This window comes from Phyllobates terribilis, unplaced genomic scaffold (assembly GCF_046119375.1).
Source record: "Phyllobates terribilis strain yellow unplaced genomic scaffold, ASM4611937v1 Scaffold_7__3_contigs__length_470593459, whole genome shotgun sequence".
Classification (NCBI taxonomy): Eukaryota; Metazoa; Chordata; class Amphibia; order Anura; family Dendrobatidae; genus Phyllobates; species Phyllobates terribilis.
Window position 1 is genome coordinate 260,584,585 of NW_027362767.1, and position 134,403 is coordinate 260,718,987.

At 45.6% G+C, this 134,403-nt stretch overlaps 4 protein-coding genes, 2 long non-coding RNA genes and 1 pseudogene across 12 annotated transcripts in view; 4 read left to right on the forward strand and 3 right to left on the reverse strand.

Annotated features, from left to right (window-relative positions):
- Positions 1-32,080: 32,080 nt before the first annotated feature.
- LOC141155493 (lysophosphatidic acid receptor 6-like) lies at positions 32,081-34,326 on the forward strand (annotated as a pseudogene).
- Positions 34,327-49,991: 15,665 nt separating this feature from the next.
- On the forward strand, positions 49,992-90,147 carry LOC141154495 (uncharacterized). Its single transcript, XR_012247440.1, has 3 exons — positions 49,992-50,134; positions 70,994-71,065; positions 89,475-90,147. It is a non-coding gene; the product is annotated as an uncharacterized lncRNA (long non-coding RNA).
- LOC141153139 (uncharacterized) lies at positions 79,297-82,679 on the forward strand. Its single transcript, XR_012247243.1, has 3 exons — positions 79,297-81,094; positions 81,421-81,537; positions 82,147-82,679. It is a non-coding gene; the product is annotated as an uncharacterized lncRNA (long non-coding RNA).
- Positions 90,148-93,108: 2,961 nt separating the features above from the next.
- LOC141154493 (ring finger protein-like) lies at positions 93,109-95,120 on the reverse strand. The gene is made up of 2 exons (XM_073640517.1): positions 94,887-95,120; positions 93,109-94,265 (listed from the first exon to the last, which is right to left on the reverse strand). Exon 2 carries the CDS (start codon positions 94,207-94,209, stop codon positions 93,220-93,222), a length of 990 nt encoding a protein of 329 aa, XP_073496618.1. The 5' UTR covers positions 94,210-94,265; positions 94,887-95,120; the 3' UTR covers positions 93,109-93,219.
- A 1,142-nt stretch (positions 95,121-96,262) lies between these two features.
- On the reverse strand, positions 96,263-109,022 carry NDOR1 (NADPH dependent diflavin oxidoreductase 1). Of its 5 annotated transcripts, none has more exons than XM_073640511.1 (15): positions 108,920-109,022; positions 107,168-107,311; positions 106,493-106,570; positions 106,014-106,111; positions 103,379-103,477; positions 103,107-103,208; positions 101,634-101,834; positions 100,427-100,548; positions 99,921-100,141; positions 99,611-99,718; positions 99,414-99,528; positions 98,994-99,137; positions 98,789-98,907; positions 97,359-97,453; positions 96,263-96,906 (listed from the first exon to the last, which is right to left on the reverse strand). In XM_073640511.1, the coding sequence occupies exons 1-15, from the start codon at positions 108,935-108,937 to the stop codon at positions 96,762-96,764; spliced, it is 1,809 nt and encodes a 602-aa protein (XP_073496612.1). In that variant the 5' UTR covers positions 108,938-109,022; the 3' UTR covers positions 96,263-96,761. The 5 variants fall into 5 exon arrangements, with proteins under 5 accessions (XP_073496612.1, XP_073496615.1, XP_073496614.1 ...); XM_073640514.1 differs by having other exon boundaries at positions 108,944-109,016; XM_073640513.1 differs by having other exon boundaries at positions 108,829-108,967.
- TMEM203 (transmembrane protein 203) lies at positions 108,971-119,219 on the forward strand. 3 transcript variants are annotated; one of them, XM_073640518.1, is made up of 2 exons: positions 108,971-109,070; positions 118,667-119,219. In XM_073640518.1, exon 2 carries the CDS (start codon positions 118,742-118,744, stop codon positions 119,147-119,149), a length of 408 nt encoding a protein of 135 aa, XP_073496619.1. In that variant the 5' UTR covers positions 108,971-109,070; positions 118,667-118,741; the 3' UTR covers positions 119,150-119,219. The 3 variants fall into 3 exon arrangements, with proteins under 3 accessions (XP_073496619.1, XP_073496620.1, XP_073496621.1); XM_073640519.1 differs by having other exon boundaries at positions 108,988-109,109; XM_073640520.1 differs by having other exon boundaries at positions 108,988-109,094.
- A 12,412-nt stretch (positions 119,220-131,631) lies between these two features.
- TPRN (taperin) overlaps positions 131,632-134,403 on the reverse strand; it is a 28,488-nt gene continuing 25,716 nt past the window's right edge. The window contains exons 3-4 of the mRNA XM_073640522.1: positions 134,367-134,403; positions 131,632-133,783 (exon numbers count right to left, since the gene is read on the reverse strand). The exon at positions 134,367-134,403 is cut by the window's right edge and continues 73 nt beyond it. Coding sequence (XP_073496623.1) covers positions 133,721-133,783; positions 134,367-134,403 — 100 coding nt within the window. The 3' untranslated portion in view covers positions 131,632-133,720. The remainder of the gene's footprint in view (positions 133,784-134,366) is intronic.

Genomic DNA, 134,403 nt, shown 5'->3' on the forward strand with positions numbered 1-134,403 from the left:
GTTATCTGTTGGGCAGGGTAATATGATTTCTTTAGGGGTTAATGAGTGTCTTATCAGGCCCAGTTTTTTTTAAGGTCACTTCTACTTTTCCCCAAAATGGTCTAATTTTTGAGCATGACCAAAAGATATGTGTCATATTACCCATAGCTAGTTTGCATCTCCAACATAAGTTAGAGTTACTCAGACCAAAATGGTGTAATATTTCCGGGGTTCTGTACCAACGCGAAATAATTTTATGTGAATTCTCTTGTAAAGTTCTACATCTTGAGAAGCCATGTGAATTGGAAAGGATGGAGTCAGTTTCCTCTTCGGACAATGTAATATTTAATTCCTTCTCCCAGGAATATATGAAAGTGGGTTTTTGAGAGAACTGGGATGTCAAATGGTCATATATTTTCGAAATACCTTTGGAAAAAGGGAAAGAAAGTCTACTTAACATGTCAATCCAAGAGCCCTTCCTAATGTTAGAGAATCTAGTTCTAAACTGAGAGAAGTTGGGGGTCACTTGGGTAATAGTGATCACAAAATAATACGTTTTCATTTAACCTTTAATAAGATGTGTAGTAGTGGGGTTACAAGGACACTAAACTTCAGGAAGGCTAATTTCCAACGGTTGAGAGATGATCTTAGTGCAAAGCAAATGGGAGACATTTATTAACATCCTGAATACTACCTGTGCACAATATATACCCTATGGGAATAAACATGCTAGAAATAGAAGGAAACCACTATGGCTAAATAGAGCTGTAAGGGGCGCAATAAGCGACAAAAAGAAAGCATTTAGAGAACTAAAGCAAGTAGGTAGTGATGAGGCATTAAATAAATATAGAAAATTAAATAAATTATGTAAAAAAACAAATCAAGGCAGCAAAGATTGAGACAGAGAGAATCATTGCCAGAGAAAGTAAAAATAACCCCAAAATACTCTTTAACTACATAAATAGTAATGATAATAATAAACGAAAAAATGATAGTGTTGGCCCCCTTAAAAATAGTCTGGATGAGGATGAGGAAAAAGCCAATATGCTAAATGATTTTTTTCAACCGTATTTACACAAGAAAATCGCATGACAGAAAACATGATTAGTGATAACAAAAATTCTCCATTAAATGTCACTTGCTTAACCCAGCAGGAAGTACGGCGGTGTCTAAAAATCACTAAAGTTGACAAATCCCCGGGCCCAGATGGGATACACCCGCGAGTACGGCAGGAATTAAGTAACGTCATAGATAGACCATTATTTTTAATCTTTAAAGATTCCATAATAACAGGGTCTGTACCACAGGACTGGCGTATAGCAAATGTGGTGCCAATATTCAAAAAGGGGACAAGAACCAAACTCGGAAATTATAGGCCAGTAAGCTTAACCTCTACTGTGGGTAAAATCCTGGAGGGTTTCCTAAGAGATGCTATACTAGAGTATCTGAAGAAAAATAACCTCATGACCCAATATCAACATGGGTTTACGAGGGACCGTTCCTGTCAAACTAATCTGATCAGTTTTTATGAGGAGGTAAGTTCGGGACTGGACCAAGGAAATGCGGTGGATGTTGTGTAAATGGACTTTTCAAAAGCTTTTGATACTGTTCCACACAAAAGGTTAATACATAAAATAAGATCAATGGGGATAGGGGAAAATATATGTATGTGGGTTAAGAATTGGCTCAGTGATAGGAAACAAAGGGTGGTTATTAATGGAAAACACTCAGACTGGGTCTCAGTTAACAGTGGGGTACCACAGGGGTCAGTATTGGGCACCCTTCTTTTTAACATATTTATTAATGACCTTGTAGGGGGCATACAGAGTAATATTTCAATATTTGCAGATGACACTAAACTCTGCAGGGTAATCAATACAGAGGAGGACAATTTTATATTACAGGAGGATCTATGTAAACTAGAAGCTTGGGCTGATAAATGGCAAATGAGCTTTAATGGGGATAAATGTAAGGTAATGCACTTGGGCAGAGGAAATAAAATGTATAATTATATGCTTAATTGTAAAACACTGGGCAAAACTGTCACTGAAAAAGACCTGGGTGTATTGGTGGACGACAAGCTCACGTTTAGTGGCCAGTGTCAGGCAGCTGCAGCAAAGGCAAATAAAATAATGGGATGCATTAAAAGAGGCATAGATGCTTATGAGGAGAACATAATTTTACCTCTATACAAGTCATTAGTGCGACCACACTTAGAATACTGTGTACAGTTCTGGTCTCCGGTGTATAAGAAAGACATAGCTGAACTAGAGCGGGTGCAGAGAGGAGCGACCAAGGTTATTAGAGGACTGGGGGGTCTGCAATACCAAGACAGGTTATTACACTTGGGGTTATTTACTGTGGAAAAAATAAGGCTTAGGGGTGATCTTATTACTATGTACAAGTATATGAGGGGAAAGTACAAAGACCTTTCTACTGATCTTTTTACTCTGAGGCCTGAGACGGGGACAAGGGGGCATCTTCTATGTCTGGAGGAAAGAAGGTTTAATCATAATCAAAGACGGGGATTCTTTACTGTAAGAGCAGTGAGACTATGGAACTCTCTGCCGCATGTGTTGTAATGAGTGATTCACTGTTAAAATTTAAGAAGGGCATGGATGCCTTTCTTGAAAAGTATAATATTACAGGTTATAAATACTAGATTCCTTGATAAGGGCGTTGATCCAGGGAGGTAGTCTGATTGTCGTATGCAGTCGGGAAGGAATCTTTTTCCCCAATGTGGAGCTTAGTGTTTGCCACATGGGTTTTCATTGCCTTCCTCTGGATCAACAAGTTAGGCTATGGGTTGAACTAGATGGACTTTGTCTTCCTTCAACCTTAAAAACTATGTTACTATGCAAGATATGAGAGACATGATTATATTTGCAGGAAGTTTTTGGGCCGCGTCGAGGTACCGACTGGCTAGGAGTCTAGCATAGGGATCTCATTTGAAAGGAATTGTTTAACCCCTTCACAACCCTTGGATTTTCAGTTTTTGCATTTTCGTTTTTTGCTCCCCTAGTTCCCAGAGCCATAGCGTTTTTATTTTTTGGTCAATATGGCCATGTGAGGGCTTATTTTTTGCGGGACGAGTTGTACTTTTGAACGACATTACTGGTTTTACCATATCGTGTACGGGAAAAAAATTCCAACTGCGGTGAAATTGCAAAAGAAGTGCAATACCACAGATGTTTTTTTTTTTATTTTTATTTTTTACCACGTTCACTGAATGCTAAAACTGACCTGCCATTATTATTCTCCAGGTCATTACGAGTTTGTAGACACCAAACATGTATAGGTTCTTTTTTGTTTAAGTGGTGAAAAAAAATTCCAAAGTTTGCTTAAAAAAAAAAAATTGCACCATTTTCCGTGACCCTTAGCATCTTCATTTTTCGGGATCTGGGGCCGGGTGAGGGCTTATTTTTTGCACGCCGAACTGAAATTTTTATTGATACCATTTTGGGGTAGATCTGATGTTTTGATCGCCCGTTATTGCAATGTTGCAGCGACCAAAAAAAACGTAATTCTGGCGTTTAGAATTTTTTTCTCGTTACGCCATTTACCGATCGGATTAATTTTTTTTTATATTGATAGATCAGGCGATTCTGAATGTGGCGATACCAAATATGTTTATGTGGTTTTTTTTTTATTATTATTTTATTTTGAATGGGGCGAAAGGGGGGTGATTTAAACTTTTATATTTTTTTAATTTTTTAAAAACATTTCTTTTTACACTTTTTGCTTGCTTCTATAGTCTCCATAGGAAACTAGAAGCAGCACTTGTCTGATCGTCTCTGCTACATACAGATGATCAGCAGATCACCTCTATGTAGCAGAAATGCTCCTGTGCTATGAGCGCCGACCACTAGGTGGCGCTCATAGCGATCAGGTCATGACAACCACTGGAGTCTGATGCAGACCCAGGGTTGTCATGCCCACGCACCGGTGACCCACGATCACGTGATGGGGTCACCGATGGGCGCGGCGATGTTAAATGCCGCTGTCAGAGATTGACAGCGGCATTTAACATGTTAACAGCCGCAGGTAAATCGTGATTCCACCCGCAGCTGTTGCGGGCACATGTCAGCTGTAAGAATCAGCTGACATGTGCCCGGTTCAGTGCGGGCTCACCGCCGAAGCCCATGCTGAACAGGGGGTGACAGACTGGTGCGTACCAATAAGTCCCAGGCTGTAAAGTGGTTAATAGAATAGTTTGGTAACTCTGACCAGAGGTTATAAGGGTCTGTGTACTTGGGGTCTAAAAAGTATGGGATAGTAGATATTGGGGCATCAGATATAGGGATAGTGTCACCATGGAGTTCTTGAACTAAGTTACGTTTAATAGCCAGAGAGGTGGTGAAATGGTGTTCCTCGACATCTCAGAGACAGGAATTACATCTGCCCATATGAACTTATGGGGGTTGTTACCTAGAAGAAGATAGTAGTATCTCTTCTTTTGGAGGCATTGGCCATCTTTAGCCATCTGAGCATGTGAATGTATTTATAATATCTTAGGATGTCTGGAAGTCCAATGCCACCTCTATGGTTTGGTTGGGATAATAATTTGTGTCAGAGCCTAGCTAGGTCTTTTATGTTTCCATATGAATTGAGCTAGTACTTGTTTTCTGGAAGAAAAGAAAGAAAAAGGGAGGCATATGGGGAGCATATTTATGTGGTAGATGATTTTAGGGAGAATGTATGCTTTTACTACATTTTTCCTACCAATCCAAGATAACACTGGGTTGTCGTAAGTTTTAAGGAGGGATCTAATTTTCTCAACCAATGGTGTAAAGTTTTTCTCATATAAAAGATCTGGGTTATTAGTGATCTGGATCCCTAAATATTTGATAAAGCCGTGTGGCCACTTAAAGGGGGTAGAACTCCGTACAAATTCAACAGATGTGGGGGTGGAAATGTTTAATGCTTCCGATTTCTCGTAGTTAATTTTAACCCCTTCAGGACCCAGCCTATTTTGACCCTAAAGACCTTGGCATTTTTGTCAATTCTGACCAGTGTCCCTTTACGAAGTAAAAACTCTGGAACACTTCAACGGATCCTAGCGATTCTGAGATTGTTTTTTCGTGACATATTGGGCTTCATGTTAGTATTAAATTTAGGTCGATAATATTTGCGTTTATTTGTGAAAAAATCAAAAATATGCGAAAAATTTAGAAAATTTCACAATTTTCAAATTTTGAATTTTTATTCTGCTAAACTAGAGAGTGATGTGACACAAAATAGTTAATAAATAACATTTCCCACATGTCTACTTTACATCAGCACAATTTTGGAAAAAAAAAAAATTTTGGTAGGAAGTTAGAAGGGTTCAAAGTTCATCAGCAAATTTTCTTTTTTCCAGCAAAATTTGCAAAACCATTTTTTTTAGTGACCACATCACATTTGAAGTCCCTTTGAGGGGTGTACATGACAGAAAACACCCAAAAGTGACACCATTCCAAAAACTGCACCCCTCAAGCTACTCAAAACTACATTCATGAAGATTATTAACCCTTCAGGTGCATCACAGGAACTAAAGCAACATGGAAGAAAAAAATGAACATTTTAATTTTTCTAACAAATTTTTTTTTCTAGCCTAAATTTTTTAATTTTCACATGGGTAACAGGGTAAAAAGCATCCTAAAATTTGTTGGGCAATTTCTCCTGAGTACACCAATACCTCATATGTAGTCATAAACCACTGTTTGGGCGCACGACAGGGCTCAGAAGGGAAGGAGCGCCATTTCACTTTTTGATTGGAAAATTAGCTCCAAAAGTCAAATTGCGCTCCTTCCCTTCTGAGCCCTGCCATGCGCCCAAACAGTGGTTTATGACCACATATGAGGTATTGGTGTACTCAGGAGAAATTGCTCAACAAATTTTAGGATGCATTTTATCCTGTTACCTATGTGAAAATTAAAAAATTTAGGCTAAAAGAAAATTTTTGTAAAAAAAAAAGTACTTTTTCGTTTTCACAGATCAATTTATGAAGCACTTGGGGGTTCCAAGTGCTCACTATGCATCTAGATAGGTGCCTTGGGGGGTCTAGTTTCCAAAATGGGGTCACTTGTGGGGGAGCTCCAATGTTTAGGCACACAGGAGCTATCCAAACGCAACATGGTGTCCGCTAACAATTTGAGCCAAAATTGTTAGCGGACACCATGTTGCGTTTGGAGAGCTCCTGAGTGCCTAAACATTGGAGCTCCCCCACAAGTGACCCCATTTTGGAAACTAGACCCCCCAAGGCACCTACCTAGATGCATAGTGAGCACTTGGAACCCCCAGGTGCTTCACAAATTAATCCGTAAAAATGAAAAAGTATTTTATTTTCCACTTTTTCATTTTTACGAATCAATTTGTGAAGCACTTGGGGGTTCCAAGTGCTCACTATGCATCTAGATAGGTGCCTTGGGGGGTCTAGTTTCCAAAATGGGGTCACTTGTGGGGGAGCTCCAATGTTTAGGCACACAGGACCTCTCCAAACGCATCATGGTGTCCGCTAACAAATTGGAACCATGTTGCGTTTGTAGAGCCTCTGTGTGTCTAAACATTGGAGCTCCCCCACAAGTGACCCCATTTTGGAAACTAGACCCCCCAGGGAACTTATCTAGATGTAGTGTATGTGAGTTTGGTGTGTGGTGTGGTGTATACACCACACACACACACAAACAACCTCATATACACTACAACACACACACACCAACCTGACATAGGTTGGTATTGTGTTGTAGTGTACGTGAGGTTGTTGTGTGTGTGTGTGATGTTTCGCATGTCATGCTAGTGTGGGTGAGTTCTGTAGGGAAGGTCAGGATGTGTTTAGTCCGGGGACATGTGATGAATTTTGTAGCATTCATTCAAACACAGTCCCGGTTTATCAGGACACGTTTCACATTGGAAATGGGTGACCTTTCTTATCCCCCTTTTGTGGCAGACCCGGCACCTTTTTCTTACCGTGACCTTACCAGGAAAATGTTGCCCTGGTACCACACGGGAGACTCGAGTTCCAGGGGTGCTGGGGCCCGCTTCTTCTTCGCTTCTAAAAATCAGGGCCTTTATCACCGCCTCCTGGAAGTTGAGGAAGGTGTTGGTGGTCTGGCCTGCACATCGTGACAGCACGTATGCGTTATACAGTGCCATTTGAACGATGTGCACGGCCAGTTTTTTATACCAGACTTTCGCCTTCCTCATCGCACTGTAGGGCTGGAGGACTTGATCAGAAAGATCAACTCCCCCCATGTGCTTGTTGTACCCCAGGGCACAGTCCGGTTTGCGGACCGGTGCTGGCGTACCTCTAACGTTGGTGGCCGTGGTGCCGGGACCATGGATTGTGGTCAAGAAAAAGACGTCCCTTTTGTCTTTGTACTTCAACACAACCATGTTGCCGCTACATTGAGCTCGGCTATCACCCTTTGGGAGAAGCTGCTCAATTAGCGTCAAAGGGAGACCCCTCTGGGTTCTGCGCACAGTACCGCAAGCGGCGGTAGCTCTGGCAGAGAGGGACTGAAATAGGGGAATGCTTGTATAAAAGTTATCAACGTATAGATGGTAACCTTTATCAAGCAGTGGGCGGATCAAATCCCACACTATTTTCCCACTTACCTTCAGAGCAGGTGGACATTCTGGGGGCTGAATCCTCGAATCCTTTCCTTCGTAAACTCTAAAGCTGTGAGTGTACCCTGAGGCACTCTCGCACAGCTTGTAGAGCTTTATTCCGTACCTGGCCCTCTTACTGGGCAGGTATTGTCGGAATTGAAGCCTCCCTTTGAAGTGGATGAGGGATTCATCCACAGAAATTTCCCTTTGGGGAACGTACACTTCAGCAAACTTGTTGCTGAAGTGTTCTATGACCGGACGAATTTTGAACAGTATGTCAAAATTCGGGTCATCACGGGGAAGGCTGTCCGCGTTATCCCTGAAATGTAAAAATTTGTGAATGACCTCAAATCTTTTGCGGGTCATCACCATTCCGAACACTGGAGTTTGATATAAAATATCGGTACTCCAGTATTGACGGATTTCTGGTTTCTTCACAATCCCCATGTGAAGTACCAGTCCCCAATATTTCAACATTTCTACTGAGTCAACGGGACTCCAAGTAGAAAACATTGAATGGGGTTTGCAGACAAAAATTGTTGGGCGTAAATGTTAGTCTGCTCCACCATGAGACTGACAATGGCCTCAGAGAAATAGACTTTGAAAAAGTCTATTTCCCTGAGGTTTGCTGTCTCAAACTGGATTCCTGATTCGGGAAGGAAATCAGGAATCCGTGGAGCGTAATTTTCAGGGACGGGGGTCCACACGGGGGCACTGGTGCTAGGTTGGGCGTGACTAGCACCAGGTTGAGGGTTACTTACAGATGGCTGTGGGTCTTCTTCCACGGCCTCCGTACGATGCCTTGTCCTCTGACGTCGTCTTGGTGCCGGCTCGGTGTCACTGGAGGAGGAAGAATGAGAGGAATAGAGGAACGTGGGGTCCTCTCCCTCACTATCAGCTTCGGAGGCAATAAAGGAATATGCCTCCTCAGCTGAGTACGCCCTAGGGCGGGACGGGCGGGACATTTTGTGTGCTGTGGGTAAAAAAAAAAAATCTAAACTTTATTATTAGTGTGAGTGTACGTGTGTATGTGTGAGTGCTTGGTGTAAATCACTTGTGGAGGCGTACGGGGCGCAGGAGGGGGCGCGCTCAGGCGTACGGGGTGCAGGAGGGGGCGCGCTCAGGCGTATGGGGTGCAGGAGGGGGCGCGCTCAGGCGTACGGGGCGCAGGAGGGGGCGCGCTCAGGCGTACGGGGCGCGCTCAGGCGCACGGGGCGCAGGAGGGGGCGCGCTCAGGCGCACGGGGTGCAGGAGGGGGCGCGCTCAGGCGCACGGGGCGCAGGAGGGGGCTGAGGAGATGGAAGAGCCAGCAGCAGCAGGGGGGGGTATCACTGGGGCAGAAGGGGCAGAAAGGGGGGCAGGAGCCGGCAGCAGCAAGGGGGGTAGGGGCCGGCAGGCAGTAGCTGGCAGTAGCAGGGGGGGTGATCACTCAGACGGGGGAGGGGGCTGGTGATCACTGGGGGGGGTGATCACTGGGGGGGTGAGATCACTAGGACTGGGGGATGGTGGGTGAGATCACTAGGACTGGGGGATGATGGTGTGATCCCTGGGACTGGGGGATGGTGGTGTGATCACAGGCACAGGAGATTTACACTGAGTCTGCTGCTGCCTGTGATCACAGTCCACCGGCTGTCAGAAGGAGAGCAGCAGCCGGTGGATGAAGACGTGGGAGAGGGAGGGAGCGGAGGTCGGGGTACAGGTGAGAAATTGGGACTGGGGTGGAAGGGGGGTGGAGGGGAGTGGAGGGGGGGTTGGGGGGGAAGTGGGGGCTGGAAATCTGATAGGGGGGGGGGATACTACCGGCAGCGGATCAGCAGCGGAGGCAGCGGCGGGTGCAGGGGATCGGCGGCAGATCAGCAGTGGTGGCAGCGGCGGGTGCAGAGGATCGGTGGCGGCGATGGAGGTGGCAGACGATTGGCGGCGGGGCAGATGATCTGTGGCAGCAGCGGATCGGCGTGACCAAACTCCTCTGGCTCCACGGAAGGTATGGATCTGGAAAGTTTGGTCAGCCATAGTAAATACACCGCTCGACATCTGATTGGAGCTAGTGTCCATGTGACGCTAGCTCCCCAATCAGATCTGGGGGGGGGTGACACAGAGGTGACACTCCCCCCAGCCAATGGCTGATGCTATATGCATCAGGCCATGCCCAGAAAGTAAATATTTCACCAATTTCCATTGGTGAAATATTTCATTCATTCCGATTGGCAGTTTCACTAAAAGTGAAAGTGAAACTGCCAATCGGAGGGGTTTTAGGCACGGGGGGGTTAATCCACCCCCTGTGGGGTCAACTACAGGTTGTCTAGTTGCAGTAGCAACTGTGACACCTGAGCGACCCCGCTCGCAGGCGCTGCAGGGGCTCTTTCCCTCCATGTCACAGACACTGTGACATGGGTCGGGAACGAACTGTTTTCCATGTCACAAACGGTGTGACACGGGTCGGGAAGGGGTTAAAGTTAGAGAGCTCTCCAAACTGTTCAAAAATAGACATGAGTTTGGGGAATGCTTTAATTGGATTAGAAAGCATGAGGAGCAGATCATCTGCAAAAACTGCCTACAATAGTTCGGTATTTTTAATTTTAATTCCCTGAATATCTGGGTCCTGTCTAATTACTTGGACAAGTGTTTCCATGAGAAGTATAAAGAAGGAAGGCAAGAGGGGACAACCTTGCCTCGTCCCATTTTGAATAATAAAACTTGAAAGAGTACCATTTACCAGTATTCTAGCAGAAGGGGAGGAGTATCAAGAGAAGATAGCATTTACAAAAATTTCAGGGAAAGCAAACTTTTCTAGAGTATAAGCTAAAAACCTCCAGCTCACTCTGTCAAATGCCTTTTCGGCATCTGTAGAGAGCAAGATCAAAGGGGTGCCCCCTCTCCTAGCATGGGCAATGGCGTGAATGATTTTACTAGAGTTATCTTTTCCCTCCCTACCCTTAACAAAACCCACTTGGTCGCGGTGTATTAGATATGGGAGCACATATTCCAGCCTCCTAGCAAGGAGTTTAGCCCATAATTTAATATCAGCATTCAATAGAGAAATTGGACGGTAGTTACCGCAATGTGTAGGGTCTTTGCCCTCCTTGTGAATAACCGAAACATGTGCCTCCAAAGTTTGAGTAGTTGGGGTGTCTCCTGACAGGAATGCATTAAATAATTCTACTAAGTGTGGGAAAAAAAGATTTGATAAGTTTTTTTATAGTAAATTATGGGAAGGCCATCTGGGCCAGGTGATTTACCGTTAGGAATGGATTTTAGCGTGTCCAGAATTTCTTGTTGAGTGACATTCTTTGTTAATAAATGTATGTCTTCTGGATTAAGAGTGGGAAGGTTCAGCGAGTTTAAAAAATCTTTAATTTTTTTAGATGCCAAATATGGGTCAAGCATAGAAGGCGGGGATTCTATATTATATAGTTCCTGATATTAAGATTTAAAAAGAGTGTGAAATGTCTGCCGTATCTTCACTTAACGTTCCATCTTTGGAGCGGATTTTTTAATAAAAGATCGCTCAAGATTTTTTTGAGCAAAGAGGATGTAAGCTTACTCCCTCTATTGCCATGTAGATAGATTCTCTGCTTGCATCTTTGGAATATTTTAGCAGATTTTATGTTTAAAGCATCCTTGAGTTTATTTCTTAAGACCAAAAGGTCGTTTTGAGTTTTATTCGCTAGAGACTTTTTATGAGGTTTTTCTAAAAGTATTGATTTGATGGAGCAAAGAAAACATTTCTTTATCTCTAGATTTTTTTAGATGAGCGTTTAATGATATTAGTTCACCTCTAACGACAGCCTTATGGGCTTCCCAAATCACCGGAACAGAGGGACCAGAGTTCAAATTTTCCTGGAAGTAGAAGTCCAGAAATTTGGAGTTGTTATAGATATATTCTTCATTGTTTATTAGAGAATCATTTAATCTCCAAGTCAGTGGGGATTGGGAGGGAGAGGGAGAGGGGGAGGGAGAGGGAGAGGGAGAGGGAGAGGGAGAGGGAGAGAGAGAGAGATTATATCAATAGAGAGTCTTCAATAAATGTAGAAAGTTTCTGAAGAAAGAATTATATAGACGCTGAGTGAAGTTCTCTGTGCAGGTCACAGAAGGTGAGCCGAGAAAAGGTAAGTTACCTGCTTCCCTGCAGCAGGGAGAGAGGAAGAGGGAGTAACAAGCTTCACAAGATGGAGTGTTTTGGCGCCCAATTCCACCAGTGGCGTCAGCGACTGGGCCCAGCCGGTCCTCAGGGAGGAGGTCACGGCCACGCTGTCCCTCACAGCAGAGTCCCAGAGGAACGCCGCGTCGGTGGTCGCACCGCGACCAGTCAGAGTCAGCATGAGGTGAGGCAAGGCAGAGGCCCTTTGTGCTTCACCAAGTTAGGCCGCAAGTGGGGTGGTGGAGGGAGGAAGGAGCGCGGCTGCAGGCTCGTCACACTCCGGATCTCCGCCGGTATCGGGGAAGCCCAGAGCCGTAAGGAGTCCTCTACTATGGGGGGGATCCCTGTGCTCCAATGCTCCTCACCTCCTCTTTCACAGGCGCGACACGTCGGGCGCCACGCTGTACTCCGCAAGGCCTCTGTCAGGGGGCCGCAGGAAGAGGCGGTAAACTTGCTCCTGAAGAGAGACTTTGGCTTCAGGTGGCTTCTCAAGGTCCCTTCAGCAGAAGGTATTAAGGGAGAGGTAAAAAAATACCCTGGAAAGTGGGAGAGAGGGTATATTTAGAAGGTCTAGGAGCAGGAGCTGCACAAACACACGTCCTGTCTGCTTTCAGCCTAGGCCCATTTTTGGGGGGTTTTAAGGAGTGGGACTCTATTCGTGTACCTATCTTATAAAAAGGAGTGCTGTTCTTCCCTTTATACATTGAACCTCTTCCTTGGCACTTGGGAGAGGGAGTTTTTTAGCGGTGAGGGCGCGGACCATGTCCGGTCATGGCTCCGGTATATTGATGACATTTTGTTTTTTTTGGCGGGGGAATTTATGGAGCACTTAAATTCTAACTCACGTGGGATTAAGCTTACCTATACATATCATACAAGGGAAATAGAGTTCCTGACATCGCTCTGGAGGTTGACAACAGTTCTTCCACCCAGACCGATGTATACAGGAAGCCGACTGCGGTTAATGCATTAATTCACGCTGGGTCTGCCAATAATTCATCCACAATCAGGGCCATCCCGGTCGGACAGTTCCTGAGGATGAGGCAGATCTGCTCGACCGATGCCAGATTTGAAAAACAGGCATCAGATTTGACTGACAGATTTAAAAACAGAGAGGTTACAGCAGTAGAAGCATAAGAAGTGGCTATCAGAGGGCTTGTCATAACTCCTGCAGCAGTTTGTTGCATCATGGTGGAGTTGGGACGAGGGACAAACAGGAAAAATCTGCTATATTTCTACATTTAACCATGAGTGGGAGGCGATGCGAGATATACTGACGAAACACTGGAGCATCTTGGTCACGGAGCCCTCCCTGGGAACATCCCTGGGCGACTATCCTTTAATGATAGCAAGAGGGACTAGAAATCTTGGCGATCTTCTTGTAACTAGTCACTACGTTCCCCCTCAATCCAACTGTTTTCAGTCACGTGGAACCGTGGTGGGATCATTCTCTTGCGGCCACTGTCCTGCCTGCACCAATGTCCTGCGCTGCACCTCATTCCTATCATTTGATATCTCTTGGAAATGTATGATTAAACACTATATATATCCTGTGGTACCACCAACATTATTTATTATGCCACTTGCAGCTGTCCGTTGGTTTATGTTGTGTTACCCACAAGAGAGCCAAGAGTCCGGGTTCGGGAGCATGTGCAGGACATTGGTGCGGTCAAGACAGTTGCCCTGGCTACAAAACATGACTGTGGAATCTGATTTAAAAAAGTTTTTTCTACAATAAAAGAATTTTGGAGTATTCATGAAGCTGGAAATCCTCTTTTTTCATGCCTTGTGGAATCGCTGCGAGCAGTTCCGGGCTAAGCGTAATTCGGATCCAAAAATCTTTAAAAGGTACGCGGTATAGATATGTTACATTTGGGTGCCCGGGGTGGGAATGTTAAACAACTCCAGGCTCAGAAAGAGACGAGGTGGATTGTCACTTTGGACACCGTGGCTCCACGTGGCCTTAATGAGGCTTTAAGTTTTGCATCGTATCTATAAATTTACTTTCCATTTGCATATTCCTGCAGATTCTGATATTATATCTCCCATTGTTCTATTCTATTTTTCAGTGTTTTTTAATTGTGTCATGTTCCTGTTTACATTCCAATGTTTATTCATGTCAATTCCATATTTGATTTGTAATAAAATATATTTTTACACCAATTATACTCCCTGTTCTCTCATTGTTCTATGATCATTTGGAGTTGGTATCTATACGTGTTTTCCGGCTCTACCCTTGGGCAGGCTAGGCTAGGTGTTCTTTGATTATGCTTTTGGCCTATTTGTTTCTAACAATTGTTTCTGTGTTTCCCACAGTTTTTATAAGGCCTACCATGGATTTTAGAGCCCGGGATAACACCTGGCTGTCACGCAAGGTGTGGGAAAGACTAAGTGCAACACGAAGGGAAGAGGGGGAGGTACAGTAGCCCAAACACTAGGGAAAGGGGGAGTGGAGACCCGTAGGCAGATCTAATATTACCCTTACTATCCTACCATCCCTATATAGGTTTCACACCTATCGCCGAGCAGGAAACCTAAGCCCTATATATCGCTAGAGCTTGGCCCTAGATTGGGAGGGGTGCGCACTGGTCAGGCCCCAATACAAACTAAAGACAACAAGGTAGAAAAACAAAGGGGATTAACTTAGCTTGAGCAGACACCAGAGGAGTAACGCCAACAGTTCTCCAAGGGCATTAGAGAAGACGCTAGCAGACTGCTAGTGCTCCAAGACTATACATAGACGTATCACATGCGATTGCCTGGAGCAAACTGAGGGTTTTTAACTCCCATGCAAGGGTGTGTCAATAAGCAACAGGAGAGAGGTCGCCATTGGGTCTTAAAGGAAGAAGGATTAAGAAGGTGTCTGCAATGCTAAGCGCAGTGACCTTCTACAGCCAGATCCAGAGCGACTGTATTACACCTGACACACCCGTGACAGTACACCCCCCCCCCTTCTACGAGTGGCCTCCGGAAACTCAGGACCAGGTTTCTCATGATAAGAGGTGTGAAATGCACGAACTAACCTGGGGGCATTCACCTCTGATGCTGAAACCCACATCCTTTCCTCTGGACCATAACCCTTTCAGTGCACCAAGTACTATAGGGAATGACATTGGAGACGAGAATCTACAATCCTCGAAATCTGAAACTCCAAATTACCATCAACCATGATTGGGGTGGTGGTAGGGAAGAGGAGTCAAGAGGTTCAACATATTTCCCACTCCTTGTAGATTTTGAGCCCTTGCGGGCAGGGTCCTCGCTCCTCCAGTACCAGTCGCCAACTTGTATTGTTCAAATTTATTGTAATTGTTTGTGCTATGTATATCCTTTCACATGTAAAGCGCCATGGAATGAATGGCGCTATAATAATAATAATAATAATTACTTGAGTAGAGACCTGTGAAAGACATTGTGGATCTTAAGGGTCTGAGGTAGCTCAAGACAAAACGCTGCTGGGTTAATGACGGCGGTTATTTTATAGGGACCAATAAATCTAGGTCCCAGCTTCTACTAAGGAACCTTCAACTTGATATTAGTAGAGAACCACACAAAGTCATTCACACTCAGGTCCGGACCTGGCGAGCGTTTCCTGTCAGCCATACGTTTGTACCTGTCTCCCATGATCTTCAAATTACTCAGAACTACCCCCCCTCCCCGTCACACCGAGGAGAGCAACGAAGCAAAAAGTTCCTCCTCAGGAACTCCCGAAGGCCTTGCCCCACTAAAAGTACTAAGCTGTGAATGGAAACCGTATGCACCACAGAACGGTGACCTGCCAGTAGATTCTTGGCGATGATTATTAATAGCAAATTCTGCCAGCGGTAAGTAAGATGCCCAGTCCTCCTGGTTTTCGGAGACAAAACACCTGAGGCAAGTCTCCAGATTCTGGTTAATGCGTTCGGTCGGCCCATTTGACTGAGGATGGAAGGCAGAGGAAAAGGACAGTTGCACCCCCAGTTGAGAACAGAACGCTTTCCAGAACTTGGAAACAAACTGGGGCCCCCGACCTGATACTACATCGGAGGGAACCCCGTGAAGCTTCAAACACCTGAGCAAGAATTTTGGCATTTGTAAGTGCCGGTAATGCGATGAAGTGAACCATTTTACTGAACCTATCTACAACCACTAAAACCACAGTTTTCCCTGCAGATACCAGTAGGTCGGTAATAAATACCATGGACATGCGATACTTTAGAATGCGCGCAAATACTACAAGCAGCTACGTGTTCAATCACATCCTGATGCAACCCCGGCCACCAAAAACTATGAGAAAAGAAGTCCGCAGTTGCCTTACCACTTGGATGACCAGCAAGCACAGAGTTGTGATGTTCCCTAATTACTTTGCAGCGCAGATAAGATGGTACAAATAGCCTTCTTGAAGGGCAGGAGGCAGGGGCGTCCCCCTGAGCCTCCAACATCTCACCCTCCAGGTCAAGATACAATACCGAAATGACTACCTCCTTCTGCAAAATCAGGGCAGTGTTCTCATGGTCACCACCACCAGGGAAGCTCAAAGCATCAGCCTTGACGTTTTTGACTCCTGGACGGAAAATGACAACAAAATTGAACCTAGTAAAAAAAAAAAAAGGGGACCATCTAGCTTGCCAAGGGTTGAGACGTTTAGGCGATTGAAGATATGACAGGTTCTTGTGGTCTGTGATAACAGTAATGGGATGAACTGCCCCCTTCAATCAATGTAGCCATTTTCCGAACGCCAATTTAAAATCGCCAAAAGTTCCCCATTAACTACGTCATAATTTCTCTCAGCCGAAGACAATTTTTTAGAAAAAGCGAACGGACGCCATTAACCAGGGGACGGACCCTGAGACAACACAGCCCCAAATAATACCTCCGACGCATTAACTTCCACAATAAAGGATTGTGAAACAACGGGTTGACTGAGTATAGGTGTAATGGCAAAACAGCTCTTTAGGGAGGAAAAAGCCTGCAGGGCGGCATCCGACTATTTAGAAAGATCAGACCCCTTCTTTGTCATGTCAGTGAGGGGTTTCACAATTACCGAATAATTTTGGATACATTTCCAGTAAAAATTAGTAAAGCCCAGAAAACTTTGTAGAGCCTTCAGGTTCTCGGGACGGTTTCAATGAAGGACAGCATGGATCTTCTCCGGATCCATCCGAAAACCCGAAGATGACAACAGGTACCCCAAAAACTGCACCTCCTGGATGGTGAAAACACACTTTTCTAGTTTGGCATATAGTTTGCTATGTCTTAATATTTGAAGCACCTGTTTAACATGCCCCCGGGTGTGTCTCAAAATCAGGTGAGTAAACCAAAATATCATAAAAAAAAAACACACCACAAACCTGCCCATCAAATGATGGAAAATATGATTAATGAAATGTTGGAACATCGCAGATGCATTGGTCAAACCGAAAAGCATAACCAGACTCTCAAAATGCCCTTCAGAGGTATAGAACGCTGTTTTCAATTCATTTCCCTCTCTGATTCTAACCAGATTTTTGGCTCCCCTTAACTCCAACTTGGAGAACACCTTAGCTCCCACAACCTAGCTGAAAAATCTGGAATCAGAGGAAGAGGGTATGGATCTCTGATGGTAATTTGATTAAATTCCCGGAGATCTAAACAGGGCCCTAGACCACCATCTTTTTTTCTTCACAAAGAAGAACCCTGCCACCATGGGCAAAGATGAGGGTCTGATATGTCCCTTCTCCAGACTTTCCACAATGAAATCCTTCATGGCTTGTCTATCAGGGCCAGAAAGATTATACAGTCTGTACTTGGGTAGTTTAGCTGCGGGGGTCAGGTTAATAGGACAGTCATATGCACGAGGAGGAGGCAAATCCTGACACCCCCTCTCAGAAAAAAATGTCCTCAAAACCAGACAAACACGCAGATAAGGTCTCTATAGAGACTGTAGAAAGGGAGATGTTTAAACAGTTCTCATGACCGTAATATACCCACTCAATGTTCTCTCTGGATTTCCAATCCACCAATGGTTATGTTTCACCAACCATGGTAGACCCAGTACAATTGGAGTGGGAAGACCGTCCAGGACATAGCAAGGGATTATCTCACAATGAACCGACCCCACCCTCAGTCTTACATTATGTACAATCCGAGTTAGAGCTTTCTGCGCAAGTGGCGCTGAGTCGATAGCGAAGATGGGAATGGGCTTAGCTAAAGTACAGCAAGCAAGACCATGAATTCTCACAAACTCAACATCAACCATGCTGACTCCAGCTCTACTGTCAAACACAGAAATTTTCTCAGTCTTGCTCTCTAGCACCACCTCTGCTGTCAGGACAAACCGAGAACTGAGGTTGATGATAAAAGCACCCCTTGATTATCCAACTCCAGACTACCAAGGGTTAATAGAGTCACCTTTTGCTTAGGAATCGAGGGACAGGCCCCAATAATATGTCCCTTTTTTCCACACAAAAAACAATATGCCCCTTTTTTTGCGCATCTCAGGAGAAATGTACAATGCAGAGGCACCCCGTAACTGCATTGGTTCTTCCACCTCCCCCAGTACTGGTTCACCCCTGGCAAAGGAGAATTACTCCAAAAAGAGAGCTCCAGAGAAGATGGTCTCACCCAACTATCTCAAAGGCGTCTGTCAACGTGTATGGCCAAAGACATGGCAGCCTTCGAGGACTCTCAGATTTCATACACTGCCAAAGCATCTTTCAACCTTTCAGTAAGGCCCTGACAAAATTGGCTTCTGAGAGCCAGGTCATTCCATTTTGTATCAGTTGCCCATCTGCGGAATTCGGAGCTATATGTCTCTACTGACCGATTCCCCTGCTGAAGGCGACATAGCCTGGACTCAGCCATGGAGATTCTGTCAGGGTCATCATAGATGAGGGCACTGACTGGAGACAAACCGAACCCTGCAGCAAAGAGAGAGCCCAGGATTGAGGATCTTCTTGCAGCAGTGAGATCACAATTCCTACCCGCTGCTCCTCATCTCCAGAGGAGTAAGGACGACGTTTAAAATACAGATTGCAAGCTTCCTTGAACACAAAAAACTTGACTCTACCTCCTGAAAACCTGTCCGAGATGGCAACCTTGGGTTCAAGCTGGACCGGCCTACCCGCAGAGACCCCAACATTAAGGACCTGCAGCCACTGTACCTCATAGCAGAGGTCAGACACCTCCAGAGTCAGCATGCGCAGCTGCCCTGCCAGCTCTGTAACAGGATCCATGAACCAAGGGAGAAAGGGGAAAAAAAAACAACACACAAATAAAACGACGTTTCAGTTTTTTTTTCTTCTTCCTATTTATGTACGGCCGGTGATAATTTCACGCAAGGTGTGGGAAAGAAGGTAAGAGGGGGAGGTAGCCCAAACACTAGGGAAAGGGGGAGTGGAGACCCCTAGGCAGATCTAATATCTCCCTTCCTATCCTACTGTCCCTATATAGGTTCCACACCTATCGCCGAGCAGGAAACCTAAGCCCTATATATCCCTAATGCTTGGCCCTAGATTGGGAGGGGGAGGGGTGAGCACTGGTCAGGCCCCACTACAAACTAAAGACAACAAAGTAGAAAAAGGGGATTCATTTAGCTTGAGCAGACACCAGAGGAGTAATGTCGGAAGTCCTCCAAGGGCACCAGAGAAGATGCTAGCCGAATGCTAGTGCTCCAAGCCTATACATAGAAGTATCACCGGCGATTGCCTGGAGCAAACTGAGGGTTTTTAACTCCCATGCAAGGGTGTGCCAATAAGTAATAGGAGGGGAGGTTGCCGCTGGGTCTTAAAGGAATAAGGATTAAGAAGGTGTCTACAATGCCAAGCACAGTGACCTTCTACAGCCAGATCCAGAGCAACTGTATTACACCTGACACCACCCGTGACACTGGCTCTCTGAATTGAATGACGCCTTTAAGGACCCTGACAATAATGAATTAGTGGGGGGGGGGGATCAGAATCTGTAGGAAAACATTGCAAAGTTTAAAAAATTATTAAAAAGGAGAACCTGCATTTTATTATTATTATTTATTTATATTGCACCATTGATTCCATGGTGCTGTACATGAGAAGGGGTTACATACAAAATAGAGATTTCACTTACAGTAAATGAACTAACAATGATAGGCTGGTACAGAAGGAATAGGGCTCTGCCCTTGCGGGCTTACATTCTAAAGGATGATGGGGAAGGAGACAGTAGGTTGGGGGGCTGCAGCAGCTCTGGTGGTGGTGGTGCGGCAGCGTGGTCATTGCAGGTTGCAAGATTTCTTGAAGAGATGGGTTTTCAGGTTCCGTCTGAAGGATCCGAGTGTGGCGGATAATCAGACGTGTTTAGGCACAGAATTCCATAGGATGGGAGATATTCGGGAGAAGTCTTGGAGGCGATTGGGTGATGAACAAATAAGTGTGGAGAAGAGGAGGTGGTCTTGGGAGGACCGGAGATTACGTGAGGGAATATATCGGAAGATTAGTTCAGAGATGTACGGAGGAGAAAGGTTATGGGTGGCTTTGTAGGTCAGTGTTAGTAGTTTGAACTGGATACACTAGGGAATTGGGAGCCAGTGAAGATATTTGCAAAGGGGGGTAGCGGAGGAGTAGCGAGGAGAGAGATGAACTAGGTGGGCAGCAGCGTTAAGGACAGACTGGAGAAGTGCAAGGGTGTCGAGGCGGGAGATGAGGACATGCACAAGCAGTTTAGTAGATTGAGGGTTGAGGAAAGGAAGGATTCTGGAAACATTTTTGAGCTGAAGGCGACAGGAGGTGGCAAGGGCTTGGATGTGTGGAATGAAGAACAGAGCAGAGTCTAGTGTTAGCATCGAGGCAGTGGACTTCTGGTACAGGGGAAAGAGTGATGAAATTTATTGAGATGGCTCAGATGGGGAAGATACGTGAGATGGAGGAAAGATGATGAGTTCAGATTTGTCCACATTGAGTTTGCGGGAGAAGAAGGAGGATATGTCTGATAGACACGCTGGTATTTTGGACAGCAGAGAGGTGACGTCTGGGCTAGAGATGTAGATCTGAGCGTCATCGGCATAGATGGTACTGGAAACCATGGGACTTTATGAGCTCTCCCAGGCCAAGGGTATAGATGGAGAAGAGTAGGGGGGTCATAGGACAAAGCCTTGAGGGACTCCAACAGAGAGAGGGCAGGATGAGGAGGTAGTGTGGGAGTGGGAGACCCTAAATGTGCGGTTGGAAAGGTATGAGGAGACCCAGGATAGGACATGGTCTTTGAAACCAAAGGAAGAGAGAATCTGTACTAGGAGGCAGTGGTCAACTGTGTGAAAGGCAGAGGACAGGTCTAGAAGGAGGAGTATGGAGAATTGTCTGTTAGCTTTGGCTGTAAGTAGGTCATTAGTAATTTTGGTAAGGGTAGTTTCGGTGGAGTGGTAGGGACGGAAGCCAGATTGTTGGTTGTCAAAGAGAGAGTTAGATGAGAGGTGAGAGGAGAGTTCAGCGTGAACATGTTGCTCAAGGAGTTTGGAGGCGAATGGGAGCAGCGATATGGGGTGATAGCTGGACAAAGCGGTTGGGTCGAGGGATGGCTATTTGAGGATGAGTGTGATTGTGGCATGTTTGAAAGCAGAGAGGAAGGTACCAGAAGTTAGTGATAGGTTGAAAAGATGGGTTAGGGATGTGATGAGTGTGGGGGTGAGGTTGGGGAGGAGGTGGGATGGGGTCAAGTGCATAAGTGGTGAGGTGTGATTTGGAGAGGAGGCGAGTAAGCTCTCCTTCAGTGATGTTGATGAGGGAGGTTATAGGGGGAAGAGCAATGGTCTGGAAAACAAAGGGGTTGTGGTGGTCGGACAATGAAGGCTTACCTTATTTGGACAATCTTGTTTTTGAAGTGTGTGGCAAAGTCCTCAGCAGCAATGAGGGAGGTCGGAGGGGGCAGTGGAGGGCGGAGGAGGGAGTTAAAAGTGTTGAATAGTTGTTTGGGGGTTGTAGGATAAGGAAGATATGAGGGTTGTGAAGTAGGCCTGTTTAAAAGGAGGTGAGGGCTGATTTGAATGCGAGTGTTGCTTGTTTGAATGGTGGTACCATGCGTTGTGTACTAAATATATTGAAAAAAATCTCATCCCTAGCGGCCTGCGAGCAGGTTTTTCCTTCATTTTCCATTGAGGACGAGACCTTTAAAACCAAGTGGGAGTCCCTGGCGGATACATGTTCTATCGGTTTTATGACCTTACTGAACAACATGAACCAGACCTCGCTTGGGGAAATTGAACATTTTCAAATCATTCTCAAGAAAGATATGACCAGTGATTCTTTGAAAAAACTGAATGATGAAAATGACGTGGAATCCCAAAAGTGGGCTAAAGAAATTCAATCTAATAAATAAAAAAAAATTCCAGAGGGACGTACGGGATAAGCAGACACAATTTGTCTACAGGTGGAGGAACACAAAAGAAAGAGATTACGTCCTCGGTACAGGAACAATTCATATTCACGTTCCAGGTCTACTTCAAATGTGTCGGTGACCTCGATAGAGGTTAAACTACCACCTCCTAATAAATCATCTTCAAATGGGGAGGGGGAGGGGTGGGAGCCTTAAGAAGGCAACATAGTAGCGCTTCCGTCCTTTGTTCCAGACTAGGTGTCAGAAGAACAGTTGAAGAACAGATAAATCGATTTGGAGTCACAGCCCGGAGAACTCTACTACGATCTGCAAACCAGCACGCGGTCAGAAACAAAGGACGGAAGCGCTACTATGTTGCCTTCTTTTAGGCAAGGCCGCCCAATCAGAACGCAGTAGAGACCACCAATCGGAGCTGAGGGGGCGCGGAAAAGGCAACGCAAATGCACGCCTATGTGTCTCAGTTCTGAGTCGCCAGGTAAGGTAAGGTGTCAAACGCACCGATGCATGCTACCCAGCGGGACCTCAACGATCAAAAAATGGTCCAGGCCGTTCTGACACGAACAACGATCTCACAGCAGGGGCCTGGTCGCTGCTACGTGTCAAACGTAGCGAGATCGCTACTGAGGTCGCTGTTGCGTCTCAAAACTTGTGACTCAGCAGCGATCTCGCTAGCGATCTTGCTTAGTGTGACAGGGCTTTAAAAAAAGTACAACAACCATTAGGCATCAGGTTAGTGGTTCACAGGGGGGCTCCAGGTTGTTGATCTGTCCTCCCACGTGCTCACTACGGCACAGGTGGAGGTCCTTGGTAGAGGCTTGTCTTTTTCTCTAACGCTTTTGATTTTTTCACAGCCCTAAAAGACCTCCACCTGTTTGATCGCAAACGTATCCTCAAGAAACTCCACTTTAGGTGATCTGGGACCCTGTGAGTGGGACAGTGAGAGGCTATCAAAAATTTGGAGGATCTTCTTTTGGAGCAGGAACCTCCAACATCAGGTGGGGTACCACAATGCTTGCTTTCCAAATCCGCACGGTTCCCTCCCTTTTCTCTTAGCCTGACTGTGGAGATTTTTGTCAAACTCATTACTGAGGATTTAAAACAACTTCCCAGACATAGAAGATATGACAACCTCACTCATGCACAAAGTGAGGCAATAAGACAACTCCAGTCCTATCAGGACGTAGTCTTTAAGGTAGCATACAAGGGGGGCAACCACGTAGTGTGGCCTTGATCCAAATATGAAAGGGAAGCATTCAGGCAGTTGAGGGACACAAATACTTATACCAAGCTGTCCCACTCCATGGGATCCTTGCCCATGCTTGTGAGCATGACGTTATCAGCAAAAAAACAGTTGATGCCCTCACCGTATGGTTCCCAAGGACAGACACTTTTTACCTCCTGCCCAAAATTCACAAGGACGTCGTCAACCCACCAGGGTGTCCGATCGTGTCTGGATTGAATGGCTTCCGTGAACCAATTTGCAAATACATTGACCATTATTTGCAGCCTCTTATGGGGACGCAGCCATTCTATATAGAAGACACGACAGACGTCCTGAAACAGGTTGACAGCGTTCTTCTTGAAGAGGGAATCCTAATGGTCACAGCATGTTGAAACTCTGTACACCTGTATAAGCCATAATTTGGGTCTCGATGCAGTCCGCCTTTTCCTCGGGACCTCCAACCTGGACGGCCCTTCATGTGATTTTATCCTAAAGCTCCTTCACTTCGTCCTTAATCATTTGATGCTTAAAGACACCGTATACCTGCAGAGGCGTGGCACGGCCATGGAGGAGGCCTGCGCGCCCTCGTACGCCAATCTCTTCCTTGGAACCTGGGCAAGGGAGGTTTTTGGCGGCGAGGGCGCGGGAGAAGCGGACCATATACTGTCATGGCTCCGGTATACTGATGACATTTTGTTTCTTTGGTGGGGGACGGTGAGGGAGCTCGAGGAATTTATGGAGCACTTAAATTCTAACTCACGTGGGATTAAGCTTACCTATACATATCGTAACATACCTGGCGGCGTCCTTGCATAGTGGTCCATCTCCCACTGTGCAAGAGCGCGCACTTGATTTCCAGTCCAGACTATCACTTTGGCTTCTTTCCATATGGTCTGCTTTGCTCTGCTCAGTCTGCTTAGGGCGACGCCCGCTGAACTTCCTGTTTCTTATAGCTACTGCAGACACACCCCTGATGCTTCCTCAGCCTATTGCTGTCTGTCACCTGGTATTTAACCCAGCTCCTCCCTGGAATCCTTTCCTGAGCATCTTGTACTGTCAGTTGGCTTCTAGTCACTGATGTGCCAGGTCCTGTCTATGTTTCCTGCCTTGCGGTATCAGTTCCCGTGTCTGAACTGAGTCCTGTCTGTGTTCTCTAGCCAGCTGCTTTTCCTGGAGGCTGTATTTCTAGGCCCGTGTGAACACGCTCTTAGCCTGTTCCTTCTGCCCTCTAGGGGCCGTATACCTAGATCTGTTGTCTGTGTCTTTTCCCAGTGTCTGTTCCTGCCCTAACCATCTTCCAGCCAGTTTCCCGTTTCTCTCTACGCCCATATCTTCCCTTTTCTGCAGAGTCTGAACTCGTACCTAACTCCTGCTCGTTGTCACTGTACTTCCGTTTGTGAGTTTGTGGTCCACTCGCTACTTCACTGCAAGTACCCTGTGGGTATCTGGTTCTGCCTTTCCCTTCCTGTCTGTTCCGTGTGAACAGAGCCCTGTCCCCTCTTCCCTGCCTTTGCTCGCTGCTCCGGCAGTCTCGCTCTGCTCTGACCCTTCGCTCGCTGCTCCGGCAGTCTCGCTCCGCTCTGACCCTTCGCTCGCTGCTCCGGCAGTCTCGCTCCGCTCTGACCCTTTGCTCGCTGCTCCGGCAGTCTCGCTCCGCTCTGACCCTTTGCTCGCTGCTCCGGCAGTCTCGCTCCGTTCTGACCCTTTGCTCGCTGCTCCGGCAGTCTCGCTCCGCTGACCCTTTGCTCGCTGCTCCGGCAGTCTCGCTCCGCTCTGACCCTTTGCTCGCTGCTCCGGTAGTCTCGCTCCGCTCTGACCCTTTGCTTGCTGCTCCAGGCGGCCTCGTCCTGTTCTACTCTCGCTCACCGCTCCAGGCGGCTTCGTCTTGCTCGCCGCTCCGGGCGGCCCCACTCTGCTGTGTTTGTCCACCGCATCTGTGGTTCTGTTCCTGAGTCCCAGTCTGTACTGGGTCCTATCCACTCTGTGCTCCAACCTGTCGCACCTGCCAGTACCTCCCTGCCTGCATACCAGTCGCGCTTACCAACATCCACCTGCCTGCATACCGGCTGTACCTGCCAGTACCTCCCTGTTTGCATACCAGTCGTGCTTGCCAGCATCCACCCGTCTGCATACCTGCCGTGTCTGCCTGTACCCACCAGTCTGTGTGCCAGCCTAACCTGCCTGTTCCTGTATTCCCCGGTGTGGGTCAACAGCCGTGTCCGGGGTCTGACCTGGAGTAGCACCTGGTCCCTCTGCTCGGTCCCTCCTTGGTGCACTGGCGTCATATGCCGTCGTGCGACCTTGGTCGGATCGGGTGGATACTTAGTTACGCCCCTCCAGGCATTCACTCTCCAGTATGGTCCAGTGGAATCACTACATATACATGCACACGCCAGTCATTCCAGGCGTGTGCATTACAGCATGCTCAGGCCATGGTTCCCGTTGAGCTCCACGGCCTTCGCTCTCTGAGACGTTTTTCAGCGAATACGTGCATCTAGAAGAAATGTATTTTTTTGCTACCAGCTGAGTTCCAGACGAATTACGCACCAGTCCAGATGGATCTATCAGCACTCGTTCCTGCGGATCCACCACGGTACTATGGGGATCCAAGACAGTCGTGCATTTGTGGAGCAATGCTTGCTACACTTCAAGTTCTACCCTCTTTGTTTTCCCACCGATCGGGTTAAGGTGGGATTCATGATGTCTTACCTAGCGGGTGATGCCTTGAAATGGATCACCCCCCTATGGGACGCACAGGATCCTATCGTCCTGGACCAGCAGGCCATCCTGGTGGCCTTTCTAATGGTCTTCGATGACCCTAACCCGGAGGCTCCTGCTGAAGCTTCACTTCCCAATATACCGGAGCAGCCCCGATGGGTAATGTGTGTGGGTAGCGCACTAGTCCTCCTGCCCGAAGAGACTACTGCCCATCCAGAATCCACACAGGATGACTACACTCTCCGGAATACTTCTCCCAACCTCAAGAGGCAGTCCAGACGTGCTAGGCGTAGAGGCAAGCCATCACGCCAGGGTCTGTCCTCCCAATCACCTCCTGATCCCAACCTTGAAGTCCCTGCTGAAGCTTCATTTCCCTGTATCCTGGAGCAACCCCGACGGGTAATGTGCGTGGGTAGCGCACCAGTTCTCCTGCCCGAAGAAACTTCTGTCCACCTAGAATCCACACAGGACTTCCTGCACACGGTATCTGATACTTCACCCACTTTAATCGGTGAGCCTGTCCAAGGGTACTCCGAAGCAGTGATTACCTCCGAGTCCGTGCACCTCTACAACCTGGTGGAGGACCCCCTGTTGCCTCCTGAATCCTCCGGGATACCACTTGATGACAAATGGAGAGAGACTTCCCTACACCCGGTACCTGATACCTCGCTCGCTTCGTCCAGTGAGTCCGACCTAGTGTACTCCGAAGCAGAGGTTACCCCCGAGTCTCTACACCCCTCCGACCAGGCGGAGGACCTCCAGTTGTCTCCTGAACCCTTCGGGGTGCTACCTGGTAGCGAATGGACAGAGACTTTCCTATACTCAGCACCTGATACCTCGCCTGCTTCGTCCAGTGAGTCCGACCTAGTGTACTCCGAAGCAGAGGTTACCCCCGAGTCTCTACACCCCTCCGACCAGGCGGAGGACCTCCAGTTGTCTCCTCAACCCTTCGGGGTCCAACCTGGTAGCGAATGGACAGAGACTTTCCTATACTCTGTACCTGATACCTCGCCCGCTTCGTCCAGTGAGTCTGACCTAGTGTACTCCGAAGCAGAGGTTACCCCCGAGTCTCTGCACTCCTCCGACCCGGCGGAGGACCTCCAGTTGTTTCCTGAATCCTCCGGGGTACCACCAGATAACAAAGGGACAGTGACGTTTCTACACCTTGTACCTGATACCTCGCCCATTTCATCCAGTGAGCTTGACAACATGTACCCCGAAGCAGAGGTTACCCCCGAGTCTCTGCCCCCCTCCAACCCGGCGGAGGACTTCCAGTTGTCTCCTGTACCCTCTGGGATGCCACCTGAAAACATGTGGAGAGAGACTTCCTTGTGTGCTGTTCCTGGTACTCCACCCGTTTCGTCTGTTGCTGAGGATGGCTGGATAGGAGGTAGCATCCTAGCTACCCAGATGGAGACCATTTTTTTCTGTGGACAGCAGAAGTAATCTCCTTGAAGTGAAGGATTGGCCCTCGAATTCCCTGCGGAAGATTCTGGCAGGACTAAAGAAAAGGGGGCGTAAGGGGGGGGGTACTGTAACATACCTGGCGGCGTCCTTGCATAGTGGTCCATCTCCCACTGTGCAAAAGCGCGCACTTGATTTCCAGTCCAGACTATCACTTTGGCTTCTTTCCATATGGTCTGCTTTGCTCTGCTCTGTCTGCTTAGGGCGACGGCCGCTGAACTTCCTGCTTCTTATAGCTACTGCAGACACACCCCTGATGCTTCCTCAGCCTATTGCTGCCTGTCACCTGGTATTTAACCCAGCTGCTCCCTGGAATCCTTGCCTGAGCATCTTGTACTGTCAGTTGGCTTCTAGTCACTGAAGTGCCAGGTCCTGTCTATGTTTCCTGCCTTGCGGTATCAGTTCCCGTGTCTGAACTGAGTCCTGTCTGTGTTCTCTAGCCAGCTGCCTTTCCTGGAGGCTGTATTTCCAGGCCCGTGTGAACACGCTCTTAGCCTGTTCCTTCTGCCTTCTAAGGGCCGTATACCTAGATCTGTTGTCTGTGTCTTTTCCCAGTGTCTGTTCCTGTCCTAACCATCTTCCAGCCTGTTTCCCGTTTCTCTCTACGCCCATATCTTCCCTTTTTCTGCAGAGTCCGAACTCGTACCAACTACTGCTCGCTGTCACTGTACTTCCGTTTGTGAGTTTGTGGTCCACTCGCTACTTCACAAGTACCCTGTGGGTATCTGGTTCTGCCTTTCCCTTCCTGTCTGTTCCGTGTGAACAGAGCTCTGTCCCCTCTTCCCTGCCTTTGCTCGCTGCTCCGGCAGTCTCGCTCTGCTCTGACCCTTTGCTCGCTGCTCCGGCAGTCTCGCTCTGCTCTGACCCTTCGCTCGCTGCTCCGGCAGTCTCGCTCTGCTCTGACCCTTCGCTCGCTGCTCCGGCAGTCTCGCTCTGCTCTGACCCTTCGCTCGCTGCTCCGGCAGTCTCGCTCTGCTCTGACCTTTCGCTCGCTGCTCCGGCAGTCTCGCTCTGCTCTGACCCTTCGCTCGCTGCTCCGGCAGTCTCGCTCTGCTCTGACCCTTCGCTCGCTGCTCCGGCAGTCTCGCTCTGCTCTGACCCTTCGCTCGCTGCTCCGGCAGTCTCGCTCTGCTCTGACCCTTTGCTCGCTGCTCTGGCAGTCTCGCTCTGCTCTGACCCTTTGCTCGCTGCTCCGGCAGTCTCGTTCTGCTCTGACCCTTTGCTCGCTGCTCCAGGCGGCCTCATCCTGTTCTACTCTCGCTCACCGCTCCAGGCGGCTTCGTCTTGCTCGCCGCTCCGGGCGGCCCCACTCTGCTGTGTTTGTCCACCGCATCTGCGGTTCCGTTCCTGAGTCCCAGTCTGTACTGGGTCCTATCCACTCTGTGCTCCAACCTGTCGTACCTGCCAGTACATCCCTGCCTGCATACCAGTCGTGCTTACCAACATCCACCTGCCTGCATACCGGCCGTACCTGCCAGTACCTCCCTGTTTGCATACCAGTCGTGCTTGCCAGCATCCACCCGTCTGCATACCTGCCGTGTCTGCCTGTACCCACCAGTCTGTGTGCCAGCCTAACCTGCCTGTTCCTGTATTCCCTGGTGTGGGTCAACAGCCGTGTCCCGGGTCTGACCTGGAGTAGCACCTGGTCCCTCTGCTCGGTCCCTCCTTGGTGCACTGGCGTCGTATGCCGTCGTGCGACCTTGGTCGGATCGGGTGGATACTTAGTTACGCCCCTCCAGGCATTCACTCTCCGGTACGGTCCAATGGAATCACTACATATACACGCACACGTCAGTCAGTCCGGGCGTGTGCATTACACATATCATACGAGGAAAATAGAGTTCCTGACATCGCTCTGGAGGTTGACAACAGTTCTTCCACCCAGACCGATGTATACAGGAAGCAGACTGCGGTTAATGCATTAATCCACGCTGGTTTTGCCCATAATTCATCCACAATCAGGGCCATCCCGGTCGGACAGTTTCTGAGGATGAGGCGGATCTGCTCGACCGATGCCAGATTTGAAAAACAGGCATCAAATTTGACTGACAGATTTAAAAACAGAGAGGTAACAGAAGAAGCATAAGAAGTGGCTATCAGAGGGCTTGTCATAACTCCCGCAACAGTTTGTTGTATCATGGTGGAGTTGGGACGAGGGACAAACAGGAAAAAATCCGCTATATTTCTACATTTAACCATGAGTGGGATGCGATGCGAGATATACTGACGAAACACTGGAGCATCTTGGTCACGGAGCCCTCCTTGGGAACATCCCTGGGCAACTATCCTTTAATAACAGCAAGACGGCTAAGAATGTTGGCGATCTTCTTGTGACTAGTCACTACGTTCCCCCTCAATCCAACCCCTTTCAGACACGTGGACCCGTGGTGGGATAATTCCCTTGCGGCCACTGTATTGCCTGCACCAATGTCCTGCGCTGCACCTTGTTCCTATCTGATGGCTCTCGGGAATTTATGATTAAACACTACGTATCTTGTGGTACCACCAACGTTATTTAGTTTGCCACTTGCGGCTGGCAGTTGGTTTTATGTTGGGCTAACCACAAGAGAGCCAAGAGTCCAGGTGCAGGACATTGGTGCGGCCAAGAGAGTGGCAGACCCCCATAAGTTAAAAACCTTACCGCGACACTTTCAGGCGAAGCATAATTCGGATCCAAAAATCTTTAAAGGTACGCTGTATAGATGTGTTACATTTGGGTGCCCAGGGTGGGAATATTAAACAACTCCTGGCTCAGAAAGAGACAAGGTGGATTGTCACTTTGGACACTGTGGCTCCATGTGGCCTTAATGAGGCTTTAAGCTTTGCATCTTATCTATATATTTACTTTCCATTTGCATATTCCTGCAGATTCTGATATTATATCTCTTGTTCTATTCTAGTCTCCCCACTATGTAGTGATGGTGTTTTATTGTTTTTAATTCTTTGTTAATATATCTTTATTTTTCCTGTTATCCCTTATCCTCTTTATACTTAGGGATTTGATGCCCTGGAGGATCTGTTTTAATCTTGCTTGTTTGCGGACCAAATAGTGAAAACTAATCCTCCTTATCAGCATCACCTTCGGTTACATAATGGACCACAGAGTGAAGACATTTCTTGTTGATATCAATTTCATGATATGTATTGATTACCTGTTCTGTATCGTTCTCATCTATCTGCTTCTCTGTAGGCCCTGTTGGTGTGGTGTGCATGCGCTGTGGTTTGCTCCAAGCCGCGCGCGCGCCCGGCCGTCTCATGGCACTCTTCGCATGCCCGGGAGCTTCGGCATTTCTGCGCTCCCGGCATGTCTGCGCGGTGGCCCCGAAGGCCTGGACGCGCGCAGCGGTGAGTTCTGATGCCCGACGCATGCACCATTGAGCGCTTTCATGTGTGGCCCGCCTCTATCGGAAGTCGATCATGTGATGGCCACATGACCGCTTTCTACGTGCATATAAAAGTCCTCCAGCTTTCTGTCCCACAGCTTCTTGAGAAAGCCCATTCTTGCGTGGCGAAACTCACGTTGAGGCGTTCCCCTTCATCACCCCCTGCTGCCCTGCCTCTGACCAGTGGTGCTCCACTTTTGGTAACGTCATGGCCCTTGCCTTGAGGGGTGTTTATCTACTATTTTGGCAGTGCCATTCATCTACTGAAATATGAAACTTTAGGGCCCTTTTTGACCTATCTGCACTGCACTTTACTATGTAATATTAAGAGACCACTGTGTCTGAGCTACTGTGCAGCTGATTTTCATTTTCTTATTTTTGTCATGTTCCTGTTTACATTCCAATGTTTATTCATGTCTATTCCATAGTTGATGTGTACCAGTTATATATACTCCCTGTTCTCCCATTGTTCTATGATCGTTTGGAGTTGGTATCTACAGGTGTATCTCATTAAATTGGAATATCAAAAAGTTAATTTATTTCAGTTCTTCAATACAAAAAGTGAAAGTCATATATTATATAGAGTCATTACAAACACAGTGATCTACTTCAAGTGTTTATTTCTGTTAATGTTGAGGATTATGGCTTACAGCCAATGAAAGCACAAAAGTCATTATCTCAGTAAATTAGAATACTTTATAACAACAGCTTGAAAAATGTTTTTAAAATCCGAAATGTTGGCCTACTGAAATGTATGTTCAGTAAATGCCCTCAATACTTGGTCGGGGCTCCTTTTGCATCAATTACTGCATCAATGCGGCATGGAGGCGATCAGCCTGTGGCACTGCTGAGGTGTTATGGAAGCTCAGGTGGCTTTGATAGCAGCCTTCAGCTCGTCTGCATTGTTGGGTCTGGAGTCTCTCATCTTTCTCTTAACAAGACCCCATAGATTCTCTAAAGGCGCGGCCTCGCTCAATACAAGTGTATGGAGAGCGAGGCCACGCCCACTGGCCGGGGGTATGTATAACACATACATACCCTCTGTTACCGGGTCTTGTACCGGCAAATCCCCGCAGCGCACAGTGCCTGCGCTGGGGGAAATTCATAAGTCTGCAGTCACACTGAGTAACTGCAGACTTATCACTTTTGACTGGACAACCCATTTAAGACTTGGGCATTTTTACTGTGTCTAGCATTTTTATTTTGTCTGTAACTTACGCAAAACAGGAGGAACCAGTGGATGGTACTTACTGCACATTACATCCAATGTGGTACAGAAAACTTCCTGCAGCTGTCAGTGTCAGTCACATTTGGAAAAGCTGTGATCAGGTCAGTGCTTTATTTCCTACATCACCACAACTGTTTCATTTGTACCTTACACAACTTGCTAGAAAATAAAAAGACAAAAAAATTAATTAGTGATGAAAATGGATGAGTTTATGGTCTATGAAATCCATGTATTTTGCTTATTATTAAGAGAATGCGCAAACAACTTGAACTATCATTTACTACGGCATATTAAATACACAAATAACTGACCAATGTAGAGTATATAAAAATGAAATATATGTATGGTATAACTCTCTAGAATATTGACAGAAATACAGATGCATTAAATGAGGTTAGGTATATCAGTGGGGGCAGCTTCCATGCAATGTAAAAGGCTACAAGAGTGAGCACAGCTTGAATGCCATAAGAAAGACAACAATGGAACTGTAGTGGGGGCTGTTCCATGCTGTCGGAAGGAATACAGGGGAATTGTAGTGGGGCCTGCTTCCATGCTATAGGAAAGAATACAAGGGAACAGTAGTGGGGGCTGCTTCCATGCTATAGGAAAGAATACAAGGGAACAGTAGTGGGGGCTGCTTCCATGCTATAGGAAAGAATACAGAGGAACTGTAGTGGGGGCTACTTTGATGTCATGTGAAAGCCTGCAAGGGAGCTAATGTGGGGTCTGCTTACATGTCATGCATAGTGCCCCTAAAAACTGCAATAGGGAATATTTTCCTTCCAGGTGAAAGGCTAGCTTGGAACTGTAATGAGTGCCACCTCTGCGCCATGTTAAAGACTAGCTTGAAACCATAATAGTGGTAGTTGTATGCTATATACCCTTGTTCACAACATAAGTTTTCCCCTTAACTACGATGATAAGCAGTGTATAACTGACAAACCTTTGTGATTTTCAACCTTGTACAAATTGTGACTTTTCTTACACAACATTCATATACTACACAAATATCACATTTCGTTTCACTGCCTTCTTTTGTAACTTCCTTGCAATTTTGCCTTGCCTTAATTGGGAATTCTTAATTTAAGAAAACTGAAATATATATTAAACCTTGAGTTACTACAAGATTTATTAAAGGGTATAACACTGACTTGCAATCTCTTACAGACACTGTCATCTGTATATTTCATTTTTCAGCTCAAAACTACATTTCGGGATGTAAATTTTACTGGGTGTAAGCCTCAAGAGATTAATCCTTTCATCCCGATATTTTTGAGCTTCATCTTCTTCATCGGTTTTGTGCTGAACTGTATTAGTTTGTGGATATTTTGGTTTCGGGTAAAACAATGGAACTCGACTGTGATTCTCCAGTTCAACTTGGCCATTTCTGATGCCATCATCACTCCAGCAGCTCCTCTGATCATAATCTACTCCTTGACCGACCACAGGACATTCGGAACATTTTTCTGCCAGTTTAAGGTCTTTCTCCTCAGCACTCACATGTACGGCAGTATATATTTTCTTACTCTCATCAGTATTCACAGATACTTTTCAGTTGCTCAGTGTTAAGAGAATGGCCTTGACCACAAAAACATTCATCACAAAACTTTGCATTGGTGTCTGGGTTTGTCTCCTCTTACAAGGAATTCCATTCTTCTTTGTTCTGCAGACTTCTGATGTTCACGGAGTCACAAAATGTCTCAGTATTCATCAAACAGAGCAAGCGGTTTTATTTTTTGTTTGGAACTGGGTCATCCTTTTCTCGGGTCTCTTCATTCCCTTCACTACAACCTTAGTCTGTTATAGTCTCCTGAGTCGATATATCCTCAAAGTGAATCCCATGAATACTCTCACCAATGTCATGGTCTCCAAATCTGTCCAGACAATATTCATCTCTTTAATAATATTTATAATCTGCTACATTCCAGTGCACATCACCAGAACCATGGGGGTGACCATCACCTTGTTTTTCCCATCCATGTGCTCCTTGCTGGAAAATGTTGAAGTAGCCTATTATGTCACATGGATGCTATCGGGAACCAATTGCTGTATGGATCCCATCCTGTACTGCTATGCCTCGGAATGGTTCAAGCACACATTTACAAGCTGGTGTAGTTGTCTCAGCCGACGTGGAAAAGATGATAAAATCACAATGGACAAAGCCCCAAGTAATCAAATAGAAACCATATCAGGACAGCATGGTCCTCGCCCAACAGCGAGCACCACTGACACGGGACGCTCACTGTCAACTGAGGCAGGAAATAGCTTTCTAAAAACTCTATAGACTTTTCCACCTTGTTTGACTATTGGATGCCAGCTTCATGACTGAGTATGGCCGACTCGTTTTATTCCTCCTCCCCCACTCCCTGCCCCCATTTTACACACTGACACCATTTTGTTTGGAAAATTTTGGCCACAGCGGCCATTTATTAAAACATTACAACATTAATTAAAATAGCAACCATGTAAACTTGAAAGAGAAAAAGGTGGAGGTCCTTGAAGCTAAAAATTTAGATCTGGTGCAGTCTAACTAATTTACCCTCAGCCGTGAACCCCAACTCGAGAGCACCATACTACCACAGTGTGTGATAGTTCTCCACCCACCAGCTCCCAGGGTAAAACCCCATCCAGAGCTAATAAAAAGCCAGATCCCCCCTTTCCATGTTAACCTGGAAGTGAATTATTCAATTCCTTCCACCACTAATACCAACTCCAAGGACCCCGAATCATGCCGCAACCATGAACAGTCCTGACACTTCAGACTTGTGAGTGCCCCACCACCGCCAACACTCCCTCAATACCTTCTTGAAGAGGAAGTGCCCACAAATCTTTTCCTATTGCATTTGAATGTATTCCATCGTTGAGCCAAAAATTACCATCCCCACCTTCCAAATCGTGGAGCCGAACACTAATTCCACTGTTCCAAAACCGGAGATTGCTCTGTTCAATTTTACTCTGGCCCTATTAATCCCTCTTTCCGATTGTGCCATTCTCCAATTTTTTATCGGGAAAATCTCGGATAATACTGTTAAGACACCTGGGAAAGATGTCCACAACCGCAGCAGATCAAAACGCATGGCACGCATCAGATCTCTCACCGGCCTTGCCCCAAGATCATTGCCACCCATGTGCAGCACCCGAATATCCGGCATCCTATCCAATCCAGCTGCTTTATTTAATTCTGGCAATACCCTGCTCCATACCATGCCTCGAAAACCCAACCATGTTATTACTACCCTATCCCTTCCGAAACCTAGTTGCGTCCCGTTCGGCCTGACATGCAACGCCCCCCAATGGACGAATGAATGACCAAAAATCCATGTTAACCATGGGTCACAGTCTGTAAAAAGAGAAAACGATAACCACAAAGAAAATTTAGCAATTAACCAACGGCGCCCCAAAAACAGTAACCTGGCCCGTTGTCAGCGCCTAACATAAGACAAATAACGACTTGAGCTCCACCTCCTGATGAGACTTATAACCTCCAGTGCCAAACCCCTAGCTGCTGCTTCCGTGGCCGCCCCGATCCTAAATGAATGTGAACCGTATACAGAGGGGTTCAGACCCAAACTCTGTAGACCCAATTTTAAAACCCACTATGAATAGAAAATGGGATAAACAACTCCCATCAGCATGACAAAGCAGGGTGCCCACTCAGCCTGCCCAAAACCGCCAGTGGTTCACTAAGCGCTTCTTAGTTCACATCAATGCGCCCCCCCCATCAACACCACCCGCGTACCTTTTCCTAAGTGATGCATTTGATGTACGCGCCCAAAAGTCAATGCCTCCAACCCAACAGTTAATGTCTTCTGCAAACAAACCTCCTGACCTAGCCCTACTTGGCAATACTAATTTGTTTACTCTCAGTGCCCCGAAAAAGGCCAACAAAAATGCTAATCTAAAAAGAGTTACCTCAAACTTGGAACCACATATACTTTCAAGAACTACACCTAATTTCTCCAAAACTTCAAAAGAGTTCGGTCTCTGCTTATCCTTTTCTGCCTTCCCCCTCCTGAAACCTTTTAACACCTGCCTCACATGAAAAGACTTAGTTACATCATTAATTCTCTGCATCTTAAAACCAAATGCAAGTTCAGCTATAAATTTATTAACTTTCGCCACTGACCAACGTAAATTCGCTGACCGGCCCACCAAAAACAAAACTGCTAGCATCCCGTTTTTATCTGATATTATATTTTCCCAATACTCAACCCATTCTGACCATACTCGCCAAACCCAGGTCTGGTTTGATATTGACTTCCGAATTAATCTTTCTGCTCCTCCAACACGAGCCTCAATAGATGCTCTGGACAATCTTCTCCATTGACGTCCGCCTCTGGTGCCTCCAAGCGAAAGCGATCCCAGTGAAAACGAGACAACGTATCCACAATTGAGTTTTGTATTCCAGGAACATGCACTGCAAACACACATGCATTCAATTCCAAACAACGGAAAACTAATTCTCTAACCAACCTGACCACCGGTGGGGAAGCAGCTGAGAGTGTATTGATAATACTAACCACGCTCATATTATCACAATGAAATATTACTTTCCCATTCCTAAAAGCAGCACCCCAAATTGACACTGCAATCACTATCAGAAGGAGTTCTATCAATGCCAAGTTTTTTAAATATCCATGCTCCTTCCAAGTTACTGGCCATTTCCCAGTGCGCCACCTGCCGTGTGCGTGAAAATCTCACAATTGACGCTGTCAACGACGTCGGTTAGCATGAACGACCGCCCATTTTAAGCTTCCAAACACTTCAACCACACTAACAAATCGTCCCTGTGTTTCTTTTTCAAACTAATGTAGTGATGCGGAGCCCTAGCTCTCGCCAATCTCCTAAAAAATATTCTGCCCATTGGTAGGATCCGACATGCGAAATTTAATCTCCCCAGCAGGGATTGCAACTCCCTCAACATTACCTTCCTAAGCCTGAATACTCTCTCCAACGCTTGTTTTAAAAAAGACAGCTTATCTTCGGGCAACCGACATTCCATCCTGACCGAATCAATTAAAATGCCGAGAAAATATAACTCAGTACATGGGCCTTCCGTTTTTTCCTTTGCCAGAGGAACTCCAAAACGATTTGCCACACACTCCATTGTGGCTAATAAATTATAACACACCAACGTTATCTGGGGGCCCTTTGAACAAAAAGTTGTTCAGATAATGAATCACCGACTGAATCCCTGCAACTTCTTTTATTACCCATTCCAAAAATGAACTGAAGGTTTCAAACAATGCGCATGACATAGATGCTTACCTGTGGGTTGCGCTATCCAAGTAAAACTTTCCATCCCAATGACAACCCAACAACTTGATACTATCCCGATGCACTGGCAACAATCTAAACGCAGATTCAATGTAAGTTTTAGCCATCAAAGCCCCCGGCCCACACCTACGGACCCATTTTACTGCGTCATCAAATGACACATAAACCACTGAACACAACTCCGGAGCAATGCCATCATTTACTGACAGCCCTTTTGGATAAGACAGATGCTGAATAAGTCTAAACTTATTCGGCTCCTTTTTTGGAATTACACCTAATGGAGAAACAACTGCACCAACAACTGGCAAACAATCAAAAGGGGCCAGCCATGCGACCTAACCGCACTTCCTTCTTCAATTTCTCAGAAACCACTTACGAGTATTCTAAAGCAAAGCACAAATTTTTTAAAGAAAAGGGGACTTGATGTTCCGGAGGAGGGATTCTAAAACCCTCCGAAAAACCCTTATAAAAGCGTCTCGCCTTTTTCCCTATCAGGGTATCTATTTAGAAAGGGGGCCATCGCGAGATGGTTCACTGGGAGTCTCCTCCTTGATTAGCTCCAGCCGCTCCCCTGCCCTTTCCTCTCTTAAAACATTTAACTGCCCTATGTGATGTTCCACTACAGTGTGAGCACACGTGCCTAAACTTGTAGTTCGTCCCGTATTTGCACTGCCCGTCGTTAAACTGCCAGCACGCTCCCATTTTGTCTTTCGCTCCTTGCGTTCCATATCCCGACACCCCTGATGAACCTACGCGGCTCCCACTGCTGTTATTTCCGGGAAAGGACTGAAAGGACTGACTGTATCTCCAAGGAGCCATTCATTTTATCCATAGTCCTATGTCCTTCTGATCCCATCTAATGGTCGGCCGCACCACTTTTCTTTGCCTGAACTGCTCATCATATCTCAGCCAAGCCTGCCCTCCATAAACTCGATGTGCCTCCCCAATTGCGTCCATATAACAAAACAAAACCAAGCAGTTATTAGGCGCCTTCTCCCCAATGACACTAGCTAAGGTTGCAAAGGTCTGTAACCAGTTAGTAAACGTTTGTGGTATAAACCGCCACCTCCGCTTTTCCTCCTCCTCCTTCTTACTGTCATCCTTTCTGCCACTGAGGTTAAATTTGTAGCGCTGGCGTCCCTGCCCTCTGCTAGGCAGGGACGCTGCTCCCCTCACCGCTCTGCTCCGTGCCCGGCGTCCTTTCCCCGCTCTGCTGTCAGCGCGCGCTCCGTCCCGGCGTCCTCCTCCTGCTCTGCTCTCGGCGCGCGCTCCTTCCCGGCCCCTGTGCTTAGGGCGCGCGCGCGCGCGCTCCCCTCCTCTTAAAGGGGCCGCGCGCGCCGCCCTAAAGAGTCCCCGGCCAATGGCCGGAGGACTTCATCATATATAAGGCACCTCCTCCAAAATGGAGGTGCCCGAGCAATGTTGTTTGCACCTGTGTCTCACCTGTGCTTCAGCCCTCAGGTCCCGTTGCCAGTTACCTGCCAGTTACCTGCCAGTTTCCTGCCAGTTTCCTGCTAGTTACCTGCCTGATTCCTGCCTGAATACTTGTTACCTGCCTGCCTGCCTGAGGTCCGACGGTCTGCCTTACAACTCCGGTCAGTCTGTCTAAGGACCAACTTGTCCGCTCACCTGGGAGCGCACATCAGCTACCTGCCTGCTTGCCTGAGGTCCGACGGTCTGCCTTACAACTCCGGTCAGTCTGTCTATGGACCAGCTTGCCCGCTCACCTGGGAGCGCTTCTCCGTTACCTGCCTGCTTGCCAGCCCGGAGGCTCCGTTGTCACGTGCTGTGACCACCAGCTATCTCAGAGACTCTTGCCCGCTCACCTGGGAGCGCATCTCCGTTACCTGCCTGCTTGCCAGCCCGGAGGTCCCGTTGTCACGTGCTGTGACCACCAGCTATCTCAGAGACTCTTGCCCGCTCACCTGGGAGCGCTTCTCCGTTACCTACCTGCCTGCCAGCCCGGAGGTTCCGCCGTCACGTGCTGTGACCACCTGCTATTCCAGAGACTCTCGCTTGCTCACCTGGGAGCACACATCTACCATCTGCCTGCTAGCCTACCCGGAGGCTCCGCCATCACAGGTCGTACCTACCCCTTACCCAGAGACTGCCCTGATCACTTGCCGTAACTCCCTGTCCGTTCACCCAGAGACTGCCACCCGCTCCCTTACAAGGGCCGCCCCCTTGTATAGTAGCTCAGAGGTTCCGCCTCCCGGACCCGTTACAGTTTGCTCGGGCCATGGAACCCGGTGGCACCCAAGCTCCCTCGCTCTCGGACCTCTGTCTTGAACTGTCCCGTCAGAGGTCCCAACAGGAGACCATCCTGGGTCACCTGCGGAATGTTAATACTCGCCTGAACACTCTGTCTGATCCACCAACAACCTCCGCCAGTACCATGGTATCCTTTTCCGGACCCCGGCTCTCTGCACCTCCTCGCTTCGGAGGCGACTCCGTCCTGGCTCGGGGCTTCATAAATCAGTGCACCCTGCATTTTGAACTATTATCCCACCAGTTTAACTCCGACCGAGCCAAAATTGCCTTTATCATGTCCCATCTCACCGGGGAGGCCCTGGCCTGGCTAAATCCTCTATGGGAGAGAGGAGATCCCCTGGTGTCCGACTTGCCTGCCTTTCTCATGGCTTTCCGGAAAGCCTTCGACGAACCCGGACGGAGGACCTCATCCGCATCTTCTCTGCTTCGCCTCCGTCAGGGAAGCCTCACCGTGGGCCAATATGCCATACGGTTCCGTACCCTTGCCTCGGAGCTGGCCTGGGATAACGAAGCCCTGGTATCCGTCTTCTGGGAGGGTCTGTCCGGCCGTATTAAAGATGAACTTGCTGGTCGGGACATTCCTACCACTCTCGATGATCTAATAACCCTTGCCACCCGGATTGACCTACGGTTCCAGGAGCGTGCCAAAGAGGTCTCCCGTGAGAGAAGGATTCCACGTCTAGCTCCTACTTTCCAGGAACCCGTCATTCCTTCCGTTTCTCCCCAGGTACACTCTCCTGAGCCTATGCAGGTCGACCAGACCAAGATGGTCAAATCCCGTCAGGATTTCCGCCGTGCCGAGGGGAGCTGCTTCTACTGTGGCAGTAAGGAGCATCTGATCCGTGCCTGCCCGGAGAGGTCGGGAGAACGCCTGTATCTAGGTTCACTCAGAGGGGTCGATCTAGACAAAAATAAATCCTCTCCATCCCTGCTGTTGTCAGTCTCAATCATCTGCGGGGAGAATCGTTATTCCGAACTAGCCCAACTTGACTCTGGAGCAGCCGGAAATCTTATTTCACAGTCCCTGGTGGAGAAATTCCGCATCCCCACCAAACCTCTGGCTGTACCCTTGTCTGTTGTTGCCGTGGATGGGGGCCTCTTACCTCGCCCCATCCAATTCATCACCGAATCCATTACTCTGCAGGTGGGAATGCTGCATTCAGAGAGTATCTCCTTTCACGTTCTGCCTGGTCTCCCTCACGCCCTCTTGCTAGGTCTGCCTTGGCTCCAGAGACATGCACCCGTGCTTGACTGGCAAACCGGAGAAGTCCTTCACTGGGGACAGGCCTGTCATAAAACCTGCCTGGTTCCCGTCCATTCCGTCCGTCCCTCTCCTATCCCAGCTAATCTACCTGGACTTCCGATTCCTTATTGGTCTAGTGCTGATGTCTTTGTTAAGGAGGAGGCAGAGACATCACCACCTCATAGACCATGTGACTGCCCCATCGATCCCGCCAGAGTAATGCAGGTGGCTCCCGTGAGTCTAAATTGTCTCCCTCCTGGTAAGACGTTCGTATCGGTACCTGATCGGGAGAGAATCCTACACTGGGGTCATTCGTCTAAACTAGCTAACCACGCCGGTCGGAAAAAGACCCTCCAGCTTATTACCCGACACTACTGGTGGCCTAACCTGCACAAGGATGTTATGGACTTTGTTTCTGCCTGTGTGTCCTGCGCCCGCAACAAAGTTCCGAGACACCTGTCGGCCGGCCGCCTTCTTCCTCTGCCAGTACCTGCTGCCCCCTGGCAGCATTTAGCGATGGACCCTCCTCAATTCCGTCCTGGGGATAAAGTCTGGCTCTCGTCCAAATATGTCCGACTCAAGATCCCTTCCTATAAGTTAGGGTCTCGGTTCATCGGCCCACTGGTGGTCATCGGTCAGATCAACCCGGTAGCCTATAAATTGAAACTCCCGGCCAACTTACGGATCCCTAACTCCTTCCATGTATCTCTCCTCAAACCTGTGGTACTTAACTCTTTTTCTAAGTCTACAGGTACGCCTCCTGCTCTGGTTTCTGCTGAGGACAAGTTTGAGGTAGAGAACATTCTTGCCAGCAAAAGGGTAAGAGGAAAGACCTTTTTTCTGGTAGATTGGAGGGGGTTTGGTCCTGAGGAGAGAACGTGGGAGCCCCGGGAGAACATCCATGCCCCTCTCATCCTAGCTAAATTTCTGTCTGGCCTAAAAAAGGGGGGGCCTAAAGGGGGGGGTACTGTAGCGCTGGCGTCCCTGCCCTCTGCTAGGCAGGGACGCTGCTCCCCTCACCGCTCTGCTCCGTGCCCGGCGTCCTTTCCCCGCTCTGCTGTCAGCGCGCGCTCCGTCCCGGCGTCCTCCTCCTGCTCTGCTCTCGGCGCGCGCTCCTTCCCGGCCCCTGTGCTTAGGGCGCGCGCGCGCGCGCTCCCCTCCTCTTAAAGGGGCCGCGCGCGCCGCCCTAAAGAGTCCCCGGCCAATGGCCGGAGGACTTCATCATATATAAGGCACCTCCTCCAAAATGGAGGTGCCCGAGCAATGTTGTTTGCACCTGTGTCTCACCTGTGCTTCAGCCCTCAGGTCCCGTTGCCAGTTACCTGCCAGTTACCTGCCAGTTTCCTGCCAGTTTCCTGCTAGTTACCTGCCTGATTCCTGCCTGAATACTTGTTACCTGCCTGCCTGCCTGAGGTCCGACGGTCTGCCTTACAACTCCGGTCAGTCTGTCTAAGGACCAACTTGTCCGCTCACCTGGGAGCGCACATCAGCTACCTGCCTGCTTGCCTGAGGTCCGACGGTCTGCCTTACAACTCCGGTCAGTCTGTCTATGGACCAGCTTGCCCGCTCACCTGGGAGCGCTTCTCCGTTACCTGCCTGCTTGCCAGCCCGGAGGCTCCGTTGTCACGTGCTGTGACCACCAGCTATCTCAGAGACTCTTGCCCGCTCACCTGGGAGCGCATCTCCGTTACCTGCCTGCTTGCCAGCCCGGAGGTCCCGTTGTCACGTGCTGTGACCACCAGCTATCTCAGAGACTCTTGCCCGCTCACCTGGGAGCGCTTCTCCGTTACCTACCTGCCTGCCAGCCCGGAGGTTCCGCCGTCACGTGCTGTGACCACCTGCTATTCCAGAGACTCTCGCTTGCTCACCTGGGAGCACACATCTACCATCTGCCTGCTAGCCTACCCGGAGGCTCCGCCATCACAGGTCGTACCTACCCCTTACCCAGAGACTGCCCTGATCACTTGCCGTAACTCCCTGTCCGTTCACCCAGAGACTGCCACCCGCTCCCTTACAAGGGCCGCCCCCTTGTATAGTAGCTCAGAGGTTCCGCCTCCCGGACCCGTTACAAAATTTCTCAAGAGGCAAAAGCGAAAAAATTCCAACATATTCGTCTTTCCAAATTTTCTCTTTTACCTTCTTCTTTAAGTGTGACCCCAACAGCACCTCGAAGCATGCATATACCTCCCCCCTTTGCTCTATCATCGACCTTAATAGCATCCGTTTTTTCTTTTTCAGTTTGACTGGGCAACGACCCACTCGCAGCCGTGCCACCACTACTTTGCGCCGCCTCACCCATCTCACTACCGGCGATACATGACCCTGGTAGCGATGATATCCATGCCCCCTCAGGAGATACGCCCCAACCCCCCCCTCCAGCACCACCTTCCAACCTTAAAAACTGTAACATTCTATTCAGCAGCTCCCTGATCACCGAACCCTCTGCTGTAACCAGACCTCCTCCCTTTTACATATGGACCTAACTCCCTCCCGTACACTCCATGACCAAACCTGATAGCATGTTGAGACAGAGAATCATACTCACCAGGCTGCCCGGGCGCTGTGATCACGCCAGTCGTACTTCCCGCATCCTGACGATCCGTCTCCTCCCGGTGTTCGTCTCCGGAATCTCCCTCTTTCATCTGCTCCCCCCAGCTGGATTTCATGCCACCAGAAGGATTGGCAACCCCCACTGTCACACGTGTACCTGCTTCAGCGCCAGTGCGGGTCTGATGATTCAAATTTGCCGCCAAAAATCTTGTGGATCCTCCAGAAGGTGACCTCCGCCGGCGCCTGCCGGCTGCAGGCCCCCTGCAAGGCTTGTCCACGCTGGTGCCTACCGCTTGTGGGTCCTCGGCGTTGGTTAGAGCCAGGATGCCCAGCCCGGTACTTTCACCTGGCTGCCGTCACCGTCTGCTGCTCCTTCTGGAGCATCGCCAGGTGCGCCTGCTACTGATGTTCCAGGTCCTGAGGGCCTAGAAGCGGAAGGCCGCGGCTCCAGAACAGGCCGTGGCCTACCCGCTCCCGCCGCAGCAGGCCGGCTGTGAGGATTCCTACAGGGCCGTGAGCGACGAGCGGAAGCTGCGCTCTTGTACTCACTGCCCTCAGGGTCCCTGGTGGGACTCCTCAGCCGTCACCTGCTCCGTGGCATGAATTCGGGGTTTAGCCTCTCCGGAGGCCTCGCTCTCCTGGCCCGCTTGCTGGCCTCTGTTATGTTCTGCTACCAAAGCTAAGGAAAGAGAGGAGATCTGTCCCTACTATAGGACTCAGCTGAATCCCTACGATGTAACAGGGAACCTGATCCTGCGATCAGACCTGCTAAAGTCCTAATCTAGTCTGTACGGAGACCTATAGATGTGGGGAGGGAATACCTACAAGTACTAAGGACTGGGAGGAATATGGGACACCTCCTAACAGAAATAGTAGCAGACAGACGAACAAACAAAATAGATAGAACATAGAGGTCCGTAGACCAAGCAAACTAACAGAGCTAGATACAGAGCACAGGCTAGCTAGAAAGTAGATATACAATGAAGTCCAGCAAAGCCAGAAGGGCGGAGCAGGATTAAATAGGCCAACAAGGTCATGTGACCAGCAAAGGAAAAAAAACCTAACAGCAAGGTTCTAACAGTACCCCCCCCTTCTAAGAGGATCCTCCGGATCCCCTAGGACCAGGCTTATCAGGAAATCTCCTGTGAAACGCTCTGATAAGTCTGGACGCGGAAACATCATCTGACCTCACCCAAGAGTTATCCTCGGGTCCGAAACCTTTCCAGGCCACAAGATACTGCAAACTACCTCTATACCGTCTAGAGTCAAGGATGCGAGAAATTTCATATTCCCCGTCCTCCACCACCGGAGGAACAGAGGCAGAGGCGTCACCATCCGACACAACAGCTTTTTTTAACAGAGAGACATGAAAGACCGGATTAATTCTCCAGGAGGTAGGAACCTCCAACCTAACAGCAGATTGGTTGACAACCTGAAGCACCTTAAAGGGCCCTACAAACTTGGGACCCAATTTCTTAGAAGGAATCCTCAACCGCAGATTCCTAGAGGACAACCAAACCATGTCACCAACAGCGAACAAAACCTCCTGTCGTTTCCTATCAAAGTAGTCTTTAGATTTTCTGTTGGCCTCCTGAAGATTACCACGCACATCCGTCCAAACTCTTTCCAAATCACCGGAAAAATTCTCCTCCTCAGGCACGGCAGATCCCAACTTGGAGAACGACCCAAACGACGGATGTCTCCCAGAACAACAAAAAAAAGGAGAACAACCAGCAGAAGAAGATGTATGATTGTTCAGAGCAAATTCGGCAAGTGGCAGAAACTCAGACCACCCCTCTTGATTGTCTGCCACAAAACAACGCAAGAACTGCTCAACATCCTGGTTTTTCCTTTCTGTCTGGCCATTAGATTCAGGATGATATCCGGACGAAAACGACAAATGAATTCCCAACCTGTCACAAAAGGCACGCCAAAAACGAGCCACGAACTGAGGACCCCTATCAGAAACAATGTCAGTAGGAACGCCATGAAGTCTGACAATTTCCTTGACAAAGGCCTTAGCGAGAGTTTTAGCGCAGGGCAGTTTGACGAAGGGAACCAAGTGACACATCTTGCTAAAACGGTCCACGACCACCCAGATGACAGTAAAACCCTCAGAGGGGGGAAGGTCAGTTATAAAGTCCATAGACAAATGTGTCCAAGGAGCACTGGGGACCTCCAAAGGACAAAGTAACCCCGCAGCAGGAGTATGTGAGGACTTAGATCTAGCACATATAGTACATTGGCGCACCCACTTAATGACTTCCTTCTGCCATCCAGGCCACCAAAAACTGCGACCCACCAGTCTCTTGGTCTCAGAGATTCCGGGATGACCTGCCAACCGAGATTCGTGACACTCAACAAACAAATCTCTCCTAAAGGTCCCAGGCACAAACAACCTCCCATGAGGAGTGTTAGATGGGGCATTCTCCTGAGCTTTAAGAATCTCATCTTCCAAAACAGAGTCTAAAGCAGCTATCACAACACCTTCTTGTAAAATGTTTTCCTCTTTCTCAGCACCGACTATGGGAGAAAAACTGCGAGACAAGGCATCCGCCTTAACATTCTTAGTACCAGGGATGTAAGTAACGGAGAAATTAAACCGCGAGAAAAACAGTGCCCACCTAGCCTGACGGGCATTCAGGCGCTTGGCAGCATCAAGATATATCAGATTTTTATGATCCGTAAGAACCTGAACGGGAAATTCCGCACCTTCCAAGAAGTGGCGCCAGTGTTCAAATGCGAGTTTAATAGCCAATAATTCCCGATTACCAATATCGTAATTCAATTCAGTCTCCGAAAATTTTTTGGAAAAAAAGGCACAGGGATGTAATCCATCCCCGTTATCCTGAGACAATACTGCGCCAACCCCCACAGAGGAAGCATCAACCTCAACCAAAAACGGCCTAGTAACATCAGGCTGCATAAGGATGGGAGCAGAGGTGAACCTCTCCTTGAGATACACAAAAGCTTCAATGGCCTCAGAAGACCACTGAACCGCATCAGCACCTTTCCTGGTGAGATCAGTCAGAGGTTTGACAATACTAGAAAAATTTTTTATGAATTTTCTATAGTAATTGGCGAAACCCAAAAACCTCTGTATCGATTTCAAACCAATAGGCCTAGGCCATTCCTGCACAGCCTGAACCTTAACCGGATCCATCTCAAAACCTTTGCTGGAGATAATGTAGCCCAAAAAACTAATTCTCTGTACAGCGAACTCACATTTCTCCAGCTTAGCAAAAAGCGAATTGTCCATTAATAACTGTAATACCTCACGCACGCTCCGCCAATGAGACTCCAGATCTGGCGAATAAATCAAAATGTCATCCATTCATCACCCTCCTTCATGCGCAACAGATTGTATGCCCCCTTAAGGTCAATTTTAGAGAACCACTTGGCCCCCAATAACTGGTTAAACAGATCAGGAATCAATGGCAGTGGGTAAGGATTGCGTACCGTAATTTTGTTAATCTCACAAAAATCCAGACAAGGACGTAAACCGCCGTCCTTTTTTTTTACAAAAAAAAATCCAACCGCCACAGGAGACTTAGAGGGCCTAATGTGACCGGCGGCCAAACTTGTCTGTATGTATTCCTCCAAAGCCTTCCTCTCAGGAATAGTAAGGTTAAATAAACGACTTTTAGGAAGAATCGCTCCAGGGACAAATTCAATAGAACAATCATAGTCTCTATGGGGAGGCAAAACCTGCGATTCTTTCTCAGAAAAAACTCTCCAAAAATCCTGAATAGGAACAGGCAATTCTCCCCTATCCAAAGCTGCAATACGCCCGTTACAACACTTGTCATAACATTTATGGCTCCAGGATTTAATTTCACTGGTAGACCAATCCAGTACAGGATTGTGAAATTTTAACCAGGGCAAACCCAATATTACTGGAGAAGGCAAGTTATTCAACACTACCAAATCCAATTTCTCATGGTGAACACCATTAATAGTGAGAGGAAATTCACTGACCTTGAGAGTAATATTCTTCAAAGGGGAGCCATCCACAGAAACCACAGCAATGGGGGATGATAAAGGTTCAGGTTTTAAATTGAGTTTTTCCACGAATCCCCCATCAATTACATTCAGTGTAGACCCGCAATCAACAAACACCCGAAATTCCATTAATTTTTCCTGAGCAATCGTGGAAGCAGCTAAAAATATACCCTTGGAATTTAAACAGGCAATACGGGCGTGACTGACCATTTTTTTTTCTTTCTTCATACGAAGCTCACAGCCTTTAATCAAATGACCAGATTTTCCGCAATAGAAACACAAGCCTTCCGAAAAACGACGGTCTTTTTCTTGAGAGCGAGGTGCCACCGATCCACTCTCCATCGGTTCACCACTGTTAGTACACACATTATCATAACCAGAAACTGACATAGCAGAGGATTTGCTCTCATTAACCCTAGCACGCAGTCTTCTATCCACCCGTATAGCTAATTGCATAGCCTGTTGCAAATCCTCAGGTGTAGGATAAGCAATTAGCAGGTCTTTAACCCTTTCACTGAGCCCAGCAAGAAATAGACTTTTCAGAGAAGAATCGTTCCACCCTGTTTGAGTGGACCAACGACGAAAATGAGTACAATATTTTTCCACATTACCTGATCCTTGTTTTAAACGTCTCAACTCAGTCTCAGCTGATGCCACACGGTCAGGATCATCATATAATAATCCTAAAGCAGAAAAAAAACTATCCACTGATCTGAAGCATGTATCACTAGGTTGCAAAGAAAAGGCCCACTCCTGAGGCTCTTTGCGCAAAAGTGACATTATGAACCCTACGCGCTGGGATTCATCCCCAGAGGACTTGGGTCTCAAACGAAAATACAATAAGCAAGCATTTTTAAATGAAAAAAATTCTCGATGTTCACCAAAAAATAAATCCGGCAAACATACCTTAGGCTCCAAGAAATATGCTCCAGGACAGTTACTCACGTGCTGACGGAGCTCGGCCACTTCCAGAGAGAGTCCCTGCAGGTGTTTAGCCAAATCCTGAACCGACACCATGATGGAACAAAAAAAAAAAAAAATTTTTCCTTAGAGAATTTGCAGGCTGGACTTACTGTTATGTTCTGCTACCAAAGCTAAGGAAAGAGAGGAGATCTGTCCCTACTATAGGACTCAGCTGAATCCCTACGATGTAACAGGGAACCTGATCCTGCGATCAGACCTGCTAAAGTCCTAATCTAGTCTGTACGGAGACCTATAGATGTGGGGAGGGAATCCCTACAAGTACTAAGGACTGGGAGGAATATGGGACACCTCCTAACAGAAATAGTAGCAGACAGACGAACAAACAAAATAGATAGAACATAGAGGTCCGTAGACCAAGCAAACTAACAGAGCTAGATACAGAGCACAGGCTAGCTAGAAAGTAGATATACAATGAAGTCCAGCAAAGCCAGAAGGGCGGAGCAGGATTAAATAGGCCAACAAGGTCATGTGACCAGCAAAGGAAAAAAAACCTAACAGCAAGGTTCTAACAGCCTCCTCATCACAGGCTGGGGTTCCGACGCACATGGTGGAAAGCTGCTCCCGCAGCCATGCCTCACCCCTCAGTCCTGCCTCTGTCCGCAGCGGTTGTAGCATGGCCTCCACGTTCTCCATGGAGGTAGGTTAATGGTGAGTTGGGGGGGGCACGTGTTAAGTTTACACCCAGCAGTCTAATATGGCCACTTTTCCCGAACTTTCTTTTTTAAATATCCCCCTTTACTCCCCTCCTCCCAGCAGTCTCCCTGAATTGTTCAACTTTATCCATCCCAGCCAATCCTAGTCATGAGGGGCTTTCCCTTAACTCTGTATATCTCCAGCCCCTTTCTAGAATATGTTTTCTAACTCTTTGGGGAAAATTTGCTAAATTTGAGCTAGAATTCTGGCTTAATTTCCACCAAAAACGGTCGTACATGAAGTGCATCTGATTTATTATTCATTATAAATATTTTCTAAACAAGAGGTGTGACGTAGCAGAAAAGGGATATGTCTTTTTTAGAAAAGAGGTGTGGTCCGATGTACTACACTGCACGTATAACAACATTTTGTAAAAATGTAATAGTTTGTGTAAAGTTAAATAAAAGTTTCTAAACATGCACCAAATTTACTACCCAGCTATTGAAAACTACAATTCTGTAGGATTTCCGGTCAGGCCAGCTAGAATTTTGCTCTGATTTATAGCCGTTGTCTTAGACTCTCCAGAATACTATAGCCATCAATTGTCCACCGCAAATACAAAAATGACCCAGGCATTATAGCACTACTCCAGCGTTTTATTTAATTTTACCGCCAGAGTTGTGTCACTAATGTACTTTCTCTGTACCTAATAAAATACTCACCAGGAGGGCTGCCATCAGGACATTACTGCCCTTACTCCTGTATGGGGACCGGTGAACAGAAGGAAAAAAGGGGGCCCCAGCAGCCCGGGTGGCGGGCCCGCGGGCCCCTGGCCATCTTGGCTCCCCCCTCTCTCTGCTTCTCCTCACTGGGCCTCAGGAAGTCAGTCAGGGGCCCGGGCACAGTTTAAACCATAAATGCACCCGGAAATATGCGCTACACCTTTAAACCGCCATCATGGTCCTGACGCAATGACGCCGGTCATGTGACATGCACACACGCTGTGCGCTCTATGTCATTTTGGAGCAAAGTAGAGTGAGTGCAGCACGTGCACGGTGCATCTGCTGAATGAGACAGGAAGCAGGTGCACCCAGACGGCGGCGGCAGCAGCAGCAGCAGCAGCATGATTCCTGTATGTTGAGGAGGAGACCGCGGTACTGTAGCAGAGGATGTCGTATGAGGACTGGGAGGGTGGGTGCCTGGCCGCCCTGCTGTGTGAGGGCGGAGGTGGGTGCATGGCCGCCCTGCTGTGTGAGGGCAGAGGTGGGTGCCTGGCCGCCCTGCTGTGTGAGGGCGGAGGAGGGTGCCTGGCCACCCTGCTGTGTGAGGGCGGCGGTGGGTGCCTGGCCGCCCTGCTGTGTGAGGGCGGAGGTGGGTGCCTGGCCGCCCTGCTGTGTGAGGGCGGAGGTGGGTGCCTGGCCGCCCTGCTGTGTGAGGGGGGAGGTGGGTGCCTGGCCGCCCTGCTGTGTGAGGGGGGAGGTGGGTGTCTGGCCGCCCTGCTGTGTGAGGGTGGAGGTGGGTGCCTGGCCGCCCTGCTGTGTGAGGGTGGAGGTGGGTGCCTGGCCGCCCTGCTGTGTGAGGGTGGAGGTGGGTGCCTGGCCGCCCTGCTGTGTGAGGGGGGAGGTGGGTGCCTGGCCACCCTGCTGTGTGAGGGGGGGGTGGTGACCGCGCCCTGCTGAGGACAAGGACAACCAAGACTAGTCGACGAGGATTGCATTTCAAGAAGGTGCCAACCAGAAGGTAGCAACATGAATAGCTGACAAATAGGGTGTCCAAGTGCGGTTAAATTGCAAAAAAAAGTGAAATTCCACAGTTTTTTTTTTTACCATGTTAACTGAATGCTACAACTGACCTGCCATTATGATTCTCTAGGTCATTATGAGTTCGTAGATATCAAACATGTATAGGTCCTAGGGCTGTTGAGTCGGTAAGCCAAACCTCCGACTCCTCAATTTCCATGACATCGACTCCACGACTCCGACTCCCTCATGCATGGCTCATGTGTAAGTGATAAATTTACTGTAGCACAGATTCATCTCAGCTAAAAGTCTAGACCCTTAGATCAGGAATAGGACATTTTATAATTTTACCAAATTCTTCTGAAAAAATATTCCCCACAAACTGCATTGGGCTACTGTACCCAATTTATTATATATTTTAGGAGTTGGTCTATTTTATACCGACTCTGACTCCACCAAAATGGACACTGACTCCGACTCCAGAGGCCTGATAGGTTCTTTTTTTATTTTAGTGGTGAAAAAAAATCCAAATGGTGTTCGATGGGAACTGTTAGTGTGTGATTGGTGTGGACATGGTGCAGAAGTGGAGTGTTTCCAAGAGTGGGTGGTGGGACTGTGGAAGGTTCAAGGGGTGGAGGTGGAGCTGGGGTAGAGGCGGAGCTGGGGTGGAGTCTCAAGAGGGCCCCAAAATTTTACCATTATGGGCCCTTAAATTCCTAGTGGCAGCCCTGCTCACCAGCCGCCATCTTCTGTTCTCTGCGCCACTCCAGTCATCTTCTGTAGGTTGTGACCTGCTGGATCGCTCCAGTGTTTGCTGGGCAAGCCGTAAGTCACTACTCAATGTAATGAGAGCCAGAACAAGGCTCTCATAGACTTACATTGACAGCTTCCGGTCAGTCAGAAGTTGCAGTCAGAAGATGGCGTTTCAGGATTGGAGGGGCGCCAGGAACAGCTGAAGACAGCGGCTGGTGAGTATAGTACTAGGGTCAGGGAACGAACATTCATAGCACTACTCCAGTGCTGAAATAAAATGCTGGAGTGGTGCTTTAAAAGGGCCAATGATTAAATATATGGTCTGTAAATATTTTTATTACTGAAATATATAATTTATCAAAAAAGTATAGTTGACTCCTACCAAACTGAGCTCAGCTGCCCCTGAGTAATGGAGAAATAGATTATTCATTTACTCAAATATTGGTCGCTTTCATTTTCATTACCTTTTTCTGGAAATTTGCTTCTAGAAATGACTATTGCTGTTAAATGTGTTATCCTTGCATCACGGTCTTATTAGTATGATAATAAGGAAAATGTATATTTCCTATCATACACATACACCATCATATCATGTATAACATCTGGTTCCTGATGCATTTACAGGGAATTTCCACCTACGAATTTGTAACAAAAAATATAACATCCAGCAACTTTTTAACGTACAGTGCCTTGAAAAAGTATTTATATCCCGTGAACTTTTCCACATTTTTTATTGTTACACCAATAAACTTAAATGTATTTTCTTGGGATTTTATGTGCTATGACAACACAAAGTAGCAAGTATTTGTAAACTGTAAAGGAAATGATACATGGTTTTCTAATTATTTCAAAAATATTAATCTTAAAATTGTGACGTGCAATTTGTATTCAGCACCCTGTAATATGATATCTCGAAATAAAATCCCAAGTGACCAATTGTCTCCAAGTCACATAATTTGTAAACTGAATCCATCTGAGTGTAATTTATCCTCAGTATAACTACAGCTGTTCTGTGAAGGCCTCTTAGACTTGAGAATATTAGGGATCAAACAGAATCATGAAAACCAAAGAACACACCAGACAGGTCAGGGATAAAGTTGTGGAGGAGAGTAAAGCAGCGTTAAGTTATAAAAAAAATAAATAAATAAAAAAATAGCCCAAGCTCTGAACATCTCACGGAACACTGTTCAATCCATCATCCAAAAATGGAAGAGTATGGCACAACTGCAAAAATACCAAGACATGGCCGTCCACCTGACATCCCAAACAAGGAGGGAACTAATTAGAGAAGCAGCCAAGAGGCTTATGGTCACTCTGGAGGAGCAGCAGAGATAAACAGCTCAGGTGGGAGAATCGGTCCACAGGACAACTATTAGTCGTATACTCCACAAATCTGGCCTTTATGTAAGAGTAGCAAGAAGACAGCCATTTTTGAAAGCAAGCCATCAGAAGTACCATTTGCAGTTTGGGACACCGCGAGCGTGTGGAAGAAGGTGCTCTAGTCAGAGGAGATTAAAGGAGAACTTTTGGGCTAAATGCAAAAAGCTATTGATGGTGGAAAACTAACATGGCACATCACCCTGAAAGCACCATCCCTGCCATCAAACATGTTGGTGGAAGCATCATGGTGTGGAGAGGCTTTTCTTCAGCAGGGAAAGGGAAGCAGCTCAGAGTTGATAAGAAGATGGATAGAGCTAAATACAGGGCAATCCTGAAGGAAAGCCTGTTAAGAGGTTGCAAAAGACTTGAGACTTGGGTGTAAGTTCACCTACCAGCAGGATAACGACCCTAAACATCCTGCCATAGCTACACTGGATGGTTTAGATCAAAGCATATTAATGTGTATGAATGGCCCAGTCACAGTCCAGACCGATATCCCAGTGAGAATCTGTGACCAGACTTGAAAATTGCTGTTCACAGACATCTCCATCCAATCTTACTGAGCGAGAATGCAAAGAAGAATGGGAAAAAATGTCCCCTCTAGATGTACAAAGCTGCAGACCTCAAAAGTCCTGCAAAGTACTGACTCAGGGGGGCTGAATACAAATGTACATCAGAATTCTTAGATTTATATATTTTTTTTTAATATTTTGAAAACCTTTCATCATTTCCTTTACACTTCACAAATACTTGCTACTTTTTTGTTGGCATCATATAAAGTTCAAATAAAATACATTTAAGTTTGTTTGTGAAATGTGAAAAAATTCACAGGGTATGAATACTTTTTCAAGGCACTGTATTTGGCATCACGCATAAAATCACAATCCAAGATATTTTTTTCTTGGAATTTTAAATTGCATTGTTCCTCTGTTGATCCTCCTTGGAAATATATGAATAAATGTACCGGTGTGTCCTTTCAAGTACTGATATTGATACTGGCATCTCTGATTGGTCAGACTGTGCAGGGACTCGTTCCTTTCATAAGAGGAATGCCGAGACCCAGTTGTCGATGTTTCTAGTGGGAAGAGCAGAGGAACGGCATAACAAGCTTTTAAACAAACTGTTTCTTAATGAAGATATTTTATATGAATAAAATCTATCATCAACTTCTTAATATCTTTCCTGTGAGAATCGCAAATGGGCAGAGTAAAGTAAAGCCTATACTAAGAGTATGTGCACACCATCAGTGTCAGGAAAATTCCCACCACACACAGTCAGGACGACACCGGGGAGATCACACAATATCTCACTGTGCTGTCACAAGTCAGTATTTTGTCCGGAGTCGCGAGCACGCGATCCAGACTACTCTCTACGTAGGTATCGGTAAGCGACCAGTGAGAGTATGGCGTAACACCCTGGGTTCCACAGCCTGGAATCTGTGTTTAACACCCTCGGTCACTGTCAGCTTCACGATAGCCCAATTATTAATACTCTCTGCCACCACCGGCCAAGTTTGAAATATAATACAGGCCTGGACGCACGCCTGCGTTTTGGTAGCGTATATGGCTTCGGGGGAGGGAAGGATTACAGAACAAAAGAAACAGAACTATTAAATTTTATATTTAATCCAAAAGGGAGGCAGTGTTTAGGAAAAATATATACATAAGGATGTTACAAAGGGGACATTAAAATACATACGCAGTTACATAAAATAAACAGGAGGAAAGAGAAGATAATTTACTTACACTATAATATCGCTGCGACGACTCAATATAGGTGGAGGAGGGGCTCTCCAGATTACGCTGTTATTGAACAGGACCCGTTGCTTATAATTCTTATTCCCCCCTGGCAATGAGTGCTCCTGTCTTCTTCATAGATTCTCTTATACCTAAGGGGAGATCTGCCCACACACCCCTTGTGGTGACATCATGTGGGCCGGTCTCCAGCCTGTACATTTTTATTAACAACGCTAACTTCTGCGATAACTCATCGCTCGTTGATCGCAGAAGCGTGCAAACTACGCCATTTTTCCCCTTATGATTTTATCTTTATCTACAGACCACACATTCCATAGCTGCAGTCTGCCATTCTGGTGTTTTTGCGCTGCAGCTCCCTGATTTTGGTTACAGCCCTGGAAAACTACCTATACATTCCTGGGCTGATTTGGTCACTACACATATGGTCCCATTATTGTCGGACCTATGGAACTCACAAGATTTCATATTTCATATCGGAGTCAGTGCGTCTAGAAATTTTCCTTTGAGGCTTGGGAAGCAGCTTCAACAGTTACACGCAAATTAGTGCAAGCCTGCATTTTAATTAGCTTCTGCGTCTTTCAGAGACAAGATGCTTGCTTCCTAACGAAGTTATAACACTCCTTGCCTGGCATCGTTTGCATAAGCTATTTCCCAGGCGTGTGTTAATTGGGGCTTTTGTGCTGAGCAGAAGGGGAATAAGGGAGGGGGGTGAACATCCATGTCAGGCAGATATGGAAGAACATTTTCCTGATATTAATATGTTCCTGACAGTCAGGAATGGCAGCGCTTTGAACGCAGCATACTTGATGCTGCGTTCAAAGAGCTGCACGCGGATGAAGCCGCACGTGTTCGTTGAACACGTGCGGCTTCACCGCATCCTATACATTGCACTGATAGAATTTATCTTGCGGAGACCAGCGTCTCCACTAGAGAACTTGACATACTGCGGTTTGTGAAGACGTACCGCATGTCCGTCTCCGCGGATAAGCCGCAGGAGCATGGGAACTGTACAAATCCCATCCACTATGCTGTAACATCTGGCCGCTGTGGATTGCACACAAAGCAAGTGTGCTGCGTCCAATCCGCAGTGCTTACTGATCGTCTGCACATACCCTTATAGAGTGCAAGGTCCACATCTTGAAAGCCCCTATACACATTAGTTAAAAGTCACCGAACCTGCTGGCAATCTGCCCATCTGCTGTGTGGAGGGCTTCCTGACAGAAGGATTGGGCAGTTGGAATTTCATTCTGTTTTCAGGGGAGTTAGACTCTACCAGACACCTCTGGCAAAAGCTTACCTCCTCTCTCCCCGTTGTAAATGCATGCAAGTTTGGCGTAGTGGAGAGCTCATGTGTATGGTGGAGACGAGAGCTAGCTATTTGCTGAATTAGACTTAGCCCTAAAAGATCATATGGGCATCAAAGATGGGGATTCTCCACGGAGGATCTCTTTTTTGCAAAGTGAGTCTCTCACTCTTATGAACTTGATGGGATCATACATAACATGAACACCTATGTATCTTCCATGAGAACAAAAGGATTGGTGGTCATAATTCAACATGCCTGCTCCTTTTCTGCCCAGGTATCATTTGTTAGGGGAGAGTCAGGACGTCTCTATACATATTAGATGGTCATCTGGTCCTGCCAAAAACTGTGAGTTCTGCTGACATTAGGCTAATGTGTAGGGGTTGCCTTAAACCAGCCAGGGCTGATCTTCCATCCTCTCTGTCATCCTCCTATGAAAATTTTGGAACATGTGAATACAAAGCTCCAAAAATGTCTAAGGGCTTATGACCCAGAAAACACAGATCAGTAGAAACCTTTCCTAAAGACAGACCCTCACTGCCATGTCTTCATGCACAGAAAAAACATGCTTTAAAAGCCTTGGCTTCTCCCCGCCCACTGCCAGTAATTGACAGGTCTCTCCGTGTCTGGATGTGTAGGGAATGAACTGTCAGTCATTGGCAATGGGTGGGGAGAGATCATTGGGGACCCACCTTTTCAACTAGTCTCCCATGCGGCTTGGTCCCCGGCGGCTTTTTAAGTATGTTTTTCTCTGAAATGTCGCAGCATTTTCGAGTCAAATATACTGAGCCAAAATCATACAACCTGTGCCTGATAAATGCTGCCCATGCAAGGGGCAACATGTGTCAGCTGTCAGGTTCCCTTTAAGTTTACGTATCTCATTAGTAATGGCTATACATGAGTGTTATGTGAGTAAAATGAATCCGTCAGTATCTTTTTACATGTGGAAGTACTAGCGTTTCCCCAAATAATAATGACACCTTTTCTATAGAAATTCGATTTGCCTTTCATTAAAAGTCTACCATAGAATATACAGTATAAATGTAAATCAAGGTGGAAGCACACTGGAGGCATGTTCAAGCGTTGGTAGAGGCCATCCACGTGCATTGGCCCTCCCCTCGTGTCAGAGGCGTAGCTAGGGTTTCGGTTCGGGGGGGCGGGGGGCGAAACTTCGGAGTTGGCCCCTAACCAGGTAACCCTGATTACAACTAAGGTGGCGCACCCTAATAGAGGATATAGGAGAACCTCAGCAGATGACCGCGGTGTTACTGAAAATAATATTTATACAAAGACCAGCACTGATATTACCGTCACATGGTGATATATATTGATAGATGCCAGTCCTGCAGAACATATAAGAGACCACAGTACAGTTATATATATTAACTTACAGCTGATGTTCTTTCTGATTAAATTGTTCACTTTTCCCGTCTTTTCCATCTGGCCCAGACCGACACGACGACTTCTCCATCCAGGACTCAGAGTCTCAGGTCTGCAGAGATAACAACAAAGACACATTTGACTCCTTACATTTCAGGCCCCGTCCCCATCTATTCCCAACCTGCACAAACCCCTCATCCTGCTGATAACCCAATACTGATCCGCTGCTGCTGTATGTGTCCCTATTACTGAACCTACTGTGTGCCCTCTAGATGGTAAAACAAACCTCTAGAATATAGTAATGCCGTGTGCAAGTGCCCTAGAAAACAGTGCCCACATTTTGCCACCTAGAAAGTAATAATGTCCTCTGTTTGCCCCTTTTTAACCCGAGTTGCCCTATAATAAGTGCCCACTTAAGATTTAAAAATGTCTTGAGTCTGCCCCTTGTACAGCTCTCATCTACACAGTATGATGCTCTCTTATACACAGTATAATTCCCCCTCACTGTATAGTACCCCCCACACAGTATACTGAACCCTTAGTAGCCTCCAAACTGATGGCTCCAACACTGTGCAAAGACCTCACATTATCTCCCATACTGTATGATGGCCCCCACACTGTGCAAAGTTCCCACATTATCTCCCATACTGTATGATGGCCCCCATATTGTGCAAAGACTCCACATTATCCCCCACACTGTATGACCCTAACTGTATTTTACACTGTATAAATAGCCTACATATAGCATGTAATATAATGCCCCCCCCCATAGACAGAGTCTGTAATATAATGCCCCCCCCCCATAGGCAGAGTCTGTAATATAATGCCCCCCCATAGGCAGAGTCCGCAAATATAATGCCCCCCCATAGCCAGAGTCTGTAATATAATGCCTCTCCCCCATAGGCAGAGTCTGTAATATAATGCCCCCCCCATAGGCAGAGTCTGTAATATAATGCTCCCCCCATAGGCAGAGTCTGTAATATAATGCTCCCCCCCATAGGCAGAGTCTGTAGTATGGCAGAGTCCGAAGTATAATGCTCCCCCCCCCATAGGCAGAGTCTGTAATATAATGCTCCCCCCATAGGCAGAATCTGTAATATAATGCTCCCCCCCATAGGCAAAGTCTGTAGTATAGCAGAGTCTGTAGTATAATGACCCCCCCCATACCCCCATAGGCAGAGTCTGTAGTATAATGATCCCCCCCCATAGGCAGAGTCTGTAGTATAATGATCCCCCCCCCCATAGGCAGAGTCTGTAGTATAATGATCCCCCCCCCATAGGCAGAGTCAGTAATATAATGCCCCCCCCCATAGGCAGAGTCTGTAGTATAGCAGAGTCTATAGTATAATGCTCCCCCCTATAGGCAGAGTCTGTAATATAATGCTCCCCCCATAGGCAGAATCTGTAGTACAGCAGAGTCTGTAGTATAATGCTCCCCCCCCATAGGCAGAGTCTGGAATATAATGCTCCCCCATAGGCAGAATCTGTAATATAATGCTCCCCTCATAGGCAAAGTGTGTAGAATAGCAAAGTCTGTAGGATAATGATCCCCCCCATAGGCAGAGTCTGTAGTATAATGATCCCCCCCCCATAGGCAGAGTCTGTAGTATAATGATCCCCCCCCCATAGGCAGAGTCTGTAGTATAATGATACCCCCCCCATAGGCAGAGTCTGTAGTATAATGATCCCCCCCCATAGGCAGAGTCTGTAGTATAATGATCCCCCCCCCATAGGCAGAGTCTGTAGTATAATGATCCCCCCCCATAGGCAGAGTCTGTAGTATAATGATCCGCCCCCATAGGCAGAGTCTGTAGTATAATGACCGCCCCCCCATAGGCAGAGTCTGTAGTATAATGACCCCCCCCCATAGGCAGAGTCTGTAGTATAATGATCCCCCCCATAGGCAGAGTCTGTGGTATAATGATCCCCCCCCATAGGCAGAGTCTGTAGTATAATGATCCCCCCCCATAGGCAGAGTCTGTAGTATAATGATCCCACCCCCCATAGGCAGAGTCTGTAGTATAATGATCCCACCCCCCATAGGCAGAGTCTGTAGTATAATGATCCCCCCCCCATAGGCAGAGTCTGTAGTATAATGATCCCCCCATAGGCAGAGTCTGTAGTATATTGATCCCCCCCATAGGCAGAGTCTGTAGTATAATGATCCCCCCCCCATAGGCAGAGTCTGTAGTATAATGATCCCCCCCATAGGCAGAGTCTGTAGTATAATGATCCCCCCCCCCCATAGGCAGAGTCTGTAGTATAATGATCCCCCCCCCCCATAGGCAGAGTCTGTAGTATAATGATCCCCCCCCATAGGCAGAGTCTGTAGTATAATGATCCCCCCCCATAGGCAGAGTCTGTAGTATAATGATTCCCCCCCATAGGCAGAGTCTGTAGTATAATGATCCCCCCCCATAGGCAGAGTCTGTAGTATAATGACCCCCCCCATAGGCAGAGTCTGTAGTATAATGATCCCCCCCATAGGCAGAGTCTGTAGTATAATGATCCGCCCCCATAGGCAGAGTTTGTAGTATAATGACCCCCCCATGGGCAGGGTCTGTAGTATAATGACCCCCCCCATAGGCAGAGTCAATAGTATAATGATCCCCCCCCCATAGGCAGAGTCTGTAGTATAATGATCCCCCCCCATAGGCAGAGTCTGTAGTATAATGATCCCCCCCCATAGGCAGAGTCTGTAGTATAATGACCCCCCCCCATAGGCAGAGTATGTAGTATAATGATCCCCCCCCCATAGGCAGAGTCTGTAGTATAATGATTCCCCCCCATAGGCAGAGTCTGTAGTATAATGATCCCCCCCCATAGGCAGAGTCTGTAGTATAATGATCCCCCCCCCGCAATAGGCAGAGTCTGTAATATAATGCTCCCCCATAGGCAGAATCTGTAATATAATGCTCCCCCCATAGGCAAAGTCTGTAGAATAGCAGAGTCTGTAGGATAATGATCCCCCCCATAGGCAGAGTCTGTGGTATAATGATCGCCCCCCCATAGGCAGAGTCTGTAGTATAATGATCCCCCCCCCATAGGCAGAGTCTGTAGTATAATGATCCCCCCCCATAGGCAGAGTCTGTAGTATAATGATCCCCCCCCATAGGCAGAGTCTATAGTATAATGATCCCCCCCATAGGCAGAGTCTGTAGTATAATGACCCCCCCCCATAGGCAGAGTCTGTAGTATAATGATCCCCCCCATAGGCAGAGTCTGTAGTATATTGATCCCCCCCATAGGCAGATTCTGTAGTATAATGATCCCCCCCATAGGCAGAGTCTGTAGTATAATGATCCCCCCCCATAGGCAGAGTCTGTAGTATAATGATCCCCCCCATAGGCAGAGTCTGTAGTAGAATGATCCCCCCCCATAGGCAGAGTCTGTAGTATAATGATCCCCCCCATAGGCACAGTCTGTAGTATAATGATCCCCCCCCCATAGGCAGAGTCTGTAGTATAATGACCCCCCCATAGGCAGAGTCTGTAGTATAATGATCCCCCCCCCATAGACATAGTCTGTAGTATAATGATCCCCCCCATAGGCAGAGTCTGTAGTATAATGATCCGCCCCCATAGGCAGAGTCTGTAGTATAATGATCCGCCCCATAGGCAGAGTCTGTAGTATAATGACCCCCCCCCCATAGGCAGGGTCTGTAGTATAATGACCCCCCCCCATAGGCAGAGTCTGTAGTATAATGACCCCCCCCCATAGGCAGAGTCTGTAGTATAATGATCCCCCCCATAGGCAGAGTCTGTAGTATAATGATCCCCCCCCATAGGCAGAGTCTGCAGTATAATGACCCCCCCATAGGCAGAGTCTGTAGTATAATGATCCCCCCCAATAGGCAGAGTCTGTAGTATAATGATCCCCCCCCCATAGGCAGAGTCTGCAGTATAATGACCCCCCCCATAGGCAGAGTCTGCAGTATAATGATCCCCCCCCTATAGGCAGAGTCTGTAGTATAATGATCCCCCCCCCATAGGCAGAATCTGTAGTACAATGATCCCCCTCATAGGCAGAGACTGTAGTATAATGACCCCCCCCCCATAGGCCAAGTCTGTAGTATAATGATCCCCCCCCATAGGCAGAGTCTGTAGTATAATGATCCCCGCCCATAGGCCGAGTCTGTAGTATAATGATCCCCCCCCATAGGCAGAGTCTGTAGTACAATGATCCCCCCCCCCATAGGCAGAGTCTGTAGTATAATGATCCCCCCTCCATAGGCAGAGTCTGTAGTATATTGATCCCCCCATAGGCAGAGTCTGTAGTATAATGATCCCCTCCATAGACAGAGTCTGTAGTATAATGATCCCCCCCCATAGGCAGAGTCTGTAGTATAATGATTCCCACCCATAGGCAGAGTCTGTAGTATAATGATCCCCCCCCATAGGCAGAGTCTGTAGTATAATGATCCCCCCCCCCATAGGCAGAGTCTGTAGTATAATGATCCCCCCCAATAGGCAGAGTCTGTAGTATAATGATTCCCCCCCCCCCATAGGCAGAGTCTGCAGTATAATGACCCCCCCCCATAGGCAGAGTCTGCAGTATAATGATCCCCCCCCTATAGGCAGAGTCTGTAGTATAATGATCCCCCCCCATAGGCAGAATCTGTAGTACAATGATCCCCCCCATAGGCAGAGACTGTAGTATAATGACCCCCCCCATAGGCCGAGTCTGTAGTATAATGATCCACCCCCCATAGGCAGAGTCTGTAGTATAATGATCCCCGCCCATAGGCAGAGTCTGTAGTATAATGATCCCCGCCCATAGGCAGAGTCTGTAGTATAATGATCCCCCCCCATAGGCAGAGTCTGTAGTATAATGATCCCCCCCCCCATAGGCAGAGTCTGTAGTATAATGATCCCCCCTCCATAGGCAGAGTCTGTAGTATATTGATCCCCCCCATAGGCAGAGTCTGTAGTATAATGATCCCCCCCCCATAGGCAGAGTCTGTAGTATAATGATCCCCCCCCCCATAGGCAGAGTCTGTAGTATAATGATTCCCACCCATAGGCAGAGTCTGTAGTATAATGATCCCCCCCCATAGGCAGAGTCTGTAGTATAATGATCCCCCCCCCATAGGCAGAGTCTGTAGTATAATGATCCCCCCCCATAGGCAGAGTCTGTAGTATAATGATCCCCCACCATAGGCAGTCTGTAGTATAATGATCCCCCACCATAGGCAGAGTCTGTAGTATAATGATCCCCCACCATAGGCGGAGTCTGTAGTATAATGATCCCCCCCCATAGGCAGAGTCTGTAGTATAATGATCCCCCCCCATAGGCAGAGTCTGTAGTATAATGATCCCCCCCCATAGGCACAGTCTGTAGTATAATGATCCCCCCCATAGGCAGAGTCTGTAGTATAATGACCCCCCCATAGGCAGAGTCTGTAGTATAATGATCCCCCCCCATAGGCAGAGTCTGTAGTATAATGATCCCCCCCCATAGGCAGAGTCTGTAGTATAATGATCCGCCCCCATAGGCAGAGTCTGTAGTATAATGATCCGCCCCATAGGCAGAGTCTGTAGTATAATGACCCCCCCCCCATAGGCAGGGTCTGTAGTATAATGACCCCCCCATAGGCAGAGTCTGTAGTATAATGACCCCCCCCCATAGGCAGAGTCTGTAGTATAATGATCCCCCCCATAGGCAGAGTCTGTAGTATAATGATCCCCCCCCATAGGCAGAGTCTGCAGTATAATGACCCCCCCCATAGGCAGAGTCTGTAGTATAATGATCCCCCCCAATAGGCAGAGTCTGTAGTATAATGATCCCACCCCCATAGGCAGAGTCTGCAGTATAATGACCCCCCCCCCATAGGCAGAGTCTGCAGTATAATGATCCCCCCCCTATAGGCAGAGTCTGTAGTATAATGATCCCCCCCCATAGGCAGAATCTGTAGTACAATGATCCCCCCCATAGGCAGAGACTGTAGTATAATGACCCCCCCCCCATAGGCAGAGTCTGTAGTATAATGATCCCCCCCCCATAGGCAGAGTCTGTAGTATAATGATCCCCGCCCATAGGCAGAGTCTGTAGTATAATGATCCCCCCCCATAGGCAGAGTCTGTAGTATAATGGTCCCCCCCCCATAGGCAGAGTCTGTAGTATAATGATCCCCCCCCCATAGGCAGAGTCTGTAGTATATTGATCCCCCCCCATAGGCAGAGTCTGTAGTATAATGATCCCCTCCATAGGCAGAGTCTGTAGTATAATGATCCCCCCCCCATAGGCAGAGTCTGTAGTATAATGATTCCCACTCATAGGCAGAGTCTGTAGTATAATGATCCCCCCCCATAGGCAGAGTCTGTAGTATAATGATCCCCCCCCATAGGCAGAGTCTGTAGTATAATGATCCCCCCCATAGGCAGAGTCTGTAGTATAATGATCCCCCACCATAGGCAGAGTCTGTAGTATAATGATCCCCCCCGATAGGCAGAGCCTGTAGTATAATGATCCCCCCCGATAGGCAGAGCCTGTAGTATAATGATCCCCCCCGATAGGCAGAGTCTGTAGTATAATGATCCCCCCCCCCATAGGCAGAGTCTGTAGTATAATGATCCCCCCCCCATAGGCAGAGTCTGTAGTATAATGATCCCCCCCCCATAGGCAGAGTCTGTAGTATAATGATCCCCCCCCCATAGGCAGAGTCTGTAGTATAATGATCCCCCCATAGGCAGAGTCTGCAGTATAGTGCTCCCCCCATAGGCAGAGTCTGTAGTATAGTGCTCCCCTCCCAATAGGCAGAGGCTGTAGTATAATGCCCCCCCTCCATAGGCAGAGTCTGTAGTATAATGCCCCCCCATAGGCAGAGTCTGTAGTATAATGGCCCCCATAGGCAGAGTCTGTAGCATAATGCCCCCCCCCCCTCCATAGGCAGAGTCTGTAGCATAATGCCCCCCACCCCTCCATAGGCAGAGTCTGTAGTATAATGCCCCCCCCCCTCCATAGGCAGAGTCTGTAGTATAATGCCCCACCCCCCCTCCATAGGCAGAGTCTGTAGTATAATGCCCCACCCCCCCTCCATAGGCAGAGTCTGTAGTACAATGCCCCCCCCCCTCCATAGGCAGAGTCTGTAGTATAATGCCCCACCCCCCCTCCATAGGCAGAGTCTGTAGTATAATGCCCCCCCCCTCCATAGGCAGAGTCTGTAGTACAATGCCCCCCCCCCCCTCCATAGGCAGAGTCTGTAGTATAATGCCCCACCCCCCCTCCATAGGCAGAGTCTGTAGTACAATGCCCCCCCCCCCCTCCATAGGCAGAGTCTGTAGTATAATGCTCCCTCCCCCCCATAGGCAAAACATAAATAAACACAATACTCACCTCTCCTCATCGTTCCCTCGCTGCTCCAAGCGCCCGCACATCTTCAGAACAGTGGGCCGGGCGCTAAGTGATGACGTCAGTAGCAGAGGGGAACTAATGGGAGAGGGAGCGTCGTGCTCCCTCTCGCATCAGTTAACTTGCGGTGACGTGCGGAGGGCCCGATGCTGCGAACGCCAATACAGGTGTATAAGGGAAAATTTCAGCCTACCATGCATATGCCTTAAGGGTCCACTGGTGCACGTAAATCCTTGGTAGCAAATCCAGGGATGAGAAGCAGTAAGAAGTAGATTAGAAAAACTCCAGCACCTTCTCCGTATCCATCACAAGAGATGTAAAGTTAAAAGTCCATTTTATTATTTCCATTAAAAAAGCGCCATATGTAAGGCAGACCTTACGCGTTTCAAACCAAACAGGGGTTCTTAATCATAGGTTACATTGCTATAGTTAACCACTTCGCACCAGAGCCTGTTTTTGCCTTCGTGACCGGGCCAATTTTTTCAATTCTGACCACTGTCACTTTATGAGGTAATTACTCTGGAACGCTTCAACGGATCCCCCTGATTCTGAGACTGTTTTTTCGTGACATATTGTACTTCATGATTGTGGTAACATTTCTTCGATATCACTTGCGTTTATTTGTGAAAAAAAAAAAAATCGGAAAATTTTGAAAATTTTGCAATTTTCAAACTTTGAATTTTCATGCCCTTAAATCAGAGAGATATGTCACACAAAATAGTTAATAAATAACATTTCCCTCATGTCTACTTTACATCAGCACAATTTTGGAACCAAAATTTTTTTTTGTTAGGGAGCTATAAGGGTTAAAAGTTGACCGGCGATTTCTCATTTTTCCAACAAAATTTACAAAAACATTTTTTTAGGGACCACATCATATTTGAAGTCACTTTGAGGGGTCTTTATGACAGAAAATACCCAAAAGTGACACCATTCCAAAAACGGCACCCCTCAAGGTGCTCAAAACCACATTCAAGAACTTTATTAACCCTTCAGGTGCTTCACAGGAATTTTTGGAATGAGGAAGAAAAAAATTAACATTTAACTTTTTTCACAAAAATTTTATTTTAGACCCAATTTTTTTATTTTCGCAGGGGTAATAGGAAAAAATGGACCCCAAATTTTTTTGTGTAATTTCTCTTGAGCGCGCTGATACCCTATATGTGAGGGAAAACCACTGTTTGGGCGCACTGCAGGGTTCGGAAGGGAAGGAGCGCCATTAGACTTTTTGAATGTAAAATTTGCTTGAATAATTAGCAGACGCCATGTTGCATTTGGGGAGCCCCTGATGTGCCTAAACAGTGGAAACCCCCCACAAGTGACACCATTTTGGAAACTAGACCCCTTAGGGAACTTATCTAGATGTGTGGTGAGCACCTTGAACCCCAAGGTGCTTCACAGAAGTTTATAATATTGAGCTTGAAAAATAAAATTTTCACATTTTTCCCACAAAAACGTTTTTCATCCCTTAATTTTGCATTATCATAAGGGTAATAGGATAAATTGCACCATGAAATTTGTTGTGCAATTTCTTCTGAACACGCTGATACCCCATATGTGGAGGCAAACCACTGTTTGGGCGCACTGCAGGGTTTGAAAGGGAAGGAGCGCCATTTGACTTTTTGAATGTAAAATTTGTTTGAATAATTAGCGGACGCCATGTTGCATTTAGGGAGCCCCTGATGTGCCTAAACAGTGGAAACCCCCCCACAAGTGACACCATTTTGGAAACTAGACCCCTTAGGGAACTTATCTAGATGTGTGGTGAGCACCTTGCACCCCCAGCTGCTTCATAGAAGTTTATAATATTGAGCCGTAAAAATAAAATTTTCACATTTTTCCCACAAAAAATGTTTTTCATTCCCTAATTTTGCATTATCATAAGGATAACAGGATAAATTGCACCATGAAATTTGTTGTGCAATTTCTCCTGAGTACGCCAATACCCCATATGTGGGGGAAAACCACTGCTTTGGTGTACGGCAGGGTTCGGAAGAGAAAGGAGCGCTATGTTGGCTGGGATAGGTTGCAGACACCATGTCACATTTGAAGAGTCGCTGACATGCCAAAACAGCAGAAACCCCCACAAGTGACCCCATTTTGTAAACTACACCTCTCAAGGAATTCATCTAGGGAAGTAGTGAGTATTTTTTAATTTTTAAATTTATACCATTGGGCAGTGAAAAAAGCATAATTATATTTTTACCACAAAAAAATGTTTCACCCTCAGATTTTACATTTTCACACAGGGCAATGGGTAAAAATGGTGCCGAAATGTGTCACGCAATTTCTTCTAAAAGTGTCAATACCCCATATGTGGCTGTATCGTACCGCTCAGCCATACGCCGAGATCTGGGGGGGGACGGAGTGCTATTTGACAATTGGAGAACAAATTATTGTAGAATAGGTATTTGGATTTGGGAGCACAAAATTTTCTGAATTTATTTTGGGGGGCAAGGGCCATTTCGCTTTTCCAGAGCCTTTCTGCTACCAGTAACTTGGAAGTCCCTTATATTTTTAACAGATGACGGACCTGAGTGGGTACTAGCTTTTTTTGAGGACTGAGTTGAAGCTTTTATTGGGAACATTTTACGTAACATTTATCCGGCGCTCTAGGCTGAGCACTTACATCGGGGTTTCCATCTAAATTTCCAAGTGATGTAATTCAGATGAAACCCCTGCGGGATCCATTCACTGTAATGAGACAGCAGAGTTACTCTGGACTCCGTCTGGCCTCTGTTTAGTGGTGTCCTTTTTTTCAGAAGTGCACAAAACTGTGGCCAACCGCACTTTTATGCACGCCTAAAACAAATGACACCGTGGGATCACAGGCCAGACGGCATCCACAGAGGCCTATATCTGCCTCATTACAGGGAATCTTCCGTCATGGGTTCCGTCTGAATCACGTATTTCAGAGATTTACACAGAAACTCTGGTGTAAGTGCTCAGCGCAGAGCGCAGGATAAATGTGAGCAGAGCCTTACTGCGATCTTTGGGAGACATAATAAACAAATCAGTAGCAGGTGAAGAATTGGTTTTATTTATTTTTTACGCCGTTCCTCGTGCGGTATAAGTGATGAGATTACTTTATTCTTCGGGTCAGTGCGATTACAGAGATACCAGATTTATATCAGGTTTTTATGACTGACAGCTGTCACACACTAAGAGACGCTTTTTTTTGCAAAATCTAGTTTTTGCATCGCCATATTTTGAGAGCTATAATTTTTCCATATTTCGGCCGACAGAGTCATGTGACGGCTTGTTTTTTGCGGGACGAGTTGACATTTTTATTGGTACCATTTTTGGGTACGTGACATTTTTTGATCGCTTTCTATTCCGTTTTTTGGGAGGTAAAATTAACAAAAAACAACAATTCAGGAATTGTTTTATGAGGTGTTTTTTTATGCCGTTCTGCGTGTGGTAAAAGTGATCAGGCAGCGATATTCTTCGGGTCAGTACGTTTACAGGGATACTACACTTACTGTATTTTTTTTTATGTTTTGGCGCTTTTACATAATAAAACAATTTTATAGAAAAAATATTTTTTTTGCATTGCTTTATTCTGAGCGCTATAACTTTTTTATTTTTCGGCTGATGGAGCTGTATGGCGGCCTTTTTTTGCGGAACAAGATGACGTTTTCAGCGGTACCATTTTTATTTCCATTTTGCTTTTTGATCGCATTTTTGGCGATATGATGAAAAAGCATTTTTTTTGCTCCATTTTTTATTTATTTTTATTACGGTGTGCACAGAAGGAGTTAATTAGTGTGACAGTTTTATAGATCGGGTTGTTTTGGACGCGGCGATACCAAATATGTGTACTTTTTTTGGTTTTGCATAAATATACGGATTTATTGGTTTAATATTTTATTTATTTATTTTGTGATTTTTTTTTAACAGTTTAAAAACATTTTTTTTTACTTTTTTTTTTACATTTTTACTTAGTCCCTGTATGGGACATTAATTTTTATTTTTCTGATCACTGATCTCATGTAATGTAATAGACATGTATTACATTACATGAGATCTTTGCTGACTGTTTCACAGTCAGTGTGTCCTGCCAGGCTTCAGCTGCAGGCTGAGCCTGGCAGGACACCATATATGGCAGATCTGGAGGCAGTCATGTGACCTCCAGCTGCCATAGCAACGCCAGGTCCTGGAAGGTATCAGGGGTCGTCGGAGAGGTAAGACGACCCCCTCTCCTCTGTCTATCTTCTATATGCCGCGATCACTATAGATCGCGGCATATAGAACATAGCAAAGGGTTAACATCATTGGGACCTGATCCAATCAGGTCCCGATGATGTCCCCTGTCAGAGCTAATGCTCTGCACCGGAATCGCAGCGCTTGCAGGACCTTGGGGGTCCTGAGCGCTGCGGGACCCATAGGCGGATTATAATGAGGGCAATCCGGGCGACCGCCCGGGGCCCCGAGCCTGCAGAGGGGCCGCGGCTCCGGGCGGGGTGTCTAATACCGGATTGCCCTCATTATATGTGCGGGCCGCCGCGGCACATACCGGTAGCAGTGGCGGGAGGGGGGGCCCCGGACCACTCCCCCAGCAGCGGCCGCCGCTACTTCTTCATCGGCCGGGCCAGCACTGCAGCAGTTAACTTCCCTGTGCTGGCCCGGCCGCGTCACTGCTAGGAGACACGGCCCTGTGCCCGGCCGTGTCTCCTAGCTGCGACGTCACGCAGTGCGCGCCCGGCCTGTACTGCTACTTACCACCGGAGAGGAGAGAGAGCAGGCAGGAGGAATGGAGCCGGGGGATGGTGAGTGTGTGTGTGTGGGCAGATGTGTGTGTGTGTGGGCGGGCAGATGTGTGTGTGGGCAGATGTGTGTGTCTGTGTGGGCAGGTGTGTCTGTGTGAGCAGGTGTGTGTGTGTGTGTCTGTGTGGGCAGGTGTGTGTGTGTGTGGGCAGGTGTGTGTGTGTGTGGGCAGGTGTGTGTGTGTGTGGGCAGGTGTGTGTGTGTGTGGGCAGGTGTGTGTGTGTGTGGGCAGGTGTGTGTGTGTGTGGGCAGGTGTGTGTGTGTGTGGGCAGGTGTGTGTGTGTCTGTGTGGGCAGGTGTGTGTGTGTCTGTGTGGGCAGGTGTGTGTGTGTGTGTGTGTCAGGTGTGTGTGTGTGTGGGGGGGGCAGGTGTGTGTGTGGGCAGGTGTGTGTGTGGGCAGGTGTGTGTGTGTGTGTGTGTGGGCAGGTGTGTGTGTGGGCAGGTGTGTGTGTGTGTGTGTGGGCAGGTGTGTGTGTGTGTGTGGGCAGGTGTGTGTGTGTGTGTGGGCAGGTGTGTGTGTGTGGGCAGGTGTGTGTGTGGGGGGGGGCAGGTGTGTGTGTGTGTGTGTGTGGGCAGGTTAGAAAGTCTTGCCCTGTTGAACACTACACCTGACTTGAGGCCACCACCTCTTGGTTGTCCAATGTTCTTGCTTCTCTAGGGCTCTTCTCAGATATTCATTATACCAGCTCCCCAGAATACCAAAGCTAGGGTGGGTGACCGCGAGCCCTGGTGGTGGTCATAACTGCGGCCACCCAGGGGCAATACTCCATAACAGCAATACCCTGAGGTGGTGTAGGATGTAAGGACCTATTCACACTACATCCAGCGCTGCATTCAGGTCTTTACACAAGGCTTACAACTGAATCCCTGAAATTCAGGATTGTGCTGTCTGAAATTAGACATCTGAAAGCAGAGCAAATGGAGCCTGAAGATTCAGACTTTAGCCTCGGTTTGCCTTTGTTCAAATCAATGGCTATGTCAAGGCACATCTGAATGCCATTTTCAGGGATTTAGATAGAAGCCTGGAAAGAGGAGATGAATGCATTGCAAAATTCAGTGTGAATAGGCCCTTATATCTGGAGTCTTGATATTGATGCCACATGCATTTTACTTGTTTTTAACTTAAAAAAAAATACAGACACACACACACACACACTATACATACACACACACAGATGTGTGTGTGTGTGATGTCTGTCTGTGTATGTGTGTGTGTTTGTGTGTGTGTGGGGGCAGATGTCATTGTGTGATGTCTGTTTGTATGTATTTTTGTGTTTCAAATGTGTTTATGCGTGTCTGTATATGTTTGTGTGTGTGCATGACTGCATGCGGCCTCCTGCTGTGTATAGATGGCGTCGTGCGGCCTCCTGATGTCTCTGGGGGGGGCGCCGTGCGGCCCCCCCGCTGTGTATAGATGGTTACGTGCGCCCCCCGCTGTGTATAGATGTCGCCGTGCGGCCTCCTGCTGTGTATAGATGGCTACGTGCGGCCTCCCGCTGAGTATAGATGGCGCTGTGCGGCCTCCTGCTGTCTCGCTTCTAACCTGCTGTCTTCATTTTCAGCTTGCTGAATTCTAACTCATTTACTGTCATTCGAGACGATGCCTTTGCTGGTCTCTTTCACCTTGAATACCTGTAAGTGCTCCACTTAATGTCATATTTTTGATTCTGTTCTTCTTCATCTTTTGGCATGTGCAATTGTATGAGCATGTATTCATATGAATTTATGACCTACTTAAACCTTCGAGGACCTTAAATTTTATTCAATCAAATTTTTTTCCAGTTTAAAACTATGGGACATATATGTGCCTTGGTCCTCAAAGGGTTTTTAAAGGGGCTGCAAACATAAATACGAAAAAAATAATTCAATTAGTGCTTTTTGTGTTCATTTAATTTTTATTTGAAGTCCATTTTTTTATATACCTTGAAATTAAGCCCTACCCCATGGAATGAAGCCCTACATGGATCCCGCTTGTGAGGTGCCTATCCGTCACTACTATTCAGTTTTAGGGTCCACTCACTAAGCCATATATTCTCTCATGCAAGAGAATAGGGCCAATTATGCTAATGACACTCGGCTCAAACTCTGTCAGAGCTTCAACTGAGTGTGATCCGATTCTCTCGCAGCACAGATATGGAGAAGATGGAGAACTTAATTTATCCATCTTCTCCATAGTCTCTGTGAGTGTTCATCGGACTGCACTTGGATGACATCCGAGTGCAGTCCAATGTTTTACGTACACCCATAGACTTGTATGGGTGCACATGGTCCGAATATCGAATGAGATTATTTTCTCATGCCAATAATAGCAGATCTGCACTGTCCCATAGTATAACATAGGACCGAGTCCTATCCGATAAAACATCACATAGCATTCGGCCGTGTTATACGACAGTGTGAGCGAGCCCTTAGAGTCAAGGAATATTTACATGCAGATGATGATATTACTCTCCCAGTGTATATTTTTTTAAGCGAGTTCATAGTAAATGCTTTGCCTTTTTGACATGTGATCAACTAAAGAACAAGAAAGATTTAGGACCTCCCCTATAGAGAAACGGAAAATAGTTTGGAGGACTTGCATGTCCTTTTTTATTTATTATGAGAAAATCATAAAAGATCCCGTTTTTTAACCATGCTGTGACTTTCTGCTGAGGGAGAGGGAGAGAGCTGCCCTATTCAGACTCTGTAATAAGACCTGCTGACAAAAGTGTTGAAGATACAGTCTAATGTGAATTAACAATGAAAAAAAGTTAATTTCACAAATGGCTTGTATTTTTTTTAATACAAACTTTTTTGTGTTTACAGCTCCTTTAAAGGGAATCTGTCATCAAGTTTTTGCCACCTAATCTGAGAGCAGCATAATGTAGGGTTAGAGGCACTGATTCCAGTAATGTGTCACTTACTGGGCTGCTTAGTGTTGTTTTGATAAAATCATTGACTTGTCAGAAGGTAATTATCACTAGATGACTAGTAAGTTCTGTAGGACCCCACCCCCATCACTGATCAGTAGATTTCTGTGTACACTGAGCATGGGCAGAAAGCTGCCAATCAGTGGTGTGGGTGGGGCTATACAGAGCGCAGCATTCAGAGAGCTGCTAGATCTGCAGCAGATAAAACGGTGATTTTCTCAAAATGACAACAAGCAGCTGAAAAAGTGACACATCGCTGGAATCAGGGTATCTGCCCCAATATTGTGCTGCTCTCAGATGAGGCAGCACAATTAATATTGTGCCAAATTAATTTCCCGTGAACTATCACATGATCTATCACAGGGGATCATGTGACATGTCACGTGATAAATCAGGTGTGTGTGGGGGGGGGGGGCCGCGCCTTCTAAACTGCCCGGGGCCCTTGCTACTCTTAATCCACCCCTGGCGGGGCCACCCACCGTTTTTAAACGTCGGCGCTGCACAGAGCCCAGCAAGCGCCGACGTTTATCTACAGTGGGCCGTCGCGAAGCGGTTAAAAGACATATATATACATATGGACTGAAAACAAAAGAGAAAATAGGGTGGTGACAACAAAGAACAGGAAGTTCATTAGTGAATGAAAATCCTCCTGAGGATAATTGCTCACTAATATGCATAAATTAAACTTATGTGCATGGTATGCTGGCAAATTAAGTACATCATTAGAAAAAAGTATCAAAAAATGTACATTAGATCATTGCGAAAATTGAGACCATTGGGAATGCGAGAGTTAAGTTTAAGGCCATGTGCCCACGTAGCGTTTTTGTAGCGTTTTTACGGCTGCGAAAACGCTTGTAAAACAGTCTGCCATGCAAAGCAATGTGAATTTGGATGTGCTAATTTGCGCGCCGAATTCGCATTGCGTTGCAAAATGCAGCATGACCATTTCTACCGCGATTACGCTGCAAATTCGCGGCCATTGAGGAACATTGAAACGCAGCAAACCCGCAGGTATATGTGGATTTGCTGCGTTTCAATTAAATTCAATGGCCGCGAATTTGCAGCGTAATCGCGGTGCATGTGGTACCCGGGATGAAGAGGAGACTACAACTCCTCTTCATCCCGGCTACCACGCGGTGAAAAAAAGAAATAAAAAAGTTAAAAATAAACAAAACCTGCATATTCACCTCTCCGGCGGCCCCCGGTCTGCTCCCGCCCACGTCCTCTCTCCTTGGCGTCCCGCGGTGTACTGTCAGGATCTGCGGTGACGTCATTTAGTCACCTGATGGTCACGCGACCGCTGACGTCGGCACGTGACCATCAGCTGACTAAATGACGTCACTGCAGGTCCTGACAGTACACTGCGGGACGCCGAAGAGAGAGGATTGCAGGATCGCCGCCGGGAGGAGACCGGAGAGGTGAGTATACAAGTTTTTATTTTTTTATTTTTAACGTTTTAATTCTCTCACTATAGATGCTGCATTTAAAGCATCAGTTGTTCACACATTGTAAATCCATGCCGGTTGCATGGATTTATATTGTGTGACCAACTTGTCAAGCACTTTTCCAAGTGATGCTCAAAATCGCTTGGAAAACTGCTTGAAAAAACGCATGCGAAAATGCATGTAAAAACACTGAAAAAACGCTTCTCTCTGGCAGAAACAACGCATATAAATCTGCATGCGTTTTTTTCTGCCAGAGAGAGGCAAAAAGACTGCATCAAATCTGCTACGTGGGCACATAGCCTAAGAATCCATGAGGGTTCTCTGGCTAAGAGAAGCTTGCCTCTATCTCCTCCATGTATTTGTCTTTGCACCTTATCTATATCAATAACCTTAAGTGTGGGAAGATCACCACAGTGAAAATCAGCAAAATGTTTGCTGAGCCCTGACATGGAGGACTCACTGCATTAGGACTGGAATCGCTCCAGTAACATGCTCTGCGATGCGTCTTTTGAGCATGCGGCTAGTGCAACCCACATAAAAAATTTTCCAAGATGTGCACAGTGCTTCATAAATGACATATGTACTAGAGCAATTAATAAAGTGCTTGATATTATATATTTTGCCTGCACTGTCAGTAAATGTCTGGGTCTTAAACATAAATTTGCAAATATTACACTTGTTGCCTCCACATTTATAGGATCCATTAATATGAAGCCATTATTGATGAGCGAGTATGTTCGGTTAACCCTTTCGCCGAGTATACTCGGCCGAGCACCGAGTATTTATAGAGTGCTCAGGCTTTAAGTTTTCGTCGCTCCGTGAACATGATTTGCAACTGTTTGACAGATTTATTACATGTGAGGAATGCTGCAAAAACAGGCATTCCTCACATGTATTAAATCTGTCAAACAGTTGCAAATCATGTTCACGGAGCAACGAAAACTTAAAGCCCGAGCACACTATAAATACTCGGTGCTCGGCCGAGTATGCTCGGCGAAAGGGTTAACAAAACATACTCGCTCATCACTAGAAGCCATGTATCTGACCTTGGACTTTTGGTGGACAAAAAACTTGGGAGATAATAAATTTCCTATATTGGGGGATTTTTAGCAACAAAATTAATTCCTTCCTTAAGGATGCTCTGAAGTTCTTTGTCCTGATGTAATATAGAAGCATATTTCCGAATTAAATCTGTAATAGCCTGATAGTCTGTACTATAAGCTGTGGAGAAAGTAACTTGCTGTTTATTTCTCTTACATACTGTGTTATTCTCCAGTAAAGATGTCTGTATTTTGTGATAGGCTATATTACGGGCTCTACAAATATGTGTATTTGAATAACCTCTATGTTTAAACCTGCGCTCAGTATGTCACATTCATGACTATAGCTCTCATCCGTAGAGCATAGACGTCTGGCTCTAATGTGTTCACCTAATGGTAGGTTTTTAATAGTATGTGCTGGATGACAGCTGTTTGCCATCAATGTCGCATTGCCACTGGTTGGTTTTCTGTACAGACATGTGTGGATGCAGTTATTGCTGCTGTCTCCAGTTAAATATACATCCAAAAAGGCGGTCTCATTTTGACAGATGTTAATGGTAAATTATAAATTAAACGTATTGTCATTTAAAAACTGTAGACACGTGGATAGCATATAAAGTGCCTCATCATCAGGGGTACGCCAGATCATGATGACATCATCAATGTATCTGGCGTACTACCTGATGTAAGGCAAAAAAGGATGGTCAAGAGTGTGAATATGAAATAATTCCCACCAAGCTACATATAAATTAACTAATGATGGGGAAAAAGACGCACCCATGGGGCAACTGCAGATTTGCAGAAAAAAATCTCCATTAGGCTGTGTGCCCACGATGCGTTTTTTAAGCGTTTCCGCAGCGGCAAAGACACTTAAAAACCGCATGGTAGAAGGCCTGCCATGTTCCCCAATGATAATCTGCATGTGCTGTGCACATGCTGCGGAAATTTCCACTGCGGATTATCATTGCGGAAAAAAAAAGCAGCACTACCAATTATTTTGCGGAAGCTCTGCGTTTTCACCGCCATTGACTTGCATTAGAACGCATGGATTACGCATCACTGCATAAGTAGATGCGCATTCCATGCGTTCTAATGTGCGGATGGTACCCGGGTGTAGAGGAGAGGAGAGTCTCCTCCGGACATGGGTACCATTGAAAACTGTAAAAAAAAGAATAAAATAAAAAATACATATATACTTACCTTCTGGCGGCCCGCGGTGCGCTCCTCCTTGCTTGGCAGCAGTTCGCGATGGAATGAAGGACCTGCGCGGACGTCAGAGTCATGTGATGGGTCTCGCGACGCTGACGTCGGCAGGTCATTCACTCTACCGCTGCCGGCAGCCAGGACGGAGGAAATCAAGACAGCGGGGGCCATCGGAGGGTAAGTATACATTGATTTTTTATTTTTTGACATTCTCTCGGGTCACAGTATATAAATCCATGCCATTTGAATGGATTTATGTAGTGTGACCAAGTTGTCAAGCACTTTCCAAGTGATGCTAAAATCGCTTGAAAAGCGCTTGTCAACCCGCATGCGGAAATGCATGTGAAGAACGCTTCACATCCACATGTCCCTGGCAGGAAAAACGCATGTACAATCCGCATGTACAATCCGCATGTACAATCCGCATGCGTTTTTTTCTGCCAGGGAGATGCAGAAACGCTCAGGAAAAATCCGGAGCATTTCTGCATCGTGGGCACATAGCCTTAAGTAAAAAAAAAATATTTTCAAGTAAGAATTGTATCAAATTTAGTATAAACTCATTTAATTATTTTGTATAGAGATTGGTATTGTTAAGGTGATAGAAGATAGATTGTAATGAGAGATGGTGCGGGATGCTAGGGTATAATGACACAATATCTGTGGTGACTAGTGTTGAGCGAGTATGCTCGGGCCGAACACCGAGTATTTATAGCTGCTCGGTGATGCGCTTGAATCGCTCCCGTGTGCATGATTTGCGACTGTTTGACAGTTTTATTACATTTGAGGAATGTGTAAGAAATAGATATTCCTCCCATGTAGTAAAACTGTCAAACAGTCACAAATCATGCACACGGGAGAGATTCAAACGCATCACCGAGCAGCTGTAAATACTCGGTGCTCGGCCCGAGCATACTCGGACAGAACATACTCGCTCAACACTAGTGGTGACCCATTTATCATTACATTCCCACTCAAAAGATTTTAAAGCAGATAATAAATGCTTGCTATCCCTGATATATCCTGTAGAGGCCAGAACTATAGGCTGTAGTAGCTGATCAATCCATGCTGCAGTTCTTTCAGTAAGTGAACCAATTCCAGTCACAATGGGGCGGAATGGGGGTGGAAATGTTTCTTTGTGCAGTTTAGGAAGGATGTGCAGTAATGGGCACACTGGTGACTCAGTTAATAGATATTCATACAATTTTTGATTAATGAGTCCCACCAATACAGTTACACTGGAGTAGCTCTGGGTGGGCCCCTGAGAGCACAGGGCCCGGGGCCACTGCACACCCCCCCTCCCCCCCACCAGTAGCTATGCTACTGCCCTGTCTGATTTCAGCCTGATTTGCATATCGCTTCAATGCTAGATTTATCAACAACCTCAACAACACCGGAGCTACTGCAGCCCCTCAACCTACTGTCTCCCTCCCCATCCTGTAGAATGTAAGCCGGCAAGGGCAGGGTCCTCTTCCCTCCGTACTGTTCTATCATTGTTAGTCATTTACTGTAAGTGATATCTGTATTTGGTATGTAACCCCTTCTGATGTACAGCACCATGGAATCAATGGCGCTGTAGAAATAAATAATAATAATCATCATGACTACAAAAAAAAGTTTAATTTTTATTTAGGGGAAAGCACATACATGTTCGTACCACTACTCTCATGTAAAAGGGAGCATGTTAGCACATTTCTACGTTATTTATATATTGCCAAGTAGATCTCCACATTGTATAATTGTAAAATTATGTTATCCTCAAATGCATCATGTATCTACACATATAATGTTATTTAAACATCCACTGTTCAGCTCAGTCGAATAAAAACAGTGTATAGATCCGAACAGAACATCTCCGTACACTGTGCTGCAGCTCAGCTCCTAATGAAGTGAATGTGATCTGAGCTGCAGTTCCACAATGTACGGAGCCTAGCTGGTGCGGCTTCATTTTCTCATGATTCTGCCTATAGGTATGACTGGAAGAAGTAAGTGACAGTTCCGGTGTCCAATCTAGGACAGGGGCGTGCTGATCTGTCAGCTTGATGATGGACAGGTCAGCCGTCCAATCGGAGACTTGGGCCTGCTGAGCTGTCAGGGTGTTGAGTGACAGTTCAGCTGTCCAATCAGGGCCAGGGAGTTCTGGGGCTTCCTTCAGGTGTCTGCTATTCGTGTGATTACTAGCCTATTTAGCTCTATGCCTCCAGTTAGTACCAGTTGTAGCTTTGCTCAAATGGTGTGCGCTTGCTCTGTTCCTGTATTTGATGGACCTTGCCTTTGCCCATCCGTTTGCCTTGCCCTTTTGACTTGATCTGCTACCTTCCCAGAATTCTGACCCCCGGACTGTGACCTGACTACACATTTGCCTTACTCCTTGTATATGATGAGCCCTCTTGGTATCTGATCCTGAACCTCTTGACTAGCCAGCCTCACTGTGTGAGTAGTCACTCGTGCCACACATTTGCTGTGTAAGATAACAGTTAATTGGTGGGGAGGCCAGATGTCAGCCCCCCACTGATCTAACAGTGATGACCTAATAAGTGAAAACTCCTTTAACAAAAACAGTTAAAATTAAAATATATATAATTCCCAAAGTTCACTATTGGACCATCCAGCAACAACAACACTTGCCACTAGGCTAAATACTAATAACTACATACATTAGATATCAGAGTTCTGTGACAGGACACTTCAAGTAAACATTAGTTTCCAGTGGGGAGAGAGTGCCATCTTGTGGGCACTTATGTATCTACACAATGCTTAACTGCAGCGCTTATTAATACCTGCAAATTATAATTTTATAACTGGTGGGGTAGATACACTGAGGAGATGAGTAGTAAAGTACTTATCTCCCGGTCTCACCTGCTCTGTATTCTTCCATGCTTTATGCTGTATTACTGTATCTATTAGGATAAGTGCAGTTTTTTTTATGACGCAGCAAAAAAACCAGAAATGCTCCTTTTTTGGGTCATTTTTCAAGCATTTTTGCAGAGATTTTTCTCTAATATGTTTTTCTTTCTTTGGGGGAATATTGGAGAGGGCCTAGTCTGGAGTGTTTTCCATCACGAGACACTTCACAGAAAAGACATAGAGAGGAGAGTTTATATGGGCCCCTAGTGGATGTGACCTGCGTCGTAATGTTCGGAATTCACAGATAGAAAATATCCCAGTTTCCTTATTGAGGCGCATGCGTGCATATACTAAGATGACCGCAAAACTAAAAGGACTTCCTGTTGCAGGCGCCCGACACGCACGCGGTGAGCCGCATGACGTGTCCATTGCGCATGACAGGAAGTCCGCGGGTCCGTTCAAGCGCATGCGCACTCTCCATAAAGAAATCTCCATATAGACGTGGCGGTGTTGGCAAGGGGCGGGACCCAAACGCAAGGTACGGACAGGGGAAAAGAAAAAATACAAAATATCGGGGGAATACATAGGCAAGGAAAATAATACTGAAAGGGACACCCGGACATGTATGATAGAGTAAGAACTGGAGAAAAGGAAAGAAGAAGAAAAACCAAGGAAGAGGAGATAAGAAAAATAAAAATAAGAAGCAGATGTGTATGAAGAGGTAAGAGAAGGTGGACAAAACAGTGAGTGAAGGTGTAGATAATACATGGATGTAAAAATATATGAATAAAGAAATAGTGAAAACAAGTTATGATGACGAAGGAGTGTAAAACGAGTGAAAAGAAGCGAGGGAAAGAAGATACAATAAGGGTATAGGGAAAAAGAATGAGTGTGAACAGTTGGAAAGATACTAATCATGAATAACAAAATATAACAGTGGTTATACAAAATAATAACAAAATATGCAAAAATAATAATATACAAAAATATTAAGGCCCTTTCCCTTTTGGTCCATCCCAAGCATCATCCAAAAACTGGCCAGTCTTCATGTAGTCCAAGCCTATCAATAGGGTCGTTTGTATTCCCTATAAATATAATTCATCTGTTTTTTTCTCTTTTTCTTCATCCCTTTACTCTTTCCTTTATTTTCAATCCTCAGCGGTATAGTCCGTCCCCATAAAGAGCAGGGAAGAGACCAGAAGGGGCCACCGCACATACAGCAAACGTCCAGGAAAAGAGGACCGCCCATCCGCCGCGACACATCAAGAGACCATGGTGAGAGCTAGGTGAGAACCGAAAAAATTAAAATCACATAGATAAAAAACCAGACAGATAAAAGGGCAAAATAACAGGAGAAAAAAAGGGAGAAAGAAACAGACTGGGGATGGTGAGTAAGCACCAGAGGAAGTCCAGAAAATCAGCAAAAAGGAGGAAGTAATAGTATAGTAGAACGGATACAATGGAGACCAAGAGAAGATTATAAGAATGCAGAGAACCCAAATTGCTCATTTAGCCCTTGAGGAGAGACAGTACCTAGACGGAATATCCATTTACTCTCCAATCTAGATAGGGCCAAACCCAAATTGCCGCCCCTTATGCCCATATCCACTTGGTCAATACCCTTGATTATCTCGAGAGACTGGATACATATCTTAGAGCTATTGAGCACGATATGGATCAATGGGAAAATGACATTAGCAAAACTAAACTTAAGAAGTATACTCGAGATGTGCAGGACTATGAAAATAATAAAGTCTTCAAATGGCAACTTCCTAAACAGAAGAATCCCAACCGACTAAATGCTACGTCCTCTTCAGTCTATGAACCCTCAGGCTCTGAAAATAGCACCTCTTGCAGTGAATCGGAAGAGACTAGTTCTAAGTATACTAGACCTAATACTAGATTCCAGAAAAAATACCCTGAAATGTTTATGAAAAAAACCAACAAAAAACAAAGTGACCGTCTTAAGGTAATAAATTTATCTGACCTTTCTTTAACTGAAACCCAGGTAAGAATACTTGAAAAGGGACTAACATTCTCCCCTTCTGCTTATCTAGACCCATTCACAGTGGTGAAGGATCTACATTTATTTTCGAGAAAAATCACTTTGCAGAAACTTCATCATAAGCCTGAGCTGGATTCCCTCTTTCCTACGGAAATTGAGAAAAGAGCTTTAAAAGATCTGGAGGATCTAGAAGCAGAAAGTGAATCTAATATTAGAGGTAGGTTTCCTATGCACCTACTTCAAACTAGTAAAACCTTTCCCCCAATATCCACGGTTTCTGCAGTGGATGTTTTTACTAAGGTTGTTACGGATGAAATTCTAAAGCTCCCACGGTGCCCCAAAAATAGACTTAACTTTAGTCAGGACGAGAAATTGGCCCTTGAACAACTGAAAAGACTGCCTAATGTTCTAATCAAACCAGCTGATAAGGGCGGTAATGTGGTTATCTGGCCTGAACACTGTTATGAGAAACAGGCTTACAAAATTTTGAATTATCCGGGTTGTTACCAGAAACTTACATTCAACCCTCTCTCTCAATTCCAGGTCCAACTCCTTTCTATTCTTGAAAAGGCGCAGGAAGCTAACATTATCCCCAAAAGAGTGGTGGATCTTATAAGAAAAACCCGACCTCGACTCCCAGCATTCTATCTGTTACCAAAGGTACATAAGGATCAGATTGATCCTCCGGGTAGACCGATTATTTCGGGTAATGGAAGTCTTTGTGAGCCCATATGCACCATCATTGACTTTTTTTTACAACCCTTGGTTCATACCTTACCATCCTTTATTAAAGATACTACTGAAGCTCTTAAAAGGATAAACTTGATACAATTAGAAAAAGAGTCTGTGATGGTAACAGCAGATGTGGAGGCTCTTTATTCCTCCATAAGGCATGAGGATGGACTGAGGGCAGTCTCCCTGTTCCTACGTGAGAGTAATTTGGATCCGGCCACGGTCAACTTGATAGTGGTTCTATTGAAGTTTGTCTTGGAGCACAATGTGTTCATCTTTAATCGGCAGATTTATCTACAGAGACAGGGCACGGCCATGGGGGCATCTTGTGCCCCCTCCTATGCAAACTTGTTTTTGGGGGCCTGGGAACGGAGTATCTTCCACAATGATGTCATCGATGACATCCACCTTGTACAGGAGTGGATGAGATACATCGATGACATTTGGTTCATCTGGGAAGGCACAAACGAACAGTTGGGAAGATTTATGGAACAACTAAATCATAACGATCTTAATATCAGACTCTCTTTCCAACAGGGAAGGGACGTCAATTTTCTGGACCTTCATATTCAAACTACCTCTGATGGCCATATTATGACGGATGTCTTTAGGAAGGAAACTGCGACCAATACATTACTGCATAGCTCTTCCGCTCACCCCCCGTCCACTATTCGGGGTATCCCGATGGGACAATTCTTAAGACTCAGAAGAATTTGTTCCAATCAAGACTCTTTTCTGGAACAGTCACATGACCTTACCAGACGGTTTCAAAACCGTGGCTATAGTAAAAGGAATATTATGACTGGCTTCAAAAAAGCACAGAACTCGAATAGAGAGCGACTGCTTTATGGGAATAAAGTGAGTAGGGAGAACAACCAACATATGGCCAGATTCATATCTGATTACAACATGCAATGGCCAGAACTCAGGGCAATCCTAAACAAACATTGGAATGTACTTCTTACGGACCCGATATTACAGAAGATCTTACCTGAAAAACCGGCCCTTGTTGCTAGAAGATCTAAAAATCTCAAGGACTCTTTGGTGCACAGCTATTACGAAAAAAGCTCAGTAAGACTGATGCCTGATGGTAAGAAATGGGGCTTTTCTAAATGTGGCCAATGTAAAGCCTGTAAAAATTTGGTCTCTAGTAATGAGTTCTGCAATTTTGATAATAGCAGAATATATGAAATCCGTAAAGCCCTTTCATGCAACTCCAAAGGAGTTATTTATCATGCACAATGCCCTTGCAATAAAATCTACATTGGGCTAACTATGCGGGAAGTTAGGGTTAGGACCAGGGAACATATACTGGACATTGAGAAGTCCCTACATGTGGAAGATACATCCAACCTTAGAACCCTCTCTAAACACTTTAAATTGCACCACAGCAGTGACCCTAAAGGCTTGATAATCAAGGGTATTGACCAAGTGGATATGGGCATAAGGGGCGGCAATTTGGGTTTGGCCCTATCTAGATTGGAGAGTAAATGGATATTCCGTCTAGGTACTGTCTATCCTCAAGGGCTAAATGAGCAATTTGGGTTCTCTGCATTCTTATAATCTTCTCTTGGTCTCCATTGTATCCGTTCTACTATACTATTACTTCCTCCTTTTTGCTGATTTTCTGGACTTCCTCTGGTGCTTACTCACCATCCCCAGTCTGTTTCTTTCTCCCTTTTTTTCTCCTGTTATTTTGCCCTTTTATCTGTCTGGTTTTTTATCTATGTGATTTTAATTTTTTCGGTTCTCACCTAGCTCTCACCATGGTCTCTTGATGTGTCGCGGCGGATGGGCGGTCCTCTTTTCCTGGACGTTTGCTGTATGTGCGGTGGCCCCTTCTGGTCTCTTCCCTGCTCTTTATGGGGACGGACTATACCGCTGAGGATTGAAAATAAAGGATAGAGTAAAGGGATGAAGAAAAAGAGAAAAAAACTGATGAATTATATTTATAGGGAATACAAACGACCCTATTGATAGGCTTGGACTACATGAAGACTGGCCATTTTTTGGATGATGCTTGGGATGGACCAAAAGGGAAAGGGCCTTAATATTTTTGTATATTATTATTTTTGCATATTTTGTTATTATTTTGTATAACCACTGTTATATTTTGTTATTCATGATTAGTATCTTTCCAACTGTTCACACTCATTCTTTTTCCCTATACCCTTATTGTATCTTCTTTCCCTCGCTTCTTTTCACTCGTTTTACACTCCTTCGTCATCATAACTTGTTTTCACTATTTCTTTATTCATATATTTTTACATCCATGTATTATCTACACCTTCACTCACTGTTTCTTCATATATATTTTTTTATATCTATGTATTATCTACCCCTTTCACTCACTGTTTTGTCCACCTTCTCTTACCTCTTCATACACATCTGCTTCTTATTTTTATTTTTCTTATCTCCTCTTCCTTGGTTTTTCTTCTTCTTTCCTTTTCTCCAGTTCTTACTCTATCATACATGTCCGGGTGTCCCTTTCAGTATTATTTTCCTTGCCTATGTATTCCCCCGATATTTTGTATTTTTTCTTTTCCCCTGTCCGTACCTTGCGTTTGGGTCCCGCCCCTTGCCAACACCGCCACGTCTATATGGGGATTTCTTTATGGAGAGTGCGCATGCGCTTGAACGGACCCGCGGACTTCCTGTCATGCGCAATGGACACGTCATGCGGCTCACCGCGTGCGTGTCGGGCGCCTGCAACAGGAAGTCCTTTTAGTTTTGCGGTCATCTTAGTATATGCACGCATGCGCCGGACCCCTCCATCATCTACATTCATTGCTTACAGCTGGCTGAGAGTATATATAAAACGAGACAGGATTCACACACACATACGCCCCCTCAGAAGAAGCACTCGCGAAACGGCGTCGTCGGGGTTGGTTCCCTACAAGCTCTCTCCCTTTGCAGGTACTATACCCTAATCCTTGGATTTTTATATATACACTTGTATTCTTATATACACTACTACCTTTCCTTGGAAGCACTAAGACTTATCACTTTATTTATACTAATCCCATTACTTGCTTACCTTATTAATTGTTTATGTGCTCATATTAGTTATGATCATTTTCTATATGCACTAGCACTTTATACAGCTAATGGTATTCAACTATTGTTATTTTTCTAGTACCTGTACTTTTATTGTTTATGACAATTACTTGCAAGGGGATATTTCTTTACCCAAAAATTGGATTCAGTGCAATTATTGCATGGTTGAGTGAGCTATTATGTAGGGAACTCAAGGGTTCCTGCTTTTTTATAAAAAATTTTTATTTTTGGTAATTTTTTATCTATATATCTAAATAAAAATTATACTTTTAAGCCATGAGTTTTATGTTTTCCTGTTGAAGCTGCACTTATTTTGTGGCAGTTTTCGTGTCTCTAGTGTATCATTGGGAAACTATACTTTGACCGTTGTGGTATATACAGCTGTACCCATGTAGGACTCCATTCCTACACGCAGCACAGGAGCCACCGCGGTCACTCACCTTCTCAGCACATTTCTCCTCAGGTGCAGCTTTATTTCAGTCTCCTCTCAGCTGCTGCGCCTCAAATCAGTAGGTTACTAATAGAGACCAATCAGAATCCACGACTCATACACTTAGTGCAGGGCAGAAAAAAAAGCTGAACTCTGATTGGCTGATGAAGTCATAACAAAACAGCAATTCAGAGAGCTCCTTCTTGGAGTCTGATCTCTTGGCTCCGCCCTCAGGACATGCTGCTCTTTTAATTGGTTAAATCCCTGTCAGTCACATGGCTCCTTGTGAAGAGTGATGTCTCCTGCAGTACTGTGCCCAGCATAACTCATGATTAGGCATCATAGGGACAACCAGATTAGATACACGGCTCAGTATACAGTATCACACAGGATAGGATTTGATACACGGCCCAGCACACAGTATCACACAGGCTAGGATTAGATACATAGCTCAGCAGACAGTATCACACAGGATAGGATTAGATACATGGCTCAGCACACAGTATCACACAGGATAGGATTAGATACACAGCTCAGCAGACAGTATCACACAGGATAGGATTAGATACACAGCTCAGCAGACAGTATCACACAGGATAGGATTAGATACACAGCTCAGCAGACAGTATCACACAGGATAGGATTAGATACACAGCTCAGCAGACAGTATCACACAGGATAGGATTAGATACACGGCTCAGCAGACAGTATCACACAGGAGAGGATTAGATACACAGCTCAGCAGACAGTATCACACAGGAGAGGATTAGATACACGGCCCAGCAGACAGTATCACACAAGATAGGATTAGATACACGGCTCAGCAGACAGTATCACACAGGATAGGATTAGATACACGGCTCAGCACACAGTATCACACAGGATAGGATTAGATACACAGCTCAGCAGACAGTATCACACAGGATAGGATTAGATACACGGCTCAGCACACAGTATCACACAGGATAGTATTAGATACACGGCTCAGCACACAGTATCACACAGGATAGGATTAGATACACGGCTCAGCAGACAGTATCACACAGGATAGGATTAGATACACAGCTCAGCAGACAGTATCACCCAGGATAGGATTAGATACACAGCTCAGCAGACAGTATCACACAGGATAGGATTAGATACACGGCTCAGCAGACAGTATAACACAGGATAGGATTAGATACATGGCTCAGCACACAGTATCACACAGGATAGGATTAGATACACGGCTCAGCAGACAGTATCACCCAGGATAGGATTAGATACACGGCTCAGCACACAGTATCACACAGGATAGGATTAGATACACAGCTCAGCAGACAGTATCACACAGGATAGGATTAGATACACGGCTCAGCAGACAGTATCACACAGGATAGGATTAGATACACAGCTCAGCAGACAGTATCACACAGGATAGGATTAGATACATGGCTCAGCAGACAGTATCATACAGGATAAGATTAGATACATGGCTCAGCAGACAGTATCATACAGGATAAGATTAGATACATGGCTCAGCAGACAGTATCATACAGGATAAGATTAGATACACGGCTCAGCAGACAGTATCACACAGGATAGGATTAGATACACATCTCAGTAGACAGTATCACAGGATAGGATTAGATACACGGCTCAGCAGACAGTATCACACAGGATAGGATTAGATACACGGCTCAGCAGACAGTATCACACAGGATAGGATTAGATACACAGCTCAGCAGACAGTATCACACAGGATAGGATTAGATACACGGCTCAGCAGACAGTATCACACAGGATAGGATTAGATACACGGCCCAGCAGACAGTATCACACAGGATAGGATTAGATACACGGCTCAGCAGACAGTATCACACAGGATAGGATTAGATACACGGCTCAGCAGACAGTATCACACAGGATAGGATTAGATACACGGCTCAGTAGACAGTATCACAGGATAGGATTAGATACACGGCTCAGCAGACAGTATCACACAGGATAGGATTAGATACACGGCTCAGCAGACAGTATCATACAGGATAAGATTAGATACACGGCTCAGAAGACAGTATCACACAGGATAAGATTAGATACATGGCTCAGCAGGCAGTATCACACAGGATAGGATTAGATACACAGCTCAGCAGACAGTATTACACAGGATAGGATTAGATACACAGCTCAGCAGACAGTATCACACAGGATAAGATTAGATACACGGCTCAGAAGACAGTATCACACAGGATAAGATTAGATACATGGCTCAGCAGGCAGTATCACACAGGATAGGATTAGATACACAGCTCAGCAGACAGTATTACACAGGATAGGATTAGATACACAGCTCAGCAGACAGTATCACACAGGATAGGATTAGATACACGGCTCAGCACACAGTATCACACAGGATAGGATTAGATACACAGCTCAGCAGACAGTATTACACAGGATAGGATTAGATACACAGCTCAGCAGACAGTATCACACAGGATAAGATTAGATACACGGCTCAGCACACAGTATCACACAGGATAGGATTAGATACACAGCTCAGCAGACAGTATTACACAGGATAGGATTAGATACACAGCTCAGCAGACAGTATCACACAGGATAAGATTAGATACACGGCTCAGCAGGCAGTATCACACAGGATAGGATTAGATACACAGCTCAGCAGACAGTATCACACAGGACAGGATTAGATACACGGCTCAGCAGACAGTATCACACAGGATAGGATTAAATACACACCTCCTCAGACAGTATCACACATTAGTTTAGATACACGGCTCAGCAGACAGCTTCACACATAAGATTAGATACACGGCTCAGCACAAAACTGTCTGGAAAAGTTATTTTATTATGAAGCTGATTACATGATGGGGGTTGTAGTGCGGTGCCAGGTGCGCTCTCTGCTCCCCCCGTCCGGATACAGTATATAATATTCATCTAGTCAGACATCATGGAGGGATTACACGACAGCCTCCCAGCGCAGGTTAGTCTGTATAGAAACGAATACAATGACATGTGATCTCCTGTTACATTGTTAATGATCAGTAACCGAGAGCCGCGGGTAGAAGATCCGCAGAACCACAGCGCAACCTCAAAAGTGCGACTGAGGGGCGAGGAGGAGATGGGGAGAAGTTCTGGAGAACTTTGTAACGGGCCCTGAGCGTGTGCTCCACGATGATGAACCTTAGTGCATAATTATCTCCTCCAGATATGAGGACCGACCTTCAGATATAGCCAATAGTTCTCATTGTCAGCATCATGTCAGCGGAGGCTGAGAGTGATACTTCTGATGTCCTGCGTTGTACAGTATGCCTGGAGGACTACCGACCCTATGGACCCCTGAAGCCTCGGATCTTGCCCGTGTGTCTCCACACATTCTGTGAGGGCTGCCTGGAAAGATTAGGGGTGGACAACGCCTACAGCATCTCCTGCCCAATCTGCCGAGTGTTCAACGATGTCTTCGGAAAGGATGGCATCCAGGCGCTGCCCATCAACACTAGGGTGCCCTACTTTGAGACCATAGAAGAGGAGATGGAAGAATCAGATATCCTGTCCTTCATTGACCCGTCTATCCTGTCTTGTCCCATGTGCGGCAGTATAACCCTCTTTGCCCCTTTTGGTTTGGAGGCTGATATAACCCAATGCCATACTTGTCAGTGGGTGAGTGTGGAGGTCATGGAGTTTGAGAAGACTGTCCGACCTGCTCCAGACACCATGGTCATCCAGATTGACAGAAATGGACCAAGGGCTAAGTCTGGGCCTCCATCCCAGAATTGTGTCTCTGAGGCTCGAAAAAGGAAGACTCTGGTGGGAAGACTTATGGGCTACTTGAGGTGAGTCATATCACGTGGCAGGTTCATTAGGCTTGACTTATTTATGACTGGAGATCTACTGTAGTATACGATGACTCAAGCCCTAGAGTGGCATGGAGTGTACCCACACATTCACCCAGTATCGCAGCCCCCGGCCTAAGCAGATGGACTATAGCCTTCATATGGAGGCTGCAGCCCAACGCCACTCATCCTACTACATCAAGCCCGGACTACCCGAAGTATGGTAGTATGACAGAGGCTCCTTCCCTCCTTTACTTCACAGCACCATAACCATGTAAATTTTGTGTAATATGTTGTAATTAAGCAGTACAATTTGGGTAAAGTTTTACTATTATGTCTTTCAATCTAGAAAATTTTGGTAAAATTTTACATTGTCTTTCAAGTTAGAACATTTCAGTAATTACTACTACATCTTTTAAACTAGAAACTGTTGGTCAAGTTTGACCTCATCTTTCAAGCTAGAAGATTTTGGTAAATTTTAGATAACGGCAGACGTAAATAACTGGGCTTATACTTTTGTTTACTTACATTTTATTATTCAGGAAACGGTTTTCGCACCGCTAACATGCACCTCCCTTCCCGGCGGGATGAAGATGGAAATTACGTGGAAGACAGAAATTGAAAGAACTCATCTTCTGGCTCCGATGTGATTGTATCTGGTCACCACAAAAAGAGTTCCTGATAAATATTGGACACTGTCGTCGTTATCCTAAGCACCATTCCATCTACCAGCCACTACCTTTTTATATATAATTTTTTTTTTTAGAAAAAAGCAAAGCTTTCCCATTCTTAGCTAGACCAAAAAGATCCATGTGGTGGAAATTCTCCAACAGGTTTCAAAATTTGCCCCTTACAAGGTAACGCCAACCTTACAGGGCTAGCATGAGCCATTACTTAATGATTGCTGGAGGGTGGACCTCTGGGACCCAATTGATCGTGAGAATAAAGGAGCCGCCGTGCCCATTAACAGTCTAATCTCCACAGATGCAGTGGAAAAAGAAGCATTCATGGCCTCTTCGTTCTCAGGACCCCAGAGGTCGGAACCTGGTTAGTGATCAAGTGATGGCCTCCACTAGTCCCCCCTTTTTACTAGCTCTTACTTTTAGCTACATTTTGCCATGTTGTGACATGACATCACAGCCCCTGTCCCTCCTTAACAGTACTGGCTTGGAAAATGCACATGATCTGAATAATTAAATGATACAGCCACTAAAATATTTTTGTCTTTCTTGGCTGACAACTGGTAATCTTCTTTGCCTTGTGTATACCGCTGTTGTCTAGGGATCTCCTCCTGGATGCTTCCTGTAGATGATGTACGGCTATTCCCCCACAAAAAAATCTCTTTCCTTTCCTGCAGTCAGCTGACGTTAGCACAGCGCCTGTGACATGCATGCTGCTGCACAGAGCACAGCCCGTCTCCTCTCCTGGGCCTTACACATCATCTGTACAATTACATAGCACATTAACTCCAATACACATACAGCAAGAGCATAAAGCATCTCCCCTAGGCTGAGGTGGCTGATAATAGAGAAATAGCCCACATGAAACCAAGTAGACATTATTATTATTATTATTTATTTATATAGCACCATTGATTCCATGGCACTGTACATAAGAAGGAGATACATACCAAATACAGATATCACTGACAGTAAATGAACGAACAATGATAGACTGGTACAGAGGGAAGAGGACCCTGCCCTTGTGGGCTTACATCGTACTGGATAGTGGGGAAGGAGACAGTAGGTTGGGGGTTTGCAGTAGCTCCGGTGATGTTGAGGAGGCAGCGAAGTCATGGCAGGCTGTAAGCTTGTGGCGGATAATCGGACTTGTTGAGGCACAGAATTCCAGAGGATGCGGGATATTCGGGAGAAGTCTTGGAGGCGATTGGGTGAGTAACGAATAAGTGTGGAGGAGAGAAGGAGGTCTTGGGAGGACCGGAGATTACGTGAGGGAATATATCGGGAAATTAGTCCAGAGATGTACGGAGGAGAGAGGTTATGGATGATTTTGTAGGTCAGTGTTAGTAGTTTGAACTGGATACGCTGGGCAATTGGGAGCCAATGAAGGGATTTGCAAAGGGGGTGAGCAGAGGAGTAGCGACGCGAGAGGTGAACTAGTGGCGCAGCAGAGTTAAGGATGGACTGGAGGGGTGCGAGAGTGTTAGCAGGTAGGCCACAGAGGAGGATGTTGCAATAGTTGAGGCGGGAGATGATGAGGGCATGCACAAGCAGTTTAGTAGATTGAGGGTCGAGGAAAGGACGAATTCTGGAAATATTTTTGAGCTGGAGGCGACAGGAGGTGGCGAGGGCTTGGATGTGGGGTTTGCAGGACAGGGCAGAGTCAAGGGTTACTCCGAGGCAGTGGATTTCCGGTACAGGGGTGTGATGTAATTTATTGTGATAGAAAGATCAGGTGGGGAGGATACGAGAGATGGCGGAAAGATAAGGAGTTCAGATTTGTCCACATTGAGCTTGAGGAAGGGAGAGAAGAAGGAGGGTATGGCTGAGAGACACTCTGGGATTCTGGACAGCAGAGAGGTGACATCTGGGCCAAAAAGGTAGATCTGGGTGTCTTCAGCGTACAGATGGTACTGGAAGCAATGAGACTTTATGAGCTGTCCTAGGCCAAGGGTATAGATTGAGAAGAGTAGGGGTCCTAGGATAGAGTCTTGAGGGACTCCAACAGACAGAGGGCGGGATGATGAGGTAGTGTGGGAGTGGGAGACGCTAAATGTGGGGTTGGAAAGGTATGAGGAGATCCAGGATAGGGCAAGGTCTTTGACACCAAAGGAAGAGAGGATCTGTAGTAGGAGGCAGTGGTCAACTGTGTTGAAGGCAGAGAACAGGTCAAGAAGAAGAAGTACAAACAATTGTCTGTTAGTTTTGGCTGTAAGGAAGTCATTAGTAATTTCGGTCAGGGCAGAAGACAGATTGTCGAAGAGAGCGTTAGATGAGAAGTGGGAGTAAAGTTCAGCGTGAACGTGTTGCTTAAGGAGTTTGGAAGCGAATGGGAACAGCGATGTGGGGCGATAGCTGGACATAGCGGTTGGGTCGAGGGATGACTTTTTGAGGATAGGCGTGATTGTGGCATGTTTGAAAGCAGAAGGGAAGATACCAGAAGTTAGTGACATTACACAATACGTAGAGTTATAAGCCAGCTGCATGAAGGGGGTCACCTTGGGTAATGTGGTGACACAGTGCATGGCCGATAAGCTTGTTATAGTCAGAGAAGAAATCAGATTAGCTCTGATTTAAAGGATTACTCCGCCTGAGCGACTGCGCACTCACAGTATACTCAATATTACACACACCTATACAATATATATTCTCTTCTCTTTTTTGCAGCTGCCCTGGCTGTACTTGGAAGACGGTGGTAGTTCATGTTGCCTTGTATCACATGATTTCCTGTCTGGGCCATCACTATTGATCACATGTAAGTGCAGAAGGTTCTTGCTGCTAAAACTAAACATTGAAGCTCCCCCTAGTGGTGGCAACAGGTATCCAGTGATTTACCTTATAACTAATGAAGTGTGAAGGGAAGCAGGGGATTTGGAGCTCTGTATCAGAAACATGAAGCTTCAAAGTAATGTTAATCCACTCAACTTTTTTTATTTTTAAAGGGGTATTCTGATTTGATAAAAGTGATGATTATTGCTACCAAATGCCACCAATTTATGATCTGTGGGACACCGGAATCTGAAAACCAAAGGCCACAGCGCAGATTCAGCACTGAATCCTCTTTGCGCTCCTGCTAAAATAGAGATAGGACCCCCAACGATCACAAAGTAATGGCAAATCCCATGCCCAGAATACCCGTTTAAGCTGACACCATTACCTACAAACCTTAGGATGCTTCTTGGTATATAAATCCTGAAATTGTTAAAAATGTTGCATGGTGGTGCATAGAATAAAGCTGTCCTGAGGGTGGACAACCACTTGCAGACTAGTGTTTTTGGTTATCTGGCACATGGGTTATACCAGGAAGCCTAGCACTCATGGAAATGCAATAAAGGGAGACACCAGCTCACCTGTGCGCTAGCGCCCTGAAGCACGGAACATGAGGAACCACTTCGTAAGGCAAACGTGCAAAAAAAAAAAAAGGAGGAGTTCCAGCTACAAGTAAGTCCAAAAATTCTTCTTTATTGAAATAAAAACAGATACCAAAAGCACATTTCAATAAAGAAGAATTTTTGGACTTACCTGTAGCTGGAACTCCTCCTTTTTTTGCACTCATGGAAATACCGCCGATTGCTTCCATCTCATCCATTTACATCGTGGCTTTGTCTTACTTCCCCAAAACAATCATTAAAATAAAGATGAGAATCGGCAGAAACAGGAACGTAAAGCAGAAAAACTCAGCAAAAAGCAAAATCACCAAAGCAAAAAGATACAAGCATCGGCAGCGATGCTCCAGCCAGGTCAACCTGCTCATTAACCTGTGCGGATTACGGATACAGGGCGGGAAGAGGAAAAGTCGCCCGGTTTGGATACGCGAGTGGAATCTGTATTCCAGTGCCCCACAAAGTCCAGGTCTCCTGACCAGTGGCTGTGGTGGGACATAGTCCTGCTGAGCGCAGACACCTCCGCTTTCCATCATCTGCTCCTGCATCTTACGGACCTCCCATTCCAACATGGGTGTCGTCTGCCGACAGATGGGGCAGGTTACCCGGCAGAGGTTGGCACGGTTGGCCGTGTGGACCATGGTTTTGATACAGTTATCACAGAACACATGGTTACAGTTGAGTAAAGACTGCTTGTGCTTGGTAGTATCATATAGCTCAGTGCATATGAGACACTCCTGACGGTCCTCCTCTAGAAGTTGGGAGGACTCTTCGGGCTTCTTAGCCTCGTTTCCTTGCAGGTCTTCATCATCTCTGAGTTGAGATCCAGAAGAAGTTTTTGGCAAATCATAAAGCAAGTCAGCCCCATGATTGTCCATTGGTCCAAACTGGGGACTTACATCTCCAGTGATGGCTACACATGAGGCGCAAGGGTCAACGCTTAGAGGTTCTATGTCTATCTTACAAGAACCACTAGTAAGTTCTCGCTCGTTGACAACTGGTGGTCCCTCACAAGTTCTAGGAAGAGGACAGCCCCCTATATGAAGGTTTTCCATGACCTCGGAGCTTTGATCTGCTGTCTTTTTGGCCAGCTTGGTACTATGGACATCACCACAGGTCACTACCAGTTTGGTCATTTTCGCAGAGTCCTGAGGTGAAGATCTTGCTTCCTCTGCTATGGTCGGGTCTCCACATTCAGCTCTTGGCTCATCCATCCCTCAGAACAATGGAGCTCATTGTAGGACCCAGGCCTGGTTCTTCATGATGGGACCTGCACACATAATGTCAATTAAATGGGTTATACAGACAAGTGTGCAGCTGCTGTACATCTCAGGCAGACGCTTATCTCTGTATTTAACATTCCTGATCCCCCCCCCCACCACCACCAGCCTCGTCAGTTGGGGAGAAGTCGGAAGACCCCCATAAACATTATATGGCCAACAGGTTCATCTGACTTTTATCTGTATGGGAACTTTTAGGTCTATCTGCATCTAGGAAAGCTGGGTGATATCTATCGAAAAACGGCCAAGCTCACCAGTAGCTTTCATCCAGCTTTCCCAAACTCCTGAATGGCAATTTTCCCAGTTATGCAGTTCAAACCCCTGCAATGCTCAAATCCGATTTGCCTTAAAAGACAGAGGGAAAGGTGACAACCCTCTATACTGGCAGCCATATTGGATGTCTCCAGAATTTAGAGGAAGCAAATTGATCAATGCTGTACTGTCGACAACCCAGCTTTCCCAGAAACAGATTTGTACAAACCAAAGCTTCATTTCAACCCGTCTCATGCCATCCTTAAAATGCATCCTTCGGGAGGGTCTGACCTTCTTACAGAGACCCCGCCGGTGTAGAAAGTCTTCTACACACCCCATTCCCAATCCTTAGGTCTTACCTTTTCAGAGATTTTCCAGAACCCGCATGTCTTCCCCCAATCTGCAAGGTCCCTGTTATGGCTGAGCCCAGACCCTGCTCTGCCCTCCTCCCTCCCAGTACTGACAGCAAACTGGAGGAACTGGTCTGTCCAGATTTATCACCAACCAATAACAGCAAGGAACAAAACCTGAGATAAGAGCCTGACAGAAGGGGCAGGAGGTGGGGACATGCCCAGGTGGTGTGGGAGGTCTGAAAGTCAGACACCGGGGGTCTACTGCAGGCGACCCCCTGATGGGGAAGGCTATTTGATGCATTTTGGGGGTACTTTATATCATCTTTGCAATTTATATGTAGAGAAAAATAGCAAATTGCTGCAAATTCTTGAAAGGTAGAAGATCCCGGAACAGTCCCCTTTACTAAAGCGTTCTAGGCTTCAGCACCCTGTGGCATGCCAGCTGTGAAACTACAGCTCCCAGCATGCCTTGACAGGCAAAGGTACCCGCCCTAGCATCTTCCAGAGCTGAGGAACAGGATGTATGAGGGAGGGGTCCCAATTATCCCCTATTATATGGATATTAGATTGGCCATTGCAGTCCCCAATACTCAGCCCAGGAACCAGGGAAGCACCAGACAATAGCAGGGACAGCGTTTTGGGAGCCTCATTTTCATGCACCCCAACCTCCTCCTGCATCTCACATTGCATCTCCTGTATTCATTACCTGCCTATTGTCTCTCAGGGTATAGAAATAGGAAACTGCTTCACTCCTGTATCTACCACCCACGTGTGGAGTCCAATCCTGTGTGTGCACTGTCTCTTTAAGAAGTACAGCTGCAGATTCGGAAATCACACTGCGGCTCATTCTACTGTATTCAGCCTGTAATGGCTGACAACAGAGGACAATAGACTGACCAGCTGCACAGACAGGTTTAGTGTCTTCCTAGGTACCTGGTGGAAACATGTTTTACATTGGGCGAGACTGAACCAGAAGTGCGAGGCCGAAGCCGGTTCTCACCTGTACTAAGCGGCAGGAATATCCACCCTGCTCTGCTCGCGGGGTGAGGGGTTGTTTTTGGAAATTACAAGTAAAGATAGTAACACAAACCACGAAGATCTAAGGGAGAAAGATTGTAAAATACTGTGACGACACTGCAAACAGCACCCAATAGCTCAGCTTCCAGGAACCTGAGGAGCTTTAGAAGGGGTGTCCTCAAATGTAACTTGTCCCCAACCTATGGAATAGGGGATAGCATTGAGATCACTGGGGGTCCGACCGCCGTGGCCCCCACGGTCCTGAGAACCAGCCGCGTCAGTAGCACATTTTTTGCCCTGTTGTGGAAGTGAGAGACGCTGGATAAACCCTTTAACTCTGAAAACATGTTAGTCTTCACACAAAGTGACTTTGAAATAATAAAGTAATTTAATATCACATATATACATATATAGATGCACGCCGTTCAGTGGTCCGTACAGGATTAGATATAAATGGCCGCTTTCATACCGGTCCAATTCTCCTCCATAGACATAATAAGAAAATCTTCCCTGCCTGCAGCCGCCACTAGGGGGGGCTCCCTGCACACATTTACATCCCTGAGCTCCCTCTAGTGGTGACTACAGGCAGCTGAAATTTTACCATTCAATTATTGTGGCCCGACAGTGACTATGAAGCGCAAGCTCGACTGTCCGATATTATACACTTCTACAGTGCAAAAATAATAACGCCCTGCAGTAATGATCATAAAAAGGAAACCGCCTCTGATGACGCTACTCATCCTGTAGGAGAGGACTGCACCCCGAGTATGGCACAGAGTGGACCTTTCTCCAGCAGGATGTATGTAGCGGGGGAGTCCCGGACTCTTTGAGGGTTCACAGCTCAGATCACCGGGTGTCCGTAGTCTATGACCAGGTCTCGCTCTGGAAGCGTCCACATTTCTCCAGCATGACCAGGTACTGCTCAGCCTCCAGGCCCGACATCTCACCCTCAGATTGGAAGATGGATTTCAAGGCATCGGTCACTTGGGTTGGCATCGATTTTGCATTTCTACAAAAAAGGGCAGAGATGTCACAGCTAATAAAAATGGTGCGTGAAGGCATGAGGGGCCCCAATATGCAAGGACCCCCACAGTGCAGGGACCCTCAGTGCAGGGACATGCAGGGACCCCCAGTGCAGGGACCCCCCAGTGCAGGGACATGCAGGGACCCCCCAGTGCAGGGACATGCAGGGACCCCCCCAGTGCAGGGACATGCAGGGACCCCCCCAGTGCAGGGACATGCAGGTACCCCCCCAGTGCAGGGACCCTCAGTACAGGGACATGCAGGGACCCCCAGTGCAGGGACATGCAGGGACCCCCAGTGCAGGGACATGCAGGGACCCCCCCAGTGCAGGGACCCCCCCAGTGCAGGGACATGCAGGGACCCCCCCAGTGCAGGAACCCCCCAGTGCAGGGACATGCAGGGACCCCCAGTGATGCTCTGTGGAGCAGATGGTATTACCCGGCTATGTAGATGAAGGCTTGTCTATTACTGATCAGCCCCCACAGATAAGCCCCATTCCCCAGTATCCGATGCTGGACATAGATTTTATCCTCCTGTGAAATAAGAAAACGACCATTACTGGGACACAAAGGAGAAGCCGCGTCATCAGGTGCAGCCATCGATAGTGAGGACCCTCAGCATGTATATGATCATCAGTAATGGCTGCCAATCGTGCGAGAAGACGCAGCTGTTATCAGGTAACATCATCCTTGTCATGTAGAGAGTGAAGGCCCGACGGGTGAAAGCAGCATCCTCTAATGTGACTGCAACTCATGGGGGGGCCCCACACCGTGACTGCAACTCATGGGGGGCCCCACACTAAGAAAGCAACTCATGGGGAGCCCCACACTGAGAAAGCAACTCATGGGGGGCCCCACACCGAGACTGCAACTCATGGGGGGCCCCACACCGAGTAAGCAACTCATGGGGAGCCCCACACTGAGACTGCAACTCATGGGGGGCTGCACACTGTAACTGAACCTCATGGAAGATGCCCAGTGTGTGGGGGCACACTGTGGGTGCCTCTTAGGCCATGGCCCCACTATCAGTATTTGGTCAGTATTCGGTCAGTATTTTTTCTCAGGAGAAGGAGCCAAAACCAGGTGAGGAACAATCCGAGAAAAGGTATAATAGAAACAAGTCACCAATTCTGAATTTATCACCCACTCCTGGATTTGGCTCCCACTCCTGAGAAAAAAATACTGACCGAATACTGAGAGTGGAGCCCTGGCCTTAGGGTGGGGCCCACGGCGGGCTGCCTCTTAGGGTGGGGCCCACGGCGGGCTGCCTCTTAGGGTGGGGCCCACGGCGGGCAGCCTCTTAGGGTGGGGCCCACGGCGGGCAGCCTCTTAGGGTGGGGCCCACGGCGGGCAGCCTCTTAGGGTGGGGCCCACGGCGGGCAGCCTCTTAGGGTGGGGCCCACGGCGGGCAGCCTCTTAGGGTGGGGCACACGGCGGGCAGCCTCTTAGGGTGGGGCACACGGCGGGCAGCCTCTTAGGGTGGGGCACACGGCGGGCAGCCTCTTAGGGTGGGGCACACGGCGGGCAGCCTCTTAGGGTGGGGCACACGGCGGGCAGCCTCTTAGGGTGGGGCACACGGCGGGCAGCCTCTTAGGGTGGGGCACACGGCGGGCTGCCTCTTAGGGTGGGGCACACGGCGGGCTGCCTCTTAGGGTGGGGCACACGGCGGGCTGCCTCTTAGGGTGGGGCACACGGCGGGCTGCCTCTTAGGGTGGGGCACACGGCGGGCTGCCTCTTAGGGTGGGGCACACGGTGGGCTGCCTCCTAGGGTGGGGCACACTGTGGCAGCAACTCATTTGGATATCTGAGAATTTCATGTTCACCCAAGAAAAGAGTCACATTCAATAAATATCCAATAATCACACAGACCTGATCCCGGCTGAACGCTGTGAATAACTTGAGGAGCCCCCTCATCTCCAGATCTCTCCACTCTTCCTCATAATAGAAATCTTTGCTTTTTCCTCTGCAGCCAAAAAACAGAATATTCCCTAATGATAAGACAGGATGTGATATTAGTTTTCTCCAGCAGGAGGCGCCATTGTGGGAGTCAATAGATACAGGTAGCATTACGTACCAAATTTACCAAGACCTGCTCTCTCCTGTAGGACTGAATGGAAAGGAGCCACTCCGGTCCCTGGTCCCACCATAACCAGCGGGGTGTCTGGGTCACTGGGGAACTTCAGAGTCCCCTTTTTCACCCATATTGGAACCCGCTTACCTGTAGGAGAGATAAACGCAAAGCTTAGAATTGCAGACGGCAGAGGGAAGGTTATGCATCTAAGACAGGGTTCCCCAACTCCAGTCCTCAAGGCCCACCAACAGGTCATGTTTTCAGGATTTCCTTAGTATTGCACAGGTGATGGAATTATTGCCTGTGCAGGTGATGGAATTATCACCTGTGTAATACTAAGGAAATCCTGAAAACATGCCCTGTTGGTGGGCCTTGAGGACTGGAGTTGGGGAACCCTGATCTAAGAGGCCAACAAATAATTACCGTCCTCCGGGCAGATGGAGGCCAGCCACGAGGAGCACAGACCTCGCCGGGCCTCGCGCAGCCTTGTTTTGTACTGCACCACGGCCATCAGGATCTGCAGATTGTTGGGGTTCGCCTTATTGACAGAGGGGCGCAGTGAGAATCTGCAATCGTATCACAAGTCGGTCTCAATTCCCAGCATGCACTGGGGCTATTACCTGCATGGCGGAGGCAATGGAGAATGCTCTGGGTCGGATACGCGGAATCAGATCCAGGAGATAATCGGCGGGGATGCTGGAGGTCGTGTGAGGGAAATCAATGAGGACCTGCAAGAAGCAAATAACATCCTGATATTAAACCTCACAGAGGCACGAGGCACCCGGTGACCCCACAAAAACACCAAAGCCTTGGGAAACTTCCTGCAGCCACCACTAGGAGGAGTAACCTGCACACGTAGTCATCTCCCCCTAGTAAGGGCCGCCATTCTTTCCTTTGTGGTGCAGGAAAGGGTTAAGTACGAGACCTCACCTCCAGGGTTGTCCGCCGAGGCCGGTTGCAGTATGTATACAGTTCCTCCTGACCGGCGGCTGAGCTAAATTCCTGCAGCTTCTCTCTTTCCTGGTCGTCTGGAGAGAAGTAGGAGAGAAGCTGGAAGAAGGAGCGGCGCGGAACCGAGCGGATATCCAGATATCTCTCCACAAGGTGCTGCACGGAGCATGGCTGAGGAAGATGTGGAGGGGCCGAGGTGTCTGGGGTGGGAGAAGAAGAACAGCCGGTGATCACATTCTCCAATCATGATGTCCAATCAGTGAAACGCCTTTACATAGAAAGAATGATGGCGGCCACCAAGCAGGAAGGCAGCCGGCATCCCAAATCTACGAGATACCCCACCACATGCTGCTGCGCAACGGCGATGACTCCTGGGGCTGACCGCCACGTCTAGGAGCTGTGATCGAGCCATCTTGGTCCATAGAGTTTCTGGATTACTGAAGAAAGGAATTCCACCTTAAAGAAGCATAAACATATCTATTCACCTGGATGATGGGGCTGCAGGAGAAACGTGCTGTGCGGGTCCAGACGGAGGAGTGAGCAGAACTCCTGAACATCCTTAGGGGAATTCTGAGGCTGAATCATCACCACATCACCAGGGGCGAAGCTGCGAGAAAAGGACAGGAGGCATAATGATAAGCTAGAAGGGAAAGTATGTGCCCCCTCCGGGGGCTTCTAGGACCTCCCATTCTACATCCATAGACATTAATATGGAGTCGCTCTTCTGCAGATATAACGGCTCCGCTATTCTGGGAAGGATTTCTACCAGATTTTGGAGACGTCTGTGAGATTTTTGCCCCTTCATCCAGAAGAGCATTTGTGAGGTCAGACCATGATGTTGGGGGGAGGCCGGGCTCACCATCTCCATTCTTGGATGGGCTGAGGTCCGGGCTTTGTGCAGCCAGTCATGTTCTCCCCCTCATGTCTGTATGGAGCTTGTGCACAGTCATGGGGACAGAAATAGGCTTTACCTAAAGTGCTCCTACAAAGCTGAAGCTACAATTGTCCACAATGTCTTGTGCTGAAGATTAAGATTTCCCTTCCCTGGGATTCAGAGGCCGAGGCCGACCCCCGATAACAGCCTATAGCATTATCCTCCTCCACCATCTGTACAATGCAGTCAGGGGGTAACGTTCTCCTGGCATTCACCAAACCCAGACTCCTCCATCAGACGCCAGATAGAGGAGTGTGATCCATCACTGCACAGAACAAGTCTCCTCCCGAGTCCAGTGGTGGCAGCTTTACACCACTCTATCCTACGCTCGGCATTGTGCTTGGTGATGTACGACTGCATGAAGCTGCTAGGTCATGGAAATCCATGTCAAGAAGATGTTAATACCATGAGTGAAGAAATGTCATGAACGGACTTGTTACACCGGTGGCTCCTATTACTGGACCGCGCTGGTATCAGTGAGCCATTTACCACTGGCCATTATGTCATATGTTAGTAAGGCAGACAGCATGGTGGGGCTGAGGGTTATACACTGGGGGGGCAACAAGGCCAGATGCTATACACCGGGAGCAATGAGATGGAATGAGAAGCTGGAATCAATGACTAAGACGTGCAGCCCAGGGCTTTTCTCCACATACTGTAGCTAGACTGATAGATATGAGACAGACTGATGCCCCCTAGTATCAGGACACACAATATCTGCCATATTTCCTGTCTTTTCACTACCACACTGAACTCACTGAATGCCGGATTTGGTGATGTCAAACTCGATGAGCCGCACATCTTGGAAATGCTCCTGCGCGGTCACACGCTGGTTGGTCACAAGACGAGCGTGGTACGGCTGCAGCTCAGTCGGGGGGTCCGCGCTGCCTTCTCTCTCTGTAGCATTCCATGTAGTCGCCTCTTTATCCAAGAAGCGGAGGGAAAACTTTGGGGGCAACCTGGAAATATAATCATGATTTCCTAATATTCAGATGAGGAAGAAAAGCATGAAATATGTTTTCCATTTAAAGTGAACCTGCCTGCCAGCAGCATGAGATTAGTGAAGAGCTGAGCTTCCTGCTGCTGCCACTAGAGGGCAATCTGTAAACAAATACTACACAGAGTAATAAGAGCCATTCAGACCTATATAAAGGTCGCCACCTAGTGTTGTCAGGAGGAACAGCATTCCGCACTAAAATTAAGCAATGGAGCCGTATTATATACACTACTGATGTAAAATACTGACCAAATACTGAACGTGTGAACGTGGCCTTAGGTAAAAGCTCATTATTGAGAGTAGTGACTAACAGCAGGTCACAGTCAATTTTATTTGTTGAATTTTTATCTTTGCTTTTACCAAGAGCTATAACTTTTTTTTATTTTTCCATTTACAATCTACAAAGTCATATACGAGGGATTGTATCTTTGCAGGATGAGTTGTAGTTTTGAACATATACATTTTTTTACTATTTTAGTAGCTTAAAAAATGTGGAGCTTCTGGGAAAACACTTTGCTTTGTGTCTGTGAGATCAGGACCATTGTTCTCCCTCCTGGAGATGTCAGCGCTTGTTGTGCGGTGAACTGTCGTTCCTACTTGTACCATTTTGCCACGTATGATTATTTTATTACTTCCTTACAGCATTTTTTGTAACAGGTGAATCATTTTCATAAACCGTTCATTGTATGGGTTAAACAATCTTTATATTTTCATAAATCTGAATTTTACAGACGAGGCAATACCAAATATGTTTACTTTTCTTTTTTCATTTCCCTATATTTTAAATGGGGGAGGGAGGTTAAATTTTATGTTTTGGGTTTTTGCTTCTACTTTTTTAAAAATTTTAAAACTTTTTTCTTTTCTTTACACTTTACTTTTACAGTCCCCATAGGGGACCTGAATCATTTGATTACTTTCTCTCCAGAATATTTCAGCATCGCAATATATAGTGAAAAAGACCATCTCCTAAGAAGACCTGCCTGCGGCCGGGTTTACACCACCAACATGGCAGCGACAGAGGCCTTCAGCAAACCCCTGGCTGCCATTGCCAGCCTCTGGCTCTCTGCAATCACTTCGCATGGAGACCATGGGGCGATTAAGGGCTCAACAGCTCCCGAGCCTGATCCGCAGACCCTGACATCAGTCATGACATACATATCTGTTATGGAGCAGGAAGGGGTTAATACAGGAACAAATGGCAATGAAGAAAGAGTATGATGTAGATGGTGCTTACATGATGAGATCACTGATGACACTGACACCAGGAGGGACGGGATACAAGGACAGGACCTTATCCCACAGGTCATTCAACCAGGGGTCCACCGCGGCATCAGGGCTGTGAGAAAAACAATTGCATCCATTATCACAATGAGTGGAGGGGGGCAATAGCTGGTCTGTGGCCCCAGATCCCTGGTGATCAATGAGGGGTCCTCCCCTATAGAGTAGGGACTGGCCAGGGAGACCAGGATCACCAGTCCAGGCTACACCATCCAGACCAGTCGTTACCCCAGATCATGCTGGTCGTCCCCCAGGGCCGGCGACTGCAGAGAATTCGCCCCGAGCTGCAGCAGCCGCTTGTGTAGCTTTTTCGCAATGAAGTTAAACCTGATGTAAGAGAAAAAACGGGATTCTGAGTAAAAGTATCCAATTATTATTATTATTTATCATTATAGCGCCATTTATTCCATGGAAATTTACATGTTGAGAAGTCACGGCATACAATTACATAATTAATGGGGACCCCCTCTAAAGACCCCCAAGCACAGACTTATCTCCACCACCACTGGAAACACGGCCACATCACAGTTAACCTCCCCTCAGTAAAACAGAATTCTGAATGCAGCTCTGGAAGTGACTGGAGGATGAAATAACATCAGCAGAAAGGAAATAAAGCAAAGTTTTCACCTAGTATCTAAAAATGTAAATTATTACGACCGCCTGTGTCCTGCACTGATGACTTCATGTCCATCAATCATGTGACCGCTGCAGCCAGTCACTGTCCGTGGCATATAGGTGCCGTATGTGATGTCACCACTGCAGGAGCGGCGGAGGACAGAATAGTGATGTAAAGCTTCTCTTATTTCCAAACATTTCCTACTCTCAGTTCATTCTCTTTTTAAACCCTTGCAGTCGAGTCCATGTTTAGGTTTTTTTTTGTGCTTTCATTCTTCCTCCCTGGACTGTACCTAACTTCTTAAATGTTGCAGTCGTGATTGACAGCAGTATCTACGCGGTTAAACTGTTGTGATCAGAGTTAGCTCTGATCATAGCAGTTACTCGCAGGTGCCAGCTGTACAACCCCTGGCAAAAATTATGGAATCACCGGGCTCGGAGGATGCTCATTCAGTTGTTTAATGCTGTTGAAAAAAAAGCAGATCACAGACATGGCACAAAACTAAAGTCATTTCAAATGGCAACTTTATGGCTTTAAGAAACACTAAAAGAAATCAAGATTAAAAATGTGGCACTCAGTAAGAGTAATTTTTTTCAGACCAAGCAGAGGGAAAAAATTATGGAACCACTCAATTCTGAGGAAAAAATTATGGAATCACCCTGTAAATTTTCATTTCCAAAACTAACACCTGCTTCAAATTAGATCTGCTCGTTAGTCTGCATCTAAAAAGGAGTGATCACACCTTGCAGAGCTGTTGCACCAAGTGGACTGACATGAATCATGGCTCCAACACGAGAGATATCAATTGAAACAAAGGAGAGGATTATCAAACTCTTAAAAGAAGGTAAATCATCATGCAAAGTTGCAAAAGATGTTGGTTGTTCACAGTCAGCTGTGTCTAAAATCTGGACCAAATACAAACAACATGGGAAGGTTGTTAAAGGCAAACATACTGGTAGACCAAGGAAGACATCAAAGCGTCAAGACCAGAAGCTTAAAGCAATATGTCTCCAAAACAGGAAATGAACAACAAAACAAATGAGGAACAAATGGGAGGAAACTGGAGTCAATGTCTGTGACCGAACTGTAAGAAACCGCCTAAAGGAAATGGGATTTACATACAGAAAAGCTAAACATAAGCCATCATTAACGTCTAAACAGAAAAAAAGAAGGTTACAATGGGCTAAGGAAAAGCAATCGTGGACTGTGGATGACTGGATGAAAGTCATATTCAGTGATGAATCGCGAATCTGCATTGGGCAAGGTGATGATGCTGGAACTTTTGTTTGGTGCTGTTCCAATGAGATTTATAAAGATGACTGCATGAAGAGAACATGCAAATTTCCACAGTCATTGATGATATAGGGCTTCATGTCAGGTAAAGGCACTGGGGAGATGGCTGTCATTACATCTTCAATAAATGCCCAAGTTTACATTGATATTTTGGACAGTTTTCTTATCCCATCAATTGAAAGGATATTTGGGGATGATGACATCATTTTTCAAGATGATAATGCATCCTGCCATAGAGCAAAAACTGTGAAAACATTCCTTGAAAGAATACACATAAGGTCAATGTCATGGCCTGAAAATAGTCCGGGTCTCAATCCAATTGAAAATCTTTGGTGGAAGTTGAAGAAAATGGTTCATAACAAGGCTCCAACCTGCAAAGCTGATCTGGCAGCAGCAATCAGAGAAAGTTGGAGCCAGATTGATGAAGAGTACTGTTTGTCACTCATTAAGTCCATGCCTCAGAGACTGCAAGCTGTTATTAAAGACAGAGGTGGTGCAACAAAATACTAGTGATGTATTTGAATGTTCTTTTGTGTGTTTGTTTTTCATGATTCCATTTTTTTTCCTCAGAATTAAGTGATTCCATAATTTTTTCCCTCTGCTTGGTCTGAAAAAAATTACCCTTACTGAGTACCACATTTTTTATCTTGATTTCTTTTAGTGTTTCTTAAAGCCCTAAAGTTGCCATGTGAAATTACTTTAGTTTTGTGCCATGTTGAAAAAAAGCAGATCACAGACAACATTAAACAAGTGAGTGAACATCCTCCGAGCCCGGTGATTCCATAATTTTTGCCAGGGGTTGTATAACGCAGCCAGCGCCCACACTGTACAGATCAGGGTCAGCTCCGGACCCTCTCCATATAGTGCTGGTGGGCGTCCCACGTACATGTATGGGTTAACCCTGTCCACCCGACTCATATAAAGTCAGCCGCACAGTATCGCTGATCATCTTACTTTGAATAAGAGGAATCTCCCAAACCTAGAACGGCGTAATCCATCTGACACAAGGAATTATGGGGCAGGTTCCTGCGGAAGATGAATCTCCAAAAGTTCTGGGAAGAAATAAAGGAAAAGTTTGGCTTCATTAGTTCTGCAACTTTCTAATCTGTTTGCGTTTCACTTCCTCACCATTAAGATCTCTGCTTGTGATCAGGGAATGGAAATGGTCGTATTAAACCAAAATCCCTATCAGCAAAAGAAAGAGATTTGCTCTGACGAGATGTTTAGGAGGATCGTCCCGACTAAACACAATTGTAACAAACCTTCAGCTGTGAAAAGAATTAAATTTCACCAAAACTGTTCCCTTTCACTGACAGCAAGCAGAGGTCTTGAAATGGTGAGCGACTGACGTATATTCAAAAGAATTGCTAAATTCTTCCACCTGCATTTCACACTCTGATCACTAGGAGGCGATGTTTCACCATCAGATTTACCTTCATGTTATCTGGGGGGTCACCTTGTCCGGTGGTGGCACAGACAAATATCACCAGCTGCTCATGGACGAGGTTCACCTGCAGAAAGAAAAAGGACAAAGTCTCCACCGATAAATCAGATGTACTGTCCTCGGCAGTTTCCCATCTCTGCTCCATCAGGAAACAATGAGAACTAATGTCTCACAGGAGTCGGGGTAGTAAATCACCAGCTATCTCAGCACAGGCCCAGGCTGCTTCTTTATCCCCCATGCTTTAGGCTATTTGCATATGATCAGAAAAATCTGCGACGTTTCTGCAAGGTTCTGCATCTCTTGGCAGCAAAAAAGCTGCAGAAAATCCCAGTGTTTTTTATGCTTTTTCTGTGCGCTTTTTTCCTGCGGATTTGCCATGCGTTTTTTCCAATGCATTGTATAGGAAAACCGCAGGACAAAACGCACAAAGAATGGACATGATGCTTCTTTTTCCGCACATGAAATTCAGTCAGGAAAAATCCTGATCATGTGCACAGAACTTGCAAAATGTCATAGGAAACCATGGGATAAGGTTTGCAATGCGGTTTTGAAGCCAATTGCGCGCGGATTTGCCACATCAAAAACGCACTGTGTGCACATAGCCTTACACTGCAGCTCTGTTTGATCACATTAAATGACCTCCAAAAAAAAGGATGAGACGTACAATATTGTAGCGGTCTATGGAGTCCACCCTGCAGGTGAAGTGTCTGCGCCGGGCCTCTCTCCCGAGTCTCTCCGCCATGTCCTCCGCTGTCCCCGTCTGACTCCCATAGAGAATCAGCAAATTCCTCTCGGACGTCTGGGAAATCTAGAAAAATACAAAAACGGAATCAAAATATAATCAACACTGACTTATATGTCATCAGACACCCCCAAACGTCTATACTCACTGATCCTATAACACTACTCTACTTATACCCACTGATCCTGTAACACCTCTCTACTTATACCCACTAATCATATAACACCTCTCCACTTATACCCACTGATCCTGTAACACCTCTCTACTTATACCCACTAATCATATAACACCTCTCCACTTATACCCACTGATCCTGTAACACCTCTCTACTTATACCCACTGATCCTACAACACCCCTCTACTTATAGCCACTGATAATATAACACCTCTCTACTTATAGCCACTGATCCTACAACACTCCTCTACTTATAGCCACTGATAATATAACACCCCTATACTTATACCCACTGATCCTGCAACACCCCTATACTTATACCCACTGATCCTATAATACCTTTCTACTTATACCCACTGATCCTACAACACCCCTATTCTTATACCCACTGATCCTATAACACCCCTCTACTTATACCCACTGATCCTATAACACCCCTCTACTTATACCCACTGATCCTATAACACCTCTCCACTTATACCCACTGATCCTGTAACACCTCTCTACTTATACCCACTAATCATATAACACCTCTCCACTTATACCCACTGATCCTGTAACACCTCTCTACTTATACCCACTAATAATATAACACCTCTCCACTTATACCCACTGATCCTGTAACACCTCTCTACTTATACCCACTGATCCTACAACACCCCTCTACTTATAGCCACTGATAATATAACACCTCTCTACTTATAGCCACTGATCCTACAACACCCCTCTACTTATAGCCACTGATAATATAACACTCCTATACTTATACCCACTGATCCTGCAACACCCCTATACTTATACCCACTGATCCTATAATACCTTTCTACTTATACCCACTGATCCTACAACACCCCTCTTCTTATACCCACTGATCCTATAACACCCCTCTACTTATACCCACTGATCCTATAACACCCCTCTACTTATACCCACTGATCCTATAACACCCCTATACTTATACCCACTAATCCTATAACACCCTCTACTTATACCCACTGATCCTATAATACCTTTCTACTTATACCCACTGATCCTACAACACCCCTCTTCTTATACCCACTGATCCTATAACACCCCTCTACTTATACCCACTGATCCTACAACACCCCTCTTCTTATACCCACTGATCCTTTAACACCCCTCTACTTATACCCACTGATCGTAACACCCCTATTATACTTATACCCACTGATCCTATAACACCCCTCTACTTATACCCACTGACCTCACTGTAATATACGCTGATGGTCACATTATAGCCCCCCAAATAATAACCTGGGGGTCAGGAGATACAATAACTAGGGCGAGTACAAGTCTAAGGGAGTTATCGGGAGAAGCGGGGACAATGGGTGCCCAGATAGAGGGGGCTGTGAATGCAGCACGAGCAGGGGTCAGAGGCGGTCATCACCGGGTGTTCTGGTAATGGGCAGTGGGTATAAGGCTGAGACCCCAGGCCCCTCAATGTCACCCCCGGTCCCGCGGCCCCTCACTGCCATCACCTGCGCGATCCCCTCCATTCTTACAACTAAACGACAGTGACTTCGCCCCGCCCCCTCCCGCTGACGTCACCTCAACGCGCCGACTAATGACATCACTGGACAGTGATGGCGGAAGTGCGAGAGGAGGGTGAAGCGGTTGCACCGGGGCTTGGTGAGAGCGGAAATATCCCACAATGTAACGACATCTCCGGTAACGTTCTGCGGTCTGTGACACCGCAGCTGCAGCCAGACTGTATCGTGTGACCGATTTATAGAAGACTTGCAGTCTGGTTGTGTGAGATATGACTCATTGCCAAATATAGACCTAAGTGCAAGACCCAGACTGCTATACAGCGTCCGTATCATACTGCTATACAGCGTCCGTATCATACTGCTATACAGCGTCCGTATCATACTGCTATACAGCGTCCGTATCATACTGCTATACAGCGTCCGTATCATACTGCTATACAGCGTCCGTATCATACTGCTATACAGCGTCCGTATCATACTGCTATACGACAGCGTCCGTATGACACTGCTATACGACAGCGTCCGTATGACACTGCTATACGACAGCGTCCGTATGACACTGCTATACGACAGCGTCCGTATGACACTGCTATACGACAGCGTCCGATCATACTGCTAGACAGCGTCCGTATAATATCCCCATACTGTACTCACGTAATAGTGCTATACAGCGTCGGTATAATGCTGCTATACAGCGTCGGTATAATGCTGCTATACAGCGTCGGTATCATGCTGCTATACAGTGTCCGTATCATGCTGCTATACAGTGTCTGCATAATACCCCCATACTGTACTCACGTAATAGTGCTATACAGCGTCCTTATCATGCTGCTATACAGCGTCCGTATCATGCCCCCATACTGTACTTACGTAATAGTGCTATACAGCGTCCTTATCATGCCCCCATACTGTACTTACGTAATAATGCTGCTTTACAGCGTCGGTATCATGCTGCTATACAGTGTCCGTATCATGCTGCTATACAGTGTCTGCATAATACCCCCATACTGTACTCACGTAATAGTGCTATACAGCGTCCGTATCATACTGCTATACAGCGTCCGTATAATACCCCCATGCTGTACTCACGTAATAGTGCTATACAGCGTCCGTATAATGCTGCTATACAAAGTCCGTATAATACTCCAATACTGTACTCACTAATAGGGCTATGCAGCTTCCATATAATATTGTTATGCAGCGTCCATATAATACCCCCATACTGTACTCACTAATACTGCTATACAGCGCCCGTATAATGCTGCTATACAACGTTCGTATAATACCCCCATACTATACTCACTAATACTGCTATGCAGCGTCCATATGATACTGCTATACAGCGCCCGTACAATGCTGCTATACAACGTCCGTATAATACTCCCATACTGTACTCACTAATAGGGCTATGCAGCGTCTATATAATATTGCTATGTAGCGTCCATATAATACCCCCATACTGTACTCACTAATACTGCTATGCAGCGTCCATATAATACTGCTGTACAGCGTCCCTATAATACCCCCATACTGTACTCACTAATAGTGCTATGTAGCGTCGATGTAATACTGCTATGCAGCGTCCATATAATGCCCCTATACTATACTCACTAATACTGTTATACAGCGTCCATATAATACTGCTATGCAGCGTCCATATAATGCCCCTATATTATACTCACTAATACTGCTATGCAGCGTCCATATAATACCCCCATACTGTACTCACTAATACTGCTATACAGCGCCCGTATAATGCTGCTATACAACGTTCGTATAATACCCCCATACTATACTCACTAATACTGCTATGCAGCGTCCATATGATACTGCTATACAGCGCCCATACAATGCTGCTATACAATGTCCGTATAATACTCCCATACTGTACTCACTAATAGGGCTATGCAGCATCTATATAATATTGCTATGTAGCGTCCATATAATACCCCCATACTGTACTCACTAATACTGCTATGCAGCGTCCATATAATACTGCTGTACAGCGTCCCTATAATACCCCCATACTGTACTCACTAATAGTGCTATGTAGCGTCGATGTAATACTGCTATGCAGTGTCCATATAATGCCCCTATACTATACTCACTAATACCGTTATACAGCGTCCATATAATACTGCTATGCAGCGTCCATATAATGCCCCTATATTATACTCACTAATACTGCTATGCAGCGTCCATATAATACTGCTATATAGCGTCCATATAATGCCTCCATATTGTACTCACATAATACTGCTATATAGTGTCCGTATAATACCCCAATAATAGTATACAGTGTCCACATAATGCCCCATACTGTACTCATGTAATACTGCTCTACAGCGTCCATATAATACCCCCATACTGTACTCACTAATACTGCTATACAGCGTCCATATAATACTGCCATACAGTGTCCATATAATACCCCCATACTGTACTCACCTAATAGTGCTATATAGTGTCCTTATAACAACATCTCCGGCAACATCTGGTTGAGATATGACTCATTGCGAAAGATAAACCCGAGTACAAGACCCAGACTGCTATACAGTGTTCATATAATGCACCCATATTGTACTCACATAATACTGCTATACAGTGTCTATATAATACCCCCATACTGTACTCACGTAATACTGCTCTACAGTGTCCATATAATACTGCTATACCTCATCCATATAATACTGCTATACAGTGTCCATATAATGCCCCATAATGTAATCGCATAATAGTGCTATATAGTGTCCATATAATACCCCCATACTGTACTCACTAATAGTGCTATATAGTGTCCATATAATGCCCCATATTGTACTCATTAATAGTGCTATATAGTGTCCACATAATGCCGCATACTGTACTCACCTAATAGTGCTATACAGTGTCCATATAATGCCCCCATACTGTACTTACTAATAGGGCTATGCAGCGTCCATATAATACTGCTTTACAGTGTCCATATAATACTCCCATACTGTACTCACTAATAGTGCTATATAGTGTCCATATAACAACATCTCTGGTAACGTCTGGTTGAGATATGACTCATTGCGAAAGATAAACCCGAGTACAACACCCAGACTGCTATACAGTGTTCATGTAATACTGCTATACAGTGTCCATATAATGCCCCATACTGTAATTGCATAATAGTGCTATATAGTGTCCATATAATGCCCCATACTGTACTCGCCTAATAGTGCTATACAGTGTCCATATAATACCCACATACTGTACTCACGTAATACTGTTATACAGTGTTCATATGATATAATACCCCCATACTGTACTCACACAATATTGCTGTAGTGTTCATATAATTCCCCCATACTGTACTCACATAATACTGCTATACCTCATCCATATAATACTGCTTTACAGTGTCCATATAATGCCCCATACTGTAATCGCATAATAGTGCTATATAGTGTCCATATAATACCCCCATACTGTACTCATTAATAGTGCTATATAGTGTCAACATAATGCCCCCATACTGTGCTTACTAATAGGGTTATGCAGCATCCATATAATATTGCTATACAATGTCCATATAATACCCCCATAGTGTACTCACTAATAGTGCTATATAGTGTCCATATAACAACATCTCCGGTAACGCCTGGATGAGTGAGATATGACTCATTGTGAAATATAAACCTAAGTACAAGACCCAGACTGCTATACAGTGTTGATATAATGCACCCATACTGTACTCACATAATACTGCTATACAGTGTCCATATAATCCCCCCATACTGTACTCGCATAATACTGCTCTACAGCGTCCATATAATACTGATCTGCAGCGTCCATATAATACCCCCATACTGTACTCACTAATACTGCTATACAGCGTCCATATAATACTGTTATACAGTGTCCATATAATACCCCCATACTGTACTCACCTAGTAGTGCTATATAGTGTCCATATAATGACATCTCCGGTAACGTCTGATTGAGATATGACTCATTGCGATAGATAAACCCAAGTACAATACCCAGACTGCTATACAGTGTTCATATAATACACCCATACTGTACTCACATAATTCTGCTATTCAGTGTCCATATAATACCCCCATACTGTACTCACGTAATACTGCTCTACAGTGTCCATATAATACTGCTCTACAGTGTCCATATAATGCCCCATACTGTAATCACATAATAGTGCTAGATAGTGTCCATATAATACCCCCATACTGTACTCAATAATAGTGCTATATAGTGTCCATATAATACCCCCATACTGTACTCATTAATAGTGCTATATAATGCCCCATATTGTACTCATTAATAGTGCCATATAGTGTCAATATAATGCCCCATACTGTACTCACCTAATAGTGCTATACAGTATCCATATAATACCCCCATACTGTACTCACATAATTCTGCTATTCAGGGTCCATATAATACCCCCATACTGTACTCACGTAATACTGCTCTACAGTGTCCATATAATACTGCTCTACAGTGTCCATATAATGCCCCATACTGTAATCACATAATAGTGCTAGATAGTGTCCATATAATACCCCCATACTGTACTCAATAATAGTGCTATATAGTGTCCATATAATACCCCCATACTGTACTCAATAATAGTGCTATATAGTGTCCATATAATACCCCCATACTATACTCAATAATAGTGCTATATAGTGTACACATAATGCCCCATACTGTACTCATTAATAGTGCTATATAGTGTCCATATAATGCCCCATATTGTACTCATTAATAGTGCTATATAGTGTCAATATAATGCCCCATACTGTACTCACCTAATAGTGCTATACAGTGTCCATATAATACCCCCATACTGTACTCACTAATAGTGCTATATAGTGTCCATATAACGACATCTCCGGTAACGTCTGGATGAGTGAGATATGACTTATTGCGAAATATTAACCTAAGTACAAGACCCAGACTGCTATACAGCGTTCATATAATACCCCCATACTGTACTCATGTAATACTGCTATACAGTGTCCATATAATACCCCATACTGTACTCGCGTCATACTGCTATATATTGTCCATGTTATGCCCCCATACTGTACTCACATCATATTGCTATAGTGTCCATATAATACCCCCATACTGTACTCACTTTACACTGCCAGCTAGTGTCTTTATAAAGCCCCTATACTGTACTCACTTAATACTGGTATACAGTGTCCATATAATACCCCCATACTGTACTCACACAATATTGCTATACAGCGTCCATAGAATACCCTATACTGTACTCACACAATATTGCTATACAGCGTCCATAGAATACCCCCATACTGTACTCGCGTCATACAGCTATACAGTGTCCATATAATACCCCGATACTGTATTAACATAATACTGCTATACAGTGTCCATATAATTCCCCCATACTATACTCGTGTAATTCTGCTATATAGTGACCATACCGTGCCCCCATACTGTATTCACACAATACTGCTATGCAGTGTCCATATAATACCCTCATACTGTACTCGTGTAATACTGCTATACAGTGTCTATATAATTGTATACTGTACTCGCGTTATACTGCAATGCAGTGTCTATATACCTCTATACTGTACTCATGTAATACTGCTATACAGTGTCCATGTAATACCTGCATACAGTACTCACGTCATACTGCAATACAGTGTCCATATACTGTACACACAATACTGCAATAGTGTCCGAATAATACCCCCATACTGTGCTTACATAATACTGCTATATGTGCATCTCACAAAATTAAAAAATCATAAAATAGTTAATTTATTTCAGTTCTTCAATCCAAACAGTGAAACTCCTATATTATATAGAGTCATTACACACAGAGTGATCTATTTCAAGTGTTTATTTCTGTTAATGTTGATGATTATGGCTTACAGCCAATGAAAACACAAAAGTCATTATCTTAGTAAATTAGAATACTTTATAACAACAGCTTGAAAAATGTTTTAAAATCTAAAATGTATGTTCAGTAAATGCCCTCAATACTTGGTCGCGGCTCCTTTTGCATCAATTACTGCATCAATGCGGCAATGTGGCATGGAGGCGATCAGCCTGTGGCACTGCTGAGGTGTTATGGAAGCCCAGGTGGCTTTGATAGCAGCCTTCAGCTCGTCTGCATTGTTGGGTCTGGTGTCTCTCATCTTCCTCTTGACAATACCCCATAGATTCTCTATGGGGTTAAGGTCAGGCGAGTTTGCAGCCAATCAAGCACAGTGATACTGTTGTGTGTAAACCAGGTATTGGTACTTTTGGCAGTGTGGACAGGGGCCAAGTCCTGCTGGAGAATGACATTTCCATCTCCAAAAAGCTTGTCGGCAGAGGGAAGCATGAAGTGCTGTAAAATGTCCTGGTAGACGGCTGCGCTGACTTTGGTCTTGATAAAACACAGTGGACCTACACCAGCAGATGACATGGCTCCCCAAACCATCACTGATTGTGGAAACTTCACACTAGACCTCCAGCAGCTTGGATTGTGGCCTCTCCACTCTTCCTCCAGACTCTGGGACCTTGTGGAGAGTGTCAGTGACTGCCTTCTGGACATCTGTCAAGTCAGCAGTCTTCCCCATTATTGTGGAGCCTACTGAAACAGACTAAGGGACATTTTTAAATGCTTAGGAAGCCTTTGCAGGTGTTTTTTTTTTTGTTAATTATTGTAATTTACTGAGATAATGACTTTTGTGTTTTCATTGGCTGTAAGTAGTGATGATCAAGCATGCTCGTTGCTCGAGATTTACGAGCATGCTCGGGCGAGCACCTATTCAACGTGCTCGGGGGTTAAGTTTTCGTCGCTCCGTGAACATGACTTGCGACTGTTTGACAGATTTAATACATGTGAGGAATGTTGGAAAAACAGGCATTCCTCACATGTATTAAAGCTGTCAAACAGTCGCAAGTCATGTTCACGGAGCGACAAAAACTTAACCCCCGAGCACGCTGAAGATAATAGGTGCTCGCCCGAGCATGCTCGTAAATCTTGAGCAACGAGCATGCTCGCTCATCACTAGCTGTAAGCCATAATCATCAACATTAACAAAAATAAACACTTGAAATAGATCACTCTGTTTGTAATGATTCTATATAATGAGTTTCACTTTTTGTATTGAAGAACTGAAATAAATTAACTTTTTGATGATATTCTAATTTTGTGAGAGACACCTGTATGTAGTGTCCATATCATGCCCCCATACTGTACTCACCTAATACTGCTATGCAGTTTTCATATAATGGCCCCATACTGTGCTCGTGTAATACTGCTATGTAGTGACCGTATACACACGTGGTCAAAATTGTTGGTACCCCTTGTTTAATGAAAGAAAACCCCACAATGGTCACAGAAATAACTTGAATCTGACAAAAGTAATAATAAATTAAAAATCTATGAAAATGAACAAATGAAAGTCAGACATTGCTTTTCAGCCCTGCTTCCACAGAATTAAAATAGAAAATTAAACTCGTGAAATAGGCCTGGACAGAAATGATGGTACCTCTGAAAATAATGTGACAAACGGGACATGTTAAATCAAGTTGTTTCCACTAATTAGCATCACAGGTGTCTACAATCTTGTAATCAGTCAGTGGGCCTGTATATAGGGCTATAGATACCCACTGTGCTGTTTGGTGACATGGTGTGTACCACACTCAACATGGACCAGAGGAAGCAAAGGAAAGAGTTGTCTCAGGAGATTAGAAAGAAAATTATAGACAAGCATGTTAAAGGTAAAGGTTATAAGACCATCTCCAAGCAGCTTGATGTTCCTGTGACTACAGTTGCACATATTCAGAAATTTAAGATCCATGGGACTGTAGCCAACCTCCCTGGACTTGGCCGCAGGAGGAAAATTGGTGACAAATCAAAGAGACTGATAATACGAATGGTAACAAAAGAGCCCAGGAAAACTTCTAAAGAGATTAAAGGTGAACTTCAAGCTCAAGGAACATCAGTGTCAGATTGCACCATCTGTCTTTGTTTGATCCAAAGTGGACTTCATGGGAGACGACCAAGGAGAACACCATTGTTGAAAAAAAACAACTAAAAAAGCCAGACTGGAATTTGCCAAACTACATGTTGACAAGCCACAAAGCTTCTGGGAGAATGTCCTATGGACAGATGAGACAACATGGAAGTTTTTGGCAAGGCAAATCAGCTCTATGTTCACAGACGGAAAAATGAAGCATATCAAGAAAAGAACACTGTCCCTACTGTGAAACATGGTGGAGGCTCTGTTATGTTCTGGGGCTGCTTTGCTGCATCTGGCACAGGGTGTCTTTAATCTGTGCAGGGTACAATGAAATCTCAAGACTATCAAGGGATTCCAGAGAGAAATGTGCTGCCCAGTGTCAGAAAGCTTGGTCTCAGTCGCAGGTCATGGGTCTTGCAACAGGATAATGACCCAAAACACGCAGCTAAAAACCCAAGAATGGCTAAGAGGAAAACATTGGACTATTCTGAAGTGGCTTCTATGAGCCCTGACCTAAAACCTATTGAGCATCTTTGGAAAGAGCTTAAACATGCCGTCTGGAAAAGGCAACCTTCAAACACGAGACAACTGGAGCTGTTTGCTCATGAGGAGTCTCCAAAATACCTGTCGAGAGGTGCAGAAGTCTCATTGATTCATTACAGGAATTGTCTGATTGCAGTGATTGCCTCAAAAGGTTGTTCAACAAAATATTAAGTCAAGAAGAACCATCATTTCTGTCCAGACCTATTTCATGAGTTTAATTTTTTTTTTTTTAAATTCTGTGGAAGCAGGGTTGAAAAGCAATGTCTGACTTTCATTTGTTCATTTTCATAGATTTTTAATTTATTATTACTTTTGTCAGATTCAAGTTATGTCTGTGACCATTGTGGGTTTTTCTTTCATTAAACGAGGGGTACCAACAATTTTGACCATGTGTGTAATACCCCCATACTGTGCTCGTGTAATACTGCTATACAGTGTCCATATAATACCCCCATACTGTGCCCGTGTAATACTGCTATACATTGTCCATATAATGCCCCCATTCTGTACTCGTGTAATACTGCTATACGTTGTCCATATAATGCCCCCATTCTGTACTTGTGTAATACTGCTATGTAGTGTCCATATAATGCCCCTATACTGTACTCGTGTAATACTGCTATGTAGTGTCCATATAATACCCCCATACTGTATTTGTGTAATACTGCTATGTAGTGTCCATATAATACCCCCATACTGTATTTGTGTAATACTGCTATGTAGTGTCCATATAATACCCCCATACTGTATTTGTGTAATACTGCTATGTAGTGTCCATATAATGCCCCCATTCTGTACTTGTGTAATACTGCTATGTAGTGTCCATATAATGCCCCTATACTGTACTCGTGTAATACTGCTATGTAGTGTCCATATAATACCCCCATACTGTATTTGTGTAATACTGCTATGTAGTGTCCATATAATACCCCCATACTGTATTTGTGTAATACTGCTATGTAGTGTCCATATAATGCCCCCATTCTGTACTCGTGTAATACTGCTATGTAGTGTCCATATAATACCCCCATACTGTATTTGTGTAATACTGCTATGTAGTGTCCATATAATACCCCCATACTGTACTCATTGCATTCATGTCCATATAGCTTTCCCCCACCTCTCACCAGTGGTCGGGGTCCCCCCATAACCATATACAGGTCATTATACCTGCAGTAACTAATCATCTACCTTCCTGTCTCCTCAGTATGTTCTCCAGTGTAATCGCTGCCCACAACCCATGGTGACCCCAGTGCCCTGGCCCTGAAGCCCCCCTGCCATCATGCTGTTCTCCCTGCGGGAGCTGGTCCAGTGGTTGGGATTTGCCCAATTTGAAATCTTCATCCACATTTCTTCGCTGCTGATCTTCACCATCCTCTTAGCCATGAAGGTTGACAAACTGTTGGACCTGGGCTGGTGGAACGTCTTCATCCCTTTCTTTGTAGCAGATGGACTGAGCACCTACTTCACGGCCATCGTCACGGTGCGTCTGTTCCAGGACGGGGAGAAGCGCCAGGCCGTGCTGCGTCTCTTCTGGATCCTCACCATCCTCAGCCTCAAGTTTGTGTTTGAGATGCTGCTGTGCCAGAAGCTGGTGGAGCAGACCAAGGGGCTGTGGTTCGGGCTTATTATGTCTCCAGTCTTCATCCTGCTGCAGCTGCTGATGATCAGAGCCTGCAGAGTGAACTAGGCGGCAGCCACGAAGACCAGCTGTCACCTCACCTGCATGTCTATTTATTAAAGCTTTATGTAGAAGATCAGTCATGTCTGTCCGGAATACATAGCCAATATGGCCGCAATTACTGCTCTTACAGGTGTATGTACACAGTGACTGCAACAGCAGAATAGTGAATGCTGCTCTGGAGTATAATACAGGATGTAACTCAGGATTAGTAATGTAATGTATGTACACAGTGACTGCACCAGCAGAATAGTGAATGCAGCTCTGGAGTATAATACAGGATGTAACTCAGGAGCAGTACAGGATCAGTAATGTAATGTATGTACACAGTGACTGCACCAGCAGAATAGTGAATGCTGCTCTGGAGTATAATACAGGATGTAACTCAGGATCAGTAATGTAATGTATGTACACAGTGACTGCACCAGCAGAATAGTGAATGCAGCTCTGGGGTATAATACAGGATGTAACTCAGGATCAGTACAGGATAAGTAATGTATGTACACAGTGACTGCACCAGCAGAATAGTGAGTGCAGCTCTGGAGTATAATACAGGATGTAACTCAGGATCAGTACAGGATAAGTAATGTATGTACACAGTGACTCCACCAGCAGAATAGTGAGTGCAGCTCTGGGGTATAATACAGGATGTAACTCAGGATCAGTACAGGATAAGTAATGTAATATATGTACACAGCGACTGCACCAGCAGAATAGTGAGTGCAGCTCTGAAGTATAATACAGGATGTAACTCAGGATCAGTAATGTAATGTATGTACACAGTGACTGCACCAGCAGAATAGTGAGTGCAGCTCTGGAGTATAATACAGAATGTAACTCAGGATCAGTACAGGATCAGTAATGTAATGTATGTACACAGTGACTGCACCAGCAGAATAGTGAGTGCAGCTCTGGAGTATAATACAGGATGTAACTCAGGATCAGTACAGGATCAGTAATGTAATGTATGTACACAGTGACTGCACCAGCAGAATAGTGAGTGCAGCTCTGGAGTATAACACAGGATGTAACTCAGGATCAGTACAGGATAAGTAATATATGTACACAGTGACTGCACCAGCAGAATAGTGAGTGCAGCTCTGGAGTATAACACAGGATGTAACTCAGGATCAGTGTAGAAAAGTATTGTATGTACACTGTGACTGCACTTTAAATGTACTTTATTTCTATATGTAATGCTGAATACACACATCTGTGTATGAACTACAATGCCTAGACTGACCATAGGCATATATAAGGCTGTTAGTTTGTGTCTGGGTAACAAAAGACTGACTGTCCCTTCCAAACAGGAAACAGGTGTGAACAGGTGCATACTAGGAGTAGCCATCTCTATACATAACTCACAAATAAAGTTGCCCCCTGTAACGCTATAACATGTAAACATGAAATATATGAAATTAGAATTGCATTGCTGCTCTAGAAAATAGGTAAAAATGAAGATACTTAGTGCATAATTTGGCCAATTCATGCATGCCCCGTACCCAACGACAAGGTGATCTCCTTTTTCTGGGGACCTATTCTAATGTGATTTCTCTCCTGGGCTGATAGCCTCCATTTATATGGGTAGGTATGATCCTGCTGTAATTAAAACCGCCGCAGGCTGATGGGCTAAATTATGTATTAAGTATGTTCATTTTTTTTCCATTATCTAGAGCATTAATGCAATTTAAATTTCATATATTTTATGTTTATAAACTAGCGAAGGCCAAAGACTTGTTTATGAAAATTTCAACTAGATATAGCCAACAAGTGCATATAAAATATAACTTTTATTGATGAAATATTAAAAAAGAATTTTGCAAGATGCCCATATGGTATATACATATATCATAAATAAAAAGATATAAATATCTAGAACATAGCTAGACAGAGTATCAAGCCCTATCAGGTCCAGCACAAGTGAAGGTACTCAAACGGTGAAGTCCAAAAAAGGAACCTTACATATAAGCAATAAGCCGAGATACACCTCACCAAATACCCATACCGCAATACATACGGTGATCATACCTATATCTGCATATGCCCATAAACATAACATGCCATTATGGCATTAGGATATAATTGAGGGACTAATGCGGGAATGAGGAACTATATACCCTTAATAAGAGGAACTATGTACCCCTGATGAAGGATTGAAACGCGTCGGGATGTTCCGTGGATTAACCGATCACCTGTAATGTAAAGGGGGAACAGACATAAAAAGACCCCGGGTGAGATGTTTCCATTTTCTATGAGGATTTAATGCCTGGATGGTAATAGAAGGCTCCTCATAGCTCTATTTCTGTATATATACCTACCATTCAATAATGGCATGTTATGTTTATGGGCATATGCAGATATAGGTATGATCACCGTATGTATTGCGGTATGGGTATTTGGTGAGGTGTATCTCGGCTTATTGCTTATATGTAAGGTTCCTTTTTTGGACTTCACCGTTTGAGTACCTTCACTTGTGCTGGACCTGATAGGGCTTGATACTCGGTCTAGCTATGTTCTAGATATTTATATCTTTTTATTTATGATATATGTATATACCATATGGGCATCTTGCAAAATTCTTTTTTAATATTTCATCAATAAAAGTTATATTTTATATGCACTTGTTGGCTATATCTAGTTGATATTTTATGTTTACATGCTATAGCACTACAGAGTGCTACTTTATTAGTTTGGGTCTGGAGACCTATGGTTGGTCTGCACCTACAGTCATGGCCAAAAGTATTGAGAATGAGACAAATAGTAATTTTTCCAAAGTTTACTGCTTCATTTTTTGTAATGTTTTGTAATGGCAATTTGCATATACTCCTGAATGTCAAAGAGTGATCAGCTTAACAGCAATTACTGTACTTGCAAAGTCAATATTTGCCCAGAAAATGAACTTTAACCCCCAAAACACATTCAACATCATTGCAGTCCTGCCTTAAAAGGAGCAGCTAACATCGTTTTAGTGATTGATCCATTAACACAGGTGTGGGTGTTGATGAGGACAGGGCTGGCGATCAATCAGTCATGATTAAGTAAGAATGATATCACTGGACACTTTAAAAGGAGGCAGGTTCTTGGTATCATTGTTTCTCTTCAGTTAACCATGGTTATCTCTAAAGAAACACGTGCAGCCATCAGTGCACTGCACAAAAATGGCCTAACAGGGAAGAGTATCGCAGCTACAAAGATTGCACCTCAGTCAACAATCTATCGCATCATCAAGAACTTCAAGGAGAGAGCTTCCATTGTTGTCAAAAAGGCTCCAGGGAGCCCAAGAAAGACCAGCAAGCGCCAGGACCGTATCTTGAAACTGTTTCAGCTGCGGGATCGGACTACCAGCAGTGCCGAGCTTGCTCAGGAATGGCAGCAGGCTGGTGTGAGTGCTTCTGCACGCACTGTGAGGCGGAGACTCTTTGAGCAAATGCTGGTTTCAAGGAGGGCAGCAAAGAAGCCACTTCTCTCCAGAAAAAACATCAGGGACCGACTGATATTCTGCAAAAGGTACAGGGAGTGGACTGCTGAGGACTGGGGCAAAGTCATTTTCTCTGATGAATCCCCTTTTCGATTGTTTGGGACATCTGGAAAACAGCTTATTCGGAGAAGAAGAGGTGAGCGCTACCACCAGTCTTGTCTCATGCCAACTGTAAAGCATCCTGAAACCATTCATGTGTGGGGTTGCTTCTCAGCCAAGGGAATCGGCTCACTCACAGTCTTGCCTAAAAACACAGCCATGAATAAAGAATGGTACCAGAATGTCCTCCAAGAGCAACTTCTCCCAACAGTCCAAGACCAGTTTGGTGCCCAACAATGCCTTTTCCTGCATGATGGAGCACCTTGACATAAAGCAAAGGTGATAACTTAATGGCTCATGGAACAAAACATAGAGATTTTGGGTCCATGGCCTGGAAACTCCCCAGATCTTAATCCCATTGAGAACTTGTGGTCAATCATCAAGAGACGGGTGGACAAACAAAAACCAACAAATTCTGGCAAAATGCAAGCATTGATTATGCAAGAATGGACTGCTATCAGTCAGGATTTGGTCCAAAAGTTGATTGAGAGCATGCCAGGGAGAATTACAGAGGTCTTGAAGAAGAAGGGGCAACACTGCAAATATTGACTTGCTGCATTAACTCATTCTAACTGTCAATATAACCTATTGGTACTCATAATATGATTGCAATTATATTTCTGTATGTGATATAAACATCAGACAAACACTAATTAAAACCAGAGGCCAGCAGATCATGTGAAAATATAATTTTGGTGTCATTCTCAAAACTTTTGGCCATGACTGTAGTCTACAAGATACAGATATGCAAATTCAGCCTTAAAGGGATTATCCACTACTAGGACAACCCCTTATTAAACTTAATGTTCGGCCCTGATAAAATAATCAAGCTTCTTCTCCCCTCCCGTGCCGACTCCGTTCCAGCGTTGTCAGCACTCGCGGTCCTGGGGCTGTGATGCTGGGGAATGACACGTGGTGTCCAATCAGCGCTGATGTCGAACATGAAGAGGAAGTCCGGGATCAGCTGTTGCCCTGGCTTCCTCTTCATGTTCAGTTTGTCCAAAGGCGAGGACAGTGACGCCAGCACTGATTGGGCGCCGGGCACCACGTGTCCACATCACGGCCCTGGGACTGCGAGTGCTGACACCGCTGGAACAGAGCCGCCACGAGAGGTGAGTATAGGTTTTGGGTTTTTTTTATCCGGGCCGTACATTTAGTTTAAGAAGGGGTTGTCCTAGTAGTAGATAACCCCTTTAACCAATGTTTTTAGTCTCTCTGATGCAAGTCTTGGGTGATTTGTAAGTTGCAGTAGCTGTGGATATGCAGCAGGGGGTGCTCTGATCACTGATATTACAGCAACAGGAAACAATTGTGGGAATTATTAATTTCCCCTGAAAGTATAGTGTTCGGGAGGTGACACCTGAGCATGATAGGTGTGAAATGTACAAAACTTTAATTTATTAAAGGGGTTTAACCAGTAACATGACCTGTATCACCTGTTTACAGGATACATGTATGATCTGGGGGTCACAGTGCAGGTGCCTGTACTATTGCTCCATTCACACAAGACTTCGGGACACTTGTTCTCAGGATCCACTGGGAACAGTAAGACCACGGCCCCACTATCAGTATTTTTTCTCAGGAGTGGGTGATAAATGCAGAATTGGTGACTTGTTTCTATTCTACCTTTTCTCTGATTGTTCCTCACCTGGTTTTGGCTCCCACTCCTGAGAAAAATACTGATCAGATACTGATAGTGGGGCCGTGGCCTAAATATGGTTTAGTCACATTGCTGGATTAAAGGGGCTCTCCACTTAGACCACTCTCTGCATGTTAGTAAGACAAGATCACAGAAAGTCATGGTGCAGGCACCCCTAATGATAAGTAGCCGATTTTGCTGTAGCGCCACCACAGGTGGAATGAAGCATTACACAGTGTTCATTGTCAGTAGTGGTCAGACTGTTAATATATTGTTATGCCAGGGACAGAGAAGCTCTGTGCTTTATACTCTCTGGCCAGCAGAGGTCAGTGTCGCCCATCGCTGCTTCCGATGCTATCACGTTGCGCCATTTACAGGCAGGTGTCACTCAATGTTTTGTCCATTGGGGAATTTGGGCGTCACTACGTGACATCAGTGGCATTGTACGCAGTTAATACAAGCCCAGGGCTAAATATACAGTAGGTGACATTGTATTCTGGTAGGAAATGCAGCACACATTTTTATTGTGCAGCTTGGAGAAAACCACCAGGAATATGATGAAAACTATGCTATGGCCGGCCACGTAACCTTACAATGACCTCCAGTCAACTCCAAATCTGCATTCAGAATCCTGGAGACCAGTGCATGGTGGGAGCTAAAAAACTGATGACTGCTGCTTTGGTTGTGACTGGAGAAATAACACATGATGTAGTGTGTGGCTGTGTCGGTACTCGTGATGGTTTTGGCTCGCCGTCCATTTAATCAGCTATGATGATATCTAGCTCCCTTTTATGACTTGCATTCCTGATCTTCGCGTGCGACCTTGGTGGCATTATGTGCAGGAAATGTCGAGGTTTATTGTTGCAACAGATCTTTACGATTGGGTGGAAAGTACACAGAACCGGGAAGTGGAGCCCATAATAGCAGCAGGGATGTTACACTCGTGGTGTTATCACAGAGGAGGTGGACTGTGGACTCAAGGGGTCCACCCGATGGGCAGTATCGGACCAGCACCTAATGGAGGTAGAAGAGCCGGACACCATTACGCTGTGCTGCTGGAGGTCCTGCCCCACCCAATATCAAAATGAAACTTCTCACTTGACTCCTTACACTCATACTAAAATACTTTGTGCTGCTAGAGGACCCTCCATCGTCAAATATCAAAATGAAATTTCATTCTACTCCTTACATCATTACACATACAGTGGGTACAGAAAGTATTCAGACCCCTTTCAATTTTTCACTTTGTTTCATTGCAGCCATTTTGTAAATTCTAAAAACTTCATTTTTTTCTCATTAATGTACACTCTGCACCCCCCATCTTGACTGAAAAATACAGAAATGTAGAAATTTTTGCAAATGTATTAAAGAAAAACTGAAATCACATGGTCATAAGTATTCAGACCCTTTGCTCAGACACTCATATTTAAGTCACATGCTGTCCATTTCCTTGTGATCCTCCTTGAGATGGTTCTACTCCTTCATTGGAGTCCAGCCGTGTTTAATTAAACTGATAGGACTTGATTTGGAAAGGCACACACCTGTCTATATAAGACCTCACAGCTCACAGTGCATGTCAGACCAAATGAGAATCATGAGCTCAAAGGAACTGCCCAAGGAGCTCAGAGACAGAATTGTGGCAAGGCCCAGATCTGGCCAAGGTTACAAAAGAATTTCTGCATTACTTAAGGTTCCTAAGAGCACAGTGGCCTCCATAATCCTTAAATAGAAGAAGTTTGGGACCACCAGAAGTCTTCCTAGACCTGGCCATCCAGCCAAACTGAGCAATTGTGGGAGAAGAGCCTTGGTGAAAGGTAAAGAAGAACACCAAGATCACTGTGGCTGAGCTCCAGATATGCAGTAGGGAGATGGGAGAAAGTTTCACAAAGTCAACTATCACTGCAGCCCTCCACCAGTCGGGCCTATATGGCAGAGTGGCCTGACGCAAGCCTCGCCTCAGTGCAAGACATATGAAAGCCCGCATAGAGTTTGCTCAAAAACACATGAAGGACTCCCAGACTGAGAAATAAGATTCTCTGGTCTGATGAGACGAAGACAGAACTTTTTGGTGATAATTCTAAGAGGTATGTGTGGAGAAAACCAGGCACTGCTCATCACCTGCCCAAAACAATCCCAACAGTGAAACATGGTGGTGGCAGCATCATGCTATGGGGGTGTTTTTCAGCTGCAGGGACAGGACAACTGGTTGCAATTGAAGGAAACATGAATGCTGCCAAGTACAGAGATATCTTGGATGAAAACCTCTTCCAGAGTGCTCTGGACCTCAGACTTGGCCGAAGATTCACCTGCCAACAAGTCAATGACCCTAAGCACACCGCTAAAATAACAAAGGAGTGGCTTCAGAACAACTCTGTGACCATTCTTGACTGGCCCAGCCAGAGCCCTGACCTCAACCCAATTGAGCATCTCTGGAGAGACCTGAAAATGGCTGTTCACCAACGTTCACCATCCAACCTGACGGAACTGGAGAGGATCTGAAAGGAAGAATGGCAGAGGATCCCCAAATCCAGGTGTAAAAACTTGTTGCATCATTCCCAAGAAGACTCATGGCTGTACTAGCTCAAAAGGGGGCTTCTACTCAATACTGAGCAAATGGTCTGAATACTTATGACCATGTGATATGTTTTTCTTTAATAAATTTGCAAAAAATTCTACATCTGTTTTTTTTCAGTCAAGATGGGGTGCAGAGTGTACTTCAATGAGAAAAAAAAAATGAACTTTAAATTTTTCACTCTGTTTCATTGCAGACATTTGGTAAATTCTAAAGGGGTCTAAATACTTTCCATACCCACTGTATGTCCTGAAATGCTCTGGGGTGCACTTTTCTTTCCACTGTAGGTCTGTTTATCCCTTTCACTTCATGACATAATCCCATTAGTTTACAGTAGATAAGATTACACTTAGCTACTGCAATACTCTATGTTGCTGGGGCCCAGCACCTTCTACTATCGGTCTGTATTTTCCCACATCATAGTACTGCCTCATTACATGCAGCTCTGTCCTAGCCAACCTCATTACAATAATCACTGCCCTCTTAACAAGAAATTTCTGAAATACTCTGTGCTGCCCCTTTCATCACTCAATCTGTGGTTTCCACTTTACTCCACATCCCTGTTCAAGAACACGTCACATCCTTACGACAGCGGCCATTTATAGAAACACTGGGCAAAAGGTGATACTCTGTCATGCCTTGTGCAGGGCGTGAGAAGGGGACATGACAAAGGGATATAGAGAAGACCAAAAAAGTCAGTGTCATGACCCGGCCCAAGTAAACCAATAAACAGCATTGGTCCTGGAGACCCCTATTACTGGTGGGGGGGTAGGAATACCTCCACATTCACAACAAAAAGCTCTGATAAACAGGGCAGAAAGAGCAGAAGGTACCTACAACAGGTGATCTACTAGCGGTAGTAAATAATACCGCCTGTGTATAAGATATAAACCTGGATATGGAGAACAACATGTAACAATGTAGGGGAAGAATCCGCTGTGTACGCTTCATCAAAATGAGGAACAGAGAGCAGCAACTCCCATCCGTATACACATGAGAAACCCTAAATACAGACAACCAGCACGTAACCAATTACATCTAACAAAATATAAAGCTATATTCTTGTACATACAGGGCAGTATTATAGTAGTTATATTCTTGTATATAGGGACAGTATTATAGTAGTTATATTCTTGTACATACAGGGCAGTATTATAGTAGTTATATTCTTGTATATAGGGACAGTATTATAGTAGTTATATTCTTGTACATACAGGGCAGTATTATAGTAGTTATATTCTTGTACATACAGGGCAGTATTATAGTAGTTATATTCTTGTACATACAGGGCAGTATTATAGTAGTTATATTCTTGTACATACAGGGCAGTATTATAGTAGTTATATTCTTGTACATACAGGGCAGTATTATAGTAGTTATATTCTTGTACATACAGGGCAGTATTATAGTAGTTATATTCTTGTACATACAGGGCAGTATTATAGTAGTTATATTCTTGTACATACAGGGCAGTATTATAGTAGTTATATTCTTGTACATACAGGGCAGTATTATAGTAGTTATATTCTTGTACATATGGGGCAGTATTATAGTAGTTATATTCTTGTATATAGGAGCAGTATTATAGTAGTTATATTCTTGTACATAGGGGGCAGTATTATAGTAGTTATATTCTTGTACATAGGGGCAGTATTATAGTAGTTATATTCTTGTACATAGGGGGCAGTATTATAGCAGTTATATTCTTGTACATACAGGGCAGTATTATAGTAGTTATATTCTTGTACATAGGAGCAGTATTATAGTAGTTATATTCTTGTACATAGGAGCAGTATTATAGTAGTTCTATTCTTGTACATAGGATCAGTATTATAGTAGTTATATTCTTGTACATAGGGGGTAGTATTAGGCTATGTGCCCACGATGCAGAAGTACTCCGGAATTTTTTCCTGAGCGTTTCTGCATCTCCCTGGCAGAAAAAAAAACGCATGCAGATTTTATATGCATTTTCCTGCCAGGGACAAGCGGATGTGAAGCGTTTTTCACATGCATTTCCACATGCGGGTTGTCAAGCGCTTTTCCAAGCGATTTTAGCATCACTTGGAAAGTGCTTGACCACTTGGTCACACTATATAAATCCATGCAAACGGCATGGATTTATATAGTGTGACCAAGTTAATAGTTAAAAAGAATGGTAAAAAATAAACATACTCACCTTCTGATGGCCCCCGGTCTCCTTCTCCAGTGCATCCGGTGTGTTGGAAGGTCCTTTTAGACCACCGCGAGCCGCCCGTGACATAATTTAGTCATGTGACAGGTCACGCGACCGCCGACGTCAGCGGTCGCGTGACCTGTCACATGATTAAATGACATCATGGAAGGTCCTTTAAGACCATCGCGAGCCGGCGGGGAGCCAGGACGCATCGCTGAGGAGACCGGGGGACATCGGAAGGCGAGTATAATGTTTATTTTTTATTTTAATTTTTTATTTATTTATTTATTTTTTTAACAGGTACTATGGTACCCGGGTCTGGAGGAGAGTCTCCTCTTCTCCAGACCCAGGTACCATCCGCGCATTGAATCGCTTAATATCCGCATGTGCACATGTAGTGATGTAGAGATTATGCGATTTAATGCAAGTCAATGGCGGCGAAAATGCCGCGATTACGCAAAATTAATCGTAGTGCTGCGGATTTTTCCGCAATGATAGTCCACAGCAGAAATTTCCACAGCATGTGCACAGCACATGCTTATTATCATTGGGGAACATTGCAGACCTTCTACCAAGCATTTTTTTTTTTTAAGCATTTCCGCAGTGGAATTGCCGCTGAGGAAACGCTTAAAAAACGCATCGTGGGCACACAGCCTTATAGTAGTTACAGTTGTGCTCAAAAGTTTACATACCCTGGCAGAATTTTTCCTTTCTTGGCCTTGTTTCAGAGAATATGAATGATAACAAAAAAAACTTTTCTTCACTAATGATTATAGGTTGGGTGAAGCCAGACTCTTGCATCTTTCATCCAGCCACTGACGTTTCTGGATTGTCAGTTATGGGGAAAGCAAAAGAATTGTCAACGGATCTACGGGAAAAGGTAGTTGAACTGTATAACACAGGAAAGGGATACAAAAAAAAATATCCAAGGAATTGATAACCAGTTTGAACGCTGCTGACTGGCATTAACAAATGGAAAATCAGGGGCTCTGTAAAAACCAAACCACGGTGAGGTAGACCAAGAAAAATTTCGGCCACAACTGCCAGAAAAATTTGTTCAGGATGCAAAGAAAAACCCACAAATAACATCAGCTGAAATTCAGGACTCTCTGAAAACTAGCTGTGTGGTTGTTTCAAGATGCACAATAAGGAGACACTTGAAAAAATAGGCTGCATGGTCGAGTCGCCAGAAGAAAGCCATTACTGCACAAATGCCACAAAGTATCTTGCCTACAATACGCCAAACAGCACAGAAGCCTCAAAACTTCTGGAACAAGGTAATTTGGAGTGATGAGACCAAAATTTAACTTTTTGGCCACAACCATAAACGCTACATTTGGAGAGAGGTCAACAAGGCCTATGATGAAAGGAACACCATTCCTACAGTAAAGCATGGAGGTGGATCGCTGATGTTTTGGGGATGTGTGAGCTACAAAGGCACAGGAAACTTGGTGAAAGTTGAAGGAAAGATGAATGCAGCACGTTATCAGCAAATCCTGGAGGTAAATTTGCACTAAGCAACACGGAAGCTGCGCATGGAACGTACTTAGACGTTCCAACATAACAACAATCCAAAACACAAGGCCAAGTCGACCTGTCATTGGCTACAGCAGAGCAAAGTGAAGGTTCTGGAGTGGTCATCTCAGTCTCCTGACCTCAATATCATTGAGCCACTCCGGGGAGGTCTCAAGCGCGCAGTTCATGCTAGACAGCCCAGGAATTTACAGGAACTGGAGGCTTTTTGCCAAGAAGAATGGGCAGTTTTACCATCTGAAAAAATAAAGAACCTCATCCACAACTACCACAAAAGACTTCAAGCTGTCATTGATGTTAGAGGGGGGCAATACATGGTATTAAGAACTGGGGTATGTGAACTTTTGATCAGGGTCATTTGGATGTTTTTGGTTGTCATTAAGATTTAAAAAGAGAAAACACCGTAGTTTGACAATAAATGGTTTCACCCAACCAATAACCATGAGTGGAGAAAAAGGTTTTGTTATCATTCATATTCTCAAACAAGGCCAAGAAAGCAAAAATTCTGCCGGGGTATGTAAACTTTTCAGCACAACTGTATATTCTTGCACACACGAGCAGTATTATAGTAGTTATATTCTTGTACATAGGGGCAGTATTATAGTAGTTATATTCTTGTACATAGGGGGAAGTATTATAGTAGTTATATTCTTGTACATAGGGGGAAGTATTATAGTAGTTATATTCTTGTACATAGGGGGAAGTATTATAGTAGTTATATTCTTGTACATAGGAGCAGTATTATAGTAGTTATATTCTTGTACATAGGGGCAAGTATTATAGTAGTTATATTCTTGTACATAGGGGGAAGTATTATAGTAGTTATATTCTTGTACATAGGGAGCAGTATTATAGTAGTTATATTCTTGTACATAGGAGCAGTATTATAGTAGTTATATTCTTGTACATAGGGGACAATATTATAGCAGTTACTTCTTGTACATAGGAGCAGTATTATATTATCTCAGATGAATAAAGGAGGCAGAGTCTTTGTTCCTTTTCCTGCAGTGAACATATTTATTGATCAGCTCTTTTCCTGGCTATTCGGTTACATAAGGTAAACTTCCGGGATGTATCTACAACCATTACAAAAAGTAATATTATCCATAGTCGGGAAAATAAATCCAACTTTTAGACAAGAAAACTGGACATGGAGACTTTGGCCACGGTGAGCACGTCTGGCTACGACAGGAACAGCTGAAGATTATTATATATTACATTCTATTTATTACGTCTTATAAACTTTAGGAAAATCAAGTGCAAAGACTTTATTTTGTGACTTTTTACATTTTACCTTTTATAGACGACACGACAGACTCGCACAAAAAAAGACACAATAGAGGAGTGGACTGGACACCGGAGTGTGAGAATGTGCCACAGAATATGGTGGTAGAACTACAAGTGTCAGAAGGCTCTTCCAATGCTTGCCAGAGCATGCTGGGTGTTGTAGTCTCACCACGCCACCATTGAAGGGTCGCTGGAGCTGCTCAGGAGTGGAGAGTGCCACACGTCGGATTCCTAGATTTGCATGGGGTCACGGACAAGACCACATTATGCTAATCATGAGGGAGGTCAGGGACCAGCAGGCACAAATCCTGGCATTTCTATGCCACCTACATAGACCACACAGGGTTTCCCAGACGAGAACAGAGTGCAAATTGCAAATTTTACAAGACATGGCAAACATGGACGTTGCTGCAAGGATAGTTTACTCCGCTCCCTATGCTATCACAGCATGCAAATACGTATCACCATTACCTCACTGCTCAGACGGACAGGTGCTGCACGCTCCCATGTACAGAGCTCGCACCTGTCCTCACCGCCCTGCAGGTCCCCGGCTGGAATGGGACCACAGGAGGAGATTAACTACCACTCTCAACATCCTTAAACTAGGAGGAGCTGGCTGCGTGTGATTTAAGCATATACCCCCATATACATCACTAGTGACTAAAAGCCCTTAATTCTAGCAGTTTCTCATTTGTTTCTGGAAAAGTTGGGCGACAACTAATATGACCTCACATGGCAGCCACCAAGCTTTCCTATACTCCAGCACGGCTTCTGGACAACAGTGCCGGAGATATAATTTGACATTCAGGAGCAGTTAAGTCACCCAGCTTTCCCACTAGCAGATAACCAAGACCATAATGGAGGCATTACAACTACAGATCTAATGGTTAGCTGCTACTGGGAAAGCTGGAAGACAACTTTATGGATGACATTACAGCTCTCCCAGGAGCAGATACCCATTAGATCTGAACAGATGACATTACAGCTTTCCCAGTAGATGATAATGGAGATATAATGGCTGCCATTACGAACCCAGTGGTCATTCAGCTTTCCCAGTAGCAGATAACTAAGTGACCTGAACTGCTACCATTACAACACCCAGCTTTCCTAAGCTATGCAGAGAAAGGGAGCCGTACATGCAGCCATATTGGTCATTACCCAGCTTTCCCATATACAATATTTTGGGAATGTAGAAAGGATGCTTTAAGGACTGGAGGATTTTTTTTTTTTAGTGCATTTTTTTTTTTTTTTTTTTAAATCTGATAGATAGCATTTCCCAAAAGTGCCCCCCGCCCTCCCCCCCAAAATAGTTACAAAAGTTAGAAAGACCAGTCATGTCCTTTTCGATCTATCACTGCCCTAAGGCATCGGTCTCCGACCTGCAGCTCTCTGGCAGTTACTAAACTGTAGTCGCTGGAGTGCCTTTACCTTAAGACAAGTCACTCACATACATAGACAAAAAAAATAGACGTCTTCAAGTCACACCCCACAGTCATCACCCCCGCGCACCCTCCACCTCTATAGGTGCTGGGACATACAATTAATCTCTCGGCAGGCTGGTTAATTAATATAATTAACGTGGCTCCACCGCAGGCAGCAAACAAGCTGCTACACTTACTATGGCGGATTTCATATAATCAGCCAACTTTGCGAGTGCGTCATTTATTTTTTGGGTAACTCCACAAGGAGACTGCAGTCCTTTCCCAGGAGGCTTTGCAGCAAAGGCGCCAATGCTGAGGACAAGCGTCAGGGCAGTGACCATAGTCCAGATATATCTGACCGTCCTCCATTCGCTGAGGTTAGAAGTACAGGGCCGGCTCGCTTCGGAAACCCATATGAGCATTGCCGTCGGCTGGCGTGAGCTGTGAGAGAGGGGAAACCGTTACAGATCACTGTTTAGACACAATTAATGCAACACAGCAAGTTACTTTGTCACATGCTTTTGGTCAGCCAATCAGCTCAATTATGAAGAAGACCCTTTAGCGTTTATTCAAAATGTGAAAACGGCGTTTTATTAGCTTACCTCTAGGCGGAAATATAATTATTTGAAATTACAGGCCCAAAGCCTGAGGCTGCACTACTGAGAGCTTCTGACATTTTCTCTTGATTTCTATCAGCGACAGTCCCGTCAGAGAAACCTTGTGTGGATCCAACTCACCAGATACATTACTGTCTACACCCTGCCTAGTGTGACGGTCTCCATGACAGCACTAGAAGGAAGAATGTCTCAGTGGTGCAGCCTCAGGCTTTTCAGCTGTAAACTTAAAATTTTTGTATCTCAGCCTAGAAGACGGATATTCAACAACAGTTTTCACATTTTTAATGCATACCAAGCTCAGCGTACATTAGGAGAAAACATAAAATAAAAATAAATAACAAGAATCTTCAAGGGAAACTTCAGTGAAAAGCACAAACTGTACAGTGAGGAAGTACGTTGGGGCTCACCATGTCCTCGCTCGGTGCATTGTGGTCCGGAGTTGTG

Excerpts from the sequence above, each read along its gene's own strand:
- LOC141154493 (XM_073640517.1), bottom strand. The coding sequence starts at position 94,209 with ATGGATGAGCCAAGAGCTGAATGTGGAGACCCGACCATAGCAGAGGAA.
- NDOR1 (XM_073640511.1), bottom strand. Across the intron at positions 106,571-107,167 it reads CCATAGACCGCTACAATATT|GTGAACCTCGTCCATGAGCA; the intron begins GTACGTCTCATC and ends TTCTTTCTGCAG. Across the intron at positions 103,209-103,378 it reads GACGACCAGCATGATCTGGG|CCCTGATGCCGCGGTGGACC; the intron begins GTAACGACTGGT and ends TTTTTCTCACAG.
- TMEM203 (XM_073640518.1), top strand. The coding sequence starts at position 118,742 with ATGCTGTTCTCCCTGCGGGAGCTGGTCCAGTGGTTGGGATTTGCCCAA.